Source organism: Silurus meridionalis, chromosome 22 (assembly GCF_014805685.1).
Source record: "Silurus meridionalis isolate SWU-2019-XX chromosome 22, ASM1480568v1, whole genome shotgun sequence".
NCBI classification, from domain to species: Eukaryota; Metazoa; Chordata; class Actinopteri; order Siluriformes; family Siluridae; genus Silurus; species Silurus meridionalis.
This window is the reverse complement of record NC_060905.1, coordinates 11978596-12122774: the sequence shown is the minus strand read 5'-3', so window position 1 is coordinate 12122774 and position 144179 is coordinate 11978596. Positions and strand designations below refer to the sequence as shown.

The following is a 144179-nucleotide window of genomic DNA, read 5'->3' as shown; positions in this document are numbered from 1 at the left end:
TATTATTATCATTTGTTGTAATGCTTATGCAGTGATCATTAGTAAGTTGTGTATTTATAATACCAAAAAAGATTTATGCTTTACCATAAATGCTAAACATATGATTTTATTAATGAAAAGTTATTCAAAGTTTGAAGACAAAATCTTTTCCAAATTAATTCATTCATATTCAGAAACTGCTTTATCCCATTCAGGCCTTTTCTGGATCAGGTTCCAATCCCTGGAACACTAAGTGCAAAAGTAGGAATGTGGCAAATGGGACTCTAGACCTTTACAGGAGACCATACACACATTCACACCTTGGGGCAATTTAGTGTAGCCAGCCTGTTGTAGGAAGGTGGGAAAGAACTGCAGACTTGAAAGAAATGTACGCAGACAGAGGGGGGAATGTGTGAAAATCCATGCAGACAGTAATCTGAATGAAACTAGGAACTTTGGAGTTGTGAGGCTGTAGCACTACCTGCACCATGGAGCACTGTGGCACTGTTTTACATACGGGAGAAGGCAACATGAAAAGAGTAAATAAGTGTGAGAGGTTATTGTAAATTAATAAATGTAGCTCAATCAACCTGCCATGTTGTAACACACATGTATCAATCTACAGCAATTTTAAAGGTACCAATAATCTGATTTAACAGAAAGTGATAGCTCACTGGTTAAGGCTTTGTGTTACTGATCTAAAGGTTGGTCACACAAGTGGCCACTCTTGGGCTCTTGAGTAAGGCCCTTCACCGTCTGTGCTCCAGGGGTGTTGTATCATGGCTGACTCTGTGCTCTGACCCCAGCTTCCTAAAACTGCTGGCATATGCAAAAAAAGAATTCCACTGTAATGTACATGTGACAAGGAAAAAAACCTTTACTAACTGCATTAGCACAATATTTATTGAATCCTCAGCAGTCGACTCAAACAGTGTTTCTTATTATCTTTCGAGCAGAAATTATTGTAGTGTGAGCTGACTGTAATTGATTGGTTGGTGATAAGTCTCTTTGAAATCATTCTGTCACACTATGGAAGATAGTTTGAACAATCCTATTTTTTCTCATAGCTCCATGAGCAATACTACAAAAAGTGTGTCAAAGCTGGTTACATACAAAATGATTTTAAAAAGTTGACCCTTATATAACTATGTTACTGTGACGTTGTACTGTAACACTGTAATGAATACATCGGGTAACTGAAAGACTTCGTCTTATGACACAACCTTTCTTTTTCGCTTCAATCCTTACTGCACAAAAAAGGAAATGCAAAATATAAAGAAAAATAAGTTGTGTTAAATATGTTAAAAAAATTAATTACAAGTTTAAAAAATCTACTACTACCCATGATGATGATGATAATAATAATAATAATAATAATAATAATAATAATAATAATAATAATAATAATAATAATAATAATAATCTGTGCACGACTCAGTTTGGAGCAGGGACACCCAGTGGTGGGAAAAAGAAAATACATTCCTCATACTTACATTCTTATACTTATTCGAGTAAATCAAATTTGCTAATGTTTACTTGATCCTCTAATGTAGACTAACGTTATTTTGAAGTTCATCTCTTTTGTTCTCTCAAAATTCAAAAAGAGCAAATAGTTTTGGCCGCACTCAAAAGACTGTAGCATGCACTTTCTTTGAGTCACAAAGCAGAAAGCCTACTACATTCACCAAAGAACATTTACATCTCAATACCAAGCTGAGCTCGCAAAGGGAGGCTGACTCTCTTCCCACTCACTCTAATAGAATGCCCTTGTCATTTGGTGTTTTTTTCTTCTTGCAAATCCGTGATCAAGGCTGAACCTGTATATATTATGTGTGTTTAGACTGAATTGTACAGTAGGAAATGAGCTCAAAGCCCCATGCACTGTAGGATCAGTGTCCTGGCCTTGCTTCAAGGCCCCCTTTTATTCACGCCCACTCATCTGTAAACTTCTGCTGCCTCTGCAATCATTGTTCAATCAGTCTACCGCACTGCTACAAGCACACACACGCACACACTCACTCTCACATACACACAAAGAGCTCATCGTACCAATCCCATCCATTTGTAGTTTATTACACTCTTCACACAGCTTCTTTTAGCACACTGATCTGTGATTTCAAATATAAATAACTCTAAAATGCAAGACTTTTTTTCTTAATAAATTGCATAATTTGATGAGGAGACATCTGTAGCCAAATGGAACTACACAATCTTTTATATTTTTACAGAGAAAGTGTTTGTATGATTAAAGATTAACGTACATATGTGTAGTGGGCTACTAAAACTATGTGCACATGTCATATTTTGGCATTTTTTACTATATGTAATTCTGAAAATAAAGGCATTTATGAAATATCTGCTTTTTATGGATACCTCAGTCAAAATTAAGAATACAGAATTAAAAAATCTTCTTATTTTGAATTCTGACTGTGAAACCAGAGCATCCGTCAGATTCTTCTGAGAACAAAAACTAAAGTAGAACTAAAACTTCCGGTTATGATAGAATCCATTTATCAACACAGATTCCTTGGCAAACCAAAAAGGTCTGCTGCTTCCCAAGTGATTGAATCAACTATCTATGTCCTTTGCACCTCGTCAAGATTTTCAACAATGGCCTAATGGAATGTGATGCTCGTTGACAGATTGGGTGTACATTGTGGTCTGTTATCTAGTCAACATCAAGATTAACAGGCCAGCACAAAGGGCCATGTTGAGTCAGGAGGTCCAGATGACCCACTGTGACCTGCTGCCACAGACATGTTCCTTACTTCAAAGATCTGATCTCTCAAAACTCAACACCATACATCAAGAGGCAGGAATGTGAGTGGCACTTGTATGGAAAGAGTTATCAGTGTGTATAAACAGAAACCTGGCTTTTCTTAATGAATAATTTGTGCTCCTGCATTTGGACTCTATTTCTCAAATAATAAACAAACTAGTAGCCTGATTTAAACACTCCATCCCTGACCAGGAAGTTACTGAAGATGATGACATGAACTAAAGAAGTTACTAAAGATGAAAACATGGCCCTTGTTTATAATAATTAAAAGGAAAAACTTGTTTATATACAAATCTAATTAATCTTCTTACATGCCTTTTTTGTGACCCAGTTACCTTAAATAGCTGTTGTATATGATCAGTAAAATTATGTCAGTAAAATAAACATTTACTTTTTTAAGGGATGTGGTGGCTTTTTTATTGTGGTGGCTTTTTTATTGTGAATATTTGTAATGAGTGAATTTTCACATACAAAATTTTAAGGACTACTGCTGTACACCAGAATGACTATTTCTCTCTGTTGGTTACTTGCACACAGGTCCTGAAAATGCATTTAAGCAGACTCTAATCGTTTACTTCCAATCTTGATTATTAGCGAAAACAAAAATCTGCAGTCTGGGTTGCACTTGAGTACTTTACTGTGAGTACAGCCAATGGAGCTGTGGGATATTTCACAGTTTTCCTCTGCAATGTGAATGGTAATGTATCCTTGTTGCCTCTTCCTTTGATTGTCGGAGAGACTCCACCTTTGTCATGCACAGTAGAGACCCAGCTGTGTCTAAGAAAACAGCTGTAGTTTTGTGATTGGTGCTAAAAGTCTATTGCTTCCTCTGTGTATACTGCTCCAACAGCCTAGCTGCCTCCTACTTGTCTGTGGGATAGTAAATGCCTGTTTGTGTACACGTGGGCATGTACTTTAGAAAAAAAGAGATCAAAAGAATCAATGTTAAACTGCAATTATTGTTTATTTGTTGTCGCTTGTACCAAAAACATTTGATGACATGTACACAGTTCTGGTGAATCAGACAAATGTCAGGAAACGGCTCACACTGAGCAACTGTTGTAAAGCAGAGGCGTTCATAGCTTCTAGGACCATTCAGTGTTTTTTTTTTTTAAAGTTTGCTGGGAAATTGTGCACATTTGGTATGTTTCTGTTTATCCCTTAAACTAATTGAAAAAAGAAAGGGAATCTGTCATCAATAAAAAGCTACTCAGGCTTATTTAGGCTATCCCTGCCTTTTGAATCTATTTTTATTGCATGCATATCATATGCATACAGATACAAAGGACAATTATGCTAAGACCTTTCACTATATTGCGAGAAACAATGTTTACCAGAATACCTGAAAAACATTTAATAAAAGATGAATATATTATTTGAATTGAAAGTTAAAGTGCTATGAAGCGATACTCAAACATATATAAATAGGCAGCACACAACAATTGTAAACCTATTTATGCAGTGCACAAAAGAAAAGCATTCACCCTATTGTCCAGAGATCCCAATCCCAATTTTGTCACAGCTATCTGTGGCCTCTAGTCCAGGAGCATAAAATTGACTTTGATCTCAGAGTGGAAAGGATGGAATACTGCCTCTCCCCTATCAGTCACACTGACATTACCCAATCATGGCCATCTGTGAGTTTGTGTATGCAGAAGGGGGTGGATAACATTTTTTCTCAGATTGTGTTGTGCCACCCTGTTACGCAGCTGGCTGAAAAGAGGTGGTATGAAGCATGTGTTAGCTTTCACGCTCCTGGGCTGGTAGCTGTTGAGATAAAGGGGAGTTGTCCGCAATGGTGGGACTTTATCATTATTTTTTTAGGTATTTATTTTAATGGCCAGAAATGTTTACATCACACTAAAAGTACATCTCATGATTGGGAAGTTTTGCTAAAGGTTTTTGACTTAATGAGAATGCAAACTAGCTTAAAAAAAAATCTAAACAGATGCAGGGCATTACACTCCTTAGCCTATATTGGAATTATAAGAGGAGTTATTGTAGTAACTTTCAGACATTTCAGGAATGAAGAGCTTGTAGAAAGTAATTACCCATGAAGTCATGTGGTTTAATTGCAAATCCATTTAATTGCAAATGGATACAGCAAATACTTTTTGGGCGACCAGAATAACTTTCTATTGTATTGTCCAATACTTGAGATATTGGATCAAATGACATTAATGACACACTAGAAGATGTAATTTCTCTTTCTCTCATGTTCCATTCTAACACCTGGTTAGTAATAATCTATGTCTAGGTCAAACAATATGAACAAATTAAAGTGTAATGGATTTTATTTTAAATTTACATAGTTTACATAGTTGGGTTTATTGAGTCAACAACAACTGATATTAGGTTTCAATAACAAGTAAATAAATTTATTCTTGGCACAAAAAAAGATGTTGAAATGTTTTGTCCATAACAAGAACACATAAAAAAAACTGCAGTTAGGCAGAAGTAGTGCTTTATGTTGAATTATTTCTTTCTAAGCTAACAAATTATTGTTTTATGTTATTTTTCAAATGACCAAAAATTCAAGTGTGAAAATTACATTAAAATAATAACATGTAAATAAACCAGCCATTCCTTTGCTCCTAAACCATTGTTGTATTTTCATTGTTAACATCAGCTTAACATTTATGTGACTTGTTTTTTTTTTTTTTTTTTAAGTTGTCTGTTCTCAGGAGGATTTGAATAAACCTCGTAAATACCCCTTTGCCTTTGTTCTAGCTTTACATGTCAAATCCTTTGCATTATGCCTGCATTTGTCTTAAATACTTATTGTCTTATGAGACAATTTCACAGTTTTGGAGCCACCCCACAAGCTGTTGCTCTTATGAGGTATTCAGCAGTGCCTGAGAGAAAGGCAGATCCTTTGGCATCTTTTTTCCACCCACTGCGGCCATTTGTCCTTTGCCCACTGTAGCTGTCAGCGCTCCGATCATTGTGTTACACCATTCACATTTCAGCCACAACAATGCTCAAGACAATTCTTGTTTTCACACTGAAGCGCTCTACAGGTTAACTGAAGCTGAAGATAACTCAACTCATCCTCCTCATGCTCCTCATCCCTTCACACCCTCACACCCTGTTTCCTTTGTGTCTGTAGCATATGTTGCAAAAACAGTGAGGGCCAGAGGGCATTCCTACCATTAGGGAGAAGTCAAGCAGTGCACATTAGCACATTAGCAGCCAGTCACCCCAGAGAGATGGACCACTACAGAGTCTGCATAGGTTTAGGGGGTGAGGGGAGCTGGAGACGCACCACAGGAATTCAGATTATTCAGAGAATCCTTCTCATTGATCCATTGATCCCACCCCAACATTATTCACTCACGACAGCCCATACTACCAAAACTCAGCTTCTTTGACCCCAATCACCCCTTATATCCTTCTACCCTAAAGATGTAATCTAGAACAGATTGAAGAGAGAGGAGTCTCTTGTTACTGGCAACGAGGCACACTACCTCCTTTGTAATGTATGTAGCTGAGAGAATGTCAGTTGAAAGGTTGTGTGGTGAGGTCTACCCCAGTCAATGCCTCCTCTGGCCATGCTGGTGCAAAGAGTGATAGAGAAAGAGCAGAGATAGCGAATGAAATCAAAACAAAGTACGGGGAAAATAGGTGCCAAACACAGTGCAAGAGCACAGTGCCATCACTTACTCCTGTTGTCCTGGAACACAGAGAGTCCATGAGGGAGGCCATAAGGCATATCCATGAGATGGATGAGGTTTGTCTTGTAGAGCACTCATCAGTCACTCAGCTCTTCGTGCGTGTGGAGAAAGAAGGAGTAGAATACATCTGTTCTTTACATAACACATGAAAAGGGAACCTAGCAACAGTCGATTTACCATAACCTTAATAGCTAATTTGTATTATCATACATTAGATACATTAGAGCAGAGTTAACTTGCATGTTTTCCTTGTGTCTGAGCGGGTTTGCCTTGGGTTCTCGGGTTTTCTCCCTCTTGCCAAAATAATGAAATAAATATATTAAATGGATCTACTAAGAAAAATTGCCCCTTAGAAATGGATGTGTAAGCATCATGCCTATTTTCCTGGAAGTCTGGCACCTCCATAACCCTGATGTCTGATAAAGTGGTTATTGCAACTGATTAATTGAGTGATTCAAATTAAGAATGTCACTTAATTTTTCCACAAATACAGCAGATTGAGCAGTCCATTTGGTTCTGGTTAAATCACTAAACCAGGAGCCTGGGACATGCAGATTTCACGGCCAGGCTTTTGAATGCTGTAACTACAGCATGTATTATTCCTTCCAAATCTTACCACCTGCTGCACTACATTGGCTGAAGTGAAAACATTTTAACAGTGGAATTATTTTTATTATACATAATAATTGCATAATTACATGATGTGCATAAACAACAGACAAGCTTTCCATTAACAGCAACACACAGGTATGTGGTATGTGTTCTGTTCTGTTTGTATTCTCTCCTGGGTATAGTTTTTACATTTCTCCTTACACAGTACTGTATAATCAAGTATACAGTAGGTTTACTAGTCGGCGCTATACTTGTTTTTTTGTCTTTTGTCTTGTCTTGTGTTGTCTGTCTGCACTGTCTGTCTGTACTGTTTTTTTGTTTGCACTGTTTGCACCAGGTTGCACTTGATGCACTTTATGTTTGTGTTGTAGCTCTATGCTGTTGTTGTTTTGTTGTTTAGTGTAGCACCAGGGTTCCGGAGGAACGTTGTTTCATTTTTACTGTGTACTGTGTACCACTGTGTATAGTACAAATGACAATAAAAGCCTTTTGACTTGACTTGACTTGACTTGACTTGACTTGACTTGACACAGATTCCAGTCCAAAGCCATGATTTGGATTTTCTTTGAATATTTTTGTGTGATTTATATTCTTGTGTAAAATACATGCTCTAAGAGTTATTGAGTGATGATTATTATTGTCTCTGTGACTGCCGAGTTTAGCCAGAGATGAAATCTTTAATGTGTGTTCAGTCGATTTGAGTCAATTAGCTGTAATGAGTATGGATGAGACCCAATACATCACAGGCCAGCTTTTTGTCTTGGCCATGGCTTATTAGGCTATCAATCAGGAGCCTCCAAACAGCCAACTGAGAATCTATGCACTATAGCCTTGGTTTGTGTTAAGTTTAGAGCTTCTTAGTCGATGAAAGATTATTCTATTATGTAGATGTTTCCAAAAAGCATTGGCTGTTGTTAAATTTATTACATTTCCACATCACAGTAATTGAATTACTTAACATTTCATCATTCTTCACAATGCTTTCAGGATTTTTTTATGTACAAAATAATTGACAGATATTTAAAGAAAGCATCACGTTGTGCAAGTGAGACGTGCTTTAAATCAGTCTTTATTCGATTCACATTTAGTGGAAAATCAGTTTTAATTGTATATATTTTTTTTTACACTTTAATGAGTCACAGCTTGCATATATTGCACATCACAATCTCCGACTGAGCTTCTATTTCTTGACTCATGTCTTTGTTTTGACGCATGTCTGCCTTTTTTTTGTTTTAATTAACCTGTGCTTTGATGACCTGTTCAAAGACAATTACTAGAACATTTAAAAGAAACAGCCTTTGAGCACACTCGAAATTTAGCTATTCCTAAATTGGAAAATAATTTGAGTCCTTTACAATGCCTCTGTTGACAGTATACTACCTGCTGCATATTACAGTGAATTACAATACATACCGTATGTAAGAAACTAAATATAATGGAGTGTAGTTCTAAGAAAATAATCTAGTTTGCTGGTGGGATGCAGGTAACAGCCTGTGTACTAGAGCAAGCTAACAAAACAATTTTTTTAACCAAGTAAAGTTTGGCACATTTCATGTTTTATCAGTTTATAGTTATGTGTATGGTTGTGCAACATCTGCAGGAGTCACTTCCTGTTATCGCTTACACTTATAACAGCTATAAACTGTCATTCCCTTACCAGTCTCTCTTTGTTCTCTTTCTTGAAGTTAATGAGGTGACAAAAGCAAAATGCTAAGATTACAGGTGTACCTCTGTTGGATACAAAGTGCTGACACTGGAGACTCCTTACCAAAAATGAATGACTGTTCAGTTCTTTTTCTAGACACCAATAGGGTCAAAGTAGATAAAGTATGGAGCGTAGCATATGTGTTTTTTTGTGTCTGTGTGTGTTGTGTGTGTAGTGTGCGTTTTGCATTTGGTGACACAGGAGTGCTAGTAAATCTGATCTTTATCTGATTGGAGTGTGTGCATTTCTCTTGCTCTGACAGTTCCTTCAATATCATGAGTCAAAAGAGGAGGAAGGAAAGGAGGAGAGAAAGAAGTGGATACAAGTGTTGAGTCAGCATGGCTCTAAACACACACTATCAGCTTCTTCTCCTGACCAAAATGATTGAGAAGAGCATGAGCTCTCTGGGGAGATCTGGTCCTTCTGCTTGTCTTAAGCTCCATTGACAGCTAACACACACACTCTCAATTTCGGGGATTTTATTTATTTTTTGTAAAACTGATCATCTATTACCATCTGGATGTCCTAAGCATTGTTCACTGTAAACAGGAAAAGGAGGTGGAGACAAGGTGGGAAAGAAATAGTAAAGAAAACTGTAAAATACTGTCGTAATTGCACTGCGACACCTCCTAGCAAGAAACTTCAGAATAATCAATTACTTTAGTCAATGCAGTCAATTGCAAATTCAACAGCATTGGTCAGAAAAGCTAAAAAATTGAGGATTTCACATTTTAATACTATGATGAGATGAGAGAGAAATCAAATTTCATCTCTCTGTTTCTTGATGTAATAACACCTGAACTCCTTTGCTTCCATAAAGATCATTCAATCTAAAGGTATATGCAATAATAATAATAATAATATTAATAATAATAATAATAATTTTGATATTGTCTCCTTTAAAGAGCCCTCAATAACCTCAGTAACACAAACTGTAGCTCAGTGTCCTGTTCTGAGGCTCCTACAGTTTAGGAGTGGGGGGTGGGGTGGGGTGGGTGAATGGATCATTGTGTGAACAGAGAGGTGACAGAGCTTGGAGACTGACAGCAGTGTAGTGTGAGGCTAATGGAAGCAGGCCAGTTGCCAAAAGGCTGGTGTAACACTACCGGAACATATGTCCAAACTACCCAACACGTACGGCATACTTATGCTTTGGGCAGCTGGAGCGCCAATGTGCTACAAAAAATATCGAGCAACTGGACCTGGGTCCAAACAAAGAAGCTTTCAGAGGAGAAGCCAGAATCAGCTGCTGCCTTTTAGTGTGTGAATGTGTATTTGTATTGAAGGATGTGTGTTGGTTATTTGAATACATATACACATTAAGAACATTTATACCAGTAGTGTCTGCAGAACTCACACACAGAGTATGTATACTATAGGGAATCTTTCTATGGAGAAATTATGGAGACTTTGCTTATATTACAAGCAAGACAGGATCTGACATTTGATCATGGAAACTCTACCTTCAGCTTATCCATATAAATGGTCTAGAATGACTCTATTTTAACCAAAGAAACCATCAATGAAAGATTTTTGATTTAGGGTGAATCGTAATCAATGTAATTGATCATATTTTACGTTTCACAATTTGCCCTTTGAGTGCTTCAATCTGAGCACAGATACAACAAAATGAATGCTAAAGACTTTTATGCAATCACGTCCTTAAAGACATCTCATCATTTGTAGAACTTACAACAGCATTATGTTTAATAATGCTTCATATATATGCTGCAGATTTTATAATAGATTTAAAAAGGCCTTGGGCTGAAGAAACTTTATAAATAGAAGTCTATCTGTAGATTTTTGATATCCACAGTTGGAACAGAGACACTGCAGTATGTCCATGCATTTCATGTGTAAGTTTAATCAGAACATATCCTGTATCATATGCTAAAGGAACCACGTTCTGTGGTACATTTGTTCTTGTCTCCTGAGGGAGACTATCGGGCTTCTGTAAGCTGACTCCACAACACTGCGGACAGTTGGCCTGGCTCATCTGTCCATCAGCTCAGTTCAAAGAGCCGCTGAGTCTGCATTTGCCCCAGAGGAGCTGCCTCGGTCAGCCTTACACTTTTACTGTACGGGGGGTCCAGGCCACTTTATTGATCACACACTATGGTGAGTCACACACTGCAAGTGAGCAGGAGTTACAGAGGGAGTTCAGATTTCCCGACCAGATGCATTAAAAAAATATCCATACTGTCCGTATTGATGTGAATGAGCTACAGTACATTTACATTTTGTCATTTAGTCAAGCTTTCAAGTAGGCTTTTATTGTAATTTCAACCTTATACAGTTTAGTACACAGTGAAACAAAACTATGTTCTCCCAGGTCCAATGTGCTATTTAGGACAACATAATTGAACAAAACGTAACACAAACTACAGGACTATAGAAAGAACCTTATCCAGAGTCACTTACAGACTTTGCATTTCCCCCAAACCTCTCAAACCTCAAACAATATACTAAAGCATACTAAAAATATATAAAAAAAAGAATTATTTGAGTATACCCAACCTCTTTTTTCTTAACTCAAAGCAGACTGGAATTTGACTTTAGAAAGAGACGAATAAATGTTTAATTGTGCACACAGATTGTTGTTATAATGTAAAAATACTATAAAAAAAATATATATTAGTAGTTTCTTGTCATTTTGAATAGCTTTACTGAATTTGTGTTATAATCTCTACAGAAGATATTAAACGAAATATTTCCAATGTTTGGCTTCAAGGCCTTTATAAAACAATACACAAAGTCATGTGTGCGTAACTCCTTTAAGCATAGTAATGCTTTTCACAATTATCGTATAAAATATTAGCAATTACATTCATAATTGTCTATTGTCCTTACATATTGTTAAATTATGTATGTTTTGTGTGTGTGTGTATATATATATATATATATATATATATATATATATATATATATATATATATATATATATATAGTTTTTTATTTATTTTTTATATTTTTCTTTTTTTTTTTCAAAAAGTGTTGCTTATTTTAACTTGCTTAAAACAGTTATTTCTATTTATTACTTACAGTTAAAGAAATATATTGTACCAAAAGAAAAGAAATATTGCACATACACCTTTTTAACATTGAAATTAGGTGAAATGGTAATCGTTTCCACTGTCATCATTTCTTGGATTCTTTTGCATGAGCTTGAAGCTTGTGTAAGGTCCATCTGTGCTGTTTCACAGTCAACAGAGTTGCACCAAGATGCGTGAAGGGCCTGGAAAAAAATAGTGTGGGATATGTGTGTGTGCATGCATGGATGGGTGGGTGTGTGTGTGTGTGTGTGTGTGTGTCTGAGTGTGTGTGCATTTTGTCTATGTGTGTAGGTTACAAAAATGTTTCAGGGTTTGACCTAAACTGCAGTGCCCAATAAAATTAAATAAATGAAGTGTAGAAATTAAAAAATGTAAGGCCATGGCACTACCAACGTAATGCTATTAGTTTCTCTGTGGCACACTAAGCTCCTCACAATAATGAAGTTGGGAGACTTCTCACCATTTATTCCATGTGAGCTTCATTTCCTCATGCCAGTGAAAGCATGCTGTTTGTACACAGCGGAATTGGTGAACGCACTTATATCAATTCTAGCCCAATGTCTCCATCTGCAGGCAATACTGCAAATAACAGCACATATTAACTTTACACTGGGACTATGCACGGATCACCAGAATCATCTTCTTCATCTTTCGGCTGCTCCCATTAGGGGTCGCCACAGCGGATCATCCATACTACTCTATCCTCTATATCTACCTCTTTCAAACCAACTACCTGCCTGTCTTTCCTCACCAAATCCATAAACCTCTTCCTTGGTCTTCCTCTTTTCCTTCTTCCTGGTGGCCTCATCCTCAGCATTCTTCTACCGATGTACCCCATGTCCCTCCTCTGCACATGTCCAAACCATCTCAATCGGGCTTTTATCATTTTTTCCCCAAAATGTCCTACATGCGCTGTCTGTCCAAAAACTCATTTCTAATCCTGTCCTTCTTTGTCATTCCTAATGAAAATCTCAACACCAGCTCTGCTACCTCCAGCTCCACCTCCTGTCTTTTAGTCAATGCCACTGTCTCTCATTCAAGATAGCAGGTTTCACCACAGTCCTATAAACGTTCCCTTTTACTCTTGCAGATACCCTTCTATCACAAATCACTCCTGCCACTCTTCTTCACCCACTTCACCCTGCCTACACTCTTTTCTTCACTTCTCTAACAAACTCTCCATTACTTTGCACTGTTGACCCCAGGGACCTAAACTCCTCCACTTTCTCCAACCCTTCTCCCTGCAACCGCACCACTCCTCTGCCCTTCCTCTGTACCCTTACCTCTCCAGGCTCTTCCGCACCCTATTCTCACCACAAATCACAATATCATCCGCAAACATCATAGTCCACGGAGACTCCTGTCTGACCTCGTCCGTCAATCTGTCCATCACCAGTGCAAACAGGAAAGGGCTCAGAGCTGATCCTTGATGCAATCCCACCTCCACCTTGAACCAGTCTGTCGTTCCTACTGCACACTTCACTGCTGTCACACTGTCCCCATACATGTCCTACACCACCCTCACATACTTCTCTGACACACCTGACTTCCTCATACAATACTACAACTCCTTTCTCGGTACCCTGTCGTACATTTTCTTTAAATCCACAAACACGCAATGCAACTCCCTCTAACCTTCTCTATACTTCTACAACATTCTCAAAGCAAATAATGCGCCTGTAGTGCTCTTCCTCAGCATGGAACCATCCTCTCATTTTCCAAAATTGTATTAAACAATCTTATTAAAAACTCCACTGCCATCTCTCCTAAACATATCTATGCTATGCTTTGCTATGCTATGCTACCGTATATCTCTATAACGGTATGTTATCAACCGACTTTCCACTCTTCATCCTTTTAATCGCTGCTCTCACTTTCTCCTTACTAATCCTATCCACTTCCTGCTTCACCATCTCCACACCATCCAACCTTCTCTCTCTCTCTCTCTCTCTCTCTCTCTCTCTCTCTCTCTCTCTCATTTTCCTCATTAATCAGCTGCTCCTTTCATCTTCTCAACATACTCTCCTCACTAGTCAACACATTTCCATCTCCATCCTTAATTGCTCTAACTTGTAGCACATCCTTCTAAGCTCGGTCCGGGCCAATCGGTATAAATCCATTTCTCCTTCCTTAGTGTCCAACCTCTCATACAGCTCCTCATAGGCCTTTTCCTTGGCTTTTGCCGCATCCCTCTTTACCTGCTGCCGCATCTCTTTCTACTCCCGCCTACTTTTCTCATCCCTCTTTGCCGATCCCAATTCTGCTTTGACCTCTTCCCTGAACCTTACACTACTGTCTTCCTCCCCCAGTTTCCACAATCTTGTTCTTCTTTCAGTCCTCACTCTCCTCCTCTTCTTCTTCACCTCAAAAGCCATCCTACAGACCACCATCCGATGCTGTCTATCTAAACTGTCCCCTGCTAACACCTTACAGTCTCCAATCTTCTTTAGGTTGCATCTTCTACATAGAATATAGTCCAGCTGTGTGCGTGCACCGTCCTCCACTCTTATACGTCGCCCTATTCTCCTAAAACTTCTTAAAAATATGTATTCACTACTGCATTTCCATCCATTAAGCAAAATCTACCACCATCTTCCCTTCCACATTCCTCTCTATAAGACCATACCTACCCTTCACCTCCTCATCACCTCTGTTCCCTTCACCTACATGCCCATTAAAGTCCCAATCACCAATCTTTCATTCTTAAGTACACGTTCTACCACTTCTAACTCACTCCAGAATTTTTCCTTCTCCTCCATCTCACAACCCACTTGTGGAGCATAAGTACTGATGACATTTATCACCACCCCTTCAACTTCCAGCTTCACATTTCTTAGAAAATCTCTTCTCCTCTACTACACTCTTACTAAACTCTTCCTTCCTTTAAGATCTGTCACACATGTCTGACACCAGGTTCTAAGCAATGCACAAATTCCACGTACAGAATAGTTTCTAATCATTTATATACAGCAGGCCTTCTTTGAGAGTAATGAACATGTAACAGCTTCCTTGATTACAACTGTGTAGTATTTTAACAGTAATGTTCAGTATAGTTTTTCTGTTATAAAGCAGCTGTGGAGAATGCCAAAGTGAAAAATCAACCTCTTTATTCACTGACATTCTGTGGCTGGTGCTGGACCATTTTTTTTACTGTACTGTTTTAAGGAACCCGTGTTACACATGTATGGATGTAGGTGATATATTTGTTGTTTTGAGCTAAAATAAAATGCACCGGTAGTTCTTATTTCAAACTTATACTATATAGCCTTCAATATTTTAAATATAAAAATTAATAGCAGAAATTACAGTACAGAAGTATTTGCATGTTCCTGTTCCTGTTTCTATTACAGTCAACCCCTGATAATTCGTGGTTCGGAACTCGTGGCTCAAAAAATTTGCGGGTTCTCATTTGGAACCAACTAACAGCAAGTTGTGGATTATTTGAAAATTCGCTGGAATCTGCGGCAGGTCCGAATGTTCAGGAATGTTAGAAGTAAAATTAAAAAAATGTTTTCACTAACAATTTTTGTTAAAACACATTATTGTATTTAGAATGTAGGAGTAAAGAGTAGTGGAAGCCAGGCTGAGAGAAGAGGTGACCATCTGTGAGCAACAGTAAGGTTTTTTGCCAAGGAAAAGCTCTATGGATGCAATATTTGCTTTGAGAATGTTGAAAGAGAAGTATCGAGAAGGTCAGAAGGATTTGCATTGTGTGTTTGTGGATTTAGAGAAAGCATACAACAGGGTGCCGAGAGATGAATTGTGGTATTGTATAAGGAAGTCAGGTGTGTCAGAGAAGTATGTGAGGGTGGTGCAGGACATGTATGAGGACAGTGTGACAGCAGTAAAGTGTGCAGTAGGAACGACAGACTGGTTCAAGGTGGAGGTTGACCTGCATCGAGGATCGGCTCTGAGCCCTTTCCTGTTTGCAGTGATGATGGACAGTTTAAAGGTAAGTGGGAAAGTTTATAGGACTGTGGTGAGACCCGCTATGTTGTATGGTGTAGAAAGAGTGGCATTGACTAAAAGACAGGAGGCGGAGCTGGATGTAGCAGAGCTGAAGATGATGAGGTTTTTATTGGGAGTGACGAGGATGGACAGGATTAGAAACAAGTTTATTAGAAGGACAGCGCATTTAGGACATTTTGGGGACAAAGTCAGAGAGCCCTGACTGAGATGGTTTGGACATGTGCAGAGGAGGGACAGGAGTTTATCGGTAGGAGAATGCTGAGGATGGAGCCACCAGGACAGAGGAAAAGAGGAAAGCCAAGGAGGAGGTTTATGGATGTGGTGAGGGAAGACATGCAGGTAGTTGGTTTAAAAGAGACAGATGTAGAGGACAGGGGCGTATGGAGACAGATGATCCGCTGTGGCGACCCCTAATGGAAGAAGAAGAAGAAGTGCGCCTTTCGTTTCGTTAATAGCTGTAGTTTCAACACGCTGTCAGATAAAGGTTAGCATGCTACCAAGGCTAAAAACAAACATATTACTGTCAAGGCTACGTGTCTACTATTTAATAATTCATCAGTTCTATTCATGAGAACTGCTTACGAGAGTCAAGGCAAAATGTTCATGACTATATAACATTCGTGCGAATGATGGATCATGTTAAGTGCACAGTTCAAGAAGCAGTTTAAGAATATTGACTTGTCCAGCTGTAGGAGAAATAATAAAAAGAAGGAGATAAACAGAAAAAAATGCTCACTTTATAATCTCAGAACACATTTACAAAAAGAACTGTTCCTCTTTACTACCAAACTGTTATAAAATAGCCTACAGTGTGTCACATCTCCTATTATTAAAAAAAGAATGATAGGAGATTTTTTATTACTCATCATGTTTGAATAAGTTCCTGTTATTAATATGAAATTTATTTTTTGCAGGTTGTACAGAATTTTAAACAGGGGCTTTTAAATGAACATGTATGAACAACATTTAATCTCTGTTTAATACTCAAGCCATTCTAGTCTTTTAAATGCATTATATGTTGTGTACTGTGACATTATAATTTTACATTGAAGCATGGCTGTTGTAGTAAACATGGGGCTCCACCAGCAGGGAATAAATGTTTGAAATGTTTTAAAACTAATTATATAACCAAATAATCATTGTTTTATCCACTGTTAAATTAAGTGAACAATGCAGGAAACAGTTTCAGTATATTGACTGAAGTGGCTATAGAAGAAGTAAAAAAAAGTGAAGGAAAAACTTTCACAGTATAGTCCAGAAAAGTTGTGGGTTATGAGTATATTTTTAGCAAACAGCTGTTGGTTAATCATCCAGTAAGTTAGAATGACAGCATGATGCCCAGCCTAAAAACAAACATTAAACTGTCAGCGCTAAATATTTCCAAATGTTTCAGAATTCCCATTCTTGAGAATGAGTAAGAATACAATTAAAATTAATTATCTTTATTTGTTAACCAAAATATCTGAGACGAGACCATAAAGTTAACATGTGCATACTTGAATTAAGATAAGAAAAGGGAGGGGTAAAATGTTGGTAGACTGTTGTTTGTGTGCTGCTCACAAATCAGATTCTGCTGAAGGAAAAACACTACTGTATTGACTAGTCTAAACTTGAAAATAATAAAAAAAGGCCCGTATCAGTACTGACGCCATAGCAGGTGAATATGCAAGCTGAATGAAATCCTCTCTGTATTCTGTATTATAAAGATATAAAACTTCGATATGGGCCTTCAGATGAACTTTGAGTTATCTCCTGTAACTTATTTGAAGTCAAAATTAGTCACGCTACCCGCATTGGTCATTGCCACACCATCCACATCCAGAAAGAGATACTCCTCTTGGAAAAGGTGGTGTGTATTTGACATGGCAGATTTCGATCCAAGAAATCAAAGGGCACACAGCGGGAGCAAAGAAACATCCTTGTACGTGCAAAATGGCAAAATTCATTTATTTATCTTCAGGAAATTTATCAGTAGCAGTAGTGTTGTGCTCAGGATGATGGTGGAACAGGAGCCAATCCTGTTTACACTGCATAAGGTGAGTATATCAACCCTGTATTGCAAAAGTGAGTACACCCTAGGTGTGTGAGCACCATTGTTATCTAGCACTGCCTTAATCCTGGGCATAGAATTCACCAGAGCTGCAAAGGTTGTTTCTGGGAAACTCTTCCACTCTTAATCCTAGGCATAGAATTCACCAGAGTTGCATAGGTTGTTCATGGGAACATCTTCTCTGGAGAATTGTATGCCCAGGATTAAGGCAATGCTAGATAACAATGGTGCTCACACACCCTAGGTATGCAATTGTTTTTTGAAGCCAACTTCTGCACAAGGCCCCAACTTCTTTTATTGACCCTTGCTAGGCCTGTTCTGAGTGGAACCCGTCTTGGAAAACCTCTGTATGACCCTGGACACTGTACTGTAACTCAGTTCCAGGGTGTTACCAATCATCTTATAGCCTAGGCCATCTTTGTGAAAAGCAATAATTCTAATTCTCAAATCCTCAGAGTTCTTTGCCATGAGGTGCCATGTTGAGCATCCAGTGGTCAGTATGAGAAAATTAAACTGCTCTAATACAAGATACACAAATTTTATGGTCGTGTTAAGCAGACAAAAACATTAACACGATGAATAGGACATGCGGCTTAGCATAGTTACATGACGTACAGCTGTTATAACTTATGGTGTACTCACATTTGTTGCTATCTATTTGAACAATAATTGCCATATGTTAAGTTATTTTCAGGACAGTAAATCTGTACTGCTATAGAAGCTGTCACGCTGACTACTCTAAAAAAATATCCAAGTTTCATTTCTATAGTGTTGTCCCTTGAGAAGATATACTAAAATGTTCGCTGAAATGTAAGGGTTGTACTCACTACTGTATGTATGCCAGCATGAGTTGATGTCTTTTTACATTTGTAAGCATGTACATTTAGGACATTTCCCATTTAAATGACAGTAAACCCTTAACACTTATGATCCAGTAGCTTATATACAGGCCAAGAATTAATCTCTTGTTTTCTAATGGTACTAAACTTGAATGATTGCTATAACCTTTGGTAGCGGTGATGTGTCATAGAATGATGAAACCATCCAAGATCTTATCTGTGGAGACATGCACTAACAAACAGGCTGACATCACTGTCTCTCTGGTCAAGCTGAATGTTTAATGGGTTAGGCTGCACCGGTTTGGCTTAGCGGGTGTGTGTTTGACCTGCAGCCACATGGATATGTTGTTGTACTTTGATCTTATCACCTGAGATTTTTATGCATGTGGGCAAGGTATAAGAAAGTGTGTGTATGTCATCTGATTAGTCAGTGCCAAATATATAATTTGGTGCCAGTTTACAACAATTTGTCATTTAATGATGTATGGTTATTATATAATTGCACCGTGTAGGTATACAATTACTAATGCTGACTATGAAGGTATGTCCTGTCAGCCACCTCTATCCCATTCATCAAAGGATATTTTGAACCTGTTTATTATATACTCCTACCATGTTTGTCCACCTTGTAGATGTACAGCTAAATTATATATATTCCATATTTAATGCACTTATTGAATATATTTCAGCCTGATACATTTGTACACTGCATGTAGACACCTGACCATCTAACTCATGTGAGCATCCAATTCCAATTCATGGACATTGATATGGACCCCTTTGCTACTATAATAACCTTTATTCTTCTGAAAAGGCTTTTTCCACAACATTTTGAATTGTAGCTATAAAGATTTCTGCCTATTTTTTACACAAATTAATTTGTGAGATGTGAGGAGAATGCCTGGTTCACAATAGTTCAAATTGTTCCTAGTAGTGTTCAGGTCAGGGCTTTGTGCAAACTATTTGACTTTGTCCGCACCAACATTGGCTCGCCATATTTTCACAGACCTCTGTTTTGTGCTCAAGGGCATTGTTATGCAAAAACAGGTATGATTTTTTTTTTTGGAAAAAAGGATCTGTTTTAAGCAGCAGAACAGGTACCACTTTTCAGGTATTGGTTTTCTGGTTAAAGGGTTCACCTTTCTACTTTCAGAAGCAGCTTCTGTTGGTTATACTTTGCTCCTACTGCCCCTGTGCGTTTGTTTTGGGTTTGATATGTATTCTTTTTATTGTTCTATGTATCCATTTTTTAAATATAATTTTCAGGTAATTGATATTTAGATGTGGCTTTCCTTTCAGGTTACTACACCTTGTGCCTGCTATGCAGAACATTATTAACTCTATACAGAAATGTTGTATTATATACTACATACTCTCTAAACTATTAAAACTAATCTAAGCAAAAATATAATAGCTAATTAAACATTTGTATTCATTTGCCACTTGAAAAGCAATAGGTACATACTGTCCCACACAGTATCAAAGGCAGGCAGTGCTTTCCATGCGGTCATTGTCCGACGTAGTAAACATAGCATACACAAATCTATCCTCGTGAGTTTCCATAACACCTCTGTCTATGTATAGTGTTGGCCGTTGTCTCTCCTGGCACACACACACACACACACACACACACACACACACACACACACACACACACACACACACAGTATACACACACACACAAACACACTTCTTGATATGCTTTGGACCTTTGCTACAGTGTTGGCATACATTGTGCTTGTAAGCAAAGACAATTAAAGGCACTGTAATAAAAGATGACTATAACTGTTATGAAGTCACAGTAATTAATACACTTAGTGCCAAGGTGAGAGGTCATAATAAGAGGTCTCGTGGAATCTCATGAAATTCTCATGAAATGCACTAATCCTGTATTTAATAAGTATAATGAATGTATAATATAAACATATGAGCCTATCATTTATTCAGCCATTTTGCTTTATTCTTTTAAGGGTCACCATTACCACAACATACTATTCATTTAAACATTTTAATTGTTTTGTTTTGTAGGAGTAACACTTTTATGGTACCGGTTCCTTGCTATTTTAATTAACATCTCTTGCAGAAACCATATATACCAGTGGCTTTTTAACTTCTATCTGTATTTTGGTGTCTTGTTATTGTTTTATCTTGTATGGGTTTAATAAACAGATTAATTTTTGTTCTCCTTTATATCGATTCTTCTCTGTATATCTTTAAATCTGCCTCAAAAATTATTTATATGACAAAAGTCATAGAGAGTTCTTCACAATTAAACACCAAATGCCCACATCTTTTGTTTCACTGTTTCCTTATTTTCACTTACTCTTAAGCATAACATCTACAACTTAAAAATGTAGTATATCAGATTTTTCGTTTTGACAGATGTTGAATTAAATAGTCAAATCTGTCAAACTGGTTTTTTTATAAATGTTAAATGTTAAATAATATTTCTCGTAATTGTTATACAATGGGTTAACTCAATTAAATTGAAATGAGCTGAGCTGAGCTGAGAGAGAGAGAGAGAGAGAGAGAGAGAGAGAGAGAGAGATAGATAGATAGATAGATAGATAGATAGATAGATAGATAGATAGATAGATAGATAGATGGATGGATGGATGGATGGATAGATAGATAGATAGATAGATAGATAGATAGATAGATAGATAGATAGATAGATAGATAGATAGATAGATAGACTGAGAGACAGAGAAAGAGAAAGAGGGAGAGAGACTATATAGCCTTGATTCTATTTTAATAGAATGATAAGGATTCTTTCATGGTCATGGCCTAATCTGAGATGTTTTTTATTTCTTTTGCATGTTCTGCATTCATTTCCAAAATAATGATTACAAGGGAGTTCAACTATGCTTGGCATCGTGGAGAACAGGAATGCAAAAGAAATTTATGGTTATGACATTAAAGGTCAATATTCTGCTTTAGTTGAGCGTTACAAAATGCAATGGTAAATAGACTACAATGCATGTAACCATTTTAAAATGTATATCTTTAGTTCCAGGCACATTGGTCTTTCATGCAAACATAGTGCTTTAATGTTACCCAGCACAACACAAACACAATGAATGGCGTATTGTCTAAAATATTTGAACCACATGCCTTAAAATTTACAATAGGCCCTTGACCAAATGTAACTGCTGTTAAAAAAAAACATATTGCGGTTTTCAGCTCCCTGCAGGCTTTGGATTAGTGCACATAGCTCTACTTACTACCCTGAAGGCAGGTGATGCAGCTTTGAATGCTGCTGCAGTTTACTGTAACTTGGGCCAAACCCTCAGTCCATCTGCCAAGATTAAACCAGTACCAGTGGTATTTATTTAATGGTCAGATTTTTAATAGCTGTCATTTTTCTTTCCTTAAAAAGAAACCTGAAATAATAAACAAATACCGGAAGACAGTGAGACAATATTATGAACAAGCAATACCAGTATCAACACGAAGGGACGCTTTAAATAAACTTATCTTATCTTTTGTTGACACACATTGATTAGTTTAGTCTGCATGAACTTCAGCAACATCAGATCATTAATCTGAGAGCGTAAATATTGCGGCCTCTACGTGGCCACAGCCAGCCATTCATAGTTTACTCAAGGTTATGTATATAATATGTAAACATTGCTGTGTATAAGACTAATAAAAACAAGGATTTACTTTATTATTTTTGTATCATTGTGCATGCACATTTATAAAAAAAGGTTCACTAAATAAGTTGGAAAATTATTCTTATATATTTCAGTATTCGTTTTCTTTTTATTGCTTTTTGATCACTGTCATACATCTAAAGTCACTTGGTTTGTAAAGCTAATATGTAATTTAAATGAATGGAATTAAAATGAAATGTGTTTTATTATGATTAACTTTATTAGCTAATAAAATTATCTTTTTCTTTTGATTACTGTGGAATTTACTTCAGACTATACATTTCTATTAAATGTCAATAAGTTATTAGTCAATTTACCTAACTGTCTTTTTAATACCTTATCATCTTATTTATTTTTTTCTTATTTATATGTTATCTTTTAACTGTTTTTAAAGATCTAGTATTCCAGCCGGTAATGTAGGGTTGCTTATTTAAATTTCTGTTCATTAGTAATTGTAAATGTAGACGTTTGCTGAAGTTAGAAATGCAAATGCAAAAAATGACTGAAGTGTGAAGAAAAAAGTTCTTACCAATCTTTATATTTATTTGAAGGGTAACATTGTAAAACCCCATGCTTTTTTCTATTGGTTCAACATGGCAAAGCATCTGATATAGTATATTTTAAATATCTCTCTGTGCTTCTCAGAGAGAAGTAATAACACTTTATATAAAAAACATTATTTTAAGGTTATTTGGTGGTGGGTAACAGTGTTGGTAGGCAAACTATGAATTCATTTCACATTTGGAAACATATAGGTTTCAACACTTGATTTGGTAATTTCATTTAAGATGAAGTTTAAAGATTAATTTGAAAGCTCATAGAAAAGAAAGCAAAGTAAATCACACCAGTACACGATGTTTGAAACTATCACTTTAGCTTTTTAGATTTTACATTTTATCATATGTATATGAAATGGATACAAGCAAAACCTACATTATAGTTCATACTGCCATAAGTGGCATAATCAACATACCATGGGTTATTTGTACAGAGTGGATTGATAGCTCATGTCTACTCATGACTTACATTGTTAAAGAAAACTGAATTTTTTATGATTTATCGATGTTTTATGATCATAAAAACACAACATAGTGTGTGCTAGCTTTAGAACATCATCTGAGTGATAATAATACACTAGATCTTATTCTGAGTTTCTAAGTTTCCCACAGTAAACATAAAACTGTACATGTAGAAAATATACAACTTTTCTTTTTCATTTCATTTTATTTGCTTCAGAATCAATATTTCTATTTATTTGTCGTGACCTATAATAACCCTGTCTTTAAGAAATATATATATATATATATATATATATATATATATATATATATATATATATATATATATATATATATATATAGTTATGAAGAAATGTATTTGGAGTTGGTAAATAAGGCACAGACAGTGACATGCAGGTGTGGTTAAGAAAAATGGGAAATTAACAGTCACATACACACCTCCACACACACACAGTAAATTGCCTCACACATGACACATACTTTACAAACCAGAGTCAGGTGGCTAAGTATTGGGTGGTTAGGATTGGTTTTAGTATTAGGTTGTTCGAATGATTTGAATTGTTCAGTAAATAAATAAATAATTCAACTGTTTAGTAAATAAACAAACAAATACAATTAATGGATGACCAAACAGGTCATTATTGGTGAAAAAACATCATCCAGTTAGTGTTTGAGGCTCAGGCCAAGGCATACAAACTAAGATCACCTCAAACACCACCATGTTATAAATCTCGGGTAAGGGTTTTTTCCAGATGTCAGTTCAAAAACTAACCAAACAAAAAAATAAATACTGCCATGACCACAACACTGGGATCAGATCAGACCACACACGGATCTCAGGCAAAATGATTTATTAAAATAAAAAAATAAAAAACAGGCCAAATTCTTCCTAGAGTATAACAATGCTAGTGTCCCATACTGTCAATATTTACTTATAGTATATTATTTATATAAATTATATATTATTATGTTATATTCCATCAGCCTGCCCTGGATTCTGAATCATGATTGGTTGTGTCCTCAAGGGCGTGTGCTTGTGTTCTGCATGACAGAAAGTATGTGTGCTGATTAAGGGGCTGATAAGGTCAGTAAACTGTCTGGTGTATCACGTGAGTCTATACAGGTTATACTCAGGACACAATACTGTGGCGTCCGGAAACATGTACACACTTATATCCTTGTCTTGAGCTTACAGGGTTTTAAGGGTGAATACATTTAATTATTTGTTTGTTTGTTTTTTGTTACAAAGGCCTTGCCACTTCTTTGTTTCAGCTGCAAGTATTCAAATGTTGATATCAAAATAAATACTTGGCCATCATTAATCATGAATCCATCCAGAATGATATATAATTCATTCCAACATAGTCTTATTTGTATCTTTCTTCCATACTGACTTGACATTTAAATGTGATGTTTCTTTTTTTTCTCAGACAGGGGAGAAATATCACTTGTTAGTGGTGCTATGCTGCAGGAGGAGCACCTTATCAGATCACACGATGACGTGCCTTGGGTTTTTATCTCCAGATCTATCTTCTGGATGTTGCTCTGGTAAGATTGAATGCTTCTTTAAATCCCTGTCATTAGTTACTCCTGAGAGAAAGGATGGAGCTCAACGAGCTGCTTCACTGCGAAGCCACAGGATGTATGTTTGATGGGTGTTAGGTGGTTTTGGAAGGGCTTCCTTTTTTTTTCCACGTGAGATGCGCGTAAAAGCCACTCACTCCGGAAGTCGAGCCTCCGTGACGAGTCGTTACGTTGCATGGTGCGATACGAGCGATGGGCGGAGCTACAGGCGACGCGTGAGGCAGAGGGGAAGTGCTCTCGTGTATTTTAATGAGCCGGCTCGGGGACGCGCACAGTTCGACGTGTAGTAGATCTCGTTCATTAGAGTTACGCTTTCTATAGGACGCACAAATACATACACGTTATTTCAAAATTAATTTAAAACACTAGTAGTTTAAATATATACATATATATTATTATATATCAAGTGTCTCCACGATGGCCCGAGGAGAAGGAGCTGAGCAGTATTCCAACGCCAGTCTGCTGAGGAAAGCCGACAAAGTCACACCCTCTTCTAAGGTCATTTTTATTCACCAAATGTTCTTTAACGTAGATTAATTGCGAAATTATAAATAAGAGTAGATTAATTTTGGGTTTAATTTGGCGTTTTTGTGTCACAGGAAAGACTCATGCTGTTCATTCATGCTCCACTGTCCTGTGCTGATGGGCGTGGGGGCTTCTTAGTGCCTGTACACTATTTTATGGGTTTTTTTCAGAGATAATAAAAGCACATCGTCTTTAGAAGGTTTTAAAAAATGTCTATTTATTTCTTCATTTTTCGTTCTCATTTGAAAATCTGTTTGGATTTCAAAAGTGCCGCCTTTTCCTTTATCATCAATGGACCGAATTCTTTTTATATATTTTCAGTGTTTTTTTTTTTTTTTTTAATTCATCACTAAAATATCTATGGTTTCTATAACGGATACAACTCGGCTTATATTAAATCACGATACACGTGTGTATTTGTGTGTATATATATATATATATTAAGCGAGTCATGTGATGCTGTGTGTCTATATACAGATGCTGTGCTACGTGTCATATCCTCGAGTGGCTCGCGCTCACGTCACCAAAAACTTAATGAATCTCTTTTCCTTTCCGTAATCAGAGTAGTTTAACTGCATCAATAAATTGCATGGCCTTTTAATGTGATCGACTTGCTGCACCACACTGTACACTTATTTTTTTTTTAACAAAAGACAAAGAAGTGTGCTTTTTTCCCCTCGAGATACCTGTGCAAACATTTCTGTATTTATAGTGGTATGATGGTGTGACTGCACGAGACCAAACCTTTTCACTTAATCGAGGATTTCATGTTAACATTACAAGTTTACCAGTGTATGTTTTTTTTTCGGTAATGTTTTGAAGTTTTGCCCCCATTTTGGTGAAACTATGTGTGTGTAGAGTGGATTGTGGTGTGTGTGTGTGTGTGTGTGTGTGTGTAAATATTAGTGCAACGAAAATGAGTTTGTAAGTGCTTAGTTTTGCATCACAGACCACATTGTAGATATGCTATAACAGTCACACTGCATTGCGGACGGATGCGAGGGTCATTCCTTGATGGTTGATGACTTTTTCATTAACGTTCAGGTTCCATGAATCACGAAAGTTCATGTAATCGTGCGAGTGTATTTTGGAGATAATGCAGAAGTGAGGAATTTCCTGTGAGAAAAGCACCACCAGCAACTTTGCAAGGAAAAGTGTGAACCACCGTACTGAAACTGTTCAGTCTTAGACCATAAGATCAGTGGTTTAATTTTTGCCTTTCAAATTTTAGGCCCGGATCAGTGCACCTTCAAAACAGACTTATCTTTAATCAGTGTTGATGTCAGTTACTATGTATGTTTTATTTGATCAGCCTGCCTTTGTTTCTGGATCACGATTAGTTGTGTCCTCAGAGGTGTGTGCTTGTGTACTGCATAACAGAAAGTATATGTGGCCAGTCAGTATAAGGTCAGTAAATTGTCTGGTGTACATACACACGTTATAGTCAGGACAATACTGTGGCACCCGGAAACGCTGATTAATTAAAATGATTTGGCTTTTGTTACAAAAGTATGCTGCTTTGCCACTTATTGTTTCATTTGAAATAATTAAAATGTTTGTGTCCGATCTACAAGGCAATGATGACTGGGAAATGAAGACAATGAGACTTATTCCTATCTTTCTTCCATACAGACTTTTATTTATTATTAAATGTAATGTTTCTTTCTTTTTTTTTCCAGACGGAGCCCAAACGTCACTTGTCAGTTTGCAATAAGCTCTGTTACGCTATAGGAGGAGCGCCTTATCAGGTCACAGGATGTGCTTTGGGTTTTTTCCTCCAGATCTATCTCCTGGATATTGCTCTGGTGAGTTTTAATGTTTTTTAAAAAAGCCTCATTATTAGTTTCTCCTGAGAAAAAGGATTGATCTTAGCGAGCTGAGCTTTATTGCATGAGGATATGGAATGCTGCACCTTGACACACCCTATCCACAAAAACTTTACTGTGACTAATGAAATGGCATGTCATGAATCTTCTAAGACGTGTTTTATATTTACATTCAGGATGTATTGGTTTTTGTTTTTTAAATCAGGCTTGCATATAGTTAAGAACAACTGTACATGCGTTTTGATATTTTCACAATAGCGAGCAGTCAGTCAGCTTAGTTTTTAACCCTATGCTGATACCTGGGAACAGGCAGAAATTTCTGTTTATGCTTCGTTAGTGGGTGCATGTGTTAATACTAGAACCATGAAGTTATTCATTTATGATGCATAAACCAAAATCCAAGTTTGCTTTTAATGGACTTCGGGACTTCTCAATGGCACTTATACCCCACTTTATGAGCTTGTATTTTAACTTCAGGGGCCAGTAACGCCACTCTGCCCCACTCACAAGAAGGTGACAGCCCCACACACACACACACACAATGGAGGCATTGTGCTGGAACATTAATAGGTTTAAATAAAGTTATACTCTGCTGTTAAACAAATAGGGAATTACTATGGCATTAACAGGCTTGTTGACCAGATTACACACAAACACTATTGGCTCAAGGAACACTGTAATATTTATTATGTTTCCAAGGAAAAGGCAAGCAACGCCCCCAAGGTCATTGGTGCTCTGGGTATTTTCTGACTTTTGCAAAAGGTCACTGTAGTTAATTTCTTGCCCCGCCTGGTTTATCTGTGCCAGAACATTTAACCATTCAGAGCTGTGGCATGTGAAGGTATGGTAGCCTGTGCTAGAAGAAATTCACAAAGCATTTGTATTTCTACAAGACTGACAGAAGTACCCATGGGAAAGCACTTTGCGTATGTATGTGTGCACATATATGTGAGTGCGCATAGTGTGTGTGTGTGTGTGTGTGTGTGTGTGTGTGTGTGTGTGTGTGTGTGTGTGTGTGTGTGTGTGTGTGTGTGTGTGTGTGTATATATATCTCCCCACTGGCAGTCTAAGTGCTAATGGTACTTTTTAGAAGTGTTGTTATGGACTATACATATCTCTTAATACAGCTCTCAGGCAAAAATCATGTCTATGCCCAGGACAATAAATTGAAAAAGCAGGTTATTCCTGTCAAACTTTTTGCAAACTGGCACACAAAAGGTAAAATTTGACAAACCTTTGTTCTTAAATTGTTGTCCTTTAAAAGCAATCTTTCTTCATTTTCTTAACTAGTTTCAATATATCTAAATATTCAAACTCGGAATGTAAAATATATGGGTGCTGTCCTGTATAATTTGCAATTTACATAATAATTTCCATTTGGTAACAGGCCCCACTTCTTTCAAGGATGGGAATTTTAGCTAAAAAATTGAAATTTTAGAGCAAATAATCTTCCAAAAATATCTGTTTAATCTTTGAACAAAATTTTTTTTCTTGATGCAGTAGAGGTATGGTTATATGGTTAACCATAATAGCTTCATCAAATTAGACCTATTTTTATTTGGCTAGAGCTGTGATAAGTGCGCAATCTAAACAACATATATGAACGCTTTGCCGTTTATACTTATAAAGATGAATTACTGGTCAACAGAGGGATATTGTGCGTGATGCTGTGTCTGCTTCCCTACTGCATTAACTGCACATTCCTTAGACATTTCTCCAGAATTAACATGTTAATGTGTTGTGGATTTATGACTAGAATGTTGTCTGTTTAGAATGTATTTGTTGATGCTCAAATGCGCTGTTTGTTTACGGCCTTGATTGTTCCCCCTCTCTGCTCTTTAGCTGGATCCATTCTATGCCTCCATTATCCTGTTCGTGGGACGAGCCTGGGATGCCATCACCGACCCCACTGTGGGATTCCTAATCAGCCGGACTCCATGGACCAGATTTGGGAGAATGATGCCATGGTACTTTTTACTTATTCCCAATGTCTTTCTTTTTACCACACTGTTTTCAGTTTATTACACATGGAAGAATTTCATGTCTAATAAATTGACCAGGTGAAAAATCTTTATTCAAATCTTTGGTGCATTTCTAATCTTCATATTGGTGTCTGAATAGGATTTAAAATTTCCCTCCCTTCCTGATTGTAATGGTGCCCTGAAGGACTTTTTTGAGACGAGCCCCTGCCGAGGCTCCTCTTTTGAATAATTGGTTTACTAACTTTAACGCCACCCCTCACCTCCCCCCTGTGGATAAGAATGAAACTCACTGCACAAGGCTATTTTAGCGAGGGCATCTTGGGCAATGGATTGAACCTGGTTGGCAGTGTAGGATCTCTCACAAGATTCTGTAAAACTAGACATTAGTTCATTTGTTCCACTGGGTTTAAAATGTCATGGGAGAGTGTTAATTCTGTTGCCAAGTCAGCTTGGTGGCCTTGACTGTGTGAGAAAGTCAAAAAGCTCATTAGAGGCTGAGTTATAGATTTTAAAAGGTTAAGAGGACTGGAGCTGGAAAAGGGCTTTTCAGTAGTGGTTAAAATCCATTTAGGGCAGCTAAAGGTTTGCCAAGTCAGTGGGTTATGCCAGATCTTTTGGTGCTAAAGGAAATATCTGCACCTGGTGCTTGCCTGAGAAAATTGTTTAGTGACACAATGCAGCTGTTTTGTTTTGCCTTTGGGGTTCTGGGTGTATTTGTCCACTGTAATCGAATATGGCAGTATAACAAGCCGTGTTGCTTTCTAATCATGTCACAAAAAACGTGGGAAAAGTAACGAGGCTGTACGGCATCTGGTTTTAGGAACCATGGAATATTTAAGATGCCTCGCCTAGCTTCGTGGGTTGGATAAGGCAGAGCTTCAGCTTGGGCTGATGCTGCTTCCACATTACCGCTTCCAATTTTGTGGCGAGGTCACCGACCTTGGAAGTGCCCATCCCCCTTTCTCTGGTTCATTCTTGCACGCCTGTTTCATTGAACGTATGCTCATGGAACGTATAGCCGGCTGTTGGTGTGCCAATTGTTGGGCGTAATAATGAATAAATTAATGATTTCCCAAAGCTCTCAAAAACACTTTTTTCCATTTATTTACCATTGGTAGGATGGTTAATAGGATATTCTTTCCTCTTTTATTAAAACACATTCATAGTTTTAGCCATGACATTTTGAAATGAATGCTGTTTAATAAGGGTGTATATTTTAGCTTGAACATTTTGTAATGCTAGCTGGCTTTTTTTGTTTTTTAATGTAAATGAATGGGAAATAATACTGAATGTTCAGCTTTCTATATTATCAAATCTGAAAATAAGACACGTAATTTGATAGAGAATATTCCACTACGGTTGCATGCATGCTGTGTGAGAGAGAGAGAGAGAGAGAGAGACAGAGACAGAGAGAGAGAGAGCGCGCGCGCAAGCGAGAGATTTACTTTTTTAGAGGGGGGGGCCGGTTGCGAGTGTTGCGAGACATCCGAATTCCAAAGCTGTGAGTGGTCCAGCCTACAACACACCACTGATTATCCACCAATCAGAGGTAGAGCCTTGTGGGGTTACTTCAGTTCAAAAAGAATGAAAACTAAATGTTTGTCATCAAACAGCTAGTTGCTGCAGCAACAATTAATCATAGTGTTGCCTGTCTTCAGGATCTATTAAATACAAATTATTGATTTAAGGTTTAGTGAATAAACATTAAATAAAGAAAAATAAAAATGAATCTGAATCACTAAACTAAATGCTGCAATGGAATTAGAGGTTGGGAGATGAACAAAAATTGAACATATGAGTGGTAGATATGCAACTACAGCGGTATGCAATGTAATATAACAGCTCCTGTGTTTTCAGATGTCAGTGCATTTACTAAAGCAATAATTTGCTCATTGCATGCTTGTGGTGTGATGACTGTCTTAAACTAAATGAGAAAGGCAGACTTGCTTTCAAATGAAACTAACAAATGCGAGACAGAACTGTGGACTGACCACAGATTGTGGTTTATTGTGCCTATGTGCATTAGCCAAACACAGCTGGAGAATAACTTTTGATCCTTTTTTTAGCAATTGAGTCACCTTTTGTTATTAATGTTATTTTCCGTCTCTGACCTAATCTATTCAGACAAATACAACTCTTCCCAAACCTGTTCAGAAAACCAGTTTCTTATACTCGTCTCAGATTTTTTCCCTTATGATGACATACACCCACCCATCCTTTTCTTTTCTGCATCATGTACATTCCTGTAACATGAGTGTGTAATAGGAAGTGTGCAGCAATTACAGGAAGTGACCCAAGACATTTCCCTTAATGAAATGGACAGCTACTGTTCATGGTTAAGTTATAGTCTAGAGCAGACGAAGGATATGACAAAATGGAGAGTTTTGTGCTTTGGTGTTAAGTGGTTTGGTTTTTTTTATTTTATTTATTTATTAAATCTTTTTTGGTGCAATGATTCTAAAACTGGTGTTGTAATTTCCTCTTATCCATTTCTTTACAGGATCATTCTGTCTACTCCATTTGCAGTTATTTCCTACTTTCTCATCTGGTATGTGCCTCCTGTTGAACAGGGCAAAGTATTCTGGTACCTTATATTCTACTGCCTCTTCCAGACTCTACAAACAGTGCGTATCTTCTAACATTATTATTCTGCATACAAACACCCTGTAGTGCATTTGTGAGTGAAAATCGTTCAACCTACTCTCGTCATGATTTTTGTATTGCAGTGCTTCCATGTGCCTTACTCAGCCCTTACCATGTTCATCAGTACAGAACAGAAGGAGAGGGATTCAGCCACAGCCTATCGTAAGTATTAAAAGGTGCCAGAAACAGTGAATGAGTCATGATCATGTGCAGTTTTGATTTAGAGACCTGCCCTAAACACACAACGTTTTCATTCATCCCAAAGCGGTAGGCTGAAAAAAGGCAGTCAAAACACTTTTTGTGTAGTTTAGAGCAACACACCCACATTCTGATGTTGAAGATTTGGCATTAATCTGCTATTGAAGCATGTGAATTCTAAAACAATTTTAACAAATGTTACTAGTTACATTTATTTTAATTTAATAATAATAATTCAAAAATCACATAGAAATCGATTTCGAACAGACACAGTCTCAGATTATGCTCAACATATAGTGCACTTCTACAAAGGCGCTATGCTTTGCTCGCTTCCTGCCCTTTGTGGTTTGTGCTACCGAAACATAGTGTAGTTAATATTCTAATAGATTTAGAATTGAAATGATAACATTATTATAAGAATGCTAACAATTAATAGAATGAGCACATTAGTACACACTAGCTGGCAATACAGCTGCTGTTACACAAATGTTTACAATACCTGACCAATCAGATATGTGCTGTAAACGTTGATCATGCGCTAGCTTTCTGCTCCATACCTCTCCTCGTCATTGCCACATTTCCCATTCAGGTATGACTGTGGAGGTTTTGGGGACACTCATTGGCACTGGAATCCAAGGGCAGATTGTAGGAATGGCCAATGCACCCTGTATTCCAGTTGGGAATGATCTTAACTCCACTTCCCAGAACTTTGGATCTGATGTCAACACCAGCCAACCACACATTTCCCTGGAACAAACAGTAAGTCCTAGCGCTCTGGGGGCAATGTATTGCTGTTTTAAGAGTGAACTGGTTTAAAGTGTATATTACTCTTCTTGGAAATGTTTAACCCATTACCCCATCTGTATTCTTTTCTCAGAGACAGGCTTACATGATCGCATCGGGAGTTATTTGCGCCATCTACGTCCTCTGTGCCATAGTTCTCTTCTTTGGTGTGAAGGAGTGCAAAGGTAACCCAGAATTGTTTCTCATGTTTTCACAGAAATACACCTTGTTCACACCCTGATATTCTTTTCATATAAACAAATTAAGTTCTTCATTAGAAATGTAGTCCTGTTCACAGGTTGAAAATAGGACTCAATCGTTTTCACTAGTCTCAGGTTACTCTGAGGCAGTGGCTGGCACCCAGACAGGTTTGTGGGCCTGAGAATGGCACTGAGTAAACCGATAGGAGTTCAGAGATGCATCTGAAAAAAGGATTACTGTAAAAGATAGTGTTGCAGTTTGTTAGCTCATTGAGGGGAAAAAGCATTTAAACAAAGTAGTCTTTGTAGATCTGGATCAGCCTGGGGCAGAGGAAAGCACAGAACGGGAACTGAATACCTTCAGTCAAGAGTGTTTACTGCTGAACAATTCACACACTGTTAGTATTTGTGCTATACATAGGGTTTGGGTGACATTTTGAGGTGGATTAAGCGCTTACATTGACTCCATTACATTTCACATGAATTACAGTCAATATAATCAAAACCTCAACCTCTCAATTATCCTGTCTTGTTTTGACAGAAACCTCAACCCGCTCGGAGCGCATGTCCTTCTTCCGGGGCATACGTCTGGTAATGGGCCATGGTCCATATGCCAAGCTGGTTATTGGCTTCCTCTTCACCTCACTGGCTTTTATGGTGAGTGTTACACCTGTTTTAAATAGGGGTGTTTTCATGGGATTTGGTTCGGACGCTTTCTGAGGCAAAAGCCACAGACCAACATGACTGACTATAGATATCTTTGGCCGTATGTATTATTTTATTAGGATTTGCAAGTAGGGTTTTTTTAAATAAATCAAAAATAAATAAAAAATGTTTGTGTGCAGCTCCTGGAGGGCAACTTTGCTCTTTTCTGTTCCTACACCCTGGGCTTCAGAGATGACTTTCAAAATGTCTTGCTGGTCGTCATGGTGAGTGCTGTTTTTAAATTAATAGCACAACAGACAGCATTTTAATTAAAACATTTTTTTTTTTTAATTCAAGAAGTAAGCAAATATGGTGTCTTTTGAGCTGGTAAAAGTTATTATTCAGCTAGGAAACTTTCAAAATAATAATTGATTATCCTTATTATTTGTAACTGCATCAATGTTTACTTTCAACTGCAGACTCAATGTCTCATTAATCTATAAAACAAATCTCTAAGTGATGCATCAGGTTTAGCTAGTTGCTTCAACTGACTTCCTGCTCAAATACGACTTGTCACTAAATGGGGATTAACAGCTAATACACACATTATAACACATCAACACATATACCCATGTTTTGAATAAGCATGCACACTTTGATGAAGGTTTTTTCAGCAGAAATGTACAGACTGATGTCAGAACTTAAAATCAGTATGAAGGAGGCAGCGGTTCAAATACTTTATCATCTTTATCAACCTCACCATATAATTACTGTCTTCCTCATAGTGGCTTTACTAGTATCAAAAGGCTGTAATAATTGCTCATAAGAGTGAAGGGTTTTAAGTCTTAGTCTTATCTTGTTTTAATCTGTTTTAATCCATTTTGTCTCCAGCTCTCTGCAACTCTCACCATCCCCTTCTGGCAGTGGTTCCTTTCTCGATTTGGAAAGAAAACCGCCGTTTATGTTGGGACTACTGTAAGTACTTGCATGACCATTTAAGACGTGTGACTTGCAGTGGTGTTTAAAAATAATGATTGTGATTATTTATAATCCAGTTGGCCAAGATTACTGATTTCAGTGCACTGATCTGGTACTTCTCATCTTGCAGATCGTGATTCCATTCATGATCACAATGGTCCTGCTGAAAAGTAATCTCATCGTGACCTATGTTATTGCCTTTGCTTCTGGAGTCAGCATTGCTGCAGCCTTCCTCCTACCCTGGTGAGTGTCAGCTAGTAAGAGAACCACTGATGCTGACTAAGAACACTTCCATAAACTAATGTGTGTGTGTGTGTGTGTGTGTGTGTGTGTGTGTGTGCGCAGGTCCATGCTTCCTGATGTGGTTGATGACTTCAAAGTGCTAAATCCTAAATCTCAGGGATATGAAGCCATCTTCTACTCGTTCTATGTGTTCTTCACCAAGTTTGCCTCTGGAGTTTCATTGGGAATTTCAACTCTAAGCCTTGAGTACGTCTGCACATCACACATCCTGTAAAATTTTTGCTAATACAGGTAGTCCCCGTCTTACGATGGATATGGGTCCTGATGATAACTTGAAAGTATTGTAAGTTGAGACATGGCCTAGCCTATCCAGAAGTCTTAAAAAATGATGATCAGTATGGGGGGGTATACTGTAATTTGTTAATAATTTAACACGGTTATGCAAAAACGGAGCAATTTTCAGTACCGTGTTTTATAAACTATACAGTATATAAGTGTAATGCAGTGAATGTGCGCTGGTGGACAAGTGCGGGCTCGCGAGCGTAGGACAACATACGCTGCTACGTTTGCCTGCAACGCTAAATATTTTCACAATTTTGTGGCATCACTGTTGTCATCGTAAGATCGAAAAATCGAACCATCATAACTCTGGGACCATCTGTTTTTTCAACCTGTGTGAACATTTCAAATGGGATATTAAATGAAGGATTAAGTAGATTAAGAGCTTTTTATGGTTCTTACCATAAACCATACACTATATGGACAAAAGTATTAGGACATCTGACCTTTCCTGCTATGTGATTCTTCTCCAAACTGTTAACACAAAGCTGAAGGCACACAATTGTACAGGGGGTCTTTGGATGCGGTATAATACATTTTCACGTTCACTTGAACTTAAAACTTGAACAGATTTTGGGTGGCCTGCTATAAAGCTCTGATCTCAATTCTACTGAACACCTTTGGAATGAATTGGAACACTGACTGCTCCTCAACCTACATCAGTACCTGACTTTACGAACACCCTTGTTGCTGATTTAACACAAATGTCTGCAAGCACACTCCCAAAATCTAGTAGAACATCTTCCCAGAAGAGTGGAGGGAATTATAAGAGCAAATTGGGACTAAATGTGGAATGCGATGCTCAAAAGGGGACATACCAGACTTATGACCAGGTGTTTGCAATCTTTTGGCAGTATTGTGTATACTCTAACTAGAAGTGCGATTCAACCATTTGCAGAGCTTGCACCTGTTTCTGGATAAAAAACATTCGGCTCTATAATTCAGAGCAGATGTCAGGAAGTAGGATTGGCACAGACCAGATCAATATTTATTAATTTGGAGATTATTCAGAAGGACCCTGCAATTTTAGTCTATCAGACATGTTCTGCTATAGGAGGAAACACAAACGCTTTATTCATACATGGTTTTCATGGGTTATGGAATTTCTGGAATATCAAGGTCTATTCTAGACATTAAAAGTTTTTTTACGTGTTTTGCCTTTAGTCGTAACTGTAGTGTGAGACACAGTGCAGCAAGTCTCACTTAACACTGGCAAAGACCCTGGAGCCTAAAATCTGTTGTGCCTGAAGCTTACTGAGTCCCACTGATCATACAGGTCATCAGAACAAAGTGGTATGTAGCTATAACTTTAGCTAGCTAGTTATAATTAAAAATAATTTTTAAAGTGTAGCCTATGCTAGGTAGCAGAGGTGGTCCCTGACAGAACTGAAAATGTAGTATATAGTATATAATTAGTTTGCGAGCTAATTACTGTTAACTCTTGACACATTCTTAGCCTCTGCAATCGGTATTTTGTCAGGTATTTAAACTCATAGATTTGTGTAAAAGTTTTCATCGATATTGTATTAATCTTGTAGGTTTATTGAAAAGATTGACAAGGCCCTGCAACATGTAAATGGATGGATTTAAAATGCTGTCTGTGGCTGTTTTTTTTCTGCTCAGTGCTCAGCACAACAGTGGCCTGTTTTTCCATTCATTATAGGTCATGGAAATTCAGCTTTTTAGTCAGAGAAAAGTCCGGGGAGACATTTGGAAACCCTGTTCATAGTAACTAATGGATTGAGAGAGATCTCTAGTTCACAGAAATATTTTATATGGTGCGTGTGTGTGCGTGCATGCGCGTGTGCGTCCGAGTGCGTGCGTGCGTGCGTGCGCGTGCGTGCGTGCGTGCGTGTTTGTTAGTAATCATACAGCTCTTCCAAGTTACCTGGGTTGGTCTTATGCAGTGGTTTATCGAAATCTGATCTCAGTCTTCTGTCTGGATGTGGTTTTATGTGAACAGAACTTTTTGATCTTCATCTTAGCACTAAAAAAAATGCAAGATTGCATCTTGCAATCTGTAAAACGGATCTCATGCAGATATTTTTGCACGTACCTTACAGTTGTTTGACTCATCATAGAATTATGTAACCTCAGCGAGCATTAACATGTAACTAGGGCTGCTGCTATTGATTATTCATCGATTAATCTGTACTTTTTACTTTTTTAGCAATTCTAACTAAGAGAAAATAAGACAGGTCTCTTAAAATGAACAATTAATAATTTTTTTTTTTCTTTTTATTTTAAATGTACATTTTCTATTTCCAAAAGTGCATACATTAATATCGGTAAAAAATAAAGCTATTTAGTGCATTGAATTGCCTTTAAAAACAAATATAGTGTGTTCAAAAATGCCTCCGCAGTGGCCACGTAGAGCAGGTTATTGGAAAAAATTTACTTAAAGAAACTCATAATTATTCCCACTTATGTTTTTGTTAATTAAATCTTGCACAGTATCGTGATGTGGTTTTCTTGACTCCAGAAAAGCTGCTTAAAATGTTTGTGTATTTATCATCAGTAGTAACGGTCCGTGGGAAACACAGTGCTCAGTGTTTAGTTAAATGGACTAAACGAAGCATTGAGACACATTCCTTTGCCTCAGAGAATTTTTGTAATCGAATTACTCGAGGAATCGTTACATGTAACTAATCCTTCTAAAAATCTTTTTGCTCCTCTTTTTCCAAATAGTTTTGCCGGTTATATAACGAGAGGTTGCACCCAGCCAGAAGCAGTGAATGTTACGCTGAAGGTTCTGGTTTCTGCTGCTCCAATTGCACTAATCATCATAGGACTGCTGATATTTACCACTTATCCAATTAACGAAGAGAGACGACAAGGAAACCGCAAACTGCTCAACGAGCAAAGGTAAGATCCATATACATGCACATACACTTCTTTCTCATATCACGACTATATTACGATGCTTTCAGACTTGCTTGTTTTTGTTAGTTTTTTTTAAGTAATGCACCAGGGTTTTTGATCATAGTGGAGTGTTTCCAATGTTAGAAATCTAAGAAAATGCTAAACATGCTCCTTTTTCAGCTGCAAATAAAAAACCAAGCATAGAGGACCGAGTGAGGGTGAAATATAAGTTCTGTTGTTGAAAAGAAAAAATCAACATGTTGACTAAAACCTTTCATTGGCAATGTTGCAATATACAATAGCAAGTACAAGCACATACAAGTTCAAAACACCAGCTTCTATTTTTGGGACTTTACCAATATGCAAGTGATTACTGTAACACTCTTTTGATTAGAAAGGTCCTGGTGAGCTTTAGCAGCTGTAATACCATCAAACGGTACTTCATCTTGCAAATTTTGAATTCACTATACAGTTCTCTAACTCTTTGTGTTTCTCTTGCTTTAGGGAGTTGGAGTCAGATGCAGATTCATTAGAAACCGAACTGGTCAATGTATTGTAACATCACAGAACACTGCAGAGGGTCTTCAAACTGGACAACCAAATATGGGACTTTCAGAGACTAATGAATCTCCTATAGAGGCATTCAGGCCAATTATGTTTACCCAGTTGTGATCGGAAAACTCCAGGTCACATTGCCTATCTGTGTCTGAAGGCTGCTCAACCACATGCAAGGCCAAAAGACTCTTTTCCTTTTTTTTCCCCTTTTAAACATGCACAAAAACTTGAAATGTGATATTGAGGTTTATGTTGCCAACATTAGTGCTACTCACCAGAACAGGATAAAAAAAAAAAACTGTCCTGAACTTGAAAAGCACAAAATACTTACACTGCACTAACATGTTTTCTACCTGGCTGATGATTGGGAGAAATCATTGTTGATCTTTCAAATAGGTTTCACCAAATCCAGGGTACGTACGTTTTTTTGTTTTTTTTAAATGAAACATGAAACATTGTTGTGAGGAATAATTCGCACTTTTGTAGTGTTACCAAATATAAACTTTATACAACACTACTTTATTACAGTGTACAGTGTTTAAAGACAACAGAGTACACTGCCATGTCAAGTTTTGAACAATATTTATTCAAACAATATTTGATGTCTGTGCGAAAGGCAGTTGTGGGATTTTAAACAAAACACAAGATCAGACTGCACCCTGTTGGGGGGCAATAACTCCAGTATTTGCACGAATTTTCTTGCCATTTCTTTAACCAAGATGTTTTTTCTTGGTGTAGTGACTTGGACAAGGTTGATCTTGTATAGTCGACTGCCTCCAATATGAGGAGAACAAAGCTCTTTAATTATTTAGTATTTTAAATAATGTGTTGGTTTGGTCATGTCAACATCCATGTAATGCCTCTTTTTAAGGGAAAGAAAAAGAAATGCTCTTGGAGCGAATGATGTCTCAACATTTAAGATTCTTATGGTGTTGCATCTTTGTTGTTTTACTGTGTTTTGTGTCTTAAATTTTTTTTGTGTATCTGCTGGCTATCCAAAAGTTTTAAGATGCCATAACGGAAGCACTAGTATTTTATTTAAGTATTGTTAATTATTGGGATTATTGTAGTGGATGACTGTATCTGTTCCTTTGACAGCGATTGTTTAAATATGGACCGATAAAAAGACTCTGCTGTTGATTATTTAAAAGCCAACGCTGGATTTAATCCTGAATTGCAGAATATAATTTTTTTTTTTTTTTTTTTTTTTGCATTTCATATTTTTTTACAAAAATCCCTTCATGACTTGTGGATATACATCAGTATATGGTGTCATATGTCATACATATATTAATGTTTTGATGAGGTCCTTACCTGTTTACTGCTAGCAGCAGTTTAACTGAAGTCTTGTACATATTTATGTGTAAATATGTATATAATGTTTGTACATTGTTTAAATATAAGGTGTTAATGATTGTGAAAAAAGGTTTTGTTTATTTGTGTAGTTATTTAAAGTCTTTGCATTGGAATCTGTAATGATTTAATAAATGCTTATTAACTCGTAGTTTTGAATTGTGTCCTTTTGTAAGGTTAAGATAGATTTTTTTTTTTTTTTCTTCTTCTATAAATCTAATATATATATGTGTGTGTGTGTGTGTGTAAGGTCCTGAAGTCCTGTCAACAATGAAAGCATCTCAGAACTCCTCCTGCCCTATAACTCTGCTTATTTCCTCCTTTAGTAAAATCATGATTGGAGACTTCTGTTATTCAAACTCCAAACCTAACCCACATATTCATGAATTATAAAGACTGATCTGGACTGTTAATAGTGTCAAGTCTGTTACAAATTTGGGCCGCAGTTTGCATGAACAGTTCTGCATTTAATCACCTTTCACTGAATTGTACACCACGCCAATGATTGAACTGTAATGAAACGATGAGGATTGGTTACCTTTTGAGATTGGTTCCTCTTAAGGTTTCTTTCTTGTGCTATCTCAGGGAGTTTTCTTTTCAGTGACCACTAGCTTGCTCATTAGAGATGAAAAATGTATTGACAATAAACCTTTACATTCTAAATTCATAACCTCCTTATCACTGTAAAGCTGCTTTGGGAGTCTGTTGTTAATAGCGTGATGCAAAATATCGCAACATTTTCAACTTTTTAGTTGAATATTTAGATCAGCAATCACAGATTTATCTGTATTCTGAGAGATAGATAGATAGATAGATAGATAGATAGATAGATAGATAGATAGATAGATAGATAGATATTAGGGGTGTAACAGTACACGTATTCGTGCCAAGAATCTTTCGGTACAGTGCTTTCAATGCAATCCTTTTTATGTGGAACATAGTTAATAGTGCCATCATTGACGAGTGGTAGACTGCAAGTTTGTTTAGTCTCGACCTCGCAGTTTGAGCGCATTTAAAAATATATATATATTTTCAAACTTGAAAACGTACACAATGATGCCAGAGGTATAAAAATAAACTAGAGTTAGCGCAGTGTCAAGTCAAGTTTATTTCTATAGAGCTTGTCACAACAGACAATGTCTCAAAGCAGCTTCACAGAAATCAACAGTCAAGGTGAATGGTGTGTATTTATCCCTGATGAGCAACCATGGTGACTGTGGCAAGGAAAAACTCCTTTAGATGTCATAAAGAAACCTTGAGAGGAACCAGACTCAAAAGGGGAACCATCCTCATTTGGGTGACATCAAGAGTGTGATCATAAATCTTAAACAATACTAACATGAGCACTGGACTGCAAGATTATAAGTAATGTTCTTTCTACAGTCTTATACAGTCATTGTCACTGTGTCACTGTGGTCACTCACTCCTACTGGAAATATGATTTGTTTTGCGCAACCATGAAAACACTAAAGAATCAATAGTGCTAGCGGTAGCCGCAATTCTGAAAAGGATTAAAGAGTAGAGATTTTTTTTTCTCTCGATTTTTTACAGTCACTACAAGTTTAATCCTGTATATGACAATGATTGTGACAAATAAAACCCTAATTTCAGAAATCATAGTGCTAGCGTTAGCCGCTAGCCACTTCCTGGTTAGCGGCTAACACTAGCGCTATGAGTACTTTTTTATGTCAATCTTTATTCATTTCTCTTAAAAGGAGAAAATCCTGACAATTCTGAATATGGAGGGAGTGAATGAATGAAGGATGGAAGGAATGAAGACATTTTTTAAAAATCTCCTGAAATAAGTAGAACAGTTAAGATCATATCTTTAGAAAATTAAATATGAAATGTGAAACACACACACACACATCTGTATCACCCAAATGAGGTCTAACAAATGTAAACTAATTAAATGTTTTCCATTTACTTAATTTAATTTAATACATTTTATTTGTGTCAATGTAACTGATTACTGAATTTAATCAATATAAAAAAAAGTGTATTGCATTAATTTGATTTATTCTATTTTTATAAAATATTATAAAATGTGATTTATTATTTAACCAAGCAAGATTTTATTAAAAATGTAAACTGTTTAAATGTTTATGATTACAAATGTTAATAATAATAAACTGCATTAATAAAAAAAAAATACAAGCAATTTTATGTCTTGCATTTCTTTACTTTTCTTTAAAATGATATGCTATTTAGGAAATTATCCATTCTTCCTCACAATTTCTCAGAATTGTGAGTTTATATTAAAAAAATTGCAATTGCAGGAAAAAAGTCAGAATTGTGAGATATAAACTCGCAATTCTGAGAAATAAAGTTTATTTCTTGCAATTGGCAATTCTTTTTTCTTGCAAGTCTGACTTGTCACACACTCACTGATGTGTCAAACATCTCTTCAAGTTTCTCACTCATTCTGCCTAAAGTATATATATTTTTATTCTGCCTAAAGTGTAAGATGGCGGCTGTACTCTGATGACATCGGGTTTCATTCAACATATTTAGAATCCATTCAATATATTCAGCTTTCATTCAATATTGTCACGTTTTATTTAATATATTCAGTTTTCATTTAATATGTTTTCATTTAAAACTTGTGTAAGTGCAGTGTGTTGCAATGAGAATCAAAAGGATATCTATTGTCTTCTGGTGACACACAGCTGTGTGATTATAAATCAGTCAGTATTAAGAGTGTTGAAATGACTTTACTGTGAATCTTCAGGTGAGTACAGAACAGTCTTTATGATTCCAGCAGCAGGTACAAAGCTACAGATAATATTATCCACTAAATTAAAGGTGAGACATGGACAGGAACGGTTATTCGGTTATTATTAGACACTTTCTTTTGTACGATCCATGTATGATCATTCAGTCAAGACAAATTCAGAATGCTCCTAGTAGAAGCTGAGAATCATTAGGCACAGCCCTACAATAATCAGATTGCAGTAGTTTTCATATTGAAACATTTCCAGGTTATTGACAGAGTTATTCCAGGATAATCAGTAGTAAATTGTGTAACTATAAATACACACATAACATAGCAAGATGTCTTATTATTAACGCCTAATCATCATCTATTAATTAACAGCTTTGTTCAACTGATTAAATGCATTTACAATCAAAGTTTTTCACCTGGGCTCCATCTAGCGGCTGGAGCAGAGCATCTACATCGTCTTCATCGATTAATCATCCTGGGTAGATGACTCGGTAATTGATTATATAGTGCTGATGCAACGTTCATGGTTTTTTCTTTACAAAATAAGTTTAACTCCACCTTCTGTAAAAGATAGAATTACTCGATTGATTTTTAACTATCCTGTACAATATATATGTGAATGTTTTCCACAACCTCTTTATGGATATTAGATTAAAAGTAATTATTATAAGCATTATTATAAGCAAGGAGAGGTTTTTATTTTGAAAGAAATGACGTACCAGACCCGGAAGTCTGTGTCTCCGGCTTAATCGACACGCTTTTCCTTTCACCACAGAAGCACAGGTATGATCTGTTCCACAATCATTTGGTATATTATATACATCACTTTTCAGATAAATGACTGACTTAGTCATTATATAGACAATATAGACATGCGATGCTAAATAGCGTAAAGGTGAACTCGAATGTAGTTTTGGAGACAGCTAGCATATGTGAAATGAATGGAGTGGGATTTAAACTGGGTTTAAACTTGATTATGATTACGATGTTTTTTAAACCAGACATTACAGATTTACTGCAGAAATAAAAAAGGGCGATGTAAAAGATTACAATCAGAAATGCTGAAGGAAATTAAGAGAATGTGCAGGATTGTGGGAATCATTTGTTATCATGGGGTGAAAACAAGACCTGTCTGTCATATAGGATACTACACACACACTCTTATCTACAGTCTCTCTCTCTCTCTCTCTCTCTCTCTCTCTCTCTCTCTCTCTCTATGTATGTATGTATGTATGTATGTATGTATAAAAGATACTAAAATGCATTAATCGAATTGAAGAGACTGATTAATTTCCTGTAACAGCACATAGTTAGATTTTTATTTTTGCTGTACATTTGATCATACATGTTTTTTCTCCTGTTTATAGCTGTCTAATTCCTCATGTTTGAATCAGAACCATTTCTCAACATTTTTAGAATGTTCTGTGTTGGTTCGTTAAGTTAGTTCCTCAGACTTTTAAACACACTGTTATTTCGTAGTTGTATAACAAATACACTACAAACTAACTTTCCAGAAACTTGCTCTCTCATTGTGATGCATTTACATCTCATGTTAACAAGTGTATATTCTTCTATATTCTTTTTCCTGAATATTTGACCCTTTGGCAAATCTTTTCTGGTTTAGGCTTATACATACTTTTGTGAACAAAATGAAGTTGCATGGAGCAAGATCTGGTAAATATGATGTATAATATAAATGTGAGGCAATAACCACATTGTTTCTCTTTTAAACCAGAGCACCTCCTGTAAGAAAGGATTCCCATTCAGTTGTATTTCCACGCTTCACCACTAGAGGCAGACCATACAGTTTACCAAGCATGACAAGTTACCTATGACAGTGGTCCCCAACCCCCCGGGCCGCGGCCCGGCACCGGTCCGTGGGTCAATTAGTCCCGGGCCGAACAGAAAGAATAAATAACTTACATTATTTCCGTTTTATTTATTATCTGATTCTGAACAATGTTTTATTTTATTTACCGGATTCTTACTGCCACATCTGTCTATGACTCACTATTGATTCATGTCATGATACTTGCTAGTATGTAAAAGATGGCAGGAATTATGGAATAGTGGGACTAAAGGAAGACATCTCTTCCAGATACAAGAGAAAGTTGGAAAAGAGAGGAAAAGATTGGGAAATAGAAGGAAGGATGTTCAGAATCAACCTCTTCTATTCAAACCTCTCCACCACCATGGGAAAGACCAAAAAAAAAAAAGCTGTCAAAGGACGTCAGGAAGACTTCACCACATGAACAGGGCCATGCACTGCAGAATCTTTGATGAGAACCTCCTGGCCTCAGCCAGAACAAAAGATGGGTTGTGGACGGACCTACCAGCATGACAATGACCAAAAACATATGGCCAAGGAAACAATCTGATGGTCTTGTAGCCCAATCCAGCCTTGTGCAGGTCTACAATCTCATCCCTGACGTTCTTTGACAGCTCTTTGGTGTTTCCCATGGTGGTGGAGAGGTTTGAATAGAAGAGGTTGATTCTGTGACCGGTGTCTTTTATACACATAATGAGTTCTTTCCTAAAGGTATGGGACACATTTTTGTAATTTTTAACCTTTCTCTATTTTTTTCTATATTCTGTCTCTTTGTTAAAATAAACCTACCATAAAAATCTAGACTGTTAATTTCTTTTGTAATGGGGTTAATTCACAAAATCAGCAATCTGCTTTCATATCATTTTTCATTAGAAATGATCACTGGAGGTTTTCACAGCTAGCAGTTGGAGAAAGACCAAATCTGAACCGAGGATAAAGAATAAATTATATTTCATTTTCTGATAAAGTAATGATATATGATTTTCTGCTTTATTCTATATGACAGTGAGTAAAGGCAGGCAGGGCACCATGGCTGAGCAACTGAGTCCTGATGAGAAGTTTAACCTCATCACTCGAAACCTGCAGGTGAGAGCTTCTAAACAACAACAGAGTTTATACGAGTAATAAAATATCATTATTTTTCACATTGTATCTTAAAACACATATATAATAATTACAAGTATATAATATATAATATTCTGAAATCCAGTGGAACACATATGCTATTGCTATATACTGTTATGTACTAACATATGGCACACCTAAAGCATCCTGCTTGCAGGATATAAGCTACAGTCCTGCATCTGTAGAACATATGTGTACAAAACTTATGGGTGACCTTATCTTCAGGAGGTTCTCGGGGAGGAGAAGCTGAAGACGGTTCTTCAGGAAAGAGAGCTAAAGATGTATTGGGGCACAGCAACCACAGGCAAGCCTCATGTAGCCTACTTTGTCCCTATGTCTAAGATTGCGGACTTCCTGAAGGCTGGCTGTGAGGTGGGTCATGTGGTGATGCGTTCTTTGGACTTTTTACATTGTAAGTGTATTATAAAATCATGATGCAATTATTATTAGATTGTACTGTTTATATAGAAATACAAGAAAGTGTATTATTTATAGTGCTCATTAATCAAAGCCAGCCACTCCATCATCCAGCAGACATTTTCATTGTAAAGGCTTTGAAATAAATGGTCTTTAAGTAAATCTTTAAGGCTGATTCAGCATTTTTCTTTCTATGTCTGCCAGCAAATACTAACATAAGATCTTGTATGTTCTTATATTGGAACATATATATATGCATTATTAATGTGGACACAGTATCACTTATTTGTGATTGGTAGGTGACCATCCTTTTTGCTGACCTTCATGCTTACTTGGACAACATGAAAGCACCATGGGAGCTGCTCGAGCTCCGGGTTCAGTACTATGAGCAGGTCATTAAGGCCATGTTGGAGAGTATTGGGGTCCCCCTGGATAAGCTGAAGTTTATCAAAGGCACAGATTACCAGCTGAGCAGGTGAGAGATTGCTTTCTTGTGTTCAAGATACACTAGAAATGCTTTATTAAATGAGTGTTGTTATAATAAGAGTTAATTACATATAATGAGATGATTGCAAGTTTCCATTTAGTTCCACATAACAGTTGCTAGAAGACAAAGACTAAAGTGGAAACACTTGCAGCTTCTGTTTGCCTTGATTGATAAATCATGTTTGATTGTTTGACCCTGCAGTAGGCAAAGTATCATACAGTATGTTTTTTCATTAAAATTTATATTCTCTTATCTTCAATAAGCATTTTATTAGGGTTACGGTTGTGGTACACCCAGTGCCTATGCCAGAAACACTGGGCACAAGTGAGAATACACCCAGGATCAAACTGGATGTTCTTTCACATACTGGGAAAGTTTAGCAAGGATGTTTTTGGGAAGGATTGTTATTTTTTTTTTTTTGCTAAAATAAAGAGAACATAGTCTGAGCTCAGAATTCAATTCAGAATCCTGGAACTATGAGGCAGCAAAGCTACTCACATTATCATGATGGCACCTCTGAAGTGCATGTTTTTATTCTATCTCACCTCCTGCGCTGTTGTTTTTATTGGTACACAGAGAGTACACACTGGATGTGTACCGGCTCTCATCCATAGTGACTGAACACGATGCAAAGAAGGCTGGTGCTGAAGTGGTGAAGCAGGTGGATCATCCTCTCCTGAGCGGCCTGCTCTATCCTGGATTACAGGTGCTTACATTCACTTAACTCGAACTGATGCTGTACAACATTATAAATAGTAATATATAAAAACATCAAAATATTATTTAAAAATAAAAAATACGAATTCTGAGATTCCAGTTTTCTATTGGTATTTAGGCCCTAGATGAGGAGTATTTAAAGGTGGATGCTCAGTTTGGGGGAGTGGATCAGAGGAAGATCTTCACTTTGGCTGAAAAGGTATGATTTTGCAGGCACTTTATGATCTTAACATGTTTTTATTTTTTTTACTTAACTGTCCTTCTTATCAAAATTTTGTGGACGTTGTATATACAGTAGACTGATCTAGTGTTTTCTTTTCCTGCAGTACCTGCCCTCTTTAGGTTACGCTAAACGGATTCACATGATGAACCCCATGGTGCCTGGCCTAACTGGAGCCAAGATGAGTTCTTCTGAAGAAGTGAGATACAGATACAACTGTTCGAGGTTGCTGTTCCATGTCCATTGAAAATAAAAACATATATATTTTTCTTTTTCTTTCACAATCAAAGGAATCCAAGATAGACCTGCTTGACAGGAAAGAGGATGTAAAGAAGAAACTGAAGAAGGCCTTCTGCGAACCTGGAAATATCCAAAACAATGGAGTTCTTTCCTTTGTCAAGCATGTCCTCTTCCCACTGCATTCTGGTGAGTCAAGTCACAATGATAGACCTATTTAGTCTGCAGTAAAGTGGATCATTAATGATCTGATGTTTTCTCTCTACTAGAATTTGTGATTAAAAGAGATCCTAAGTGGGGTGGAGACAAAGTTTACACATGCTATGAGGAAGTAGAGAAAAACTTTGCTGAGGAGGTAGGTGACTTTTATATTTTCCATTTTGCCCAGGTGTGATTGTTTCTGTGCTTTTCTATTTGTAAAACATATTTTTACAATAGTATCAGCGGTTAACGTTTCAGCAGCTATTTTTCTGAGCACAAAAGAAATACATAGTCGGGGTTGGACAAATTATACATTTATTAGCTGGACCCCGTACGCTCATAACAGCTCTAGTTTTCTAGTCCCCTGTTTAGTTGCCCAGAAACCAAAAGCCAAAGTAAAATGTGGTAACAATATAATAATATATGGCTAGGGGGGGTAACTAAGTGTTTATAGTTTATATCCTCTACTGATAACATGTAGCACGCATGAAAGTGTACCCAGTTGTTGCCAGATGTTTGTGAGAGCTGATGCTTTCATATAAAAATAATTTTTGTGTCCTTTTGGCATCTTTATTTTCTCTTTATATCTCTCAATTTTCTCTGGTTTTGTCTAGTAACACTTTTTTAAAATGTATTTATTTTACGTTTAATCCATAGCAAATTCATCCTGGTGATTTAAAGGCGTCAGTTGAGGTGGCCCTAAATAAACTTCTGGATCCCATCAGGAAAAAGTTTGAGACACCAGAGTTAAAGAAACTGACCAATGCAGCCTATCCCAGCAAAACCAGTAAGACCAATACAAAGTTGTAGTATACACTCACATCATCTTTGGTTAATTTTTATTTTAAGAAAAATGTTTTGATTTTGTCTGATAGAGAGTTTGATACTGTTTTATAGAGGCTGCAGCAAAAGTGAACCCCAAAAAGGCAGAAGAGGAGGATGAAATCATTCCATCCAGACTGGATCTCCGAGTGGGGAAAGTAGTTAGTGTAGAGAAGGTATGTCGCATGTATCTAGTACTTTTGGTTTTGTGTATTCGAGTTAACAGGTTAATTATTAATATTTTTACGAGAGCTTTATATCTTGAAGTGTAACAGATTCGGTGAATACTAAGTGTTAATTGAGGATTGCTTTAAGCTTTAATTGCTTTACTTTACAGTACTTCCATGTTTACATGCTTTTCTGTTCTTATTGTCAACTCTACAGCACCCAGATGCAGACAGCCTTTATTTAGAGAAGATTGATGTTGGAGAAGAGCAGCCTCGGACTGTTGTGAGTGGACTGGTGGCCTACGTTTCCCAGGATGATCTACAGGACCGACTTGTGGTAATGCTGTGCAATTTGAAGCCTCAGAAGATGCGGGGGATCGAGTCTCAGGCGATGCTGCTCTGTGCGTCACTGTGAGTATTCCTGATATCCAGAGGAGAACATGCTCACACAGTTAAACTTAAAAAAAAAACAACAACTCAAAAAGCTCTTTATTTAATAAGTTGTCTGTCTTGCATTTTCTTGGATGTGTCCTAACATTTTCAATGTATTATGTACTGTATATTGAGGCATTATTTGTGTGCATTGTATATAACAGTGAGGGTGAGCCCAAAAGAGTAGAGCCTTTAGATCCGCCTGAAGGATCAGCACCAGGAGATCGTGTCTTCGTAGATGGATATGCATCAGGGACAGCGGATGATGAACTCAAGCCAAAGAAGAAGGTGTTTGAGAAGATTCAGGTATGTGATATTTGTTGTAAACTTGCATTGAATATGGTGGGCAGTAGTTTTAATCTGTCTGTATCTTCTCAGGTGGATATGAAGGTCTCAGATGAGTGTATAGCTCAGTGGAACAAGAAAGATTTGATGACCAAACTAGGAAAGATCACCTGTAAAACATTGAAGGGTGGCAGCATTTGCTAACTATTCTTTCGCCTTTCTTCATAATCTTCAACTCTTTCATTTACTATTAATGCACATCATTCTGACCTTTATCATCACCGCTAATGATCTGGTAAAGGTACATTTTTGTTCATCCTTCACCTACTGTTTTGTCACTTGTTGCTAAAGCAAGCAAAAGCATTTGAACATAATTCTAAAACTCTGTGCCACACATCATTTATACTACTGTCCATAATAACGCATGTTCGGTTTGGGTAATCTGTGGAATCAGTTATTTCATGGCAGATCTTCTTATAGTGACATAAGAAGTCACCTCATTTTACATTAATGATAAAGGAAGGTATGAGTGCCGGGAAGCAGAATCATTACAATTCGTTATATCAAATGATAATGTTAACCAAGCCCATACTAAATAAATATCTACTATTAAGAAATGCATTTTCTCTCTATTTTTTCAATATCTAGCACTGTTAAAATATGATGATTGATACGATGCTTATTCTGTCTAAATCTGTAAACAAAAATCTGGAAGTTTTACCTTTCTACATTGGTTATTAGATGCAAATGCATGCAGGAACTCATGGTTTAAAGCCAACTTATGCTACATCTGAGTTATGCTGTTATTATACAGAATATTATACATATATCTGTGCACTACTACTGCATCCTTGGTAATATAAAGTAAACCACAGTGAGTACATGAAGATTGTAGATAATGATGGCCTCATATTTTAAATAGTATGAGAGTTGTATTTTTAATACAACTGAATAGAACGAATAAAACACAGAAGGGCTAGAAATTGGATCCTGTATTTGTTAGTGGATTCATCCTGTATGTTACTTTTATTTATTTATTTATTTATTTATTTTTAGATATTTACAGGTCCTAACTACTAAATATGGGAATATGCTGGTATAACAATTAGTAATTATAATTGTTAGCACAATTGTCTCCAAAACCTACAGTGCCATCCATAACTATTCACCTAAAATAAACACTGCATGCATAATTCACATTTTTAATTCAAGCAAAGTAACATTAAAAACAAACATAAAATCTTATATTTTACCTCACAAAAAATAAAATTCACTGTTCTGTATACATACATTTACAACCTTACAATTAAAGTTAGCCAACTTTTTATTTAATCCATTTATTTTACCTTGCTTTAGGTCTGGAGAACCTCCCACATAACCATACATCTATGATGTCCTATGACTATGATTGCATGTAGTCGCTTCTGATAATGTAATAATAATGTAATGGTAAATTGCTTTAAAGTATGCTTTAGAGTATGACATTTACATAAAGTAAGATAATAATAATGCTAAGTAAAAATCCATGTAATATATATATGTATATAATTTCCCTGTTTCAATATGATTGTTGTTGTTTTGCTGTTTCCCATGCATATGACTTTACACACTTTATTACTGTGCTATTCACTGACCATTCTGAGATTTTTGCAAGAAACAAATATTTGCTAAAAGATTCATTCAGACGAACAGGCTGTATAGAATATAAATTGAAATATTTTTACTTGAGTAGAGAAAATACATTGCATATAAGAGATACTGTATACTAAAGAATACTCAGTGGTGTTGAAAAGAAGTGGTGAAATACTTTTTAAAAGAAAGATTGTTAAACAGGCTTCACAATAGCAGAATGCATTCATGATCTACCTTGTAAACCCAGAAATAGCCAAATACTTTAAACAGGCAAATATTTTTATGTAACTTTGTTCTCAAAGTGTCAATACTTTTTGTGCTGTGACATTAATAAAGAAGCAGCTGTGTTCTATAGTTTTAGAGGGCACATACAGAAGTTTTACTGCCTTTCATGGTTCAGCAATTATATTTTGCAAAGTGCTTTTTCTAGAAATAGTAATAAAATGTTTTAATTTATTAAACATCTCAAGCACATTCAGTAAATTCCTTGATTTTTCTCAAGCACATGTATCATATACACAATTTTACAGATGCAGGAGGCCAGTTTAGTTAAGATCCAAATAAGATTGAGTAATGTGTATATATATATACATTCATAAAATGTATAAGCATAGCATTAGCCATTCCACATATACAGAATATGGTCAAAAGTATGTGTTCACCTGTCCATCACACCTATGTGGTTTGTTGCCATAAATCTGAAAGCATACAATTGAAAACAATATTTTTGTATGCTGTAACATGAGACATTCCTTCACTAATACTAAGGGCACCAAACCTGTTACAGCATGGCGGTACCCCTGTGCACATAGAAATGGGGAAATTAAGACATGATTTTCCAAGGATGGAGTGAAAGAACCTGAATGACCTGCATAGAGCTCTGAACCCCGCTGAACACCTTTGGAATGAACTTGAACAGCAACTGCTCCCTCACCTGAATCTGCTAATGTTCCCAAAACTAATGGAAAGCCTTCCTAGAAGAGTGAAGACTATTTATTTCTATAGCGCTTTTCACAACAGACATTGTCTTAAAGCAGACACCACACTATGTGGAAACCTTGCAAATGGAGAATCTGGATTAATGGGGGATTAATGCCCCAAAAGCATTAATAGGTGTGATGTCATATGTCTACAAACCTCTGGCCATATTGTGTTAATGAGGGACAAAAAATTTACTGTGAGCATAAAAATCCATGTTTGTGTTGGGAAAGAGGTCTTTAATCAGCAGTGACTACTACCTATTATAACCACTAGATGATAGATTAACATTGCAAAGAATAAACCTAGAAATTTACAACATTGAACTGCAGCAGCCACCTTAATCAGGTGGTTTATAACTTGCCAAAAGAGACATAAATTGTATTTGTAGAAAAATACATCAAAGCTACAGCAAAGCTGTTATACCAAAAGATTTGGAACAAACTCCAAATTTTTTGCATAAATATGAAGGCCATGTTTAGGCTAAGGCGTTTACAATATAACAGTGATACTGTCCATGATTGCTACACATTGTCTTTGCTAATTTTACTTTCATTTTTTCAAAAGTTCTCCAAAAGCATTACTCAAGACACATTGTAGGCTTTTTCTTTACCTGAAAAAGAGAAATTTTGTTTAATTCAAGACTCATTATAAGTTCGAAGTTACATAAATGCCTAAAATAAAGTTATTCCATGTATCTTTTAAATGAAACATACAATAAGTAATTACAATATACTTGTTATTACCAATAGTTAAGGACACTTACTTGCCAACAGGTTGCCCTCTGTCATTCTGGTGATTATTTGCTACTCCATTTTTTTGATTACTTGAAGAGTCCACTGTTGTAAGCTGTGTGACAGTTGTAACTTTTTCTGCTGTTGCATGTACTGGTTTCTTTGCAATCGGTGGTGGGACCTTTTGATGCTTCCTAGTGCCATTTGTAACCATTAATTTATTCTGATCAGTAATTTGCATGAGCTCTGCTGCAAGGCTCTGCTTGAGGCTGGCCTGGGCCTCTGGGGTTGTGGCTGTTTCAATAACAACCTTCTTTGTGCTCTTGGAAAATATGAAGCTGGCTGTGGAGACAGGAGACTTACAGGCATCGGGTGTCTTGGGGGACAGTACGGGCACTTCATTGCTGTTTGCTGTTGGGGTTGGCAAACGTAAACTGGGCCTTGCTGGGAAGCTACTGGAAGACATTGCAGCTGTCTTCATACGTATAGCCTCTTGAAGGCGCATGGAAGGAGCCGGGATTGATGCAGGGGGCGACTTGACAGGAGACTGCATGGATTTTAAGCCAGATTTGCGAACAGGTTTTTGTGGAGTCACTTGACTAGACACAGACACGTCCTGGTCTGGGGTGGTCTTTGTACCAGCTGGACCTTCTTGTGATAAAAGGTCAACTTGGTCTTCAACATTTACAGTTCGTAGCCGCACCATCTGAAGTAGAGAAGGGGTGACAAGGGGAATGTTTGCATCCTCCTTTTGAATTGGTGCACATTTTTGTGTGGATGAATTCCCTTTGCATCTGTTGTCTTTGTTTATAAGACTGGGTTGTTGCCGGAAAATAAGTGTGGACTGGTCATCCATTGGAAGCTGATGTGTAATTTTTAAATCAGCAGAGAATGTAGGAGCATGAGATATTTGCTGTGTTTCACTTTTAGGTGGAAGGGTAGTTTCTTGAGGCAGAACTTGTGGACTTTCCTGTGATTCTGAAGATTTCTGATAAGTTTCAGAAGGCATAGGAGTTTCTAAACCAACTAGATCTGTGCAAACTTGTGAAACGTTCTCAAAGGATTGTGGCTTAGCTTGTGATTGATTGAACATTTTGTCATCTAAAATATTTGGAATGTTCTCAACTTCTGGAGATTCATTTAATACTTTCTCCACTAATGTAGTGTCCTGAATAATTTGTAGCTCTGAATTTTGCATGGTGTGGCTGGCTACATCTGATAAATCAGTTGACTTATCAAGAGCCACAAAATCTCCCTGTCCTGATGATTCTACATGGCAGTGCGCTGACATAGCTATGAATGATTCTTGCATGTCCGGTGGTGGAGGCAGAGGGAAGTCTATCTCATCCTGTCCTTCAAATACTAAGTCAGACGACTCATCCATAGGTGGAGGTGGTGGAGGCCAGGAAGTATCTGTAAGTACTTGTCCCCCCTCAGTCTCTACTTCCTCCTGCAATAGTACAGACTCTGAGCTTACTGAATATATTTTAGAGGGTGGAGGAGGAGGAGAATGTTCAGGTGGTGGAGAATTAAGTGGAGAGTTACCACTGGCTCCTGTATCTTCTACACTTCGATTATGTGTGGTTTTATTTTTAAGGATGGCTTTATTAGTGGAGTGTTTGACAAAACATTGGTCTTCTGTGTCAGTTCTCTGTGTCTCAAGAGCTAAAATGCTATTCTTTGGCAAACCACTAGTAATTACATGACATGACTCACTGATACACTTTTCTTTTAATAAAAATATTTGATTAGTCTTGTCTTCTGACTGCAATTTCTTGAAATTTGCTGGACTTTCTTGCTTATGTTTTATCTCTTCTGAATTTTCACATTCTCTTTTGTGTATAACTTGCACTGGCATGTGCTCATTCTTAAGCTCAGACATATCTGCTTCATTCTCTGAATAGTTTTCGTCTCTTACAGTTTCTATAGATACCTGTCTTTGCCCACTTGTTTTGTTATCTGTTGTGGCCTGATTTTTCATCAATAAAAGGTCTGTTTGATAATGTTTTTGAAGGTCATACAATCTGTGGGCATTTGTACCACATAATAGTTCAGTTGTGCGCTCAATGTGAGCCCAGGTTTCAGGGGGTGGGGGACAAGGTGCTTTTACCTTTGGTGGAGGAGGAATGTTGAACAATTCTTTGATAGTTGTTGTAGGTGGTGGTGTCACTGTGTTTTTTATTGTTGTTACAGCAGGGGAAATCTTTGGTGACTGTGATTGAGTGGTGTGTGCATGTGTAAGCTGACTTGATTGACTTGATTGATCTGATACATTTGATGACAAAGAAACCAGGGAAGATGAGACTGACACTGCAGGAGAAATTCGTGTCACTGTCCTCTCTGGCTTTGGGGGTTTCAACTTTTGCCTTCCTGGAGATGGAGGACAGATGTCTTTAGAAGAATGGGTGGGTGTTCCACTTTGACTGGAGTATCCACTAGAAGGGGATAGAGTTCTTTCAAATATATCCTGTGGGGAGGAGTTATTTGATTCAGACTGCACTTCAATAACATTTTGAACAGGTCTGTGGAGACTGCCACTAACAGGTAAGTTAGAGTCATTAAAAAATTGTGATACCGGAGACTGGGTAGAGATATTTGTAGTGTTGGATGATGCAGGATTTTTTGTATTTAAATTTGCATCTGGTTTTCTGCCATTGGATCCAAGGTATTTAAAATCCTTTGGGCCTGGCAGTCCCCTTGGCCTTTCCTTGATGTTTTCATGGTGCAAAGAGTATGTTCTTCTCGGTGGTGCTGGTGGTAGTTTAGCCTTCATTACCGACAGATTACGAGAGTTTAATCGACTGTGTTGGGCAGTCTCCCCACCATCACTTAGTTCCCCTTGTTCCAGTCTCTGACTGCCTGCTTTACTATTAGAACTTGACCAACTGATTGAGCTTTTAAAACTCATCTGTTCCTCGTTTAAATCTGTGGCTTCCTTCATACTCTCTGTTACGTGTGAAGATGACATGCTTCCTTTAAAAGAGATGGTGGAGGGGTGGGAGACAATAGTCTCGGAAGATTGTGAATGGCTCCATTTAGAGTTGGTGGAATTTGGGTCATCATGAGTACCACCTCCGGAACGTGAAGAAGCTGGACTTGAAGGTGCTAAACTGCTCTTGCTAACTGCGCAGACGCTTCGCCGGTTGTACCTTCTATCGATTTCAATCACATCTATTGAAGAAGGTAGGATTGCATTCGGAATAATTGTGGATAAATAGGTAGCCTGTGGTGAGATAGACATCACAGGACCTTGTGGTTCTTGGAAGAGGGCAGAGGATGTTGTTATTCCTGGTACAGCAAGAGACCTGGGTCTCTGGGACATTTGTAGACCTGATCTGGTGCTTAGAAAGAAGTCATCACCATACACAGCATGTACATGGTGCCTGAGAAGTTGGTCATCTCTGGAAACTTGAAGGGCTTCAATATCCTGTAGGTGTACACGTGCCCCTTCATGATTTGTTACAAGCATCTCTCCATCAAATCTTGGAATTATGACTCTACCAGAGGACTCATCATCTTTATCATTCTGGAGTTGTCGTAAAGCTTCTCGCCCAATAACTGTCAAAAGTTGATAGGATTGATAAATACCATGAATCTTTTTAAATTTGATATGTTTTCCATAGATTATTTAAAAATAGAGTAGTACAGGGTGGGTGAAAAGTAACTAGGTATTAAAAATTGGTAATAAAGGTCCATATATCTAATACAAATTTATTGCAACAAATTGTATTTGTACTTTATTAAATAAGAAAATGAAAGCAGATCCTTAAATTTTAACGTAGGCACCTGTGGTGTCAAACAGTTTCTTCTAATGGCTGGGAATGGAATGCACAATCTTTTGAAATAAAAAGATAAAAGTCGTTTGGGATATTGCTGAAAACCTCCTGAATCCATTCCATGCCTCCAAGTCATCCAGTGTGTGAGGGTTTGGCCTGTACCACTCTTTCTTTGCGTAGGGAAAAAAAATCACATGAAGTGAGAGCTGGAGTCCATTCATAAGGTCCATGTCATCCCAGCCAACATCCTGGAAAATGCTGGTCTAACCATGCATGCACAGTAAGAGCAAAATGGGGTGGTGTACCATCCTGCATGAAAATAAGTTTGCCAAGTTCTATAGCCATTAAATATTGCCTAGTTAATTTTCACCCACCCTGTAGTTAAATCAGTAGTTAAAATACATACATAGCTCTCTCTGAACCTGTTGTGGTATGCCCATAATTGTTGTTCTTCTACTCCTTTTTCGAGGGTTGTCCAGCCTCTTCAGAGTGTTCAAGGGCTTAAAAGTTGAGCCTAAGACATATATGGAATATATACATTGCATTTACATATGTTTAGTTTAAATGTATGGAAATAAAGTGCTAAACCAATTTTGACCACTGTTTTATTTTCAGTTCTAATGAGTCAGAATGCTCCTTCTATAACAGCATGACAGTGACACAAAACAATCCATTTATGGGTTGGTAAAATTATGCTTTGGCCGCATGTAATATACCTTGGCGTGTTAGCACAGGTCTTTGGGACACTGCAGACACAGTAGACACTGATGTAATGGAGTGGTCAGCAGTGCTTTCAGAACTCAAAAGTCCTTCTTTTTCTTCACAGTTGACATCATGTTGTTGTTCTGTTACAGTGGACTGCACAGAAACTAAACCAGTAAGGCTATATGAAGTCACTTGAATATAATAAAAGGTGTGCTTTGTTTTAATGAAAAGAAAACTTACAGTAGTCTGATCATCCTTAAGGTCCTTTGCAATGTTATGCTCTGTATTTGAAATAGAGAAAATATGCACATTAGCGCCAAGTTCTGCCAGTAAGGTGGGTGCATAAATATAAATTCAGAATGTAAATGATTAGGATTGCATAAGATGGTTACCCTCCTGTTGCAGTATCTTAAGCCCTTCTTGGGCTTCAGTGTGCAGATCTTCCAGATATTTTGGCCTGCTTCCTTCAATGAACACATTCTCCTGATAGTATTGAGAGGATGTGTAATGCACTGTCAGTTTTGTTTGCTCATCTTGCTTTTGTCCTGCTAGAGAGAGTGATAGAGAGAGAGTATCTTGGGTTTGGTGTTAGATGAGATTTTTTACTTTATTCACATAGACACAAGCACACAGATCTGTCTAATATTTGGATAGCAAACGTGTGTGTTTCTATGTTCCATTTGTCCAATTTTTCCCTAGACATAAACAACAACCACAACCATAAAGTAATATTTTTTTTTCTTCTTTGAGGTTGCTGTTTGAGTGGAATTTAGCATGTTGTCTCCATATTGACATAAGCATTCCAGGGGTTTTCCAATTCCTTCCCACTGGAAAAAACAAAATACTTACTTTACTAAATTCCCAAAAGTATGAATGTGTTTAAATGATGCCTTGTGATTTACCAATTAGCCATCCAGGGTTTAATTCTCCTTGATCTAGATGAAGTGGTTCCATGGTTGCATGAGGTTTCTCCAGCAAACCAATGATGCATGTTTAGTCATTTGGCTGGTCAATGAGGTGTTATGTGTACTTGCATAAAGGGGAGGTTTTGGCTTTGTGGTTCAGAATTTAAACCTCAGCCACACTAAGCTGCCACTCCTGGGCCCCTGAGCAAGACCCTTAACCCCATAGTTGCTCAGTGGTATGAATGAGATAAATGTAAGTTGCTCTGGATAAAAGCATCTGGCAAATGCTATAAATGCAAATGTAAAGTAATCTGTCTTGATCCTCCTGACCCTTAATGTTTCAGTAGCAGGTTCAAACACTGACAGTGCATACTACTTCTTTGAAATAAGACTGTACTAAAACATGAATACTGCTGTAGAAACTTAAACAATCTGTCACTCTTAATCAGTGTAGCAGCCTGGCCTTTGCCAGTTTCTGTGCCATGCTTCCTGACCGTTTGGTGACTGTTACTTGGACAATACATCAGAAACATGAAACTTTTAGTTGACCTTTGGAGACTGTCTAAGAAACAGTAAGAAGCTTCATACTGGTCCCCCTATCAGCTTCCTAATGTCCCTCTGAGGACTCAAAGCTCTTGTGGAGAACAGCAATTCAGCTCTTTATACAGTAAAGTAATTGGGATGCAAACCTGATGAAAGGCATTTGCTTAAATAGGGAGTGTTTGGCAAGAGAAATCCCCTCAGTTTTTTATTACAGTCTGTAACCGCCAGGCCTTAAGGGGCATTGACTTTAAAGCGTCTGGATTAGCAGTTACCCCATGGGGGTGTCGGGTAACTGATCTGTGAAGACAATGGCTCTGAAACTATGCAGAGTTTTAAAAAATCCTAACATGGGTGGGTCTGCTACATGAAGTAAACGAATGTAAACAAGAATATTGCAACATCATTATGACTACATTAAAACTTCCTAAAGACTTCCTATTGACTGCCTAAAGTAGCAAATCCTTCAGCAAAGAATGGGAGTTGAATGGTTTAGAAGCCAAGAAAACAGAAAAAAGAAAATGCAAAATTTAAAAAAAGTGCAAGCCTGTATGCCCTGCTTCCTAATCTTTTGACTTAACCGCCCCTCCAAAAAAAAAGAAAAGAAAATTTCATATTTTATTATGAATACATTAAATAACACCATTAATTATTTATTATTAAATGTAGTAACAACCCCCTTGTTCAAAACGTTCTCTAATCAAAATGGATTTTCGTTTGTTTGTTTGTTTTTGTTAGTTTGTTTGTTTTTTTTACAAAATTACTTGTCCATAATCCCACAGATAAAATTATTACAATTATTAAAACCCTAATTACACAATTTACTAACAAATAGAGAACAAAGAATGCTATATATTTTTCTCCTGTTTTGCCTCACATCAAATCATGAGCATTCCAATATTTTTGTACTCACCCTTCTTCTTGAAGACTGACAAAAGGGATCGAAATTTTTTACCCAGAAAAACCACCATCCTTTCCTTGAGACAAAAATCTGCAAATTGATCACTTTACCGAATGCCAAAATGATGTCCACCTAAAGCTAACTGGTGCTTTCAGCATCATGACAAAGTTTAAACTGCAGTTGCATTGGCAGACTGATGAAGGATAAGCTGAGTGAAAACAATATGGGCTGCTGCTTGCTTTCAATCCCAGCTCTTTCCCTACTCTCCCTCCTTCCTCTCTTTCCTTTTTTCAAACATACCCACCCCTGGACCACTGTGGAGTTTGGCCGTTTTAATTCTTTGATCACTCTATCTGAACTTGGGATCTGAATTCCCAATAAAGAACCACTTTCTTTTTTTTTCTCATTGTTCTGTAGCTTCTTGGTCAACTAATATCTACACTTTGTTAGTTTCTCCTAAATACTATAATTTGGTTTGTAGTGTACATATCAATGTAACAATTACTTCTGTATATACCTATAAAACAGTGTTCACATTTTAGAAAGAGTGTCAAAGAAAAGCTTATTTAAAGAACATGTGAAGAACCCTTCTTAACTAGTATACTTAACAAATATACCCTTTCTAATTAGTATAGTTAACAAATATACTATAATTTGTATATTTTACAAGTTGGGTTTTTTTTGCAATTGCAAATTTCTTATAGTGATTGCATATAGTTTTTATAGTAATTGCTATATACTGCACAAAACTCATGATTAACAATAAACTAATCCATATTGAAAATTCTACACTAGTTTGCAGGCTAGGAATAATAAATGGAATTTTTTCTTTGGTAATATCAAAGCTTTAACTGGCCATCACTCAATGTGATGTTCATTATAATGCATCTCTGCAGGTGCTACAGCTGTGGTTTACTTTAGCCAGAACAGAAGGGATAAACATTTGAACCATTTATCCGGCCTTCCAACACCTCCTGCACTGCACAGACACTGGTTTTGGCACCGGTTTGAGACTCAAGTGAATTTGGCTAAGAAAAGGGGGTACCATTTCAACAAAAGACATACAAAAGGAGTTATTTGGGTTGGTGTGTTGCCAACACTTGGTCGATCCTGGGGGTTAATCCTTTTAGTTCATGTGTTGCTTTCACTGCCTCACCTCCTTTTTCAGTCTCACACTTCTCACTCCTTCCTTCCTTTTAAACATTGGTTTGGTCAGTGTTATCTGACGCTAGCTCCCTTTTTTATTGTTATAGACAGTTTTTCTGAAGAGTATCAGAAATTGTTGCACTTTGTATGTAGCATCCAAACTGTACAGCAAGACACACTACTGAAACAAACTTCATTCCATTTGATAAGTTTATATATACAGTATCTCAGAAAAGTTAGTACACCCCTCACATTTCAGCAAAGATTTTATATCTTCTAAGGAGACAATACTATAGAAATGAAACTTGGATATATTTTAGTCAATCGTGCAGCTTGTATAGCAGTACAGATTTAATGTCCTTTGAAAATATCTTAACATACAGCCATTATTCTCTAAATACAAAAGCAGCAAAAGTGAGTACACCCCAAGTGAACATGTCAAAATTCTGTCCAAAGTGTCAATATTTTGTGTGAGCACCATTGTTATCTAGCACAGCCTCAATCCTGCTGGATATATATTACAAACGTTACAACAGTTGTAGTGTGCATGCATTATAGCTAGAGACTTTGTAATACATGGTTGGTGTTATTACTGAACAATGAAGATGAGACACAGCAAATGCAAATTGTGTGCCTCCTGTTGATGTTGTCCCTTCATGCAAGCCCAATTAATATTTATCAGGAGATCCTAAAGCCACCATCTGGCACATGATAAAAGGTGTGGGGTATGCTTATGAAACCAGCGAAGAGACCCCAAGGTTCTATACACAGCCAAGTCTACACAGCAGTCTTTACAAATGACCCATGGGGGCTATTTTATGCTAAATTACTTGGCTTTGGCTCAGTCTATTGTGAATGAATCAGTAAAAGTTAATGATAAAAACCTACTCTACTTTTAGGAATCAGAGGACCTGTTCTGAGGATCATAAATAATTACATTTATCTAAATAAAATGTACAGCTAGTTATTTATTGTGCATACACTGCCTACATTGTCTGATTCATGGTTATCAGAGCTGAGTGTCCGGAGACAGAAGAAAGTACAGGTAAGGAGGTGTAAAGACATGAGGCAAATCTCAAGTCAAAAATAAGAGGGACCAAACCAAACTACACACTATTTAAATGTCCAAGGTCTGCTTTCTGTCAGATCACAGCCAAACTCCATTTTTAAGCAAACACAGCGGCCATCAAACATGGCCACCATGCACTACAGCTTCCACAATCTACAGTGCTCACAGTCACCAAGCTTCTGGTTGAACACAAGTGTTTTCATTCATACATTCACACTCACATGTAAACTTATAAAGACTCTTTTAACTAAAGAACTGCAAAGAATTTGCTCAGCTATTTCTGACATTTCAAAGTTGTTGTTTTTTCTGTTTTTAATATCTAGTTGTCTACCCAATTTTTATTCACGTTTATTGTTTAAGTCTGTTCACAACCTTGCCTGGCCTTGTTTCGTTTACTCACTGACATTCACCATTGTGAATTATTACTTAATTACTTAACATTAACAATGCTATGTTAGTCACAATATTTAAATTTAGTCAAGAAATGCCATGCTGACTGTATTTTAAACGGTTTTATTGCCCTGTTGCAGCAGCAATTTTCATTAAGTTATTAAATCATAAATTATTTTGGGAATTGATCTTTCTGGGCATTTCAGAAATCATTTTGCTTCTGTGGTCAATTAAAAGAAGTGAACTAACTCCCCTGGCAGCCATACATCTGTTTCACACATGCTGGGGTATGGATTAAATCCTTAGCAGCCCCTTGTTACTTGATAATTTTCCATATTTATTTCTTCTACCAAGAACCAGTGGTGTCCTGAATAATTTGAGATGCTTTACAGACTTAATAATAAGCATCAGCACCTTGGGTGTGTTATTGGCCTTAGTGCTTTATTGGTGTGTGTGATTTTCTAACACAAATGCTACATTAGCTTTTATTAGGTGTAAGTATGTCATGGTTGTTTTACTGACAATGGCTTAAAATCATTTGAAGTGAAAATCAAACATTTAACAAGAACTTGCAAGGCTGTACAAGATCCAGTTTATCTCTAGAATGGTCTGGCCTGAGGTCTTTATTAGTCTTGACAAACTTCAAGAGAGCCACACATATTCAAACTAAAGGTGTAATGTTCTCGACTTTTCAAGGTTTGTCTGTGGTTTTGATCACTTATGGCTCATTAAAAAGTCTGTTACTAACACGACTACCAGAAGAGGTCCACTAGGTGGTACTACTGTTCATGCTTTCACGGGTTCACTAGTAGACCTATTCCACCATCTCTCGAGATATGATGTTATCTGAGAGAGCTACTTAGAATGGGTAGGCCAGGCTGCCTTTTTGACAAAATCTCTTGTATTTAGATATACTCTTATATTTGCTGTGATGTCAAATATACACATACCAATTTGGTTCATAATGTACTATGACTAGATTTATATAACAGCATTGAATCATGTTCCCCTAATACAGAATTTTACCTACTTGTGTTTCTGATGCATATAATACACATATAAGCTTGTACCTTCAGCCTTTATTTAGTAAGTTTTAATTTAAAATCCATTAATAGCAACATGAGCAACATCTACTAGAAAAACTATGTAGTGGAAAATGAAGGGTCTGGAGAGGTCTTTATGTTCCCACGAGAGAGTGATGCTGCGACTGAGGCAATTCGATAGAGGAACATCTGCTGGTGATGAAAATGAGCCAGATGAGCTCTGACTCTGAGCTCATCTCACATCAGATCTCCACCCTCTCATGACTCTGACTGGAATCCCAATACATGAGAACATTTTGTTAGCTCATTGTTTTAGGAACTTCACAGTCTAAAGTGTTTTAGACATAAAGAAACATGTCTTTTATGTCTTCAACCCTGCAATGGAGTAACATAGGAGGACAGTCTGCGGTGGACATCCAATGAAAGTTAATGTACCACAGAGAAACAGGTTAACTTCTGTTTTCTACATCATGCAGTACAAAACAGCATTGTATGTATGCAAAGTGAAGGCATAAAGACACTATTTTACTATTTTATCTTTTATTATTATTATTTGATTCATTACCATATACTATGTTAAAATGGTTTAAATAATACTAAAGAAATATTTTTTTCTCAGATATTAATTTCTGGATTCAATTTTTCTCCGAAACGCATTCCAAACCATGTCTTTAGCAAATTGAAGAAAGACAGTAATGTTGAAAGCAACTCCAAGGTCCATAGGAGGAGACTTATTGCGTCTATCAGGGCAATTTTCCAATACCTAGGGGAAGGATGAAGCATCTCTGACCTACTCCCTCCTCCCTGTCTCTATAGTAATAATGCTCAGTCATCAGGCTTATTTTAGTTCAGCTTTCTCCACAGCAGCATATCCAACTATTACCAGAATAAAATTAAATGTATAAGATTGTTGACTCTCTCTGAGACCTGGCTGCAATCCCAAACTATATATCATGGATGTCACAAAAAAAAGAAACAAAATCCTAATTCTACTCCTCCTACACAAACACATTCAAGGCTGACAGATTCATCACTAGTGTTCTATTTATAACTGGTATTGTGACACTGACTGGAGGTGATATCTGTGCATCACTGAGTGACATTTGATCATGGCTTGCATCCAGACAGAGAATCAATCTGTGTCGACCTTTCTAGCCTTGAAATGTTCCACATGTTGCCATTTTTTTCAAGCTAAAAAGTCTGCTAATGTGGCTGCGTCACAACCCAAATTCAAGTATATGAGCTGATAACACTCACACTGTTGTTTTCATTTTTCTGAAATATTAATCAACTCTTTCCTTTGGTGAGTCACTATGGAAAATAAATGGTGAATGGTTTTACTGTAATGCCTAACACATGATCTGAAGAATGCCCAACGTTATTTTAACCTTATCTCTGTCACTTTTGCAGCCTCTGGGAAGCAAGAATTTCAATATTTTCCCTGTAGGAGGAAAAAAAACCTTGATTGAGAATGACTTCATTATTTCTTGACTTAAAGAAGCTAAATAAGGAATAAACATTACTGAACATGCTGTTCTTAAAAAACAGCAACAACATGGCTACACAAAATCTGACACAAAGTTGATTGTTTTCTAATCATAGCACTCTGAAATATTTGATTCCTCCTGTACCACAGTTTGGGACTGCTAACATTCTTACATTATATAAAACAACATGCAATTAAACAACTTAATTTTTTATCACTTATCAACTGAAAAATGGCAAAAATCCTTCATTCTGGAATCTTCTGAAATGTCAGAAAACTTGCAGCTTGATCTCTGAGTGCTGAAACTTCAGAAAACTAATATTTATTCCAAAAGAATATCTCCCCACAGAATCATTTTATGTTTATGTGCAGAATCTAAACATAGGTTTCTTTGTAAGTTGTTACTGTATAAACAACATTGGAAAGGGTGTATTTATAGATATTTTCCATTTCCATTTTTAAAACAATTTTAAATTAAATGCCTGCTTGGTTAAATAATAAATAAAATACTTTATAATATTTTACAAAAAATGAAATAAAGAAATTCAAATTAATGCAATGCACTTATTTATTATATTGTTTAAATTGAGTAACCAATTAAATTGACACAAATTAAATTGATTAAATTAATTAATATAAATGTAAACATTTAATTAAATAGTTTACGGTTGTTATACCCCATTTGGGGAATACAGATGTGTGTGTGTGTGTGTGTGTGTGTGTGTGTGTGTGTGTGTGTGTGTGTGTGTGTTTTTTACATTTAATATTTCATTTTTTACAGATATGTAGAAAATGCACGGCCCACATGGTTAGCTTTAGCCCACAATTGTCTTATGAGAAGATTATTACTGTTCATAGCAACCATTTTAAATGTGAATTACATTAATCATGCATTACAAGCAAGTACTTTATAAAAACTGCATTAGGCTTCCATTATATGTTATTATGTGTTTGTAATACACAATTTTTGTTCTCAGTACAAAGAAATGTCAAAATTCTTGTAAACACCCATGTGCTATAGACAAAGTATTTAAAATTTAGCTCTCCAACATGATGGTATATTCTTTTAATATTGCATATAGTTGATTTATGAGTGTCTAACTGAAGGGCACCCAATCGCTTTAGATGTTGGCAGTACCCTGTAAATATATGCTGAGCAGATTGCTAAAACACTATAAAAGGGCTTCTTGTGCATCTTGTTTTGAGATAACAGAGCTTGCATAAATCAACCAGGCTGTAACTGTCAGGCTTGCAGGAGAAAGTCACATCTCATTTTCTGGCATTTTTAATTAGATATTTTAGTAGAGGCAGGCTAGCATTCATAATCAGGAATGAGCCACTGCCTGTGTTTAGGGTGGCTGTGCTAATCTGAGAAGTGGACGAAAGGAGGTAAAGTGTGTAACCTAAACAAAAAACTAGCTATTTTATGATTGCAAAATGTCAGTATGCCAGCATAAATGAATCTTTGCTTGCATGTCAGGGAGGATATTGTGTGATGTCCCAAGACTAAGAAACAAAACAAAACAAAACAAAACAAAAAATTGACTGGACTAACTCACCAGCTATATTTAGCCCATAATTTGCAGTGCTTTCCAGTCTGGCACCAAACCCTAAATATGGAACCCACTAGTCATGCATTATCCTTTATGGCTCTGATTGTGTCTCCTATTTCCTCTTCATGCATCTAAGTGCATATTTAAGATCTCTGAAAATCTTTTTAAAAATTATTGTTTTTTTTAAACAGGATGTTGATTACTGGCTGTTGTCTCTCAGTGTTTTGCTTCTTCTTTTGTTCACTCCATGTCTTTGTTTATCACTTGTTTGCATCAAAATCTCCATAACCACCAAATACTACATTGCTGATATAATCTATAAAGATGATCGATTTGTCCCTTTGGGATGAACCAGCATATTTCTTGTCAGGTAATTAATCGCGTAGGAGGATAAGCCATAAGGCTGCAGATTTATTTATCAGTTTTTCATTCAAAGTTCCCCAGCAGACAAGCAGGTTTAGCAGAAGTTAATAAAAACATCAGCGCTGTTTTTTTGGCATGAATCCCTCCAATTGGAACTATGGTTACCAGGCATATTAGATAAATAGTTCTGATGGATGCTAGACAATCTTTCCAGAATCAGGTACTGTATATGCATTGAGTAAATTGACAAAGTTCTTGTTATTCGAATGTTGGGACAATATGCAGTCACCTCGCATTTGAATACATCATCAAGAAACATGAAGATATTAGTCAGTCAGCCAGTCTGAAATAATGTCTTGTGACAAGAGAACAACACAGCTCATACCCGAAATGTCTGCCTTTGTGTCGAAGCAACAAACAGAATATGCTTCATCAGCAGAAACATTATCAGAAAAAAATCTAGAATTCCCAGGAATTTTATTTTTTTTTGCATATATGTATGTAACAAGAATAAAACATAAACTCACAGGGGATTGAGTTAAACAAACTTAAAAAGATTTTTAGCCTAGTCAAGCACTACATGGGACTGGGCAAGTACAATGGAGCTTTCACTTTGCCAATGGGGAACTAAAAAAGCTTTAAGCTTTGTCCACCACTGCATAGAAAATATCTGTACATTGTAGGCAATGTACAGCTTTTACAACCAATCTCTTGCTCTCATACTCTAGGAGTCCACGTTCTCTGTAACCTATTTCATTGTGGGCTTCTACATTCTCAATGCATTCTTCAATCATGAACGCTTTCACAAACAAACTCATAAATCTACATGCGATGAGTTCCTTTAAAAAAAGATCTGCTACTTTGGCAAAGCACATGGCAATATTGTCCAGACACAATAAAAATGAAAGAGAAAGAAAGCGTTTGTAAAGCTATAAATGTTATATTTCTTCCATGGTGGTTAAATGTTTTTCCCGTGCAGATTCAGGCATCCAGCAGTCTTAGAAAGACTTTAATTCAGGGATAATTATAGCCCCATAAACACCAAAGCAAGCTATTGTTGACAAGCTACGGTTGTTTTTGCATGTGACTTTAAATTTGCACACTGGCAGGCTGCATTTTATTTATTTATTTTCTAGATTATTTGTTCAATTTCGAGACTTTGTTCTATTTTCCTTAGCATGTATTTAGTATTTCAATACTTTATGGTGTCTTTATGATGGTCATGATTTTCATTGGGAAGGTTAAAACAAACTATCAGTCAGTAATAGTGACTATACCACTACTGTATAACAAAAACACTGTAGTTAAGCCTTATAGCAGTGTAGGCATTAAGATAAATACATTTTACACACATGGGCCTGTCATGTAATAAACACATTCATGCTTCCTCTTTCATGAGTGTTTAATGATTGTTATCAAAATAGTAGTATCTTTTTTTTTTATTTGCAAGGATGGAAAACAGAAATGATGTGCCTGCTGTTCAAATGCACAAAACATACTTCTATTCCTCCTACAAAGGCATTTGCAAAATGAATGATTGAAATAGCGATCTACCTAATTCATATTCATGACACCAGCTATTGCATTTCACATAGACCTTCCCAATGGTAACGCTGCTAATAGTGTGTTATGAATATGTCAGCAAAGCAGAATTCATTAGCCCAGGAGGAACACCAAATTAAGAGGATGTTTATTTATTATTTATTTTACTGTATTCTATGGGTTCAATTAATCTACAGTCTGGACTTGAAAGAAGTTAGCTTCAGCCTCACTTGATGCTACACTTAATAATATTTACTAATGACCATCGATGGTGATATCATTCTGGGTGATGCAGTTGTTAATGACAAAATAAGGCGATGTAGATACCAAACATGAGTCTTTTTTATGTATTATTTCTCAAAAATGAGAGATGGATTAGCCATTTCTAGCAATTGGCCCTGGTGGTACCAAACCTATTCAAAAAAGTAAGTGATATGTGGTATGGAAAACAACACTATTTCAGTGCTACCAAACAGATTGTTAGTTTTCCCCCTGGGCTTTTTAGGTCCCATTTAAACTTTTAGACAAGACATTGAGATTGTCATGTCTTCAAAACATCTGGGGAAGCCCGAGACTTAGAATTAACTTCAAGTACAGATAGGGTTTAGAGCTTTAAGACCCTATAATTGTGAGTTGACCTGCTCTGTGGAACAAAGGTGAATTTGGATTTCACAAATCATAGTTTTAAAATGATCTGACACTAGTTATTGGAGTGCTTCAGCATCCGAGGCTGAATTAGAAGCTTTAGTGAGAGTAATGGGTGTGAACCTGTCATATAATATAAAATACACAAGGAGAAAAAGTGCAGGGGCTCAACTCAAGGCATAACATACTTTGTCTACTGCAATTGCAATTAGCTAATAAATCTAAGCCTGTTGGTGAAAAAATATGAATAATTAAAATCACAACAAATATAAGATCAATCATTAATAGAGCATAAACAGCAAATTACATATATACCATTAATTTGGAAACACAGTTTTAATGCTTTGAAAGTACTGCTATTTTATATCATACTAAAATATTTAAAAGATTGATAGAATAAGGTAAAAATTACAAAAAATACAACCCACAAGCAGCATCAGCTGTTCGTAATCGGTTCCTACCGGAGGATCAACAGAGACTACCCTTTGGCAAGTCAACTTCTGAACTAGGACACTTAAGAGTCTATAAATGTCTATAGATTCCACACAGATGGCTACAAATTTACACAGGCACCATTTTGCACAGTAAAAAAATCATTCTGAAACTTTTTACACTGTAAAATTTCTGCAAATACTGCACAGGAATATTGTACAAATAGCTGGGCTTACAAAATTTTAGGTATATTATATATATTATGTATATATAATATTTATGGGTTCCCTGGTGGTCTAGTGGTTAGGATGCAGCGATCTCACCGCTGCGGCCCGGGTTTAATCCACGGTCAAGGAACCACCCCCAGCCGCTTTCAGTGCCGGTCCCAAGCCCGGAGAAATTGGGGAGGGTTGCGTTAGGACAGGCATCCAGCGTAAAAACACAAATCAAAACATGCGGAGGATCTGCTGTAGCGGCCCCTAACAGGAGAAGCCAAAATAATTTTATGTATTTTTAATATAAATCATATGTAATTTGCCAATACATCATATATACTGTATAGTCGCATGATTTTCGAGTTAACCAGTGATGAATCGCAACTTAATTGCACATTTTTATCTGTTCCTAATTTAGCTGAAACTTACTGAAAATGTTACTTTTCAAGGTTTGAATACTTTAATGAACATAAGCATGGAAAAATGTAAATGCTTTATGCAAATGTATGATCATTATTAGTGAAACCATATTTAACAAAGAGCATGAAGACAAAATATTCTAGTAAATGTTTTAAAGTAATTATTGTGTTTTAAATTAAGTGAATGTTCAGAACACCAAACGGAACTATGTTTTTGCTATGTTTCCACACGGATAGTTTTAATTGCCAGATGTTTGCATCATTGGCGAATTTTTGTTTAATGAATGTAACTTGTGTGAGTGTTACATACACCCATGAGCAGAAATATGTGGTGAATCTTTGCCTCACAGAAATGCAGAGGACAATTCTATTCAAGCAATTGTGCTTATGAGAAACTGAATGTCTGTTTCCATCTAGTGTATAAGTATGTGTTTATGTGTAAGATTTCCTTGTTTACATTGTTAGACGTTGTCATGGCTAAGAGACATGGTATGATTCTTATTCAGAACACACACCATTATGGTTTGAATTTGCTAAAAAGCCATATTGATCTACAAAATAATTCCACTTCTCTAATAAAGCACAGTCAACTTTAAATCACCCACAGAAATCACCAACTTCCCATTAGCCCAAGTAAACTGACCTTGCCACTACCCCTTAAAATGAACTTTAAGTTTTCTAGTTTGCCTTTTTCATCTGTACCACAATAACATCTTGAGTCTGTGAAATAAAAAACAAGGAAACCTGATTTTGTTCATATAAATATTCATGGAAAGGCTAATGACATATGACTGATCTGAGCCAGGACACAAAAATAAACCTAATGCATCAGATTTATCAAAGATTTAGCTTGCACACTATTACATACAGTCTTTATTCAGGATTCAAGTTGAAGCTTGTCAACCTGTGAATCATTTTGACATTCACAGGTAAGCAGGGAGAGTTGGTGATGCTGAGAAACCTCCAGTGTGCAGGTTTTGCTTGAAGGAGTCAGCAAAGCTAATGCCATGAGATGTGAGAAAGAGTGAAAAACAAATGACCCTTAACATTCGAATTTCCCCTTAATCACCTCTTATCCATTTACACAACACTAAATCAAAAGGTGTACAGTAGTGCTGTGCTTTGTAGAGAGCTGCAGATGGAAATAGTTTTGGTGTTGAATTACAATTTATAAATGAAATATATATTTCAATAAAATTTTCATGCTAGCAATGTTTTAAAAAAAGTGATCCTCTCTGTCAGTGTGAGGGTATAATTAGTATAAATGCACAAATTAATATGTACTGGTGCTTGTCTTGTCTCCTGAAGTCTAATATCTTAACTCAATTTGTGCCTAATGGAAGAAAGGAAGCGGCTGCTCTGGGCATCATTACAACCAGGCACAGAGAGCTTTGTATTTGAAACCTAATGCATGTGAACACTCATTCTCGTTGCTTCATCCAAAAAGATCCAGCTGCTATTTCTAAATATCATGCAAAGCTGAGTTTCCATTAGCAGAGTGCATGTGTATTTATATTGTATTTATATTGTTTATCTAACATCCTTGTTGAATTCTTCAATCTGACTGTATAAACGCATTTACCCTAAAAAGTACCGAATCTAGTGTCATCTATTTGTAACTGGCTGCTATATACTTTAATAAGTAAAACATTTGAAAATACAGGAATAAAACACACATGACTGCATCATTGTTTATTTTTCTAAAAGAGCATGCTTGTTGTGTTTTATTCCCTAAATAGGCACTGTTCAGATGGACGTCACCCATCTCTCTGGAACATTATAGAAACAATCCCACATTACGTTTTATCTATCGAAACATATTTATATACAGTATACAATATTACAAGTAGGCCTTTAAAAATTATGACTAATAACTACACTTTGTAATATGGTAATAGCGCGTAAAATATATCCACAGATGGCATCCGCAGGTCATTTTACAATATATAGAAGAATATGTAAACCCTGTTCAGTGCTTTACTGCTAAGAAAATTATTTACTGTACATGGCTACATTATGTTTTTCTGTACATTTAAAAATTATGCAATAATTTACAAAATGTTCTCTTTACTCCGAAACAATGCCTGTTCTGTATTCAGATTCAGATCAGCACTTGCTTAATAGAAAATACAAATATGTTTTTTAACAGAATATTTTATCTAGAGGATAATGAAATGTCTGCCTCAACATTGCAGTGCAACTTTCCCCTTTTTATTCAAATTCTTAATCTTCACACGCAAAAAGCGTCACATATAGACACACACACAGCAGATTTTTAGTCTTCTTGCAAGTTGATACACAAGGACACAAACCAGATTACAAATGTTATCATTAACTGCCACAAACTTTATCTGGAAAGTGTTAACTAAAACATTATGAGCTGAATAAGACCAGATCAAGGCCAGCCTCGTTACCAAGCAGCCCAAGAAAGTGACAGGCTACAAACAGAAACAAATGTGTGTTCCTCCTAAAGGCAAAGCCAGACAAAAATGAGTCACATTTTCTCTACACCCCCTAATGAAAATCGTTGATCTTATTACTGTACTTTGGAGCCTGACTACACATTGTGAACACATCCAAAACAAGGACACCTGTTCACCCCTAACCATCCACTGTTTTCAGGCATCCTTAAAGTTAGCTCACAAAGTGAAAGTAGGTGAAGGGAAAGAAAGTTAAAAACATAAGTGAACTGTTTGAAATTCAAATGAGTAAAAATAAAATGTAATTATTTTTCAAGGTTATTTGAAGTTTTTTTTTAGAACTAAAGTTAGTTGGATATGTTTTTCTCTCTGTATAGTAGAATAAAGTTGCTTTAGATGCCTAAATGAATAAGCCTCTTTGATTGCTTTGTTATATATTAGCCTTCTTTATTTGGATCATTAGTCATATCCTGTTAAAACTTAACTTTAGTGACTTATTGTAAGAATCCAAAAGTTTTCCAAGGGTGGGTTTATTACAGGTGGGAAAATGCGAGATGTTTTTATCCAAGTGGGGAAGTGGTGATCTTAAACATTCATTAAAAGGGATCATGAATTTTAAACCACATTAACCAGCAGGCTTTCTCATTCTTGAGTGCATTTCCATGGCTAAGAGAAAGGCCTCAATCTAACTGGTTGCCTGGTAAGCATTTCTCAGTCAGTGTCTGGCTGGCCAGTAGTCAGACATTTAACAGTACTAAATATGTTTATTAAGTTTAATAAGAAGACATTTGGGTGAACAGGTCCATAAGAATCAGACCTCAGTGTAGTTTGGAATCATGTATTGCCATTTGTTGTTCAAGTCATATGCTTTTAGACTGTAGCAAAATAAGGTCAAAATAATGACAAACAGCAGGCTCTCAGTGTGAGTCACACTCAGTCTTATGACTGCACATTTGGAGTGAAGAGACATGTTGTTACGAGAGTTTTTTTATTTTGATATATTACAGAGCTAACTAGAGAGATTTTTAAGTGAAACTCCCAAATTTAGACTGTAAGGAATACCATAAAGTGGACCACACGCAGGCCATGATCCTGGGACTTAATTAGACTGTTCAGCATAGTTAGACAATTTTCTCCAAAATGACACTTTCTAATCAAAGTTTCTTTCTTTCTTTCTTTATCATAATTTGTAATTATGGCAATAGTATATTGGGTGTACTTAGTTCTGCATTTATAATTAAATAAAATCAATGAAAGGAAGTGCCTTTTATTGAAGCTTGCTTTTAAAACATGCATATCACAGTTTAACTGCTTGAAAACATCCTGTGTGGCATTGAAGTGTGGTAATACTCAAATCACCTATAAAACCTTACAATAAAGACTTGTTTTTATATGCAATAGCACTTATGGACTAAGCAATTAGGACTAGTTTACTCAGATATACATGCATCATACACTGCATAAAGAGGTATGTTGCTTTCTTTAGTATGTTTACGAAAATGTAGAGATTAGTTAGATGTGTTTCAACACAGGCACATGATATTAAACCTTGCCAAAAAAATCAGTTCATCTGCTTTGTCTCCTCATATTTCTCTCTGACTTCCTGGTAGAGGCAGTATAATCCTTCCCATATGCATTCAAGCTTCCTCTCTTTGGTCATACTGAGTATAATGATGAGTCAGTGATAGTCGCTTTACATCGTCTATATTTAATCTAATAAATCAGCATGAATGCATGTGTTAATGTTAAGAAGGTGCTTATGTTTTATGTTTGTTCAATTAGTAACTAATTAACAAACATTATAATTATCTAATGTTTATATTAGTACATTATTGTTTGCACTGTGAAATACAAAAATCTAAGTCGTTGAATGAAGCTATTTTCTGATTATCAAAAAACAATGAATACTGATATTCTTTTGTAATATTTTTTTTTCTGTTCACTTATTTCTTCGTCATGGCACAAACTAAGGCCATGAAAGTGACAGCAGCTAGGGTTCCTAGGGTTGATCATGACCAGTCATCACCTTGAAAAGTCATCTGTCATCGTTAAGAGAATTATTGAGATAAACATCCATTCAACCACTGTGTGATGACATTATAGTTAATTAAAACCAGTGTACACATTCTGTTTTGTGAAGCAAGAACCAGACGATAGATAGTACATACTGACTTGACCTTCTGCTGTGTAATGTGTTCAGTCATGTGTAAGGTGTCTGGGATTCAGTTCATGTGAGAAATAAATCCTCTCTGAATGAGGATCAACTATATAGAGTGCATAGACAAGCAGGGGACACATATAAACCCTACAGCATCTATCATTAAACAGCTTTATTATTATTGCAAGCCTAATAACCAGTGTTTTGGTGATCATAGTTGAAAGGGCAGACTTTTCCCTTAAATAAGCAATATGTAGGGTGGAAAGTAAGTAGTAAAAACAAAGGAAACACCCCACATTTTTTCCACACACACACACACACACACACACACTCACACACAATGCTCTCTAAGCAGTTAAACAATGCTTCATGCTTTACTACTTATTCCCTAATTATGAGATATTGAATAAAAACACCACTGTTGTGACATGTACTGTGAAAACACTGAGTCCTGTTAGAAATAATAAAAGCATAGTCGTAGTAGAAGCATAGAGCTAAAGGCTAGGACTATTATACATGAAAAAGCATTCCTAATTTTTATGTTTTTTTCTGTTTAGAGGTGGCTGACAGCACTAGAAATTCAAAATAATAGACCTGTGTGAAATACCAGCACAACTTACTCACAAACCAGCTTGTAAATATGCCTCATCAAGTGGCATAGTAAAAAAGAACAAACGGGATCTTTGATAGCAAAACAATAGTGTGTGTAGCCTGAAACTGCTGCTTAATGTGAACCTGTTCATTGTCTCCAGGAAAGATTGTCTGAGAAATGGACACTGGACAGGTTTAAAATAAACACACCCTCACATGTCTCCAGCTGACTCGCATAGGACTAATAACACATTCAGAATTGCTGGCTACACTATTAAGCACTTTAATTACAAGCATTGTAATGCCATAGAATACCTGAGTGGTACCGCTGATGCTGTCTTACCTTTGTAGAGCTGACTAATGATGTGTAAGCAAATGAAAACTTGCACATGCTGCAAATAGCATGCACAAAAATCTAGGAGTCTCCGCATATTGTATAGTAAAATGTAACTCCTTTAGGTTCCATCTAGCATTAAAAACAGCCATGATTATTTTTAAACTAATTTTAACCAAACCAATTTAATGACCAAGGGGTGAACCCTACTGCTTTCAGGGATGTCAGCGTGGAATTCAGTAATTATTATTGTTATTTATAGAAGTAGTATTTTTTTAGCCACTTGATTTACTACAGTCATGTGATTTAGTTTTTCAGTATTCTTTGTTTCCCTTGAGCTCCCCCAGTTTCAGATTCCATTTTATTTTATTTAGATCAATTTAATGTGTGGGGTTACGGATTGGGATCAGGCTTAATTTTGGACAACACTAGAAGGGGTATGTTAAGTTATTTCATGTTACACTATGCTATGCGGTTACATTATATTACGTTATATTATGTCAGGTTTCTAGATACAATATTATGTATAAGAACAATGGAAAATGAGAAGTTAATAAAAAAAGGCCTAAAACAAGCACTTTTTTTAGTCAGCTCCTACCTGGTTTAAAATTGTCCACATGTCCAATATTCCATAAAGCCTTAACTTTACTTGGGTGGTGGTTGGTGATAAAATTGGCCTTTGCCTTCTTTTTGCTGATGGGGTTTCCCATGACAGTATTGTTGCTTCCAAAGAGCACCAGATTCCAAAAGTGTACAGAACATCTGGAGCCTCCTACTCCTTTAATTCCTGAGTTCTACGCCTGATGACTCTCTACTCCAGCTGCAGATGCTGGGCAGGGTGAACACACTATGTGCAGTGCCAGCAATCCAGGCTGTTTGTGTGTATGGTGTGTATGAACACCACCCTTTCTTCCTCGTTTAGAACACTCTCCTTTCAGTAGTGATCAGTAACGGATTGCTCTAGTGAGGAAGGAGGGATTGCAGCCAGCCCTTTCTGGCCCTACCCACCTCTGATAACACACTCAGACACACAGACACACACTCTTCTTTCATGTATGCAGTTTAATTTAGCCAGTATGTAGAGGATAATCAGAGTAATCACATGTTCAGGGATGTTTCTCTGTCCTGTCATTTTGTCATCTTATCAGTACCAGATTTTTTGCTGTAGCTTCACTATGTTCCTGTCCCTCTGAGGTTCAGTTTATATCTATTTATCCTCTGTTCAGTAGAATATTGTTTTTGGATCTAATATTAACTTAATCTAGGTTGTTACCATTCTTTTGTATGCCTATCTCTCTCTCTCTCTCTCTCTCTCTCTCTCTCTCTCTCTCTCTCTGTCTCTCTCCTCTCTCTTTCTTTCCCTCTGCCCCCTCTCTCCATATCCGTTTCTGTGGTCAGGTAATCTAATATGCTTTTCAGCTTTCATTGTCCTTGTTAGCCATTGCTTTTTATGTGGAGCTGTTTCAGCTAGGGCCGTTCTTATTTTGTTCAGCAGTTCACTTACACTAATTGTAGTAAAACTTATAAACAATAAAATAAAAAAAATATTATTACTAAACCTGAGGTAAGAATCCTTTAACAACTACGTGGTTTGGAGGTTGTATAATATTTGACATTTTGAAATGCATTTGTAATTTATTTTATTTGAAAACACTATTGTTTAAACTAAATGTCAAATATATCCACGAAATAGCCCATAATGTTTTAGTTGAAAATGATTAAATAATTTAAATAAAATGTATGGTTGTGATTGCAAGTTATGTTAAAAGACATTTGCCATTTGATCATAATTAACTGACCAAAGTCGCAGATCTCAATATTGATGTACATACACCTGTTCCTTTGAATGACCAAGAGTCTGTTCAAGAATATCTAAAGTCAATGCTTGGGTAAAGATGACTTTAGTCACAGAAGCAATAAGGAGCCAGGTTTCCACACTGCAAAATGTGGAAACATTTAGGGGGTAAATACTTATGCAAGGTACTGTGTACATCATTTCAACAGAGAGGAGGCATTTGGCTGGGAAAGTGTCTAAAACGTATTATAGACAAAGTAATTAAATAAACTATTGTTTTTTTAATTTATTATCAAGGACACAAATTAACTTAACACTACTTTCATAACAATATCTTAAATTACATTCACAATAGTGGCCTTCTTAAATAGACATTAGAATAACAAATATGTGGAGATAAGTGGTATTTGCATATGTGTACTCTGACAGTGTTTAAAATCCTATAATGTAAAATCCTTCCATGTCGCAGCTAATACCTAAAACCAGCACACACTGTGAAAGCTAACTGCAATTATTCCTATACTCTATATGGTACACTTTTTGCAATTCTGCAAATGTTTTTACTCTTCTTTTCCCCCTCAGTCAGTGCCATGTCATCAAATCTTATCTTCCCTTTACCTGTGCATACATTTATGGATAATCTTTTACATTGAAACACCCTCACCACCAGATTCACGAGGCATTCTAATAAAAGCATATCAGCTCTAAGTCACACTAAAGTGAACAGTCTTTGAAAAGGCTTTTGCTAATGATCGTTTTTATCACTACTGGAGTGATGGAGTGCCTCACACATACTGATGCATGGAAGTGCACATGATTATTATTGATTAGGGAACTAAAAGCCGGTAGTTTGTTTTAGAGCAAGGACTTGTTCGCACTAGATCTTTGGCTTACAAACATTATCACCAAAAGGGCAAGCTTCTTCTATCCTACCACTGCTGCAGTTCAAGCCTGCTTCATTAAATTCTCTCTCCTGTATTGATTTCTTTCCTGCCCAGAAAATGCACGTTGTTATTTTAGTTGGCTTGCGATCTGAAGAAATTGATATTGCATGACAAAGATTTAATGCCCTAAGGGGTTCATTGTGCTTTACCTTGAAAAGCCTTCTTGATCTGAAGTTATAAAGAAAAACTGCTGGCTATAAAATGCAGCCAGCTATCTAAATTTCATCCAGGAGTGTATTTGTGGGTCTTTTGGAGGGCATGTAAGTCACAGCTCTCTTAATTTTAGATTTCTCTCGGAGCAGAGAGCAGCAGAATGAGGTGGAATGGAGTAGTCCCAATTGTCATTCTTTTGTAAATGCATGAAATACTGCACTTTTGTTGGTTATGATAAATACCCTGTTATAGATAACTATTATTTAAAAACAGTGATCATGACCACTGAATTCGCCTATTGCAATGATTAAACTTTTTGGTCCATGGCATATCTACACTTACACTAGTTCACTACTCACTACTCCACACTATTTTAATCCTGAGCCAGTGTAGGGTAAATGCCAGAGAAAGAAATGGTCCATGACACGTAAGTGAGGAAAATAAGGTGTGAACAAAAGGCTTCTGTTCTACCTGGGATAGTTGCAGATTCATACTGCCCTCTCCTGGTTGAGGCACACAGCATGGTAGAGTTACTCTAGAACAACAGACTTTGCAGAAATCCTTCAACAATCAGGTAAATTAAATGCTTTCTCGCCCACTATTCCGCTACTGTGTTAAATGAGCTGGAAATATGGCATGCCGCAATGTGGGTGGAAATGCAGCTGGAACTAAGATGAAATTCCGTCCAGCTGCATTCCAGCAGGTTCAGAGACTGGCAGACTCCAAAGCACTCACCTGGTGCCAGCACCTCTCTGTGCTTTTCTTCAGGCACTCAGAGACAATGCTTTGTTTTTAAGCTACTTTACATGCTGCTCCCTGTGGTATTCATGACCTCTAGCATTTGTGACTTGCTAAAAGAATCAAGAACTGATAAGCATGCTGGCATTGTTCTGGCTTGATGCCAGTAGCATCATGTTTTTTTTCTTTAGAAAATCATTGTGTTCATTGTGTCCTGTGTCCATTCCTGACATGCTTAAGCCTCAGCTATGAACAGCTCAAAGAATCTTTGCTTTTGTTAGATGCTCAACCAGCAACCAACAGCCCATTCTATGGTCAGACTTTATTACTTTGTCTATTAGTTGGTATATTGGAACCCCCATCAAATGTCACTATGTTTATGAAAACATTATAAAGGGTAAAAGTGTTAATGTTTTAATGGTCCCAAATGAAACATTAAATAAATGGTTAATTGCACATTTGTCAAGGCTATGACAGTGCTGTTCTGTGTGCTTTCCACAGACCTCTGGCCCTGTGCCCATTTCATTAACAGCCACTGTGTTTCAGATGACTGAGATAAGAGTGGCAGGACGTTCCTAAAACTAAAATAAATGCAAGAGAGAAAAGAGAATGTTTGATGGAGGGTGGTTTTGAGGTAACACACTGGCTGCTATGACAACAGGAAGGGAGTTTATTGTTTCTGTGGTGATCTCTGTTATTGTTGGTCACAAGGGTGTGGTCTGGAAACCTGGTATAAAAGTTTGTGTGTGTGTGTGTGTGTGTGTGTGTGTGTGTGTGTGTGTGTGTGTGTGTGTGTGTGTTGGGGGGACATACACATTAAGGGTGTTTTTAATGGTGTATCTAGCATGACCCTGTCTGAGGCCACTTTACCTGTGACCTTGTCAGTTGGTATGTTCCACATCACTGTTTATCCCCTGCAGTGTTGAGCTATTCCAGTCTTTTCACACTGTTAACTCCTCTGTCTCACTGGACTAATATTACATCTCACAATCTCTGTACCAACATTCAACCAATGACATAATATAAAATCAAACTTCAGAAGGATCACCAACTCAGTTTTCCCACTGTTGACATTAAAAGAGGTGTGTAAGTGCCCTGACTCCTTGTTTTCTGCTAAAGGTTTATAGAAAAAGAAAAAAGGTCTTAATGGCTTCCTAAGTAATTGTGGAATAAATCATACCACTTACAGACAACAGTGGAGTTGATTTGCCAAGCAGGTTGTGGAAAGAAGCAAAGTGAGAGAGGTCAGTGGAAGTAAATAGTAAGAGTGGCTATGTCACCAGGTGTATTCATTACTGACAGTTGCATAACAAAACCCTGACACAGAGAGAGACACATGAGATGACTAGGATGAGCTGGAGTTACATTCCAAAGCTTACACAGCAAGCACACATCTCTTTCCCTTGAACTTTTCAAATAAGTCTGTGTTTTTGTAAAACTCTAGGAAAAACAAAAAGAAAGCAAACAGTCAACACTGTTAAAACTTAAAAGGAAGAACTATTTACTTTCTATCATTCTGCCCCATTTCTTAAAGCTTTTTTTCAGCTTAGTGGAAGGACCTGACTCATGTTGGTCCTTCTTGTAAATATATACCTTTGCTATTAGCTTTGCTTTAGTTACCAAAAATGGATTTAGTAAGTACAGGGTAACAGGCTTTAAGATGACTTACTGAATATTAAGCCAGAAATGTTAGTCCTCTGGAACTCCTGGGATTTGACTACTCAAAACCTTAAACCTTTAAAGCATAGTGTCCATACTTTTGAAAAGTCTATTTAGGCAGTGTTTAGGCAAATATAAGATTTAAAAATGAACTCAGATTAGAATTGTTACAGCAATTTAACATAAATCCTTATTATGGTATTGTTATATCATAGTATTTCTATATATTAGACAATCCATTTACTTCTTAATATAAGCCAGTACATACATCCCCTTACAGACTTTGGGGCAATGACAATATGATTACAATTTTCCATACAGTATATTGAACATGTGTAATATATTATTCTACACCAGTACATCCAAACCAGCCCTTCAGTGCAGAAACACTGGGCCTAGGCATAATAAATGTATGTTAGCACTCTTTCCACAACAATTTTAATCTATTTTAAAGTATCCATCAGGATCATGTTCTTGGTGGGGTTCTCTGAGTTCTCTGAGTCTTTCATCTCCTGCATGCGGTTACATATTTGTTTTCGGTAATGTATTGTGAGCATCTATATCACTGTCACTAGATGTCATTAAACATTCAGTTGTGTGTTTTTCCAGTGTAATTATCAAGCGGTCACGTTTCACCCCTCCTCCACCTCCATTTGAGCACAGATCTCCTCACTATGGTGACGTTCCTATAACTGATAACAAATAGACATTTTTTTCGCTTGTTACAAAAGCCATTGACACCTTTCCTGTTGCCTCCATTTCACATTACCAATACAATGATTACTTTTAAAGCATATTATTAATCAACTAAGAAAAGAAAAAGAAACATTACTTTTCACACCTCCATCTACAATCCATCAACAACCAGTATGAATATCTGAAGGGTCTGTAGGTATAGGTGTGAGTTTATGTGTTTGTAATATTTCCTAACCTGGACATAGACTGAGGGAATCCAATACAGAGTGATCTCACCCCTCTCACCCCCAGCTCACACTGGAAAGAGACCCTTGAGTTAAGGGAAGTGGTGAATGGAGACCATATACAATGAAACAAGGCTGACCTAATGGTTTTGTGCTGCAAGTTCACAGCCTATACATAAATATGCATTTGCCTAAATCAGGACATCACTCTCAGGATAGTGAGGCCCAACTACTATAAAATAAGATAAGATAAACCTTTATTCGTCCCACAGTGGGGAAATTTCTTTGTTACAGCAGCATGAAAAAAAAATAAATGCAAATATATAAAAGAATAGACGAATAAGACATACTATAATATAACAAGTATATACACACACTATACTGTTCTCTAAAGGAAATCTATGTAAATATCTCCTCAAAAGTACAAAAGTAAGTACAATTTGTATATAATGCAGTATTCTTAATCATCTTCTATAGTCCCTAATGGACAGGGACTGGTTTTATTGTGCAATGTCCATAATAAAGTAATACAACACTTGTGTCCAGATGACATTTAATTTAAATTTGAATTGGCTAACTTTATGTGTCTGTAATCCTACCTACCTATGTAATCCTATAATTCTATAGTTCAGTAGTTTTGAAATTTGGGAGAACAGAGAGGAAATCAAGAAAGCGACAGAAAGAGAAAGAAATTTAAAAAAGCATTTAATAAAGAATTTACTCTCCCATCTCTTTGGATCAATACAGCATTGTGTCTTTAATCTCCCTCTGCTTTCACATGGCCCTGTCAACATTCTGTCTGCCCTCTACTGCAAGTCTGGATCAAAGTTTTCCCCCTGAATATAAGATTTGGATCCAGTGTACATAGTTATACTCTAATGCTTCTAAGGCGATCTTATACTTTTGGAGAGCATCCAGGTTCAAACCTTCTTTGTCCATTGCACGTAAAAAGCTTCATTCTATTTAAATAATAGTTAGACAGGTATATTTTACCCAACAGGACCAAACAATCTTTGTAAACAGTAATCTTTGTAAACAGCTTTCCTCTTTCACCAAGCAAATTTGTAAGAATAACTCTGCATGATGAACTCTGTGGTCCTGCATATTGTGTCATCACTGGCTAAAATACAAGCTTTGCACATTAAAAGTTAACAATGATCTTTTAAAGTGACATAACAACACTCAGGTTTAAGATGAGCAGATGAAAAACCATAAGAAACCATGTATCTTTATATATGTATAATATTTTTCGTAAAACTCTCATAAATGCCTCAGGCATTACCAAGCTTTACCAGGGCCTGAGAAGACACATGGGAATGGATAAACGAAACCATTTTGAACATTAAACATAAGAAATAGTAATGTGACTTACCTTTAGAAACATCATGATTGTTAACTTCCTGCCTGATGTTAGTACATTCTCTAGTCCAAACTCCCAACCTCCCTGACTGACTTTGACCATTACTGACGATCCTCTTTGGCTTACTGCCTTTAAACCAGCTCAAAGTCCGACTCAAAGATGAGCCACGCTTCTTCTTGCTTTTGCTTATTTTATTCTGCAGGGCCAGCATCTCCGTGATGTCCTTGGGCACCAGGTCCCCTGTAGAGCTACTTCTGGACATCTTCAACTGTCAAGTACTTTAATCCTCCGTCACCTGTTTTAGCAGTTGCAGTGGTGGAAAAAAAAAGAAAAAAGGTTGTTTTAAATAATTTGTAATTCTCTCTGAAAATGTAGTCAATAATTTCAATAGAAGGCAGCTGTTCAAAACACGTCTTTCCTTTCACATGCAGGTTACACCTGCTGCCTAGATGAAAATGCTTGAGCGCAAGGATTTTTCTACATTTATATGGATAACAGATTAACAGAACGTACATTAGGAAGAGGTAGTAAGGAACCCAAAAACATTTTAATCAGGAATGCAGTCGATCCTGATTTGTGGCTAGCTTGCTCAAGTAATAATAGCAAATCCAAAGGTTAGTGCTCTGGGTCATGTCTGTATCTCTCTACAGAAGGAAGAGAGAGATTCGGGGGAAAACATTTTGTCCATGGATCACATGCAGTTTAGTTTAGGTGATTGCAAGTCCTTGTTTAGCCAGTATATCCAGTATGTACAAACTGTAGTCTCAGCAATATTGCCCTCTTTATTGAAAGTCCCCTAATTTCATTCATGTCATCACGATTGGAGGGGGGAATAGAAAGAAAACAAAAAAGCAGTAAAAAACTCGCCCCCTTGTCAGAGTTATGTAGTAGACAACTCCTAGCTTCGCCACAGGCACGTTCTTTTTTGCAGGATGGTTCCTGTAGCAAGAAAAACTCTAAGGAAATAAAAAAGATGCGCAATTGTGTGCATCAGATAAGTAGATATTGAGAGCTGTTTAAATGAGAAATACACTGCTGTTTTGATGAGAAATACACACCTCCAGTGCAAAACAATCACCCCAAACCCATCCCTAAACACTCATACTTGTGTTAACAAGCTTAAATACAATCCAAATGAAGCACTACTGACTCTATATGTTGTATAGACTGACATTTCCTATGTTTACATAAATAGTTCAAACTTACATGCTGGTATACATGCATACATACATATAACATACATACAAAAATATTCCTGAGGGTTCCTTCCTTTCTTTATTTGTCTGCCCAGTTCTCTGCGTCTTAGTGGAGCTTTGCTGTGCTGTTTATTCATCTCTTTTTGGGTGACTGAAGCTCCATGCTGGTCAGTCCTCCCCTTCTGTCTGCCCCTGCTCCAGGACTGCACTGGATTCTATTCAACTCTGCAAGAGGAACTGCAAACTCACACGTGTATTCCAGCCAGTGCTGTTTCACAATTACAGACTGCCTCCTTCTGTTGCACACTCCTCCCTCTCTCTCTCTCTCTCTCTCTCTCTCTCTCTCTCTCTCTCTCTGTCTCATACCCACACACACCTCTCTCTGACTTGCTCTCAGACACAGACTTTCAGCTGTTCCCTTTTGTTTTCTGGCAATCTTTTATTTCTTCACTCTTTCTTTCCAGTTCTTGGTCACATTTCTCCGGTAGTTGCCTGTAGTATCATCAGGTTATGTCTGCTTAGCATCTGTCTATAATTATCATTATGTAGCATTTCTGTTTTAGCAACAAAAATCTGGCTGAAAGAATGACTGAAAAACCAAATGAATCACACTTCCCTCACTGAGCAGGAAGCATACCTATAAACTCAGACTCATATGTTCTGTGAATGACTGTCAGAATTCAACAGGTTAAATATGAGCTGCCACTTTTTACTTCATGTGACAAACTGTTTTCCTTATAAACAGACGCATGTTCATGCTTACCTTCCATATATGTATAAGCATTGCATGTGTGGACAGTGATGCTTTCGTTTTCAAGTATGAAAATACCTCACATGAATATTTCCTTGAACACTTACTGCAACGTTGCACGAATTGGCTATTTTCTGTTGCTTCACAGTGGAGTGAAGCTATGAAGCAAAAACTGAGAATAATACAGGCAAATAATTGCATGCCACATGGTAGTCAGTGATGGGGAAATGAAGCAGGGCTCATCTGATTTCAATAGGGGTACAATAATATAGAGCTAAACTTGCTACTATTATATGAGAGAGCGGTAAGCACTATCTCCTACCTGCTCAACTATAAATGGTGTAGGGTTTATGTAAGTAGAGTAAAGAGCAGTGCAGTATGTAAATCCTTGTTCACAAGAGCCTTTTGGTATTTGTCAAAATCACATTCTTATGTGTTGCTGGTGTGCAAAACAGATAATATAAATGGGCTAGCAGGGCTTTTCGAGGTAAAAGAAATACAACAATGTAGAAAACCATTTGCAATATAGTGTCCACGGATTTCAATGAATTATTTGATATTAACAAATTACTTAAAGTGGATTATTTCAAATATTTGTAAAACCAAACATAATATTACCAGCAATTGTCCTATTAACTGATAAAGTTAAAAGCATTCCCACTTCCCAACTAGGATCAACAGTGACCCTGATCAGATATAATGAGTGAGAGTTAAGTGGTTACATGTGGGGTAAGTAATTTTATATCATAATGGTTTTTAAAATAGTTTTACAGTATAATAAATGTCACAGTCTGACTGTCTTGGTAAAAAAAAAGAAAATCATATGGGGCCAGTAACATACAACCAATCACTGTCAAGGACCTCTTGCACTAGTTGGAATTTTACCCAGGAAGGTTGGTTAGGAAAGTGGCTTCAATAGAGACACTGAAGAAATGGACCAAAGGCTCTAAACAACTAGCTTTGTCTTTGTATTTTTTGTTTTTCCAAAATGATTTTGTGGCATATCAATTTATTTGTATCTAAAAAGGTATTGTGCTGTTACAAAAAATATCTATAGGAAAACATTTTTATATGTATTTCAATATATTGTAATAATTGCTAGCTGCAAAAGATTTATAAATACCAGGAGGAAAATGCCATGAGGATATTTAGTGACTATACCTACTATCTCTTATCAGAAATGAAACCTTATGTCACAAAAAAACGTATTTATATGCCCACAGACTGCTCCCTTTCTGTGTGTTTTACTACCATTTTTGGTTGCTGCACACAAACTGACAGACAGGATTATGGGATATAATATTACTCCCTATAAAAACATTCTAGGGAAACATTCAATTCAAACATTAAACCAATCATTTTTTGATAGTGATTACAGCCAGAGTTACTAGGATTCCTACTGTGTTACATGTTTCTGTTGTACTTTTTCTTACTTAGTATTTTGAAAGCAAACTCAAGTGTGGCATTGCATCTGGTCTGTTTTGTTCCTCTGAATATAATGATATAATAAGGTAAAAAGAAATTCTGTTACCAGTGAATGCACACCCCATTCATGCTAATATTGAAAATGACTCTATCAACAACCCTTTCATACTGTTATGTAAAAAAAAAATTAGATTCCTTACTACTGAAGTCTTATGAGCATCTATCTACCTATCTATTCATCTATCTATCTATCTATCTATCTATCTATCTATCTATCTATCTATCTATCTATCTATCTATCTATCTATCTATCTATCTATCTATCTATCTATCTATCTATATAAAATCATTACATTAATGTTGCAATTTTCAATGGAACCATCAATTTTAAAATGGCAAGAAAAGTCTAGATGGCAAAATAGTTGAATGGCTGCATATGACTTCATATATCTTTTTCTGAACATAACCTTATTGGAAGTGTATTTTCTCTTATGTGTGTCATTAAATATGTAACTGGGTTTAAAGCTAAACACAGATAAGGGAGCTATGTGAACTGGGATATGTATCTAGGAAGATCCAAATATGCACTGTAAACAGTGGAGGAGCATTTATTTCATGATGCTTGTTTGACATCCAAGCACAGATGGATCTTCTCTTTCTGGACTCTGCCTGTACTGTACTGGACAGCACAGCACTACTTGAGTAAGAAAGTGCTTTCTGGGGATCATAATCTAACTTTTTATATCAGTCTCCAGGCCACAGAGATTTTCAGGAATTTCGCATAATGTGTTGCTTGTGTGTGGATACGTTAGTGTTTTAGTGTTAAGACTGACAGTAAGAGTTTGAGCAGAATAAAGAGAGAGAACCCCAACACATAAGCATGTGGAGTATAGGGTGGGGCTAGAATGAGTCAAACTCAAGTTTAGTTACTCCAAACAGATTGAAATGTTTAAATGTTGTTATAGCAACGGTGAAGAAAACAGTCATCTGCTATTCCATGCAAAAAGCGTTTTTTCTTGTACAACTATGGGGTACTAAGAGCAGAGTTCATTTCTGTGCAGCTGTGCATGGACATTAACCACCAGCATACCGTGAACTCTGTGTACAGTCTTTGATCTGGCAAAACCAACTAACTCGATGTGCAATGGAACAAAACAACACAGCCTTAACGATCAGCTTAAACAATTTGCATTCTGCATCATTTCAACCAACAGGCACATGCTTCTAAAATCCTTAACAATTGAAAAGTTTCAGAGTGTACTCTTCTCATATGGATGACCACAGTATAGAAAAGCATAAATAAACGTCCATCTTTAAAATGGATCTTCAATAAATGACTACTTTTTATATCTTAATTAAACAAACAGTTTTATTCTGATCAGTGTTGTGGTGAATCAAGAACTTATCCCAGCAATATTGACCATCTACTAGCACATTTGCTGGTCTCCACAAGGGCAACGCTTTACATAGACAGTTACTTGAGCTGAGGATCAAAGTGTGGACATGGATCTAAAAGACAACATTGCTAAACATCTTAGTGAATTGTTGGATAAAATCTAGGTGATGTTTCCATAATTGTGTTTCAATACTGTTGAAGAGGCTGTGCTTATTGTAGCTTCATGTACCTGTTATTGCATGATAGGAATGGAACCAAATTTATGTGTTCTGCTGTTGTAGCTCATTCATCTCAAACTCAATGTGTTGTGTGTTTTGAAATGCATTTCTGCTCACCACATTTGTAAAGAGTGTTTTTTTAAAGTTCTCTAGGATTCCTTAAACACTAGTCTGGCATTTGCACACACAGAACTGCCATTTATTTGGATGTTTTTATGTTTCCGCTACTGAGTAAAGGAGAAAATATGTTTTCAGAATATAGATCTTTATGTCCCTGTGTCTGTCTGAGATTCTTGTTTATGAAATATCTTGAGAATGACTGCTTAAGTGTTTGTGGCATGTTTGTTTTTAAAACTATTCTAGTCTAATCCCTAAAGACTATTGTGCATGGAAATCCTAGGAAATACAACGTTTCTGAAATACTCAAAAAAAACAACAACACAATAAGTAAAATCATGTGTTTCCCATTCTGATGTAAGATGCAGGATTTTATGCATGAATGTGCATTGTGATAGATATTCATAATAAAGTTGAAAGTTGGTAGATGTCATATATAGAAACCAAACATACATTTAGACTACAGTTCCACAGCTCACCTAAGAGTGTAGGTGATAAGAACTGAGCTGGAAATCCTGTGTGCCAGCAGGACTAAGCCAGCCTTTCCCCACTCCTCATTATCCCACTGCTCTTCTCTTTGTCCTCTGCATACTTAATTTCCTTCTGCATCAATGGGTTTTTCCGGCTGATAACACAACCACACACACTCACAGAATTGTACCAAATACTGTATACACAATAAGCAGACACACAAGTCTGTTAGAATAAAGAATAGCTTGTAAATCTGTCATGTAAACCTTTTGTACAAATCTTTTGTACTTTTGTGCAAATATGTCATGTAAATCTTTTGTTTCTAAGACTACACTGAGAGATTTTATTTACCTTTAAACAGATAAATAAAACCTCTCAGTGCAGTCTTAGAAACACACACACTCCAATGTGACCATTACCTCAAAAGAACACAATGCAATCTAGGATAGCATGCTACATTTTTTTTTTCTGGAAAATCTCGTAAAGAATTTTTTTCAAATCTATTTGATATGACAAAGGAACTTGGGAATGGAGGGTCACTTCTGAAGCATTCACTCAACCATTGGATTTATGATTTCTCCACCCCTGATAATAGTTTTGAGTACATAATAAATAATACCATATCATTTAGAGAAGAAAAACAATATTGTTGAAGGATTAATAAGAAATGTTAAACTGAAAAAACTTAATTAGGCACTATATGCATGAAGTATTTTAGGCGTGTGAGTCAAAAAAACTACAATAAGCAAGAATACAACTACAATCTCTCTGTCACTCTCTCTCTCTCTCTCTCTCTCTCTCTCTCTCTCTCACTCACACACACACACACACACACACACACACACACACACATATACATGTGTCCTTTATTTTACTTTTCTGCTGATAGAGCAGACCTTTGAAAGATCAGACATGCAGTCTGCTTCATTATTCCTTCTTTCTGTCCCCTCTGTTTAGAAGAATAGGCACATGTCCAGGCATGGTGATGACCTTCTCTCTCTCTCTCTCTCTCTCTCTCTCTCTCTCTCTCTCTCTCTCTCTCTCTCTCTCTATCTCTCTATCTCCTTCTCTCTGTCTCTCTCATTCCTCTCCATTTTGGGGGCACACTGAGAGACTGAATGTGTTGGAATTCCTCCACCTTGTTCCATTGGCACCACACAAAAGACCGGATACAATTTTTGTATAAGTGTTTCGGCCACATCCCTGAAACTGTTTATTTAGTTGTTATGTCTTTTTGTCTTTTTCTATGTAAACCTTTATTTTCTGGATCTCTGGATTTTTCTGGTATGTGCTTCAAACTGGTCTGTTTGCCTGTCACAATATATCAGCTAATCATGGAATGTTTGTAGACGGCAAATTATTTACGACAGATAAAGGCAAGGAAAAGCAAATGTTAGAATGTTTTTCTCATTTGAGATCATCTCCATTGTTTGATACAGTATATTTTGCAAAGAACATACATTTTGGATTTGTATGTTGATGATGGGTCAGATCTTACTATTACTCTACTGCGACTATGATGTTACAGTGTATTTGAACAAATCTTGCAATTTTTCAATGGCAGTGCAAGTGAATGATGAGACAGTCAATTGTTGTGTGACACTGAGAAAACCTTAGGGAATATTTTTGCTTCTTAGTCATGCATCTCTGTCCGCTGTGGGGGTCAGGTATGAGCCATTTCATTAGGCTTTACATGAGTTACAGCTTTTTATGACAGAGCTCAAACACAAAGCGGGTAATTATGTGGTAATTAAGTACCTTCACAATAGACTCTTTTGAAGTGCAATAGAAAAGCATCTATCTATCTATCTATCTATCTATCTATCTATCTATCTATCTATCTATCTATCTATCTATCTATCTATCTATCTATCTATCTATCTATCTATCTATCTATCTATCTATCTATCTAATCTATCTATCTATCTTTAATGCATTCCAGTTTGAGCCAAAACTGTCGCATCTATAATCTCCTGTTCATATATCATGTCTGAGATACGGTTTGATTGTGGTCTGGAAGCCAGATTCTCAGACATCCATTTCAGTTTCACAGCTGTATGTGGACCAGATGAAGTGGTAAGTACTGTGATATCACTCATTCACTGTCTGGGTTGTGTTATTCCATTGTTGGCATCTGTTTATTTAAGGTACCAAGTTGTGTTTGTTAACAGTACGATAGAAGACCAGTAAAATGTTAATATTATCCTTACAATGTCTCAGGCACTCAGGCCAAGCGATTCATAATAAACATCTCTGGTCTCTATTTTTGCACACATGGAAAGACAAGGATCATGGACTTATTTTGGGTATCTTCATGAACATCAGTGTGGGTGGTAGAGCAGAGCAAAGGAGCACCAGTGTAAATAAGGTCCGGGTTTAAATTAATACATTATCAAAAAGTGTGGTTATTAATACAAAAGCGATATAGCCAATCAAACACGCATTGCTCATTCCCAAAGAACCCAGTATAAGCATTGCTATGACTTTTCACATGATGAGAGGATTACAGTTTATTCTAAAGCCTAAAGTTAAATGGACATTCGGTGCCACCCAGATGAGGATGGGTTCCCTTTTGAGTCTGGTTCTGCTAAAGGTTTCTTCCTCATGCCATCTCATGGAGTTATTCCTTGCCACAGTAACCACTGACTTGCTCATTATTGATAAACTTACATTTATAGAAACAAACTTACAGGCACTAAATATATACATTCATAAATATATACAAAAATGCAAGCCTTATATATATATATATATATATATATATAGCCTATATACATAAATATTATAGCATACTTAACATGAATTCCTGTTGGATACATAGTTAATACAGTACAAACCATAGTCTGACAACTTTAACTTAGCAAATTCATTATTGATAAACTTACATTTATAAGAAACAAATGTACAGACAGTAAACTTATAAAATCTTTTATACAACGTTATAACCACTTTATTGCTGTAAATCTGCTTTGAGACACTGTCTATTGTATTATATATATTATATATATAATATATAACAAAAATCCACATTCATAAATATTGAAATATTATAGCATACTTAACATGAATTCCTGTGAGATAAATACTTAATACAGTAGAAAACACAGTCTGACAAATTTAGCAAAGGCCACTTAAGCAATTGCATAATTTATTCCATATCATTTACATCGCAATCACCAGACACATGTTTCTCCAATATAAATAATGTGCCCTAGGGACTATTACAAAAATGTCTTTAGGGCCAGTTGTAAGCCAATTTGTATAAAAGGCATGAACTAAATGTAATTTTTTGAGAAATTTATGTGACCTTCATTATGAGACATGCACAATTTAACTAGAAGAAAAGTAACAAACTACATCAACTTGTACATGGTTCATTGTAACATTATATATTTTAAATTACAAGAGTATTTTTTAAATCCAGAAATATTTTATGCTAATGTTAAATTAACTGAATTCATATAAGACCCAACAAAGCAATCTTATGTTGAAAGGCTACATTTAAGTACCAATGTTTGAGACAGTGAAGACAGTTGAGAATCTCAACCCCAATCTATCAGCTATCTTCAGTCTAAATTGCTTCAGTGTGATAATAATCTACAAAATGCCAAAGGAGGTATCTGCATGTCACTGCTTTACATACAAAATGCATTGAATACAATAAAACTTTACTTATAACAAGGTTTTTATGCAGTTGCAATGCTTTTGCATTCCACAGAGGCTTTTTCTCAACACCTTTATTTCAAAGAGGAAAGAGAAACAGGACACAGGAAAGAAGAGAGAGAAAAGATAAAAGCTAACCAGCCTCTGAACTCATACTTGTGAATATATCTGGAGGAATGAGAGAGGCTTTGAGATCACACATCTGCTGTGTAAGAAAGGACCCTTCTGAAACAAATGTACATTCCTGAGGAATTCACAGGTCCTTGGGGCTCAATCTGCATAGATGAGAGTTGGAGAGGGCAGAGAGTGGGCGACTGTGATTTACTTAGATTGCTGCATTTGGGATGTGTAATGAAAAGAGAAAATGAACAGCGCCTCTCCGTGGTCTAAAGAATATAAAACATAAAAAAAGGGAACAGAGAAAGACTATTTAATAAAAGGCAACATTCTACTTATAATAATGGTTTTTTTGTTTGTTTGTTTGTTTGTTTTTTTTGTCAAATGAAAATAACTTTAAGGGAGTAGTAATGGTCTAACTTTAGAGAATTAAAATTCTGAATAATTGTAAATCGCAGATTATCAATTCAAACACCAAATATTGAAAAAAGTGTAACTGAAGTAAACCAAACAAAACTAAGAATTTATATTTTAAGTGATGTTTAAAAAAATTATAACATTTTGTTTTATTATTATATCTTCGATGTTGTTGCTGTGTAGTTCATTCAAATTATAAATACAATTAATAATGTTTTGTTTGACCCTAACCCATAGCCACATTTGATTAAATAAATAAATAATATATAAATAAATAAATAATAAATAATACAACTAGTTGAAAATAAATAAATAATAATAATAATAATAATAATAATAATAATATTATTATTATTATTATTATTATTATTATTATTATTATTATTATTATTAGGGGTTTTTGGTTAGGTTTTTACGAACAGATGTATAACAGTCTTGAGTACACAGAAGCTGAGCAGCACCTCTTTGTGGTTATAATGCAGAAGCACACCACTGTGCACCCTGGAAATTGAATCTGCAGGAAAGCCCCTGGAAGCCAGTGCTCTTTCCATTTGCTCATGTCCACCTGCTTGACACATCTCGGTGCAACACTGCTTTCACTTGAACTTGTACTACTGCTTGTACTGCACATTTTTATACACTGTTTCTCTTAGCAATATTCTTTCACTACATTCATTCAGATTTCATGAAATACACATTAGACTGAATATATAGATGGTGTTATGAATAGGAGATTGAAAGACTGGAAATCATACGCTATGTACTTCTTGGTCACTATATCACAGCCCAATTACACACTTATCAGAGATTTTGAGTTGACGTTAAACAGCATCATCACAGCATCATCAAAACAATGAATGGAGGGAATATCATTTGAAAGAATGTTGTTTATCAATTCCACGAAGCACTGAAGATGTTCTTCTGGCTCATGGGTGTCCAACACCTTACTAGGGCACTGTTGTATTTTTTCTTAATTATGCATGTTTCACTGTCTCAAAGACATTTTAAAAACACAGGTTTAGCTTCTAAGGCAAATCGAAATAATGATGTGAATTTATTTCTGAATGATAACCTGATGTAGGGAGTGTGAAAAAGTTTATTATAGATTTTAAATGTAAATTTTAAATGTAAATAAATTTTTTTTATTAGTGTCTATTATTATTATTTGGCGATAATGACAATAATAATAATAATAAAAAACATATGTACAGGCATGTCTAACTGACCACTGTTATTTACAGAGGGATTTATTATTTATTAAATGAAAATTTGTTCTTTTTAGGTTTATTAGTATTATTGTTAATTTAATGTTATGTTTACATGTATATCTTGAATAATTAAATATAATTTTATTCCCATGGCTAATGGAGTTGGTGCTATTTTTAAAATTTATTTCGTTATTGCTTACCCCGTGTACTCTAAAGTCATTCTCATAATTCACAACAATGACCATGAAACCTCTCTCAAGAGACTCACAGGCAGACCCATATCATGCTCAGCTTTGAAACAAAACAGACTACAGAAAATCTAATTTCATTTATGGCATTTGGCAGACACCTTTATTCAGAGCAACTTAGATTTATGTCATTTATACAGCTGAACAGTTAAGGGTAAGGGCCTTACTCAAGGGCCCAGCAGTGCCAGATTTTTGGTGCTGGGATTTGAACTCAAAACCTTCAAATTGTAACAGTATATCATATATCAAAAACTGTATTCATAATAAATTTCTGTTGAACTAAAAGTTAATTCAACTGCTAGGAAAGATAATATCATTCTGATTTTTTTTATTATATTATATATAATTTTTATTTAGATTTCCATATAATCCTTAGAATTTTGGTTAAGGTTGTGATACATGATTTACTTGTATATATCAAATTAACAGCGAAACAAAGAATCAAAGGTTCCTTTGCTGTCTTCTGACAGGTCATGTAAAGTACAGTGCCTATTTTGAGTAGCTGTGGCATTAAACAGGCATGGAGGGAATTCATAAGCGTTACTCTTGCTACAAGACATATACTTCAACTTTGTGCCTTCTCCGGCCTCAGGTTAGCATTTTGCCTGCAATAGATTTTAGTCATCCTTATGCTTGATAATAGCCAGGCTTTTAGGCCATTTTGTAGTCTAGGTCACTGTTTAGGATTGTTGAGGAGTCAAGTCAAACTCACGTCAGGGAAAAGATCCTTATGTAGTATTTAGCTGATGATGTTTTGAACACAGTCTGAAAATTGCGGCCAGATTTTCCTTTGGTTTTCCCCAGACGTCATAATGTCACATTTATCTGATTGCCCTTTTATAAATTCCATTTGATAGCTCTGCTCTCTCATTAACAATAGGTGCCAAATTGTATATTGACATTTATTTACATAAAATGCTCTTACTAACGCTTCATTGGTTTATTACAGCTGGTCAGCTCCCAGTGGACCTCTTTGTACATGCTCAGCTTAAGATGGGCTCTATGTTTAACTGGCTCATATTTCGTCCCTCCTACTGTTTATTCGAAAATGTAAACAGAGCCTAAGTTGCCTGGGTGACTCGGCAGTCTGGAAGAAATAAACCAGATGTCCTGTGTCTCTCCCATATTTTCTGACTTTTACCCGCTCTTTCTCACTACTCCGATATTGCTCTGAGACTGCGGGGGAAGGAAAACCAAATGACTATGGTGAGTACCTGGCATGTTAGCTTATATTTTTAAATAATACCCTTTGAATGAAGTCAGAGTAGTTTAGAAGAAACTGTGTAGAACTTAATACATGGTGTAGCTACAGTTCAATAGCTAGACTTGACGTTTGGCCTTTCATGGTCATGGATCTAAATGAACGTTTGGCTAATTTCGACTTAGAAATAATTGATTTCAACAAATGTTATTACTGGGGATATTTTAAGTATAGATGCACCATGGAACCAGACAATGAAAGTATTATGTAAACATTTGAGATATTCCTCATAGGACGGCTTTTTTTGTGGTAGATTTTGTGTGTGCAGCTGGTGGAATGAACCATGCCTATGTCCATGGCTGGCAGCTGCTCTTGAGCCTGATGAGCCTGCCATCATGCATATTGACCAGGGACATATTTACCAGAGACGTATTCTCACAGACCATTTAGGGTATCATAGCCAGTTATATCACATTTTATCCCCAAGGGTGCACATGAAAAGGTGCATTTATATGCCCTAAAGCCTTAGCTAAAGCTTGGCAGTGTGTGATCATGTGTCGGAGCTATATAGGCCACGGTGTAGAAAAAATCAGCATGCATCGTCTGTACTTTATCCTCTTGAGTTAATGAATATATATATAGTGTGTTAATGGTCCAAATATTACTGTATGCAAAATAGCGATTTGAAAGATATTCACCTGACCTTTGCTTAATACTACATTTATGTGTGTAGGCTCATCATCATTCAGCTGTTCATTAGGCTTAGGCAGCTGCTCCTAAATGAGCCACATGCCTCTCAGATCTTAGATTGCCCTCAAGCTTACCTCTTTGCCCACATAGTACACAATGCAATCCAAACCCCACAATGCATCCATATATTAAGGTTGTTCATAAAGATCTCTCTCATCACTGAGTACAAAGCAGGGACGTTTACTACGGAAACAAGTGAAAACTTTTTTCAAGAGAAAGCTTAGTGATTTGTATAGTGCTTAGGTTTCTATAAGGGATTTTTATTCGGGAAAATCTTTGCTGTAGGTCTCTAATAGATATTACCAAAGGGAGAGATCAAACATTTCTTTAGGTTTAACTTTTATTTCAAATTGTACCTGTATGTAAATCATGATTTGTCATAATTCAGCATTATTTATCCACAGGTAATAAACTAAAAATGGCTGAAGAAGACCCTGAGTTGGAGGAACCCTGTGGGTCTCTAACCGAGCCCAAGGAAAAACATGATCCATTATTTATTGAGGAAGATGATGAAGAGTACTTTGAAGACTGTTTGGAGGAGATCGAGGCTGCCCTTGCTCTTCCGGGTGATTCATTGTCCTATTCTCAAAAATGTCAGGAAACTTTAAATGCTGAATTTAATATACTTATGAGACAAATGCTGGCACAGCTAGATGAATTTGAAACCACCCATGAGACCAAATCTACTCTACCAGGTTTATTTGCAGAAAGAAAGAATTTAACATATTGTTTCAAGGATAGTGGCGAATATGAAGACTGTACTCCAGACACAGCAGAAGCTATGGCAGTAGCTGAGTCTGAAGGTGGCACTGTTGAAACAGGACCAGAGCTATCTGCAACCACGGCGCTAAAGGAGCTGGGAACAACATTCGAGAGCTGCATTGAGGAGGTGAGCCGACTAGAGCGCAGGAAAGAGGAGCTGGTGCAGGAGCTTCTGGAGCTGGAGAAGCCGATGGAGGAGGAGACTCATGCTCTGAGGAGTGAGCTAGAGGAAGCCCAGAAGCTCCTGTCCAAGGCCAGCCTGCAGAAACACAATCTGCTGGATGAGATGCGACTCTTCAGGAGACGTTTGTTCGTTGCTGCCAGGGAATGTGCACAGAGCCAGATGACACTGATCATACAGCAGAAAGAAGTGGAGCAACTAAAAGAAGAACAGGTAATGTGAATGCTTGTTAATATGTCGTAATATAACAGAAATAGCCACTGACTGGTGAAGTGAATAATGTTGATTGTCTCATTATATTGTCATTGCTTCATTACATCATTGGAACATATTAGACAACAAGTGAAGAATAAGTTTTTAAAGTTAATGTGTTGGAATCAGAAAAAATGGGCAGCTTAAGATTCTGAGCGACTTTGACAAGGGCCAAATTGTGATTTCCAAACAACTGGGTCAGAACATCTCTGAAACACCAAGTCTTGTGGGGTGCTCCCAGTACAATTTGTAGTAATTACTATAAAAGTAATCCAAGGCGGGACTGCCAGTTAACTGGTCACAGGGGCATGGTGCACAAGACTTAATGATGTTTGGAGTAAAGGCAAACCTGTCTCATCCGATCCCACAGAAAAGAAAGGGTTAATGATGACTTTGATAGAAAGGTGTCAGAGTATACAGTGCTTCACAGCTTGCTGCATATGGGGCTGTGTACCCACAGTCTGGGCAAAGTGCCCATGCTGACCCTGTTCACTGCTCAAAGCACCTTCAATGGGCACATAAGCATCAGAACCTCCAATATCCAGCAAAGAAAGAAGTAGCCTTTCTTTGCGTGTGTCATGTAAAACTACAGAGTTTTAAAATGCTTTGTCAAATATACTCATTGAATACTTTAACAGGACACCTGTACATCTGATCATTTCCTTTGTACTGTCAGTGCAATGCTTTAAATAATGCAAATACAAGGTCAGCGTCTTTGTGCATAAGATATAAATAACTTTTGAGTTGAAGATTTATATTTTATTCTCTAAAGGTAGAGCTATCCAGGATTTACTTGGAAATCTTAATAGGAATGATTTATGGGATGGTTCTACATAGAGAAGGATAGATTTAAACAGCCTTATTATACAACATTCAATTGAACTTTTAAAAATTGTAAAGACACCATGTTCCTTATATAATTTTATGGCAATGTCTAATGCTGTATTGGTCTCTTTATTTAGAAGGAGATGAAGGCCCTTGTGGACAAGCTGATTGAAGACATTGATCAGCTTCATTCTGAACATCAAAGCCAAATGCAGGCTCTACAAAATCAAATAGAAAACATGACCCACGAATCCAGCAAGGACAAGACTCACTCATACCTGTCCCAAGGCCGGCGTGCGTCCCTCGACTTACAGCAGTACTTGCAGGGTGGAATCAAAGCACTGGAAGAATGGTATGAGCCCAGATTGGTGGCCTTACTGAAGAGAAGACAAAGCTGCACAACTGCTTTAATAAAATACAGGGAGCAGTGCCAAGAACTAAAAGCTCAGCTTGGGCCACTGAAAGAGGAAGAGCAGAGGTTAGGACTAGAGAAGGTCCGATTGAAGGAGCGTATTCTTCTGATGGAGAATCAGAGAAGAGAAAACGTGGAGCAATACCGTGTATGTGATGGATTCTATATACAAGATTTTGAATAAGCCCACAGTCATTGATACAAATATTTCAGTCATAAAGCTGTTGAATTTTTCCCCCAGGAAACAATAGACCGTCTAGAGGAGAGCAGCCGGGAGCTGAAGACTGAACTTCAGATACAAATTAATAAGATAAAAGAGATGGAAGAACTCAAGAACAATCTGGCCAAGCAACTATACTTCTACAGGCAAGTGTCATCATCCATGTAAAGGACTTTATTTGCAAATTATAAGACAATTTACCCAATTATTATATGTTTTATATATATGTTTACAGAGAGAGCATAGAGGGACAGCCACAGAAAATCTTACTGATGGAAGAGAAAACTTGATTGAAGATGAACGTGACCGACATTGCACAGTTTGCAATTAGCAATAGAATTTCTTCTTGGTGCTTTTACACCACAACCTGTTTAATTCTTTAATGTAAATTATCTCTAATTGCACTGCCATAACTTAACCATCATAAACATGCATGTGGGTTCCCTTGTATAAATATTCCAAAGAAGGCAGAAGTAGTATGAAATGTACCAGCACCACTCAGCCTCTCTGCAAGGAATGTGTGATGGACATTGCCCAGATTTTTATCTGCCCACTTAAGCAACTCAGAACTTTCTAGATGCTCCTACAGTGTTAACAGGTATATGACACAGAGTGGAGGAAATAAAGCTTTTATACACACAGGCTGAGTGCTAACGACTTGCCTTTATGAACACAAATAATATGAGACAGGAGCCAACATGTACATATTAGGGCATGAGGGTAGAACATGCTCTCTGATTGATGCTAAACAGGTTTGGATAAACCTCAATATGACGACAAGCACTTTATTATAAACAAAAATGTTTGGGCCAAATGGTATAATCATTATTATGGCTGAATCATTTCGATGAAAAACAGTTTATTCTCAACATTCTGTACAACAGTGTGGACAAAGACAGACACTGGAAACAAAAAACACACAAAATGACTAAGAATATTAGACAATAACATGACATTACACCATTGTTGAGAGAAAAGTACAAAATTAAGAGTACACAAGCCTCCCTGTGGACCCTTTTAACATTTTCTTGAAAGACTCAGCCGTGTAAAAATAATTCTAAAATAAGTCACCTACTGACAACCACCACAATTCGACCATAGTAATTAGGTATGTGGAGCGAAGTGTTAGGTTTTGCACCCTTTCACTTTTCAAGCCCTATGGCTATGGAATAAAGAAAAAAAAAAAAAAAAAGTATGAGAGCTTAATGTGCCTTTCTGAAAATTAAGAGCAAACAATTTCTCTTAGAAAAATACACTTCATATTAGAGAGAAATACTTTAAGTCATTTTTTCTCTTTCTCTCAAGAAAATTAAGTATATGAGAGTGGCTGAAGATGTGACTGATGCAGTTCACCATTTCAGAAAACAGGAAAGAGCATGGTTATGTGAGACAATGAGCTGTGGTGGAGGCTGAAAGTTCTACATTGTTCTTTATCCCTGGACTTCTGTGTCTGCTGCTCCTTCTGGGTCCTCATCATTGTAGATGTTCTCTGCCTGCAGAAAACAGTGCAAAATTAAATATAGGATTTCTCATCTTCAAATATCAGAGAAGTAAAATTTATATTACATACACACAACTGGGTAGCATTGTTCAGTTATTACAGAGATTATAAAAGGAAACAACTTTCCAAAACCTTCCTGAAGAGACGTATGCAAATAGAAATAGATACATCATTGGATTATAAATGTAAAATTTGGGGGGCTTTTAGAGGTATAATTATTGCAAATCATTTAAAAGTATTTCTGACTGGTCACTTTTCTTGTATTATTAATCATTTGAATTCTGATGGGACATACAACACAACAAACTGAACTGTTAAAGAAAGGTATGTGTGTATCCCTTCAGCATCGCCAGATTTTAAACAAAAAGAATCTCTAATCTCTCATTTTCCTCAAAAATTGTTTAGAGTTTAGGAAAATTGTTTAGAGCAAATAAATAAATGAATAATAATTCTTATATATACACAGTATATACACAGTGTAATATATATATATATATATTTTTTTTTATTTTGAGACATTGTGCTAAAGTACAGTAAGACTGTCACTGTCAAGGTGGACCATCATATTTCCAAGATATTTTACATAGTGTAATCATACATAACTTATTTGTATACAATGAATAAGAGAAATATTTTGTTATTTTGGCAGCAAGAAAGCATATATACAGAAACTGTTTAAACGATACAGTTTGACCACCACACCTGAAAAGGGACTCATTGACATTGTCCCTCACATAAAAAAAAAAAAAAACAACAACGAATGACCAAAATAGCACACACTAATTATCGGCTTGACTTTATTTTTACCACTGCACTATTTTGACCTTTTAATTTAGTTGCAAAGCACTGCAGAATTACACAAGCTTTCAGACCAGGTTAATGTGCTGAGTACATTTACCCACCATCTGCCAGACTTGCATGATGTTGTCCTCAGACACAGAACAGATCACCCATGGCTCATTGGGGTTCCAGGAGAAATCGGAGATCTTTGCTGTATGGCCACCATGGATGAACTGACAAAAGAGAAAAAAAAAAAAAGTACTTAAATATATTTGTATGTATTTGCATTTAAGTCTGAATAACTAAATGATGCATTTTGTTGTGTCCCACCAGTAATTCAGGAGGCCCATCTTCTGCATCTTCTGGTGATTGCTCCTCACCAATTTTACTGCAGAAAATATAAAGGATCTGAGTCCTGGCATGATGGGTTATATCCAACATTTTTGTTGTCTGAAGAATCAAGAATGTAGTTAGAGTAAACAAAGGAACTCACCTGAGGTCCCAGACATTAAGACGCCTGTCTGTTCCACTAGAGGCTAGGATGGTCTCGTTATGAGGTGACCACTGAACCTGTAGGCACATTAAAAAGGTCAGAGAAATTCGTACTCAATATTGTAGCAGCTGCAATCCAATTTGCCTACCTGGAATATTTCGTCTTTGTGCGACTCAAAAGAATGCAGCTTCAACTTAAGGTTCCTGAGATCCCACAAGGCAACAGTCTATTAAAGAAAGATAAAATACCAAACTGTAAGAATAATGCTAATGAAGTAAAATAATATGTACTCTTCACATGGCTTTTTCTGTACCTACCTTGTCAGCAGATCCAGTAGCCAGGATGAACTCACTGTAAGGATTGAATGAGAGACAATTGACCTCCGCAGTGTGTGCATCCACTGCATGGCTGGGCTTGGATGTGTTGTTGGAACGTGTATCCCAACTGAAACAAAGTGTGGATAGACTTCAACTCTCAAACACTGAGAAAAAATGTGTTCAAGTATTGTAATCTTCAAGATTCCTTTTTATCGTTGGGTGTTTCATGCATTCAGAAAGATTTAAACACAAATAAATAAAAACATTTAACTGATATCGGATTTCTGCAACATAAATACTCATCAGTTCACAAAACAGTCAAGCCATTCTAATTAAAAGTCTGCTTGATTTTTAACACCTGGGATAGCAAAGCATTTTTTTCAAGCATTTCAGCAATAAAACTGCATAATGGAATTATGTTTCAAGCGATTTTGGTTGTCAGTGTGCCTTAAAGACAAAGGCATTCGCATACAACTCTTAGTCACAATGCCAAGAGATTTCTATTCTGGAAATTCTGATTTTCAGAAGACTTAAAAAGCCCTGGAGTTAGTGGGGGGTCACTAAATAAAGTTATGTTGATAAACAAATAAATCAAAGCTAACTTACATCATCAGCTTCTGGTCATCAGCCACTGAGCCAAAGAGCGATTCATGCAGAAGATGCCAGGACACATCCTCTACCACAGCAGTGTGACCAGTGAAAATGGTCTTAGCATCAACTATCTTCCCTTCCTTGGGTACAGTACTGATGTCCCATAGACAGATTGTCTGCAAACAATAAAGGAAACTAATGACAATGTGTATGGATTTTGAACTGCAATGCTGATACAGTGATATAACCAAAGTATTTTCAACTGAAGAGGAATGATGTCTCTTACATGATCATCGGAGGCACTGAGTAGGCAGCCACTTAGGTTAGGGTTCCAAGAGAGACCATAGCCCTCTTTCTGATGCCCTCTCAATCGTAAGTCGGGAGTGCATTCGCCAGAGGGGTCTATAGGGAACAGGCAGAGTACAAACATCTTATGGCAATGACAGGCTTCAGGATTCAAGATGTCTGGTTCAAGATTCTCTGGCAGAGAAATGACACTGCAAGCTGCTTGTGGAATAACAGCTCAATAACATGAGCGGTGTTGTTCCAACACTGCACAAGCAACTTTAAGGTGACTCACTGCAGCTCATGAACACAAACAGATCAATAATCAGTAAATTAATATACCACAGATTTTGCATAATAAAAACTTAGCACTTTAAGAGCCCTTGAGATTGGAAAAAACAGTTATTTTACACAATCATTACTGAAAAGATGTTCAAACCTGGTTTGGAAGGGTGTTTGGTGTAATCAAAGACAAGCACATCACTGGTTGGAGTCTTTGTAGCAATGATGCAGGGGTTCTGAGGCATGTAACGGGCCCGGTTCACTTCTCCTTCATGGTTTATCTTGATCTCAATCTCAATCTTGCCACTCACTGAGCCGAAGCCACCAAACTCTGAAAGCAAATAGAATACTCATCATAAGACAACTTATTTCAAACACCTAAGAACTTAATCACCAAATTACAAAACACTCTTACCTCCTTTCTCACTGTCGTAATGTGAGGCATCAAATTGGGCATCATCATTCGGCAGCTGGACGCTAGCAATGACCAGGTGGTTTTGCTCATCAGAGGTGTGGGTGCCAAGGACCAGACGATGGACACTGTAGTCTTTCCCCTCAGGCCTGCAGGACACAAACATTTTCTAAATTTCACAGCAGATGCAATGAACAAAACTTTAAAAGTAACACCACTTAAACGAAAGGTGCTTCCCCTAACTGGCTGGAATGCTTGTTAAGGTATGGACTCCAAATTGACAGGAAAAAGCATTACACAATCATAGCACAAAAACTGAAGAATTTCTACCACTGTATACACATTTATTAATCTTATTTCAGTGGCTATTTATTCACCACTTATTGTTGCTTCCTATTTTAAATTAGGCAATAATCATTTACTCAATGATGCATTAAAGAGAAGAGTTGAATTGATGCTATGAAAAGCTGCAGTCTGTTTTCTATGGACACACTAAATCTGAATTTTAAATATGACTACTGCTAGAAAAATCAAGGTTTAATTATTCACTACATTGGTCAATACCAGTTATCACACTATACAGATGTGTTTATTAACAAAACAAGCCTTTGGTGTGACCAAATATAATGAAGTACACAAACATTTAAAGCACCAGCATTTGATTACTGAAATCACTATTTGGGCATTCATTATGCTTTACATCCACATGTGGTCTGGTGGGTGGGAGATATATATATATATATATATATATATATATATATATATATATATATATATATATATATATATATTTATTTTTTTTAAGGATGAGGTAAACCATATGTAAAGGACAAAAAAGTGTCACATTCAGTTTGGTCCGAATGAAACTGAAGTTACATTACACACTGATTGAGAAAAGTTCTGTAAACTTAAAACTATACACTAATGACAGGTAGAGAACGAATAACGTAATCTGAGCATCTGCTAACTTTTGGAGACATCTAGGCTGGACGTTTAGCTTCTGTGCTGCTCTTGACACCTGAAATAGGTCTCAGGTATGTGATAATCGTGGGCTTCAGGTGGATTCTGAGTGGGTAGAGGTACCTGGTGACATCAGGGAGCCACTGTGCGGTGAGACTGGGCCACTCCAATGCGTGGGTCATCACTAGGTCGTAGAGGAACGGCGTGTTTTTCTTCCATATCTTGTACTCTTCGTTGATCACCCTCTCCTCCACTGCATCATCAAAAGCAGCTGCAACACAACGAACGGAAACCAGGAACTTAATGAGTCACATGTGAACTTTAAGATCTTTCACTTCAGCCAAGGTATACAATAACACATTATGGTCCCACACCAACAACGCTGGGAGACATCAGGAACCACAAAAAGTAAAGGCACAGTAAACATACAGCTCGACAGAGTTCCTACACGTGTATAAGAATTAATCTAGAGAGAGAACCATAAGTTTTCAGACACTATTGACTCCACAACGCATTGATACAAGTACATCTACCGGAGACTAGCATGCTAATTCATTCAAATAGCTGCCGCCTTCCAAAGGCACATCACTTAGAGCAGCCTGTCAACTCTTAACACGCGTATAACTTTCGTTTCCTGCTTAATTCAGAGTGTTTCACACTCCAGCCTTCTCCTGGGAATCAAATTAGTGATTAAAACAAGTATAAATCCACTGCCCCCCGTTTTTACGCGGTGAGATGTTAATATGGCGGGACGCGCGCGGCCTGTGTCGACACGCAAATAGCTAACAATTAGCAGCCTGCGCTCAGTTAGTGAAGGGGCGGAAGAAACGGAATGAAAGCAGCCACGCACAGGGTTTTCATTCAACCGCGCTTACCTTCTTTATCAGCCATGCCGATTCCTCCTGTCCTAATTACTCACACACCTACAGTCCGGGAACCGAGCAGCGCAAACGGAGCCTTCACATGGAGCAGTGCAAGATGCTCTTTGTCTCGCGCTGTCGTGCACGTTCGCGCCAACTACAGCCGGAACCGCAAAAAATGTCCACCAATCAGAGAACGGCAGCTGGAACCGCAAAAATGACTACCAATCAAAGGGAAGCAACTAAGAACGCCCCCTCTCCACCAATCAGCACGGGCAGCAGCAGCCACTGCTCGCTCTCCACTAATCAGGGAAGGGAGAAACCGGCAGACCACGTATTTCACCAATCAGAGAACAGAAACGAAACAGCGTCCTCTCCACCAATCAGAGAGCAGAAACGTAACAGCATGCTGTTCACCAATCAGAAAACAGAAACCACGCTGCACAGTGTCCACCAATCAGAGAAAGGAGCGGACGGCATTTCACGGTTTTCACTAATCAAAAAAAGCACTGAACACAAATAAAAGCGTTTTTTTTTATTTATGATTAAATATAATTCGTGTGTAATAAAAATTATATATATATATATATATATATATATATATGAAATGAAAAATTATTAAAAGTGTGTACCCACATTAATTAACATAAAGAATAAAAAATAATCAGCATGTTCTTATCAATCAGAACTGAGATGTCATCAGTAGTGTGGTACAAGTGATTTTCCATCACGAATTCGTTTTATGTTATGACGTGTTTAGATAGCATTTACCCGAAAGTATATAATAAAATATATAATAAATCTCTCTCTCTCTCTCTCTCTCTCTCTATATATATATATATATATATATATATATATATATATATATATATATTTTTGACTGTTACAGTATTATCCTTGGCCACAAAGATAAATTATGCAGCTCCACATTAAAAGATGAACATTAGCAGATGCCGACATGACTAACTCACGAGTTAATGATGCATAGCAAATCCTTGCCATTAGCATTTGATGCCTGTTTGGTTATATTTGAGAACCATTTCATGATACTGCATATGGAAATGAAACATTCTATTGACAAACTATATAATGAAAATATAAAAAAATAAATTTCATTTTGCTATTCTAAAGAGCTTTGTAACCTACATGATGCAAGATCACATCAGTGCTTGATTTACACCACAATGCAATTGGGCTTTAAAAAGATTATTTATTGGTAAATATAAAATACAATAAATACATTTGTATTTTCACTGCAGTATATTTTCAGGAGGAAAAAGGAAAACCTACTCCCCCACGTCAATAAAAACCGAAATGGTGGGTTTTGTATTTTAGGTATTTAAAGACATCTAAACTTGTGATGGTACATATAAACATTATTATATATTTATTAATAAAAAAAAATCACTCATACATACAAATGGGTTTATTCAATATCTGAGAAGCTGATTCACAGAGTACCTGAACAGTATAATAAAAAGTTATTTATGGCTTGTCCACTGGTTGTGCTTGAGTGTCTTTCTCCTCCTATTACAGTGCACTAACAGGATTTCTTCAGAGGGCAGTGTGTCGTGATCTTCAGTCCTCCTAAATGCTAATCTTCTTTCTCGGATTCAGACTCTGCCCAACAGAAAGACAGAAAAAGAGAGAGCGAGATACTCACATACATATGTTTATATGACTGGTATACTGTAGATGCAGTAAAGTAAAACTTCAAATGAAGCTTCTGAGTTTATATTTTTTAACATTTCTGAAAACCCACATACCTTCCTCTGCATTCTGAAGCCACTCTACAAATTTTTTCATCTGCTCCAAAAATATGCTTTTTCCTTTGGCAGAGTGGGCATCCTTGTACCATTTTAAAATGGCTTCTTCACTAAGGACGTCGGCTAACAACAGAGAAGGGTACACAGTCACATGAACACCACATGAAAAATCAGTAGAGATAGAGTCCAGGGGTTGGTCCATGAAGAGCCAAAGCCAATGAATAAGGTGGACACACATAAACATACATACACACAGTATATTTAGCAGAAATTATTTATCTGCGTCTAAAGCTTTGCTTCAAACTGCCACTAGCAATTGCTATTCATAAGGTGGATAACAGCCCTCACTGTAGGTCAGTACAAGCTGACTTTGACTAGAAATAAAAATCTGTGCTGGTATACTCACGTTTTATTCCCTCTGTTGTTTAGAGGAGATCCAAGCTCTTTTTAATCATTTTGACGTCGCATATTCACTCATTCGAGATCAGTGTATATTGTGTACCCAAATGTGCTACTATTAAACAGTATGTGAAAACAGCAGTGTTTATATGGTGGAGTAGCTTACTAATTATAACTGGTATGCAGACTGGAATGCAGATTTGTGTGGCAATTGGTCTGCAATGTGAATAACTGGTACTGGGCCAATCACAGATAGTTAATCATGTAGAAAATGACAGTGATTTAAAAAAAAGAGCAGGAAGGGCTGCGTAAGATTATAATATATCAATATCATACAGAATTATTTCATATTATTCCACATTCAGTCTAAATTCTCAATTCTAATCTTTAGTATAGCTAGAAAATGCTTTACTGAGAATGTTTATTGTAAATACGCATTATAGTACAATATAATACAAAAATCAGTTATATAGAGATGAATTTAAATGGTTAGCTTGTTAACATGTCTATTTAAAGTGAGTATATAATTTAGGACAACATATATTCAGTTGGACACCAAACATATCTTGCCTTATCAGTTCCAGTCATTATAATCTCCCCCAAGATATTAATAATAATAATTATATTATTCATAATTGGTCATACTAAGCTCTCGTCATTGTGCAATAAAATAAAACATACGTGCAATACCACTGATCTAAATCCGTACTTTTTTTTGTGCAATAATACTCTATTTATCTTCTTTATAAATAATGTGCAATAACTTTTTTACTTTTATTCTTTTTTATTTTACCTACTTGGCAATAAAGCTCTTTCAGATTCTGATTCGGAGTATTTTGTTGTTGATAAGTACCTTTGTAGAACAGCACAACTATCTTGGAGAAAGATTTCATGAAGTGAATGTTGTCATAGCAGTACTCCTGTATCTTCAGCAGCAAAACCAGTTCAGATTGACCCTGAGTACTGAACACAGCCAGCAGAGGAGCGTAGTGCTACAAGAAACAATGAGACATCAGTGTGATGGGGCTGTGAAGGCAGAATTGACTCCTAACTTTAAAAAGAAATAGTGAGGTAATTGATTAACTATGTACACCCAGGCAAATGTAGTCACTTCAGTAGGGCAGCAAATGTATTTAATGCATTTGTGAAGAACACGTTCTAAACCCCTGTACCTTGAGGTGTTTGAGGGCCTGCTCAGTAACAAGCTCCTCTTTCTTGTTCCACTCCACAGCGTTCATAAGGCAGGACCAGAGTAAGCCAATCACAGCCTGCTCCTGCAAATCATTCCTCTTCATCTCCTCCTTCACATACACCACAATCTGAACACGACATAAACATCTGGTCAATACTCACATACACTTAGGAAGGTATTAGGAAGGTATTAGTAATGTATTTATTTAAGATTGTTTCAAATTTTCACAAAAGAAAATAGCTGGCACAAGCTGCTTTTACCTGTTCCAATGTGTCTTATTCCTTTTATTCCACAGTCATTTCACAGCAGGTGAAATTAGTTATTTATTAATAAATGATGCGTCATACATTTTACATTGTACATTTAATTTGTCTGCAAAACAAAACTTGTAATGCAGATGTTTTATCGGCTATCAATCCTAGTTTAATATATTAAATAATCATCTACTTATGGATAATTTTGGTCCACATTGAAACAAACTTTGCATGCTTTTATATGAAACTACTGTCAAAAAGGTTGTTATTACAAATTACTCAACGTATAGAATAAAAGTTAATAAATATGTTCTTACCAATTAGAACTGAGCTCTCAACAGTAGGGTGGGACAAGTGATTTTCCATTATCACTTCTTTGTTTTTAGTTCCAAAGTGTTTAAAATAACAGTTTAAAGTAGCAGAATGACAATGATTTCATTCAATTGAAAGCATTTAATTAAATGAAATGTGTTACTCTTTCTTTGACATATATATGTTTTTTCTTGACTGTCAGGCGTATGTGAATTTACCAATGTTAAAACCATGACTTTAGAAGTAAGTGTATAAATGTGGAAGCATGTTCACCTCTCCGATGGGACAATCTTGAGACAGACGCTCTTGCAGTTCTTTCTGCAGCTCCTTGCGGGTGCCCAAAGTCTGCTGCACACGCAGGAAGTCCGACAGCTCTTTTAGTCCAGCTTCATTAAAGTACATGGAGAAGTGCTCCACATTTTGCTTGTTGGCAGGAAAGAGTTCCTAAACAGATGATGATATTAAGTTAATGAACAATTAAACAGGTTAAAACAATAAGTAATATTAAAAATGTAGTAGTTCTATATAAACACAAAGTGATTAATTTTTTTTTCATTCACATGTCCAATTCCTAAGGTCATGAATGTTTAGAGCAAACACCGTCACAGATCTGCTGACAATGTCAAAGTGTCAATGTCTAATATTGTTTACAATATTGAATATAATCTCTCACTGAAACTGTAGGCAATCTCTCTCTCTCTCTCTCTCTCTCTCTCTCTCTCTCACACACACAAACTTACAAGGAGCTTCTTATCCAGACTGGCCTTCCTCAGGGCTGAAGTCACAGCATTGGCATCTTTCTCAGCTATCCATGCCTTGAACAGCTTTACTGCAAAGGAAGCAGCGATTCCTGTATAATCAGATAAAATACAAAAGTGTGAGACAGAAAGAGGACTTTCAAAATATGGTGCATTGCTATTATGTATAACTTCTAATATCCTTTATTGGTTATTTATACAAAAAAAAATTTACACACTGCAGCCTCAGTTATCTGTTCTTGTCTGACAAAAGTAAATCCTCTACATGGTCTTCTGCTGTTGTAGCTTAACTTCCTCAAGTTTCAACATGTTGTGCCTACAGCTTTAGAGCTCACTACCAATGTACAGAGTGGTAATCAAAGTTACCATAGCCCCTAAACCATCAAGACGTTTTGCAGGACAGTTGCTTGTTTCTTTATTGCATTAGTGTGTGTTGTGAGTCTGTTGTGTGTGGAAAACCTTGTAGATCAGTTACTGTAGATAAATAATTAACCAGTCAGTCTAATACCAACCATCATGCCATAGTCAAAATTAATCAGATTCTTCCTGCATTCTGATAGTCAATTTGATAATTAAGGGATAATTAGCTGCTGGCGTGTTTTGCATGATATTGTGCATTGTACAGCTGCGATATGACGGCCTTATAAAATAACTAATTTAATACATAGGTGTATAGGTGCACCCATTAAATGTACTGTGCATGCACTGTAAAATAAAGTGTGTATTAATATTAATTTCAAATCTAATGTGTAATCTATATGTGCTAGCGCTGAGAGAGTGGAGGGCGGAGCCAGGCGTAACGAGCGCTAAGAAACACCTGCAGCTGATGAGACTAATAAGTGTTTTAGTCTGTAAGCATTGTGTATAATATGTTTACTAACCTTCTTTCACTATGTTATCACTGAAGAGACTGGTAAGGATAGCAGGTGGCAGAGTGCCATTGGCTAGCAGGATGCCCGTCAGCATGGCCAGTTTTGCCTGCTCAGACTCACTGAAGGCTTTCAGAAAGAGAAGCAGCTGTCCAGGAGAAAAATGATGTGTCCATTTAAACATGTTTTGAACAGAAAGAAAGAAAAAAAAAATAGATTTTTGATTTGAGTCCTTCCATTTCATTGGCTGAAAAAAATCCCTTTTTATTTTTACTAAGCCATAAAACCAGACGAACACAAAATTGTTGAGTATAGCAACTTAGACATAATGAGTATTTATTGACAATGGTTTCAAAGGTCAGCAATTATGCGGTTTGTTTATTATGCCTTCTGCACACAATTTGGTGAAATATCTAGGCTTGCATGTTGAAATTGCCAGTTATCAGTATCATGAGTCAGTATGACTGACACAAAGAAAACCACAATCCACTTAAAGCCTAAAGTTCAAGCCTTTTACAGCTTAACCAAAAAATAAAATGAAATACATATATAAAAATGAATGTTATAATAAGGCATACGTGTATACAGTATAATAAGTACAGCAACAATTCATAGGTTTTGATTTAAGTGTAAAATTCTTATTATTCCTTTGGCAATATAAAATATTTCTTCGGATATTGTTCATTTCATAATTAAGGTTTATATTTATAATTAGCGCCTTTCACATGCGCTGTAAATAGGAGCTACATAGAAAACAGTGACTCATCGTGACACACAGCATATATACTATAGCACTATTCAGGCTGACTAATGAAAGATGCAAGGAGGACTGTTTTACCTCCAGGTAGTATAAACACCATCTGCTGGAAAAAGAATGAGAGTACAAGGAAAGTACCTTTTTGATTTCCTCCTCAAAAGCCTTCTCCAGATATTTGTATCTCCTGATAAGTTTATTGAATACCTTGTGATACATAAAAAAAATCCGAAAAGAAATAAACAAAGATCAATTACAGTCGGCTATAAATATCAAAAAGTACATTGATAATAAGCATGTGCAGGATTAATTAATAATGCATCTTATAATACAGGGTGTAATAAGTAGATCTGTACTTTGAAGCATTTAATGTGAAGCATGGCTGGCATGCTGCATTACTGTTTAACAAGGATGTGCTAGTAAAGCAACATCTGAACATTACTAAGCATTACCTGAGCATAGCTGCGTGCAGCAGTGTGATTTTCCTCTGTGGTAAACACACAGTGGACAGTCACTTTGGTCTTGTCTCCATCATCAATGCGTGTTCCCCCGGGAGCTGGGAGAGAAACAGAGGTTTGAGGTTAAAGGTGCAATCGGTTGCATGAATGCACGCTGTTCGTATCAGTAAAGCCTGATAAAGGAAAATGCGTTATGTTAAGAGAAATATAAAAAATGACTGTCAATTAGATTTATTAGAGGTGTGCATAGCTTTATTTAGGTGAATGTGGGTGGTAGCTAAGTGGTTAAGGCTTTGGACTTTGTATCAAAAGGTCATGAGTTCACATCCCAGCCACACTAAGTTGCCATTCCTGGGCCCCTGAGCAAAGGCCCTTAACCCCATAGCTGCCCAGTTGTATGGATGAGATAAATGTAAGTGGCTCTGGATAAGGATGTCTGCCAAATGGCAAAAATGTAAATGAATGTAGAGATGAAAGACTGTATACGGTAATTGCATAGGTAATTGCCTACTGTGTGTGCATGCATATTTCATCTGCTGACTAACAACAACTTCTACTGCATGTTAAACACACAAAGGTTTCTTCAAGACAGACTTTATAGCTGACCACCTGATAAGTGTAACTTTATTAAGAAATAAGATAAAAAGAAAATTAAAGTATGTTCACAGACAAGCTAATTCTAGACAAAGTACAGTACAGCGAGTCTATGGTCTGCGTTAATGCACTTTTGCTTTTGATCATAATACTAATCTAAACACAACCCCTGCATTGCCAGGAAACTGCATAGAAGTAATATATTAAACTTTTAAATACAGTAAACAAAAGAAAAACAATTACAGCAGGAAAATGTTTACAGAAACATTCTTCTTTTTTAGTTCCTACCAAGCATGCTCCCGGTGATGAGCGTGTCAAACAGAGTGTCAGCATAGCGCCTGTAATCCAATCTTGAACCATTGACATCCAGAAACTTGGCTACAGCATCAAGATCACCCCCAGCTTCGTTAAGGCCCTGAATGATTGTGTCTCTGAAAACCGTGGGCTCAAACTTCTCCTTTTCATCTACAACAACCAGAGGAAAGAAATCAGATTCACATCAACTGCGGGACTGGTACGTGTGGGCACACAATGTTTTTCTTTGAGTGCTCGCAAAATCTTAGGCTTTTAGATCTTTTAGATTTTGTAGCCAAATATAGCACATAGCTACTGTACATAGCTCATGAATAGTCAGTTCCAAACGGGTAGAAATGCACAGTAACAGTCTGGCTATGACTGTGACACCCCACATTTGAACAGCCAATCGCACCTACAGAGCAAGGCTTTGAAGTGTGACACCAGTGTCCTGTGATAAAAAACACCTTCACATTTGGCAGTCACAGGCCCCTGAGGAACATTTTGTAGGCCAAGCTTGGCTCTTGATGAAAAACATTTTTTTCCTTGAGCGCTTGCCTATAAAGCATAGTGCTGCAATCACAGTGCTGTAGCTAGAATGAATACAAACCATGTAAAGCCTGGTTGAAAAATCCTGTTTTTGAACCAGTAGGGGGCAGCTTCAGTGCTGCTCCTGATCTGGGTACTTTATATGTGTTTATATGTGTTTGTTTGCATATATATATGACTGTGGAGGCCAGATCATCTAGTGCAGCACCCCATCGCTCTCCTTCTTGGTCAAATAGCCCTTGATGCCTTCAGTGTAAATCTACAATTTTCATAGTCATGAAAATAAAGAAAACTCTTTGAATGAGAAGGTGTGTCCAAACTTTTGGTCTGTACTGTGTATATATATATATATATATATATATATATATATATATATATATATATATATATGTGGGTGAGTGTGTTCAGGTGAAAAGACAGCAGCAGTAATGAGGTGGTAGGGGGTCTGCACAGCTTAGTGTTGTGCAAGAGCAGACAAAAACAAGCTATTAATGGAAGGCAAAGAACTGCTACAGGGACTTTTGCAACAGTGATATAAATTTAAATACTGCAGTACCTTAGGGGAGTGTGTACGCACACTTATGTGGATAAGCGCCCAGACAGGCTTGGATAAAAGTCAATTTGTTTGAAGATAAGTCTTCAAGGCATAAAAACAAGCCATTTAGTCTAGAAATCGTTATTACATATTACAGTGTAGATGAACAGTGATGAACATAGATACTCACCCCTTTTCCTGGTCTTAAACCGCTGGCCTGTAAGCACTGGCTTCTGTTGCTTACCGGTATTCATAAAAGTCCTGCAAAGAAAAATAAATGTTACATTTAATGAACAGGACAGATGCTTTTATCCTGAGAAACTTTCATATCTACTTGGAAAACATTCTCAGGCAATTGCTATAGGACCAGTCAGAAGTCAGAAGATACGTTATGGAAAATTAAAGCAACAAACCCAATATTTTCAACCTTTTTTTTCAGCCTCTGTAGTGCATGTGTAATTTTTAAGCCCCAGCATTTTGACATCTGTTTATACAAAACTGACATAACCTTGGAAGTCTATGGGCAATGGCTTCATTACATTCAAAACGCATTTTTGGAAAAAGTTTTCTTGTTTTCTTCTGTCTGAGATGAAATTACACTTCATCATTTCAGACTACTTTTTCCAGCAGGAATAATTTCATCCTTACATGTAACCAAGGCAGCTCTGTACAAGTAAGTATAGAGGTGCTTTGTTTCCCACCTGATCTCACAGAAAACACAAAAAGCTCAGGGAAAGCATTTATTTACTGTATTACTCTCTCATGATGCATAACTGTCTATTTTAAATATATTAGACGATACAATAACTGCCCTTAGACTTCCATTATTAGGCTTGAGTCACCAGTGTTTCTATATTTTTTCACAATAGAGAAACATGATAAGTATTTACCATTATAATTACACATGCTGCGAATAAAACTGAAGAATAAAAAAAATGCCTGTTACATAAAGCAACGGTAAAAAAATCCAGTTAACAGTCAACAACCAGATACCACTTCATAATCCCATCATTCAAAAAGCAATAGTGCAGTAAATCTGACACCCCACATTTACACTCCCTTATTTTCAGTAACCACTCGAGTGCCAGGTATTTCCCACACATTCTCACCAACACTTTCCCAAACACCTGAGCTTGTCTGCACGGAAACTTTACAGAGAGAACAAAAATAAGCCTGTTGTTCGAAAAGCTTACCAGCTGTAATGTCCTTTCCACTACAGATTGAGTGTGATGTGTGTGTGTCTCTGTGAGCACTCCAGCACAAAGTGACTGCCGTGGTCAGGCTTACACTGCTCTGTGCTAAATATAGATGAGCTCATCTCTGTGACAGCATAAACTTCAGTAAGCCAGGCATGGGACATGTGTCGTATTACAGCAAGGACATGTCTGAGCATAGTCCACTGCCTGGCATTGTGCACATGCACGCCCACACACAAACACAAACACACACACACACACACACACACACACACAGTTTTGACAACAGCTGATGGAATAATTGAGTTTCTTTTCTCTCCTTATCGCATCTCTAAATAATATTTACTGTTACTTGTTTCGACAAAAGCACTAAAAACCTGTTTCCTCAAAATATATATTTTTTTTAATTAAATAAAAAAAAAAATAAAAATAGCGTCTGTTGTGGAATTACATACACATATACAAATATATACTGTACAATGCATTAAAAACAAAACAATTTTTATTTAGAGCTCTTGCTATTTAGATTGATCAAACTTTACATTCCGTTTGTTTTCCCAAAGCTTTAGCATAAGTACAAAATCATTCTTGTGAAAATGTCTCTGAACTCTGAAAGCACAAAACACTTTCATTATAGAGTTTATGAAAGGGCAGATTTTAAGTGAATATTCTGTTTTCAATTAGTTTCATTCTTCTCCCAACATCAGAAAATGTGCTGAAATGTGCCTGTACATGGATATTGCATATACACATTTCCTTTCCGATACACAAATCAAGACATCCATTACCACCAACATTCAAAAACCCAGTCAACACAAAAACAATCACCAAAATCTCAATTTCCTCAGCAGCATTTTCCATCCTCACTTTTTTCAAAAATGATTTTAACTGTTTCTCTGTGGCTCAGAAAGTATCCAAACACAACCCCCACAATCAATCATTTGTAGCTGATTAGAAATCAGCACTGCCTACACAGCTCTAACTACTGACATTACTAAAACTTGATAAAAGCCTCTGCAGCAAAAAAAAGCAGTGTTATACACAAATGAAGACAAATTACTGTATCAGCTATTCCAATTACTCCTGCCTCAAGATTTTGTTAACATTAATGACACATACACGTTTCAAGATCCTGCAAACAAACGTTTCTTTAGGTGTCATTTCCTTTCCTGCCTTTCATGAAGTATTTTTTATATTTACTATATAAATAATAGAAAACTCCCTCACTGTTTTGTTTTGTGGTGTTTCAAGTACTATGGTATGTTTATAAAGTATATATAATATATGTGGTATATATTTATGCGATAACTTACCCCTAAATCTAATGAATAATTGCTTTTGCACACCGCACTTCTCACGTTGAGCTAGCTATCCCTTGCAGCTTCGACCCCATGTACACAGGAGATAAAAGATATCACCTTGGAATCCTTGCTCTATAATTGGACACAAGAAATCCAAGTGGCACAAGGGCTCTAACTGGCCTGGATTTCTTCTATATCCCACTGTATGCTACAAATTACAATATTACATTCACAAGGAATATGCAAGAGGTATCAGTCATAAGCACTATATATATATATATATACTATATATATATAGGCTATATTAATAACCTAGTATCATTGGTGCTGGCGGAAGTCTCTGGGTGTTAACACTGGGTTAATTTACACAGTGAGAATTTACGGGGAAACTGAGTCACCCAGAGAAAGATCGCACCTCGCAAATGAAAGACTAAGAGACTAAGTCGTGCCTCACCCTTAAATTACATCAGAGACAATCGTCCATGTGAGACAGAAAGGGGAAGTCTTCCTCCTTTATTATACCTGCAATGCAGAATACAGGAAGTCCCATACTGGAATACTTGTTAGTTCTATTTTTAAGATAACAACACCCAATGTATTTCTGTTTTGCTGAACCTTTATTATTACACAAAACTTTTTGAAGTTATAAAGAGAAAGACATTTAGTTAAAAATAGATAATAAACCTGTGTGATGGAAGAAATATATAAATATTGTTACAATTTTTACATTATGTTTTTGAGCTGCTGAATTGCTCTGAAAATGCCTTAATAGTACTTCACAGCACTGTGTCATCTCAAATTTGGCAATAAATCTATAAGCGCAAGTCTTACGCTAACTCAACAACACCAAACAGCTTCATGCACAAAAGAAGTCCAACACATGGTAAATGTGAGGTGGCAGATACCAATCAGATGAGAAAAATAAATAAATAAAATTTTTATATATATATATATATATATATATATATATATATATATATATATATATATATATATATATATAATGAGAGAGAGAGAGAGAGAGAGAGAGAGAGAGAGAGAGAGAGAGCATAAAAACCTAAACAAATGTGAGAATGAAAAACAATGATAAATACACTTTCTGAAATAGATAGATCAATTGTTCTTGTTAAATAGAAAATCTGGTAGGGAAGCTCCAGTGAATTATAGATGATTGACGGCTTTTCTTGTTGGAAAGTTCATTTAAAATATCCGCTTTCATTTTGAGAACTCTAGTTTAAAAACAGAATTAACTAATAAGAGTTTATCTGCAGCTGTGTAAAGATGGTACTGCATCACATACAGGGTGTATTCTTGAGTCTAGTGTTCCCACATATGGCTCAGGAGCCACCATAACCAGTATACAGAGATTATTAAAAATGCATAAATGAACATATGTACAGTACATTCATGTGGATTAATAAATCAGGATACTTTCCCAACCATTATGTTCAGGAAAAAAATTGAATCAGGCTGCAACATAAAAACACTGGGGATGTTTAACAAGTATTTAAGTGTTATTGCAACTTAGGTGATTACATTGTGGTACTATTTATATCAAAGATCCAATTTAAATTACAGTTCACAGACCTTCTCCTAGAATAGGACTTCTCAATATTATCACCTCTTGACTAGTATGCCAGTGGGCATTTTCCAGGACAGGCTTTCTAGTCTAGATGGGTGTATATACGTATGTATGTGTATGCATATATATATATATATATATATATATATATATATATATATATATATATATATATATATATATATATATATATCCATCTACAAACAATTTCATTTAAAACATAATTTATTATTTTGCACAATATCATTTAATTGTGCATTTGAAGGCAACTTGCTTGTAATGTTGGAATAAATGATAAACAGGTAAAAGACATGTTCATGGACAGAAGTCAGCACAGCTTCCTCTAAACTCACACAAAGCTGAACAGCTCAAACATTTATACACCAGTACTAATCAAATCAGAGAAAGAAAACTACCGCACTAAAGACAAATTTAAAGAGAGCACTGTTTAAATGCAACTTGTTTTACCTGGCAGTGGGTTTACCCTTGTGATGAGTATGAAGCTCCAGAAGCTGAGGATAGTTCAGTCTCACTCTTCCACACGGAGAGAGAGAGGCAGTCAAATGCACTCAGACCAGTCCATATTTGACAGGACCCAAGGAATTTTACATTACAGGCTACATTAAAAGGCAAATACACTCTAACTAAAATAAGTATATACTTATATATATAAAAATAATATAACACATGTTAACCTATAGTAAAAAAAAATACTTACTTACATTTGAGCGTATTTTATCGCCCCCTTTTTGTTATAGCCAAATGGTATGATCCTAAGAATGGCTTTTCATCCATGGCTGCAGTTATAAATTGAGGGCTCCAGTACATAATATCTCCTATTATCTTATTGTGAATTGACAAAAGAGATTAAACGGGTAAATAAAGGTTTTTATGTTCTATTGACAATAAAAAGCAAAACAATAGGAATTAATAATGACAACTCAGCAGAGCATAGCTGAAGTAAAGAGAGGTGATTTAACACCTGCTGAGAGAGAGATGCTACAGGTTGCTGCTGCAGGTATCAGTCATGACAGATTTTTTTTAAGATTTAATGTTATGCTTAATAATTCATTGTTTTCTGATATATATATATATATATATATATATATATATATATATATATATATATATATATATATATATATATATATATATGTGTGTGTGTGTGTGTGTGTGTGTGTGTGTGTGTGTGTGTGTGTTAAATAAATACATTTTATGTAATAATTCAATACATAGTAGTATTGTCAGGGATGATGCTGATTACAATTAATCAATATATTGTCTCAATTGTCTCAATTTCATACTTAGTCTTCTGATATCAATATTGTATTGAATAATTGCATAAACAGCAGATTTTAAACTGAGGGCAAGTCTGATATTTATAGTATATGTGTGTTCTTTCATTACTTATCTAAATGTCAAATATGTGTTAATGTAGCTCTATACACACATACATAAATATATCCATAAATACATGCATGCATGCATGCATACATACATACATATTATTATTATTATTATTATTATTATTATTATTATTATTATTATTATTATTAATATTATCTATTAATTGCATTTTTTTTTACCCAATGAATTTCTATCGTACAGGGGATTTGAAAAAAGCCGCTCGACTGCTCAGAAGTAAAGAAGTGCGTGTTAACTGTCTGGATGAGGTAGGGGACATTAATTCATCTTTATAACATAAGCACATATAAACATAAATATGTGGCATGCTGTTGTAAAAATATTAAATGAAAGATTATTATTTTAATTATTGTTTCCAATCGCAGCATATTCTGAATAATTATTTCTCTAATTCAACATCAATTTGCTGAGAATTACATATGCATTAATTAAACAGATCATACGATTAGTTTTGTTTAAAGTTAAGCATCCATGAAACAAGTAAGTTTTTATCACTTATCTTAAATCAGCTTTAGGCTGTAGTCCTTTCCTCATTACAATTTCTTTATTCTCTCACTTGCGATTTACTTTTTTCTAGTTTCAGACTGATGGTCTGTGTCCTATTGAACCAGTATGAGAATGTATTTATTGATGCAGACTTCAAAGTATTTTGTAAGTTGCACTGGATAATGGTGTCTGCCAAATGCTATAAAAGTATAATGCAAAATTGATTTAATAAAACAAGACAGTAATTTAAGATTTAACATAGAAACCACAAAGCTCTCTGTCCTAAAGACTTTATTATGTCATGAAATTAAACCCATTGCTTTACCTCTAATAGTTACAAAGTGCGGACTCTGGAGACTTCTCCTAAAATGCTAAATGTCTCCTCACAGAAAATGCAGCCATATCAATAATTACAAGTTTTTAAATCCATTTAAGTGGAGCAGTTTGTCATACAGGTCCTTGTGTAGGTTGTTGCTATAGAAACAACTGGCAGCCAACCCATTGCCAGTGTAATGCTGTTATAGAAAATTAACATCTTCTGACCAGAAGCGTAAAAACTACAAATCATATCCATGTGTAAATGATGCAATAATCGAGTAGCTCTTATGTGAAGTTGTACAGTGCCTGTTGGAGTGAATTAACAACACATGCTGTCTATTGTTACGCAGACATATGGTGGAGATTTGTGAGAGGCGGACGTGCAGCTCAAAGGGGTTTTGATAATGGAGAGGCGGCACTCAATGTACACCATAATACAGTGTTCTCCAGACTCTATTGTAAAAAAAAAAATAGAGTGGCTTAAAACAGCAAACCACAAGCCTTCTTGCCTGTCAAATTCAGATGTGTGGAATGCGATTTACCACCAACACACTCAGATAGCTCAGGCCTGGAAGCAGCTCAGATTATGAGTCATAAAGATAACATGTTTAAGAAGGAATATTGTTTGTTGTTAAGATGTGGAAAAAAAACCCAAGGTTGATGCGTTGAATAATCTAATCAGACATCTTCAGACATCTTTTAGTTACAATTTCACATCAGTGTATTTTATGTTTTCCCCATGACCTTTCCATCCAGAATGGCATGACCCCTCTAATGCATGCTGCTTATAAAGGGCAAGCAGACGTATGCAAGCTGTTGCTGCACCATGGAGCTGATGTAAACTGCAATGAGCATGAGTATGGCTATACTGCTCTCATGTTTGCTAGCCTCTCAGGTGACAAATCTTTTCTGGGGACAAAAATGGGTATTTGTTTGGAATTTCAGTCAAATGGCATTTTTGAAATTGAATAAAAAGGGCTGATTAAATATAAAACATTTGCATATATTAGGTTCAATTGTATTCTGAGTAAATGTTTTTAATTAACTACAATTCATGCATAGGCAATGCTGAGATTACATGCATGATGCTGGATGCTGGGGCAGAGACAGACCCGGTCAACTCTGTGGGTCGGACCGCAGCACAAATGGCAGCTTTTGTTGGTGAGTAATGCTCACAGACAGCACACAAGATGATCACACAATGCTCACAAATGTCAATTATATAAAACCAGTGAGTGGCTATTTCCATTTTTTTCTTTATTGACAGGCCAGCATGACTGTGTGACAGTGATCAATAACTTCTTCTCAAAGACAAAATTAGAATACTACACCAAACCACAGGGCTTAGAAAAAGAACCCATGCTGCCTCCAAAACTGGCAGGACCTTTATATAAAATCATCATGACCACCAATCTTAACCCAGTCAAGGTAGGGATTGCTTTTAAATCTATATAGTTTCTGCAGATCTCATGGTCTGTACGTTTTATAGGTACCGCAGGACTTCGCATACAGCTACAGATGTTAAGAATATAATGGGATTGTTTTCTATGAGCTACAGTACAATTAATTTAACAATTATTCCATAAAAGTTAATGTTATTTCAGCCGTTCTAAACCAGCTTTAGTAAATATGTGCACCGATGTAATATAAGACGGCCTGGCACACAGTCAATATTTCATTTTATTCCACAGGTTAATTTTTTTTACCTTGGCAAACCATGTCTATATAGACCTCATCATGCACAAGGCAGTGCCATGCTGGAACACATTTGAGCTAGGCTTCTTAGTTCTAGTAAGGTGTAATCCTGGTGCTGCAGCATACATGCTTCCAACTCATCGGTGTGATACTCAGGTGTCCATTTTTATCACATGGCCCTTCTTCCTTAACCAAGGATGTATGGGATAAAGTTGAAAAAAGAACCCACCAGGCAAAATGACAACTGTATGTCACTGTCATGTTTTTAACAGTTCATGAGGTTTAAAAATCTATTTGTTAAAATCTTGTGGACTGATTAAAAAAAATAAAATAAAATAAAAATTATATATATATATATATATATATATATATATATATATATATATATATATATATATATATATAAAACCATTGTAAAATGTAAGAAAAACTAATTTAGATGTCAATATAGAGTAGGTGCATGATTATTCTATGTTACATAGAGTGTTCTATTTATTGGTTGTTTCCTAAAATGGTAAGATTTAATGTTTTGGTGCTGCTTTCAAACTGATTGTATATTTTCTGTGTAAACTCAAAAAAACCTGTAGTTTCATTGTTTTATGCATTGTGCTGCTGCCCAATGACTTGTTGACTGGAAAATGGAATAAATGAGCAGTTATGCATGTATAAATAATATCACAGAAGAAGTTTATGTACAATAAGGGTTCATGGAAAATGGTGTAATTGGATCTTATGTTGATTGGAGCATAGTCTCTTAGTCTCAGATGTCTTGTTCACACAAATATTTTTTGATGAGTCAAAAGAAAACGTATAAATGTAAAATTGTGAAATGTGACTAGTTCCTGGAAACTTGCCAGCTTGGTCAAAATTGAGAAATATTTCACTGTGACGTTTCTTTTTTTGCTCCTATTTATTTTTATTCTCTCCTCCATCTCCCTTATTTCATCCCACCTTTCTTACTAATCTCTCTCTCTGTCAGATGGTGATGATGGTGAAAGAAAACCCGCTGCTAGTAGACGTCGTAGCTCTAGAAAAGTGTTACCGAGTGTTGGATCTGCTGTGTGAGCAGTGTGTGAAGCAGCAGGACATGAATGAGGTGCTGGCGATGAAGATGCACTACATCAGCTGTGTGCTACAAAAGTGTCTGGCCTTCTTAAGGGAGCGTGATGACAAACTAGACACTCTCCTCAAAAGGTCATTTCATTGTCAAGCACCGTAAAATAATGCATATGGCAGTCTTTCACCACACTACATCTTCAGTATGAGCACACTTATTAATATGTTAGTTCCAGATGATGTATGTGGTTTTTTTCCTCCCAGTCTTTTAAAAGGACGAGATGGTGATGGCTTTCCTGAGTACCAGGAAAAATTCATTCGTGACTGTATCTGGAAGTTTCCTTACTGTGAGGCGACTCTGTTGCACCAGCTGATCCAAAACATAGCTCCAGACGAAACTGTTAGTGAAACGGTATTGATTTTGATTTATTTATTGTCTTTACCTTGTGTAACCTATAACACATGCACACTGTAGGTTATTGAAAAAAGTACCTAGAAGTAAAGATGGTGCATGGTATGTCCCAGTGTCCTTCCTAATTTTCTTACAAAAACTCGTTTCAGCTACTGCTTAGGTTTAGCCTCTTTTTTTTTAATTACATCCTACAAGGTAAATGCAGTTTTTCCAGTTAAGGTGCAATCATTCGGGGGAAATTTTCAATGCAATTGCAATTTACCTCACAGACAGAAAAAAACACTGAAATTGCAAACTTTCCTTACTTTACTTAACTTCCTTTAATCAAATATATCCAAGTGTTAAACTGGCAAACTGTTTATTATTTCTAGGGGAGCGCTCCAATGGCCTTCTCAGCTCTTACTCAGGCATTAACAGGTCAGATGGCTCTAATGGATGCCGAGCTTTGTGCCACATGCGGAGAGAGAGGCGCAGATAAGAAGTGCTCGTTCTGCAAAATGGTACAGAGGCTCTGCTTCCTGTCATTTAGTCTTCGGTCTGTACCATTTATAGGCTTGTGTTGATGTAAATAAATATGGGAAAAAAAATTGTGAGTTCTACTAATTTACACTCAGTGTGTTAGTGAGATAGTGGTGAAATCTTTTGTATGATTATTTCCAGGTTGTCTACTGTGGGCAGGCTTGTCAGAAGCTGCACTGGTTCACACATAAGAAAGTGTGCAAGGCCCTGCAGCAACAGAAAGATTTCATTAATGAAGAATGTCCCAGAGTGAGAGAAATCCCTGCAAATGGTAACATATTGCTATGTCTTTATGCCATGATGTCTTTTCCAATTGTGTCTGGGAAATGTTGTATGAATTGTAGGAAACACATCTACTGCATAGCTAGTCTGAGAATGCACTGGTGAGCCTAGGAATAGCAAAGACATAACAGATTAATTTCAAAGTTATTTGAGAATAACTGAAACATGTTTAAGCAGATGCCATGCAATTAATTTTGTAAGGATTTTTGTCTTTTTGACCAAGTATTAAATATGACCATTCTATTTACAACAAAAGTGTGATCTTTTTTCTAGATTACCCTTTAATTAAATTTGACACTGAGCACTTTAACACCTCATAGTCATTTTTTTTTTCTCATATGGTAGTCACTTATCGACTATTTTAAGACATAAAGATGTACTTTATAAAAGTCATACAGCCATTTGTTTTTTTAATCCCTAAAATATTCACTGACACACTATATTAGGTCAAAGTTATTAAACATTATTAGATGGTCTCTGATAGAATAGCATTAGATTTGATGGTTCACATTTCGGTGACTGTTTTCTTAACTGTCCACTTACATCTATTACTTTGTTTTTTCAGCTAATGGATATGATGATATAGAGGGAACTTGCAGCTCATTGCTGGGTCTCTGTTTGGGTTTTGCGGAGCTTGAACACTCACATTCCTTTTCTCAGAACTACTGTGAGCCTTCAAATGCTGTTGCAGTGGCCATGCCTGGCTGCCAGGACAGGGGAAGAGATGATCATCCTAGAGACATAAGACCCCACAATCTACATTAGACCCAGAAACGATTCTCAGGGTTTGTTTGAGTTCTTAATAATTATAGCCTCCTGAATGTATTATATTTTAAATAATTTTAAAATGATAAATCAAAACCTTTAAGGGTTCCTCTTAGTGCCTTTTAGGGTGATAGATACAGTGACTGTACAATACCATTTGAAATGTTTTAATTAGTACAAAAGCGTATTGTTTTCATTTTCTTAAAGGCATTTCAGTTAAAACGCTTATGGTTAACATTGATGCCCTTGTATGGATGTATTTTGGAATGTATTTTGAATAGATGTATTTTGGACTGTTTTTTTTATTTTTATTAATTATTTCCACAAATAAAAGCACCAAGGACAAGGCCTATTTGAGAATTTAAAGAACATTTAATTAGCATCACTAGAGTCTTTTTCAGTACAAGTAAATGGATTTATCCAATAACTAAAGGTGGAATTCATCTCATTGTTGAGGTCAAGTTTACAGGAGACTTTTGGTGGTCTACTAAATGCTAACTCTAAATGGATGTATGAGGTTTTTATGGTAGTGTAGCGTAGAAGACAGCAGAGGGCAGCTTTTCTCCTCCAAATCTCCAATAACAGTTGTTATTACAGTATTCTTTCATATTGCAGTGGACATGAGGTTTAAAAATGCAGGCTTTCTTCTTGGACTTTTCACTGCTGTAGCTGTAGTACTAAGTCAGCAAATAGATTTTATAACCTGAACAACAAATGGAACAATATCCTTTACTTCATACTTGTCAGTCTAAAACATATTTTCTATTTTCATTATAAACATCCTAAATATTCTGCTTTTAAACTCTCTTTTAAGCTCTCTTTCTTGAAAAATTAGCTAGACTTATCTTCTGCTATACAGGCCTCAGGATTAGATATATGATAAATGTGACATATGTGGTCTTGTTAAAACTTTTTTACAGCTGGAGACAAACAGTAAAAAGTAATTTCTGTTTCTTACACATTCTTTGAGCAACTGTATCTTACATCATTTTCCCCTGTCACAATGCAGTCCCACCACTAAAGGGATAAATAATACGAAAAAAAAAAAACCTAACTGAAATTTATTCTTAAAAAACACAGGAATCTAATGAAGGTTATCTGATTCATGTGTCAGTTCAGTTTACTTCAATTACAGTTTACTCCTGTTGCCTCCTCAGTCACCAAACCTTAATCCAACCAGCCACATATAACCCTTTCAGAACAATAAAAAAAATTCGGGAGTTCTTTGTGAATGCAATTAAATCATGAAAAACCTTATTGTAATTGATATCAATTATGAACAATGGTAGGGTATGTATTTAAAAAATGCAACAAAATGCATTAATACAATAAATAAATAGAACAGCAGGTTGCATGGAAAAACTCAGAACTTACTTCTCATACTTTCACACGCTTGGTATTATCAATTGCATCCCAAGGCACTTCCTTCTGAGGAATTATGCTGAACAACTTTACCTGAATGCTTTGTTCCTCATCTCATCTCTCCCCAAGAGAGCAGATTGCCCTGTAGGCCAATGAGGGTCTGTGAAATGTTCTCTTGTCATTTTGGTTGTCAATACGTTCATAACTCAGTGCTCTAAACCATCTGTCTCTCTTGGGAGATTATCTCTTCCTGTCTTCACTTCTCACTTTTGTCAAAGTCACAGAGCACAAAAGAACTATCTCAAATATCTGCTTTTCAAATAAAGAAATTAGCAAATGCCACCCCATATCGCATAGCTTTTATATTCTACTTTTAAGCCTCAGGGAGTTTGAACACCTAAACAGACCTAAACAGGCACCTGCCTCTCAAACAATATAAATAGAAGGGTGTTTTCTTTTAATTCAAAAAATTTTTTTTATTCTGTATTTTTAAAGTAATAGATAAAAAAGCAAGATGAGCAAAACAAGAATGCACACTCTAAAAACACAAAAGGCCCATATTACATCTAACCATAATCAGAGATGTGTAGCAGTGTTAAAGAATGATGAATTAAAAGCAACAGCCTGAGGAAAGAGTAAAAATAGAACCTTGTTTCATTTGGAAAGTTGCACAGTTTCAGCAGAATAAAGAGAGCATGGCGCTTTGTGTTGCCATTTGTGTCAAACATTTATTTGGCATGCTCATTAAAGACACTTGTTTGAATAATTTAGAGGTAACTAAATCCTGGTGTATATTATTTTATAGACTTTTTGCTGCATTTAGAGCTTTAAAGGATGGTTTCATGTGGAATAAGGATGATAAAGGGTATCTGATTCTGCGGAAATTCTTCAACAAAGTTCAACACATTCAGATCTACTTACTCACCAAGATAACAGAGATTCAATTCTTTCAATTCAATACACATTTCAATATTGAAAAAAGCCTGCTAGCTTTACACAGTCTAAGAATAACTATTCAGTGTGCACAGAGTGTGTGCAATCTACTGTGTAATCTTTAATGTACTGTGACTAATATAGTATAAAAATTATAGTCTGAGTTTATTGTCTGAATATATCATATGTATACTTTGCATTGTCTCTGTGTTACTAATCTTCTTGTCTTTTACTTTTTCATTTTAATGTTGAATTGTAGCACTGTGACTTCTTTTTCTTACCTAAATCTCATAACAATAGCATAAGAACAATTTTTTTAAAAATCAATTATTGACACCTGTTAAAATATTTTAAATGAACACAACAAAATAGGCACGATGCAGAGCATCTCGCACCTCATAGCGCCAATGTCTCTGATTGGATCCTGAGTTTGGGTTACTGTTTCTGAGTTTCTGCTGTGTTTTCCTCTGGGTTCTCCAGTTTCCTCCCACCTCCCAGAGCATGCAGATAAATGGATTGGCTATTCCAATGCCAATGCCCCTAGGTGTGTTTATATGTATACAAGTGTCAGTGTGTACTCGCTTCCCCATCAGGGTAAATTCTCCTGACATGCGCTCAATGTTTCCACAATAGTCTCAGAATCCACGATGACCTGAATGAATAAAATCGCTCCAGAAGAATCCCTTTTGGTCATCATCATGGGAAAACCCAAACATAGCAACAAAGAAGAGTGAAAATGGTAAGTCTGGAACTACTGTCCTATGAATTGAAAAACTTATTATCTGGCTGGATGAAAAAAAAAATCTTCTAATTACTCTGATGCTGTAGAACTGGTTGCAAGAACAAATTCACTAATTTGCACTTGCCATCTTAACCTCCCTGTCTGAAATTGATCAGCCTTGGGTCTAAAATAAAGAGGGTATAGACCCTTGTAAGCCATTCAGTGTAAAAAAAATCCATACCTCACTAGCTTCGCAAATATACAGAGAACTATAGTTGCCAGCGTTTCATCACACTTTCTTTATTTGATACAAACATGTAAAACAATTAGTATTTAAAAGCAAATTATTATAGACTTTAAGGTTCATCTGTTCATGGATTGTTGAAAGATTTTTAAATGAATAAAGTTTTCTAAAGTTTTAAATAAATCATTGAAACGCCACTGTTTAAAACTACAGTGTTATAATTACTTTAGTGCATAAAGGACGTTATTATTGTTCAACATTTTTTGTCATGTCTTGTTGATGACAACAAAAAAGTGAATAGTGAAACCCCAGGGATTTGCTCAGATATGAATGGTGTAGGTTTACCAGTTTGAGCATGACCACATTTTCAGCATGTATACCATCAATGCGAGCACACACCCATTTTTTCAAAACCACACTTGCCAGGCAGGCGCTGTTGGCTGAAGGCGGGGAGGGATGAGTATAAAACCATATAACCAGATGAGCTACAGGTAACATCACCTCGTGCAATGAGAGACTGGAAGGCTACTGGTATCATATGCTCTTGAACATGGGTGGTTACTGGCTGATGATTTTCTTTTGGGCCTTGCTGAAGAGCTGTCAAGGAGTTCAGAATGGTGGCACTGAACTGTCGCACGGCATCGTGGCCTCCTCGCTCCTGGAAACTCAGGCAAATGGGTCTGTAAACGAGGCACGCAGTGGTGGGAGGCACGCAGATGGAGCGGCACAAACAGGTGACTATCTGCTTAAAGAATATGTGTTTGTCTCATCTTGCATCATGACTTACAAAATATTTTTACTCTTTCATTCTTGTTTTACTATAGAAATAAAAAAAGATACATTTATCTACTATTGAGGACAATTAAAAACTTATAGTATAAATAGTAATGTAGCAACGACACCATGTAAATCACCAATTAATGATGCCTTACCTATTATTCTGTAGTGCATAATGTGTATTATATGTACTCTTCTGTTCTTTACTTTGGAGTCTGATTAGCACATGGGAGATTTTTCCACACTGTGTTTGAATTGTAAATTCTAGATACTGTTGTGCACGAAGCAACACATGCCACGGTTTAAGCCACAGAGATAACACTTTTTCCCCATTCTGATGTTTGATGTGGACATTACCTAAAGCTCTTGACCTGTCTCTGTACGTGTTTATGCATTTTACTGCTGCCACGTGATTGTTCATATAACTGCAAAAATGAGCAGGTGTACAGGTGAGTGTATTTATGAATATGACTGCTTGTTCTTCACAGAGCAAAGTCAGTTGGGCTGCAAAGAGTTACGCTCCGCCAAATACATATCAGACGGCCAGTGCACCAGCCAGAAGGCAGTGAAGGAGCTGGTGTGTGCTGGAGAGTGTGTACCCACTCAGCTGCTACCCAACTGGATTGGAGGAGGATACTGGGCCAGGCGCGATGAGTCTGAGTGGAGGTGTGTGAATGAGCATGTACGTCCACAGCGTATTAAGCTTTTGTGTCAGGATGGCACTACACGCTCCTACAAGGTCAATCTTGTGGCATCATGCACATGCAAGCGTTACACACGGCAACACAATGAGTCAGAGATGAAGCCTTTACCCCAGAAGACCTCATCCAAATAAAGACATGAAGTAAAAGCAGAGGTGTACAGGGAAAATTTGAATAATCTTTTTTGGAAAAAAAAAAGAATCTTTAATCCCATAGAACAAGAACTCATGATAAAATATTAAACTTGTTTTTGGACCTCTTGATTATTTGTGTGTGTTTCTTTAGTAAACTTTCTCTATTAGAAACTTGTGTGTTCATGTGTTAATTTCCCGCCATCTGTTTCATATTAAGACAACAATCCCATATCATATATTTGTCTAAATATTACTTTGAAATTATTATTTTTTCGAGAACTTAGGCCTTACATGTAAAGACATAAAACAACAGTTTACAATGTCACTGTCATGTTTAATGTTTTTTCAAAATATATTTACATAATTGTTATAATACATTGATGAGATTTATCATTCCCAATATATTTGTATCCAAAATATTTGCTTTGGGTGCAATAAATCATGTTTTTTTTTGTCATGGTTTGTGTCAATAATCTTTGCACCCTGATCATGTAACACTTTGGGTGAAGGTTAAACAATTGAAATGGAAATGAGAATGTGAGATGGAATATAAAGTCTTGTTTGCCTAATTGACTACTTAACCTAGATATGTTTAAGAAGAACAAATATATTTAAGATTTTTAAAGGAGGTTTAATGACAGCTGGCAAAGGTGTTGAAGAAGTCAGTACACATTTATGTAAATAATACAGCATCTCCTGATTTTATCAGTTGAATAAACTTGCAAATAACAATGTATACATCTATAGAAATCTTTCTTTCAGAGATGAAATTGCTAAAAAAAAAAAAAAATTCATTTGTGTGGCAAGATAGAAACCTCGAGGACGGAGTCGACATGGCAACAAATTGCCCCTAGGTGTGAATGTTGTGAATGAGTGGGTGTATGGTGGCTTGTGGTGGATTGGCATTCCATACAAGATATATTTCTATATCTTGTGCAGTTTTCCCAGGATCTACTGTGACCCTGACAGGGATAAAATGGTTGCTGAAAAAGAATGAAAAGAATTTACACTTATGCGCTGCCAATGCAGTCAATGTAGCTCAGAATTACTGTCTTGTTCCAGAGTTTGATCCAAGTTAAATAAACCTACATAAGAACAGATTTGGTAATATGTTCTTGCCTGATTCCTTTCTAGACCTTTATTGTTAGAGTATAATGGATGTATTTTGAGCAAGCCTTTTAGTTAAATAGCTGCAAATGTTCATTGAAAGACAGCCTTTAGGACTGTATTATTTATAACTGCTTTCAGTTCTTGTCTCCTTTGTGATAATCTCTTATGCAGAGACAGAGAATGCAAGCTATTCACAAATCAGTCCAAGCTATTCACAAATCAGAGCTTTCATCATGGGTGCAATTAGCATGGTCTGGTTTTCAATTTGTCTAATCATACCAGCACCATAATCTCCTCTAGAAAGAATAAAACAGAACAACCTGTTTTCATAAAATCAGTAACACTTTTGAATGTTATATTAAACCAAAATTGTTTATGATGACTGTATGTACATACATATGCAGTATATATCTCTTCAATCTTTTGGAGATGACAATACAGACATCAAGTACTTTCATTGGACTTTTTTCACATACTGTGACACTCATTTAGTTACGCATTGCAAATAAAAATGCCTGTTTTTCAGTTATCAGTAACATCAGCATTTTTTTTTTTACTTTATTGTGTATTTTTCCATTCCAGTGTCTCATGTAACAAGTGCAGTTATCTCTTAGAGATCAGGCTGAAGCCACACACAGAGAGAATATTTTTGAACACTGAAACTCCCTCTGTCATCACTGTAGATCATGCCAGTACATCCAGACTATCCAAATTTCCCTAGACCTTAAAATACTGATTATCAACTGGCATGTTACGTTACAGGCACGCAAAAAAAGGTGCTGAAATATAATTTTATTTATTTTATCATTTCTAAGGCTTAATACTTTTTTCTTTTTCCATTCTTAAAAACTACAGATTTTTGCTTTTGATATTGATGCTCTTTCATCCAAATGGACACATTTCAATCTTTACTTTTGCAGTTAAAAGAAAGTATTTAAGAAGGCATTTAAAGCATATGAACTTGATGTCGCATCTCATCCTAAATATGTCTGGTATGGCGAGTAACCTTGACCTCTGAAGAGACAAATTGGAATTCTCCTATCAGCAGGTGTGGGCTAAAAAGTGATTTAAGAGTGTGGTAACAATTACAGTAATGATGCATAATTAATCATACTATAATCTTCAACTATTACTAGGCATTAGGCCAGACCAGAACTTCATTGAGCCAAGTGCTACCATATTTCTAATCTTTCCTGTCACAACTCCAGGAAGCTCTGAGTAACCTTTCTCAGCCAAGTCAGAAAGGTCTATTTGTGTCAGTGCATGGTGGTAAAAGTAAATAAATTGTTTTGGAAGACACAGTAATTAGTACTATTTATAAATCCTCTGTATTTCAAAACCATTTACAGTTCCTGCCATTGGACGGCTCTGATCAATCGTTTAGTAATAGTGTAGTGTGAAAATGACAGCATAATCTTTATATTAATTTGCAGTAATTTATGTTATTTACATTTGAAACCCATCAATATAGTTGCACATTAGTAAATTTTTTATTTGAGTTGAGATATAATATAGATATGGTCTCAACTGTAAATGAGTCTGCATTATAAAATCACAAATCTCAACTCTGAATGCCTCTGGTCATTTCTCAATCAGGGTAACTGCTCTTTGGGACTGTATGTACATTATTGCATTGTCTACATGCCACACACAAGACCATTTTGCTGCGAGGGATACTTAATACAGGAAGAGGAAATGTGGGTTTATGAGATAAACACTATGTTTTGTTCATTACAGCGGATTATGTGTCAGCACAGAAGGTGTGCCAACATGATACCTGTAATCCTTTAAATGTGAACCCATGCTTGGTTCTAGCATCAAATTTCTCTGTATCCCAAGTTATGAATTAGGATGATTTAATTATATTTAATTCACACACACACACATATATATATATATATGTGTGTGTGTGTGTGTGTGTGTGTGTGTGTGTGTGTGTGTGTGTGTGTGTGACCAAAGTAAAGACAAAGCAAAAGCAGAGGTGTAATTGAAAGATTAGTTACATCTTTCTGTACAGAAAAGACACTAATGTTAAAGAACAAGAACTCGATAATATATGGAACTTTTGGACCTCTCGGTGCTTTGTGAGATTTATTTCTCTAATAACCTTCTTCTTTTGCCTATGAAAGCTTATGTCTTTATGTGTTTGTTTTCCACACATTCCCATTACTCACATATATAAGGCTAAATATTTATTGGAATAATTTCAGGCTTTATTTAAACCAATAGGCGATGTTAAAGTAATAATGAAGTAAAAAGAAGTCATTTAGAAAGGTAATCTTATCTATGGAAATTGGTATTAACTGATATATGCATGCATAATTTTGCAAAGTTGTCTATAGGTGAAGACAACTTCATACACTTCACTACAAACGATTGTGTGAATAAAGATGAAATCCGGTAAACAGTCCCTTTTGTTACATCATTTGAAGAATTGACTACAAAATCTATGCATTTACATAAAAACATACATGATTACTGCATACATACATTTGGGTTGATTTTATGCTTTCTTGTGTAGTTTTATTGTTCTAGTGCTCCACTTGTGTTTTACATTTGTACATTTATGTGGTGTACTGTGTATTTATATGTGTACAAATCTTCTTTCTTGTATTGTATTATAGATGTGTCCCTCCCTTTTTATTGTATTGTATTTGTCCCTGTTTTGCATGTACATTTTTAGCAATATCAAGGGGAAAAGATATGTATAAAATTAAATTCTTAAAAGCCATAGCCTGAGCATTGGCCAGTTTTGATGCTAGATGTAATACAGCACTAATGTTTTTCGATCAGTTATTACTTCTGTGCTTTTCACATCGCCATGGTGACAGCCTACCGCTAAATAATGATGAGTGTATAATATAAAACAGCCCTTCGTGTTCTCAGCAGCATTCAAGTGATGACTGCCACTGATTGGGGTGTTGAAATAAAACAAAGACATGTGGGCTCAAAGACACTGGAGCTGAAACCTTCATGAATGTCACCCATCATGAATCTCTGACAATAATGGAAACTAACGAAGAGTCAAAATCTCTGCCAGACCTCTGTTACCATAGGTTTAGGGTTAGGGTTTTTTTTAAATAAAAAAAAAAATCCATAGAGAAATTGCAAAGCCACAGGATGACTCAAGCCTGATTCATTTGAAGAAATACATTTATGATTATCCACCATTAACCTTTCATCTGCAATTATGCAAAGAAATTACTGCCAGTTTGTTTCTTTTTACAGAATATTTGCTACAGAGAAAGAACAGGCACTGAAACGCACCCAGAGCACCACCTCATATACAGAGAAGTTTACATCACTTGTCATGTGCTGTAGAACATAAATAACCCTGTCTACAGTCTGATGCAGTGTGTTATCTCCACAGCCAAAAAGCATGCATCCAATAATAGAAAACACCCACAGGATTCCCTTTTAATCTCCCAGTTTGATCTGATTAACAATCATTCACAATTAATTCAGCCATCAGCCAAATCAAAGCAGTGTGATGAAAAGACCATCTGTTGCCATGCGATTAGTGTAATTATACACATTGCATGGTAACTAAAATCCATTAAACACAAGCATTAGGTATGTATTTTCATGCGCATGCAGCAACAGGTGTGTGGTCCAGGAGTTAAAAGTTTTGAACCTCCCATATAATTCATTCTATTAATTAGTATCAATTTAATGTACAGTAATATCACAGTATCACAGCCATTTTAGCAGTCGAATCATACTCTGCAAACATAAGTGGAAAAAAGAGAGCGTCTGTAAGAGCAAAACAGACAGATAAATACAGAAACGAAAAATTGAAAAGCAAGAGAAACAGAAAGAGAAACTAATAACGAGGGGAGAAACAAAGAGTAGGGGTAGACAAACAGAGAGAACGGGTAGTCAGTGCTAGTTTTATTGTTATTACACTAGATTGACTTTGCAATATTCCAGGAATGTTTGGCTGCCTCTATTTTTACCCTTTCCTTCACTCTAGATGGTGCTCTTTACACATGTTGTGTTAGAAAATGCTTGCTTCAAATAGATAAACATTATATTAAGAATATATTCACTTTTCATATTTGATGTGTTGAAAAATGTGCAAGTTTAAGGATCTGATTGACTTTGACCAGGGACAAATTGTGACGGCTAGACGACAGGGTCAGAGCAACTTCAAAACAGCAGGTCTCATTCGATATTTCTTGATGGGTTGGTTAGCATCTACCAAATGTGGTCCAAGGAAGTACAACCTGTGAACCTGTGGCTCGTCTGTCTGTTTTGAATCCACAAATGAGCTACCATCAGCTGCAAATGTTAATGCTGATAGAAAGGTGCCATAACATTACGTTACAGGATGCTGTGGGCTATGCAGTTGCAGCTATGCAGTTGTCTACTACCAAAAAGCCCATGCACTTTGCATGTGAGCATCAGAAATGGACCAGTGAACAATGGAAGAAGGTGGAATCAGGTTTTTCTCTTCATGTGGATGGCCAGGAACATGCGTCTTGTTTTGTTGGCTGCTTTCCTGCAGAAGTGCAATGGATGCATCATGGGACAAAAGCAAATTGACTGAAGTAGTGTAATGCTTGGGGCAGTGTTCTGCTGGGAATCCTTGAGTACTGGTATTTTTGTGTATCTTGAACTGAAACACTTACCTAAACATTGTTGTTGACCAAGTACATGGCAACAGTACACCCTAATGGCAATGACCTCATTCAGCAAAATCATGCTTCTTGTCACACTGCTTAAATTGCTTAGAAATGGTTTGAGGAACATGACAAAGTTGTTGTTTAGGCCTTTTCCCAGATTTCCTTTCTGACAAACAAGTTAGATAAATGGAGGCCCCATCTCACCACTTACAGCACTTGAGGTATCTGCTACTAACATCTTGATGATAGATACTACAGACATGCCTTTTAATAAACATTTTAACTCCAACTATAGTTAAAGTATTGTTGTACTGTGTAGCCTAAATACAACTAGAGTTGTTGCTTTTCACATTATTCTTTAACAAATTAGGATTTTCTGAAACACAACAATAAATTGCTCAAGTTTCTTTTTAAGGGGATAACAATTTAAACCTTTCCCTCAAACCACATATGAACCTGTTAATAACTACCTAGACACATACTAATATAGTGAATCTAGAGTTATATAAAGAGCACATGCAACTTAGCATGCCAATCTCATCTATAGATGGAATTAAAATACTACTGATAGACTTCTGAAATTATATCACAAAACAAAACGCAACCTGAAATTACAATCAAAGAACCAAATGAAATATTTCCCTCAGCACCTAAAGAAAGCAAAACGAAACTAGAGAAGAAAAATGCATTTAACTAAAACCTCAGGAAACGTTTCATTAGTGTAAAATACAGCCTGCACTATACCAGAAGGAGCCTTTCAACCTTCAAATAAAGTTGTGTAGCTTAGTCTGTATTTGCCTGGTACTCCATGCAGCACTGCTTCTAGAGCTGCTCTTCTCACTCTGATGGCCTTGCAATGATGGATGTCTCATATGGGCTGTCCGACAGAATGCCTGCTTCACCGCAGACGTCTGGTGAAGGGAAGCATGCCATAAATCCAAAGCCAAGCCTTCCACCTGGGTTCATGCCAACAGCCAAGAGCAGCACAGCAATACTAGATTAAAATGACATATCTTTGACCAATGTTGATGTCATGTCCAGGTTTAGTTGTACATGAACAACACGCAAGGGAAACAAGGGGGCATATAAGAGTCTGTGTAAGGGAGAACGAGTGTGTGTGTGTGTGTGTGTGTGTGTGTGTGTGTGTGTGTGTGTGTGTGTGTGTGTGTGTGTGTGTGGGTGGGTGTGGCTGTGTATGTGTATGTCTGTATACAAAGCCCATATTGCCTTAATTACAGATTGTCTTAAGAGGGCCCCTGACAGACATGCAAAGACAGAGATGCAGGATATATTGCAGGATGACCAGCCTGTATGATGATTTACAACATTCCACACACTCAGAGGAGGAAATAAAACACATGCCAGATGGGATAGAATGAGCTCTTCCTTCTATATTCTGATTTAATAAATCGGTAGTTATATATCTAATGTAGGAATTTCTGTGGTCATTACTTTGGGCATATTTCAATCATGACTGGTTCCAGGAAAATAAAAGAATACACTGAGAGCTTGATATCTTATTGAGTAAAGCTCTCATTACAATGGAAGATCTCACATACATGATCGTCAGAATTTGAAATAGAAGTAGGCTTGCTTTGTTATAATTGTTGTTACTTCTACTAATAGTAATGAAAAGACCTGGTGATGTAGGTTTTTTAGTGTTGTTGACTCAGTTACAGGATTCCTGGTTCAAACTTAAGTTAATGTTTGTGTGGAAATGAACAGAGATCTATCTGTATTCATGTGGCTTTTTATTTCCTGCCAGTAGGTAAATTGGCAAATCTAATTAAACCTAGATATGAATGTGTTCATTGGTCACCACAGTGAAATGGTCTACCATACATGTAGATTCCTCTCGCTAACCCAGTGTTTGTGTGAAAGACTTTAGACTCATTAACCATGATAAAGCATGATAAAGCAGTTAAAAAGTATACATTACATTCATAACATTATATATTTATAATAATAATAATAATAATAATAATAATAATATAAATAAAATAATAAAATGTGTATTTAAAAAAAAATTAATACAAAGAAAGCATGTATTTCTGTGTAATTAAACAAAGTTTTTGTTTTTAAAAAGTGGCTTTATATGTGTGTGTGTGTGTGTGTGTGTGTGTGTGTGTGTGTGTGTGTGTGTGTGTGTGTGTGTGTGTGTGTGTGTGTGTGCTAGTTTTGGAGTTCCAATGGGATTTATATTGTGTTGACATCATAACTATTTTTTTTATCCCATCCAAAAAATTAAAACCAGTGCATTTTAAAATTCAAGTTACTTGTTATGTAGACAAACTGTGCCAGCCTTCAAAATAGCATGAAGCCAAAGAAAGAGAGCGAGAGAAGCGAAAACTGCTACTGCTCCTATGGCTTGCTCAATTTTGTTATTTTTTTCCCCCCTCTGGATTAATCAGCGCTGACAAGAGGTCAGCACTATTCCATGTAAACACAGCATGGTGGGGTGATACGGCCCATTTGTTAAGAAAATGCAGAACTCAAGGCAATTTAGCTGTGGCTTTTTGGATACAACACATATATTTACAAGCCTCAGAATGAGCATGCCAGGATGGCACAGATCACACATGATGTTTATACACAATGTTCAAATAGGTTTAGTGTTAAGAGGGCAAATCTTTAGAATCATGCCCTGATTAAAGAGCACAAAAGCTGAACATTTAGCAGCAAACACAAAAAGTCATTAGCTGGCTGACTGGAGTATTTAGCCCTCAGTGGGATACTGTTTAAAAAGGCTTGATGTGAAAAACCTCAACGAGTAAATACGGATGACTGTATGAGAGCAGCATCTGTCTTTTTTACTGTGATGCTCCACTGGTAGTCTGTCATTGGAGATGCCTAATCAGTATTTCTGGCTTTTCTGTGGCTTAGAAAAACCTGTTTCAGTTATTAATGTGCCTGAAGATGTTCGGTTAATGCCAAGTTGAGGTTCAACTCTATATGTCCAGCTATTTAAGCATGCTTTGATCTCATCCAGAAAGGATTTGAATGTGACCAAAAGTCTGAATTAGCTGTGAGAAAAGAAATCTCAAAAAGTCAGAGGACAGCCACAGGATTAGTTTGTTTACTTAAAAGTAAGCCTACTTTCAACCTGTGCCAGTAGAGGGCATGACACACACACACACACACACACACACACACACACACACACACACACACACACACACACACACACACACACAAACAAACACACAAACAAACACACAAAACCAGCACATTTTGTCTACTCACAAACAATAAATATCAAACAAGTTTTCAAGGCATAATGTTTTTTTATCTTATGAAAATATTAATAGTCACGGCTGCACTAATGCATACATATGCTCAGAAACCAGTTACTGATTCGTGGCAGCAAATCCACAGTGCACTGAGATTGTGAGTCATATTTCTCGGGTTAAATCATATGTTTGAAAATCATTAGCTTCAGAAATGTGGCAAAAAAGACTGCAGAAGGAAAGAAAAATGCATTAACAGTACAGAGACACCAGAAAAGTCAAATTCCACGGAGAAACTTGGCCAGCACTCCAAGGACAAAGAAAAAGAGGAAGCAGTTAAATTACACAATGCCAGCATCACTTTTTAGAGCTATCGGTAATATTAGAACAACATGTCATAGAAGGTAGAGACCCAAGTTGGAAGTATGAACTTTTTTCATTTGTGTTAACTACTGACATATGGCAGTGCTTTCAGCCAACCATAGACAAATTCCCTTTTAAAAGTCTGAGACAAAGTGAAGGCATTGCGTGGGATATTACAGTCTCAGTTTGAGCATTACAACAGACTGCTTCACTCTGTGTGCATTTAGCAGCTACCTGACAAAACACAGTATAGCTTCAAATGGGTTACAATTAATTAACAAATGAAACATCAAATACATGTCAGTTTTAGAAGAGATTAAGCAAACAGGTAGATCTTGATTTTTGACAGTAGGATGCATTCATTGTTAACAAACTGTACTCATGTAAGGAATAATATAGTTGGGAACCAGAAAAAAAAAAATATTTGGTGGTGCGCTGCTTTATGTTATTTTTCCAAAAAAATAAAATCATCAATACCATCATATGAAATGTATAATTTTTTCACTGAATGACATTCTGAACATTCAGACTTTTAATTGAGTAAAGTAATAAGTGAGCTACTATTACAATTCTGGTTTAATAGCTTTAAAGTATGATTCCCTTACCAGTCTCTTACTTTGTCATCTTACAAAAAAAGAAATTTACTTTTTTTATACACATAAAAAAATCTCATTAAAGAAAGCTTTGTCAGCATATCAATGTATGTTAAATAGCATGCATTTCTTAATGTATTTATTAATTGTAGTTTATGTGGCACGTCCACCATTCTGTCAATGAGCTGTTACTACAGAAATAACTCCTGTGATATGAAATCAACCAACGGCTCCTGACCAATCAGATTAAACAATTATTCAGTTTTATTCATAATAGTAACAAAAAAATAGATAAAGGACCTCTGAAGTTTAGTAGTATACTATACAACATGTGAAAAGGAACAACTAATCAAACCAACACACAAAAAAACTATAACTTGAAGAATAGAAGATCTGGCCTGATATGATTTAATGATAGAATTGGACAAAATCTTAATGTCTTGGAATTTTGTATTTCCACAAAAATGATCCCTTTATTAAATGCATGGGTAATTTTATAATCCACGTAATGTAAGTGCTGAATTCAATAATTAATACATTTCAGATATTAGTTTTATTATAGGGAGGTATTTTACTTTACAAATAAGTCAAATTTAGACACATATAAATGCATATCTACATCCAAATAAATAATGCAGATGTTTATTATTTGTGTTAAAAATGGTGAACATGTTCAAAAGCAGAAATAAGAAACTCCTTGCATTTTGATTTCAAGAGATTTTAAACTCTTCCTAATATGAATACAATATTAACTGCTTCGATTCTTCTCAGAAATAAAAGCCCAAATAAGATCTGTTTTTGTAAATAAACAAAATAAAACAAAAAATTTAGATTGTTATACAGTTACAAACAATTTTAAATTTATCAGCGGCAAATAATTATTAAATAATTTATGTAAAAAGACATTGCAAGAGAGATTGTATTGAGTCACTGAGTCTTATACTATGAACAAACCTGCACAAAGCTTGATCACTGAATATGAAATAAAATGTACAGTAATCCCCCGCTTTACAGCGGAATCGCATTTGCCACATAACTAATTAGTTTGGCTGATTTTTCCAGTCTCTCTAGCACAGCACGATAGACCAAAAAACTTATAGGGATTTGTTTTTATGAAGTTTTATGTTGAAATAATGAAATGTATTAATAAAAATATAAGTATAAGTATAAAATGAAGTAAAATGTTACTGTATACATAAAATAGCATTTTTTGCAGCATTGTTTGTTTATCACGGGCGGTTTTGGAACGTAAACACTGTGATAAAGGGGGTAATATTTATAAAAATTTACATATGAGTCTAATTTAAAATATGAATCATATGGCACTCATGTCTTTTTTGTATGGGTTTATATTCATTAATTTATACTTTCAAAAGTCATCAAAAAATGTGTTTGGAGAGAAAGATTTGGAAGTAATACATATAAATGCTAAAGATCATTAATACGTTGATAACGCAATGTAAATGGAAAACATCTGTAATTAATATTTTACATTTTTCATTCATCTTCTACGAAGAAATTGAAAATAAAATAAGAAAATAGGTAAAAAAAAAAATGCGTTCAGTCAGAATTTGCAGGGTAATGCGTTTAACTGTTATTCCTTGCTCATTTTATTGCCAGAGATAGTTTGAGTGAGCATCACCTATGGAAAAAGCACAAATACAACAAAATCTAATATGTAATGCCTGTCACAGGAAAAACGCCTCTAGAACTACAGTAAAACAGAGCCTTATTTGTATACGCATGAGACACACACACACACACACACACACACACACACACACACACACACACACATGCACAGATTTGGTCAGCAAGGTCAAAAGGCCTCACCTGCAGAATATCCGTTCTCTACTGGGAGCTGTCAAATTAGCAGTTGGTTATTACAGAGGCTTAGGGCTTGTTCTACGAATGAGAGTGAGTGAGTGAGTGAGTGAGAGAGAGAGAGAGAGAGAGAGAGAGAGAGAGAGAGAGAGAGAGAGAGAGAAAGGGCTAAAGGAAGAATGAGAGGAGCAGGAGAGTCACATAACCTCATTGCTATGGCACTGTGACTAAGAGTAAAGCAAAACCATATGAGCGTTAATTCACACCCAGGGGCTCCACGTGCAGATTACTTTACATAACAACTAATTGGCTTAATTTTTAAAGCAAACACTGCATTTTATTTTAGATATAAATACAAGACCTCCGTACGCAGTGGCCTCTGCAAATTGAAAGACACACGATGGCAATAATACCCACATCAGCTCTGCTAAAGTCATTTACCTTCAAAATGAATCTAATTTCCTATCCTGGTTCTGGGTTACCAATCGGGTGGTCACAGCATACATAGAAAGGAATGGATAGTACAGTACACACACACACACACACACACACACACACACACACACACACACACACACACACACACACACACACACACACACACATACATATACATATACATACACAGATTCGCACACAAATGCAAATCTTTACTTCGCTGCTGTGATGAACCAAATTAAAAATTTATAATGTATTTAGTTTTTACATTTTTCATTACAATTAAAGTTTAAGCATCAGCTATACAGTATAAACAATAAGCAAAATCAAATGTATAATAACAACTTAGTTTTTCCTGATCATTTTATCAGAAAATAATTTTATCAGGATCATGTAGAACCACTGTTTTTTTGTAAGCAATATTTCCATTATCAAAGTATCTATTTAGACTTTTGGAAAAAAACTTTTGTGTGGAAACAGATTAATAGCATTTATATATTTATATTATTATAGTTATTATTACATTAAATAAAATATAGAAAATAAATTTTTTATTGTTGTTTTTGTTTAAGTATAGACTTTTGCTGTGGTATTGAATCTAAAGATCTTTATAAAATTTTTAGCACTCTTAAATCCTCAAACTGTTTATGACAGATAAAGAAGGTCTTGGATGTTTGCGTTTGCAGTGCACTCAGAGGGAAATAACAACATTTGTTTTCTAAAACCCATCCTAATATATTTAACTAGTCCATACTTATGAAATGCAACAGTTTAGAAAAATAGTCCAATTATATAAGAAATTCGTTTTAATAAACAAACTTCCTTTTATTTTTGACAAATCCATAAAATTGCATGTACAAAGCAAGCTGAGTTTCAGTATTTCGCGTCTGAGCCCCTTTTTCTCCCGACACAACTCTTAGAAAATGCGCCAGCCATGGTTGGGCAGCTGAGGTCCAAAATAAATCGCATGCGCTTCCCTTGAGGTCAGATCTGTTTGGCCAGGTTCAAATTTATTGTCTCTCACTTTCTAGAGGAAGACCATAAGCATGTGGTCAGTAGCAAGCAACCAGTGACCCGGCCTCACTCTCAAGTTACGCCCTATATATAACATCCAACCCTACCACCTCCTCCTCTGAGCCTCCCCCATCTCTGTTTCTCAGTCTATTCCTTTTTCCTTCTCCATTTCTCTGGAAGTGCCCCTGCACTCCCTGCTCTATCTTCTGCTCTCTCTTTTTCTCTCTCTCTCTCCCTCCCTCTCTGTTGTGTGTCACCCGAGCAGTCTCCAGCAGGCTGTGTGTGTTTACCCTCGCTTGGCCTGGCAACAGGGGCCGCATGCTCAGGATTACCGGAGGCCCTGTCTTTCATCGCCGCCTGCTCCCTCTTCCTTTTGCCGTTGAAGTCCTACATTGTGAGAGCCATCAGTGTGCGAGGGGCCGGCAGGGAGAGAAGTGATTTTAGGGGTTTTTTGTGAGTCCTACTACCACTTTTCTGCATCTTTTCTCTCTAGCGTGACACTCAGCCTTTAAGGGTTTATTTTTATGATTTTGTTTTTTTGGTCTGGAGTACTTCATTGTGGATTTGTGGTGATTAAAGCAAGATGGATCATTCTCTGTTCGGCTGCCTGCGGAACCCACACGCTCCAGCCCAGACGCTCCACCCGGCCTTCACCCAGTCCTCGCTGACATTGCACGGCCGCTCTGATCATGTCTCCTACCCTGATTTGCCAGGGCCCTCGCCGCCATGCAGTTACCAAGGAGAGGATGGAGGTTTTGCAGGGCTTCATGC

At 36.4% G+C, this 144179-nt stretch overlaps 9 protein-coding genes across 21 annotated transcripts in view; 6 read left to right on the top strand and 3 right to left on the bottom strand.

Annotated features, from left to right (window-relative positions):
* Positions 1-25158: 25158 nt before the first annotated feature.
* mfsd2ab (major facilitator superfamily domain containing 2ab) lies at positions 25159-40202 on the top strand. Its single transcript, XM_046835189.1, has 14 exons — positions 25159-25417; positions 27124-27249; positions 29113-29237; positions 31753-31876; positions 31979-32057; positions 32683-32852; positions 32971-33061; positions 33618-33733; positions 33922-34005; positions 34613-34696; positions 34830-34942; positions 35045-35188; positions 37970-38146; positions 38648-40202. The coding sequence occupies exons 1-14, from the start codon at positions 25337-25339 to the stop codon at positions 38700-38702; spliced, it is 1569 nt and encodes a 522-aa protein (XP_046691145.1). The 5' UTR covers positions 25159-25336; the 3' UTR covers positions 38703-40202.
* A 3202-nt stretch (positions 40203-43404) lies between these two features.
* On the top strand, positions 43405-50335 carry yars1 (tyrosyl-tRNA synthetase 1). Of its 2 annotated transcripts, none has more exons than XM_046834722.1 (14): positions 43405-43559; positions 45611-45690; positions 45955-46101; positions 46446-46621; positions 47210-47339; positions 47469-47549; positions 47677-47769; positions 47861-47996; positions 48077-48162; positions 48666-48795; positions 48906-49006; positions 49215-49408; positions 49594-49735; positions 49808-50335. In XM_046834722.1, exons 2-14 carry the CDS (start codon positions 45634-45636, stop codon positions 49916-49918), a joined length of 1584 nt encoding a protein of 527 aa, XP_046690678.1. In that variant the 5' UTR covers positions 43405-43559; positions 45611-45633; the 3' UTR covers positions 49919-50335. The 2 variants fall into 2 exon arrangements, with proteins under 2 accessions (XP_046690678.1, XP_046690677.1); XM_046834721.1 differs by lacking the exon at positions 43405-43559 and adding an exon at positions 44411-44450.
* A 1084-nt stretch (positions 50336-51419) lies between these two features.
* kiaa1522 (KIAA1522 ortholog) lies at positions 51420-84706 on the bottom strand. 6 transcript variants are annotated; one of them, XM_046834715.1, is made up of 8 exons: positions 84502-84706; positions 83273-83555; positions 57932-58087; positions 57780-57820; positions 57551-57692; positions 57241-57348; positions 53091-56616; positions 51420-52937 (listed from the first exon to the last, which is right to left on the bottom strand). In XM_046834715.1, exons 2-8 carry the CDS (start codon positions 83520-83522, stop codon positions 52934-52936), a joined length of 4227 nt encoding a protein of 1408 aa, XP_046690671.1. In that variant the 5' UTR covers positions 83523-83555; positions 84502-84706; the 3' UTR covers positions 51420-52933. The 6 variants fall into 6 exon arrangements, with proteins under 6 accessions (XP_046690671.1, XP_046690670.1, XP_046690672.1 ...); XM_046834714.1 differs by having other exon boundaries at positions 84506-84706; XM_046834716.1 differs by having other exon boundaries at positions 57932-58084; positions 84506-84706.
* Positions 84707-95548: 10842 nt separating this feature from the next.
* On the top strand, positions 95549-100282 carry sync (syncoilin, intermediate filament protein). Its single transcript, XM_046835281.1, has 5 exons — positions 95549-95693; positions 96843-97594; positions 98596-99018; positions 99112-99236; positions 99326-100282. The coding sequence occupies exons 2-5, from the start codon at positions 96857-96859 to the stop codon at positions 99378-99380; spliced, it is 1341 nt and encodes a 446-aa protein (XP_046691237.1). The 5' UTR covers positions 95549-95693; positions 96843-96856; the 3' UTR covers positions 99381-100282.
* Positions 99933-105752, bottom strand: rbbp4 (retinoblastoma binding protein 4). Its single transcript, XM_046835282.1, has 12 exons — positions 105587-105752; positions 104835-104982; positions 103755-103900; positions 103497-103670; positions 103059-103174; positions 102788-102948; positions 102182-102308; positions 102013-102090; positions 101865-101941; positions 101702-101759; positions 101494-101604; positions 99933-100583 (listed from the first exon to the last, which is right to left on the bottom strand). The coding sequence occupies exons 1-12, from the start codon at positions 105600-105602 to the stop codon at positions 100521-100523; spliced, it is 1275 nt and encodes a 424-aa protein (XP_046691238.1). The 5' UTR covers positions 105603-105752; the 3' UTR covers positions 99933-100520.
* A 1020-nt stretch (positions 105753-106772) lies between these two features.
* Positions 106773-118930, bottom strand: bzw2 (basic leucine zipper and W2 domains 2). 5 transcript variants are annotated; one of them, XM_046835556.1, is made up of 13 exons: positions 115499-115587; positions 114496-114566; positions 114327-114407; positions 113216-113392; positions 112328-112431; positions 112017-112082; positions 111134-111269; positions 110235-110344; positions 109768-109938; positions 108909-109055; positions 108590-108728; positions 107338-107460; positions 106773-107191 (listed from the first exon to the last, which is right to left on the bottom strand). In XM_046835556.1, the coding sequence occupies exons 4-13, from the start codon at positions 113220-113222 to the stop codon at positions 107166-107168; spliced, it is 1029 nt and encodes a 342-aa protein (XP_046691512.1). In that variant the 5' UTR covers positions 113223-113392; positions 114327-114407; positions 114496-114566; positions 115499-115587; the 3' UTR covers positions 106773-107165. The 5 variants fall into 5 exon arrangements, with proteins under 5 accessions (XP_046691512.1, XP_046691513.1, XP_046691510.1 ...); XM_046835557.1 differs by having other exon boundaries at positions 114327-114374; XM_046835554.1 differs by lacking the exons at positions 114327-114407; positions 115499-115587 and adding an exon at positions 118853-118930.
* A 267-nt stretch (positions 118931-119197) lies between these two features.
* On the top strand, positions 119198-125638 carry LOC124376241 (ankyrin repeat and MYND domain-containing protein 2-like). Of its 2 annotated transcripts, none has more exons than XM_046835243.1 (10): positions 119198-119402; positions 119993-120057; positions 121370-121508; positions 121676-121774; positions 121881-122041; positions 123288-123502; positions 123629-123776; positions 124148-124276; positions 124437-124566; positions 125143-125638. In XM_046835243.1, exons 1-10 carry the CDS (start codon positions 119318-119320, stop codon positions 125340-125342), a joined length of 1371 nt encoding a protein of 456 aa, XP_046691199.1. In that variant the 5' UTR covers positions 119198-119317; the 3' UTR covers positions 125343-125638. The 2 variants fall into 2 exon arrangements, with proteins under 2 accessions (XP_046691199.1, XP_046691200.1); XM_046835244.1 differs by having other exon boundaries at positions 124148-124311; positions 125143-125265.
* Positions 125639-128298: 2660 nt separating this feature from the next.
* On the top strand, positions 128299-130343 carry sostdc1b (sclerostin domain containing 1b). 2 transcript variants are annotated; one of them, XM_046835248.1, is made up of 3 exons: positions 128299-128376; positions 129198-129336; positions 129868-130343. In XM_046835248.1, the coding sequence occupies exons 1-3, from the start codon at positions 128374-128376 to the stop codon at positions 130212-130214; spliced, it is 489 nt and encodes a 162-aa protein (XP_046691204.1). In that variant the 5' UTR covers positions 128299-128373; the 3' UTR covers positions 130215-130343. The 2 variants fall into 2 exon arrangements, with proteins under 2 accessions (XP_046691204.1, XP_046691203.1); XM_046835247.1 differs by lacking the exon at positions 128299-128376 and having other exon boundaries at positions 129118-129336.
* A 13270-nt stretch (positions 130344-143613) lies between these two features.
* meox2b (mesenchyme homeobox 2b) overlaps positions 143614-144179 on the top strand; it is a 7287-nt gene continuing 6721 nt past the window's right edge. The window contains exon 1 of the mRNA XM_046835162.1: positions 143614-144179. This exon is cut by the window's right edge and continues 296 nt beyond it. Within this exon, the coding sequence (XP_046691118.1) occupies positions 143992-144179 (188 nt within the window). The 5' untranslated portion in view covers positions 143614-143991.

What these genes read in the sequence shown, in the direction of transcription:
- mfsd2ab (XM_046835189.1), top strand. Translation starts at nt 25,337, where the DNA reads ATGGCCCGAGGAGAAGGAGCTGAGCAGTATTCCAACGCCAGTCTGCTG. An exon ending in ATCTCCTGGATATTGCTCTG is followed by an intron (nt 27,250 to 29,112) that starts GTGAGTTTTAAT and finishes TCTGCTCTTTAG; the next exon opens with CTGGATCCATTCTATGCCTC. An exon ending in GCAGCCTTCCTCCTACCCTG is followed by an intron (nt 34,943 to 35,044) that starts GTGAGTGTCAGC and finishes GTGTGTGCGCAG; the next exon opens with GTCCATGCTTCCTGATGTGG.
- yars1 (XM_046834721.1), top strand. Translation starts at nt 44,426, where the DNA reads ATGAAGTTGCATGGAGCAAGATCTG. An exon ending in TCATCACTCGAAACCTGCAG is followed by an intron (nt 45,691 to 45,954) that starts GTGAGAGCTTCT and finishes CCTTATCTTCAG; the next exon opens with GAGGTTCTCGGGGAGGAGAA. An exon ending in AAGTAGTTAGTGTAGAGAAG is followed by an intron (nt 49,007 to 49,214) that starts GTATGTCGCATG and finishes TCAACTCTACAG; the next exon opens with CACCCAGATGCAGACAGCCT.
- kiaa1522 (XM_046834715.1), bottom strand. Translation starts at nt 83,522, where the DNA reads ATGTCCAGAAGTAGCTCTACAGGGGACCTGGTGCCCAAGGACATCACG. An exon ending in CAATCATGATGTTTCTAAAG is followed by an intron (nt 58,088 to 83,272) that starts GTAAGTCACATT and finishes CACTCTCTCTAG; the next exon opens with CAGGACAAAAGCAAGATGAG. An exon ending in TTAAGGATGATCAGACTACT is followed by an intron (nt 57,693 to 57,779) that starts GTAAGTTTTCTT and finishes GTTTCTGTGCAG; the next exon opens with TCCACTGTAACAGAACAACA.
- sync (XM_046835281.1), top strand. Translation starts at nt 96,857, where the DNA reads ATGGCTGAAGAAGACCCTGAGTTGGAGGAACCCTGTGGGTCTCTAACC. An exon ending in AGCAACTAAAAGAAGAACAG is followed by an intron (nt 97,595 to 98,595) that starts GTAATGTGAATG and finishes CTCTTTATTTAG; the next exon opens with AAGGAGATGAAGGCCCTTGT. An exon ending in AAAACGTGGAGCAATACCGT is followed by an intron (nt 99,019 to 99,111) that starts GTATGTGATGGA and finishes TTTTTCCCCCAG; the next exon opens with GAAACAATAGACCGTCTAGA.
- rbbp4 (XM_046835282.1), bottom strand. An exon ending in CTTAATGTCTGGGACCTCAG is followed by an intron (nt 101,760 to 101,864) that starts GTGAGTTCCTTT and finishes TATTTTCTGCAG; the next exon opens with TAAAATTGGTGAGGAGCAAT. An exon ending in ATGGGCCTCCTGAATTACTG is followed by an intron (nt 101,605 to 101,701) that starts GTGGGACACAAC and finishes CTCTTTTGTCAG; the next exon opens with TTCATCCATGGTGGCCATAC.
- bzw2 (XM_046835554.1), bottom strand. Translation starts at nt 114,559, where the DNA reads ATGAATACCGGTAAGCAACAGAAGCCAGTGCTTACAGGCCAGCGGTTT. An exon ending in GTTTAAGACCAGGAAAAGGG is followed by an intron (nt 113,393 to 114,495) that starts GTGAGTATCTAT and finishes TGGTTGTTGTAG; the next exon opens with ATGAAAAGGAGAAGTTTGAG. An exon ending in GCTTCAGAATGCAGAGGAAG is followed by an intron (nt 107,192 to 107,337) that starts GTATGTGGGTTT and finishes TCTGTTGGGCAG; the next exon opens with AGTCTGAATCCGAGAAAGAA.
- LOC124376241 (XM_046835243.1), top strand. Translation starts at nt 119,318, where the DNA reads ATGACAACTCAGCAGAGCATAGCTGAAGTAAAGAGAGGTGATTTAACA. An exon ending in ACAAATGGCAGCTTTTGTTG is followed by an intron (nt 121,775 to 121,880) that starts GTGAGTAATGCT and finishes CTTTATTGACAG; the next exon opens with GCCAGCATGACTGTGTGACA. An exon ending in ACGAAACTGTTAGTGAAACG is followed by an intron (nt 123,777 to 124,147) that starts GTATTGATTTTG and finishes TATTATTTCTAG; the next exon opens with GGGAGCGCTCCAATGGCCTT.
- sostdc1b (XM_046835247.1), top strand. Translation starts at nt 129,141, where the DNA reads ATGCTCTTGAACATGGGTGGTTACTGGCTGATGATTTTCTTTTGGGCC. An exon ending in AGATGGAGCGGCACAAACAG is followed by an intron (nt 129,337 to 129,867) that starts GTGACTATCTGC and finishes TGTTCTTCACAG; the next exon opens with AGCAAAGTCAGTTGGGCTGC.